Source organism: Peromyscus leucopus, chromosome 12, assembly GCF_004664715.2.
Source record: "Peromyscus leucopus breed LL Stock chromosome 12, UCI_PerLeu_2.1, whole genome shotgun sequence".
Lineage (NCBI taxonomy): Eukaryota > Metazoa > Chordata > Mammalia > Rodentia > Cricetidae > Peromyscus > Peromyscus leucopus.
The window spans coordinates 40,135,136-40,279,314 of NC_051073.1; the positions used below are offsets into that span (position 1 = coordinate 40,135,136).

Consider the following 144,179-nt stretch of genomic DNA (forward strand, 5'->3'; position numbering starts at 1 on the left):
CCTAAAGCTGGCCACTTAGGTCTTTCTTTCTCCTTATTTGACTACTTCCTCCTCCTGAGGCTGACTACCAAGATCCAGCTATCAAAGTACTGAAGTCAAGCAATCAAACGCCCCCTGGCTCACCTCATTAACATGCCAATTAAAATTAAACACCTCGTCTTAACACAGGGTTTCCCCTGAACCTTTATAAACTGCCATTCACCTCTGGACCACACCTGTCTCCTCTCTATCCAGAGGCAGTCCTTTGTCCCTCTGGGGCAGATACCCCTCCCCCTTCTCCCTTGTTCTCTTCCCCATCTCCCTTGTCCTCTGTCTCCAGTGTTGGTCTCTTAGTCCCTGCCCTCTGTCCCTCTGGGGAAAATGAATCTCCTTTGTGCTGAGAACTTGGCCTTGGGGGTCTTAAGCGGATACTTTTCCTTTCAAGATCCATTTCCATAGACCTGGCATTCTCTCTAATAGTTGCTGTGGCTACCAGGCCAATGCAGTTTCTAGTGTAAGATGGAGATGGGGTGAATATGTTATACCTGGATGAAATAAGGTCATACTGCAACACTCACTCACACACACCTTTAGGCTCACACATTCATTCTTTACCCTCCTCCACAATGTCCCCAGGTTCTTAGAAGATTCTGGGATCCCTTTGAAATATGACAGGGTGCTGGGAACCAAACCCAGGTCCTCTACAGGAGCAGTAAGTGCTCTTAACCACTGAGCCATCTCTCCAGCCCCTGCTTTGACCTTTTTAAACTGTTGTTTCTGGCTCTCTGCCTCCCCCCCCCCCGCCCCCACCATGTTACACCCCAAAGTTTGTAAAGGTTCAACCTCCCCCCCCCATGCTCTTTTGGCTAAGTTTTCTTTTGGGGGATTTGATCTCCAGGCATTTGGTTTCTGTCTTGTCCCAGCTCGCCAGTCCCCTTGCTTCCAGCTCTGCAGATGTGAAAAGGTATGCACTTTCACCCCACCACTGCAAAAGTTAGAAAGCAGTGTAGCTCGGGGTGTGGTACATGACTCAAGCCCTGCATTCGGGAGTCAAGGCCGGCCTCAGCTACATAATACCTTAAAAGGCAGCGTGGGTTACCTGAGACCCTGTCTGAAAACCAGAAAAGCCCCCAAACGAATCAAAACAGCGAACTAAGTAATAAATACAAACGTCAAATCTTAGAACTGCACAGCGCCAACTCTCAACCTGACACTTTCTGAGCAAGCTTCTGAAGTCTGCTGGCCTGAATCAACCAGGTGCACCACCTCACGACTGTCAGCATGTAGCATTCATTACTCCGACCCCCGCTGTGATCCAACCTGAAACCAGTCCTTATTACCACATAAAGAGCCTTTCTACCAAAAGGTACCACTCCTTAACCATTTAAGGCACACCACCATAATGTAGGCTGCTCCTCTTTGCCCTTCCTTCTGAAGGCCTTATTTAAAGAATTTGTAATTATCCCTTTCTCTTTAATGTATCCAAGCGCAAAGAGTGAGCCATTTTTAGTGCAGAGCCGGGGCAAGGAGGTAGCCCAGTGGTAGACAGATACTCAACAAGTGCAAAGCCAGAGGCTTACGGACCAGCACTGCAACACAGCACAAAACAACAAAGGTCAAAGCCAGACACATAATGCTCCAAACTCATCAAGGCCCCGCCCCTCGGCCCAGGTCTGGGCCACGCCCCCTCTGCGCGTTGCTGGGCCCCGCCTCCCGCGCTCGGCCACTGGATTGACTGGTCGCGTTCCCCGTCGCGCTCGGTGCACCGAAGAAGAGCCATGGCTAGTAAGTGCCTCGCGGCCTGGTCGTCGAGCTCCCCCGGGGGAGCGGAGGCTTCGGTGCGGCGGTGCAGAGGAACCGGCTGGGCCTCTGCGTGCCCCGGTCCGCCTTGCCGGTAGCTCAGATGGCTCGGAGCCGGGGCTGCTCCGGGAAGCCCCGGCTAGTGGAGCCGCCGGCCGTGCGAGCACAGGCCGCCGTGCGAGCGCAGGTCTCCGTGCCAGTCGTCCTGAGTCGGAGGATCTGCTCCCGCTGCGGGTCCCAGAGCTGTGGGGGTGGGTGGTGGTTTCACATTTCGTGGCCCTAACTCCCTCGCCTAACAGAGGGTTGTTAGTCGCCTCTCGAACTTCACATTTCATCTGTTAGCCCCAAGGGCCACTTCGTCCAGGGACTTGGTGCGGATTTCCCGCAGCGAGCTTCCTGGTCTGTAAATGCTTATCGGTGCAACGACCTGGCATGCTCACTTAAATGTTGTCCCCATACTGGGCCCTTCCCTCGGGGTGGTTTGCGTCCCTCCCCCTTGGGTCATCGTCATTGCCAATGTATGGTGGTTATTGGGACAGCCAGGGATCTTCACTTGTGCAGGTGAAGCCACAAGTCCGGCCCTCGGAGGACTCCAGTGGCGGGGTTCCCTGCTCCAGCCTGCAGAGGGCGCTTTCCACCAGCCCCGAGCCTGGGTCGGGACCTCATCCCTACAGTGACTTGAGGGAGAGTGGAAGCTAGATCGTAGCGAGTTTATCCCTCAGAAACAGAGACAGCCCAGCTTCTTAGGTTCGGGGGGGAGGGGGGGACCTTAGTGAGTTTGTGTCAACTCTGGTGACAGCTCGGGTGTGTCAGCCTGAAAGTAAGGCCGGGTTTTGGTTTCTTTTGTTTTTAATCCAGATTCTGGCACTGTTCATTAAAAGGCATCCAGGGCGAATCGTAGTTTCGTTCACCATATTTAGGATAAACCAAGGAATGAGAGATCGTAGTTTTTAATACTTTTAAGGACAATTCTGGCCTTCATCAGAAGCCAAGTTTTGTCAGTGTCGGTGACGTAATGTATCCTTTAGATTGTCCGTAGTTGTGACAATCAATACCATGTCCAAACGTTGCCAGATGCCCTGTTTGGGAATCCTGGTTCTCTCTGAACTTAGTGGGCCGATCTGACGACGGCTTGCTTTTGTCTTTTTCCTCAGCTTTCCGATTGGCGCTCATCCAGCTTCACGTTTCTTCCATTAAATCGGATAACATTGCCCGGGCTTGTAGCCTAGTCCGGGAGGCAGCAAAGCAAGGTGCCAAAGTGGTCTCCCTGCCGGTAAGTATGGGGGCGGCCGGCCCTCTCTAGGAGCCGGGGACCTGCCTCAGTCTTGCTTGCCAGTGGAGGTCCTCATGTGCCCCACCTCCAGAGGTGTCTTTTGGAACCGTAATATTGTTCCGTGTTTGTCTCGTCTATCACAAAGACTAGCAGGGGTCTTTGTCGTAAGATGTCTAATAGCATGGTTACAGGTCTAACAGGATCACCTGCTCTGTTCAGATGAGGAATACAAAATTTCAGGGGCGTTACCTCAAGGTAACGCTCTCAGGGGCTGAATGCTTGCTTTGTTCCTTACACAGCGAAGGCTTTTCTGTGGTTGTCATGTTTAAGCTTAGGTCAGACCATGCTGTTTTAGCATTTTTTGAAAAAATTGTTTTGAGCCTTTGGTTGAAGGTTGTATCATGTGTCATATTTGATGGAAGGTAAGTACAGGGTCAGCCTTGGAGTTCCTGGATAAGCAGGAATCATTAACAAAGGGAATCTTATTAATCTCGTGTGTGTGTGTGTGTGTGTGTGTGTGTGTGTGTGTGTGTGTGTGTGTGTGTATACACTCCCTGAGAGGCCAGAGATCAGTCAGTCTTGGATGTCATTCTATAGAAGTCCACTTTTTTCTTCCTCCCCTCCCTCCCCTCCCTCCCTCCCCCCCCTCTCTCTCTCTCATATCTCCCCCCCTCTCTTTTTCTTGACAGGGTTTCTCTGTGTAGCCCTGGCTGTCCCGAAACTCTCTGTAGAATAGGGTAGCCTCGAACTCAGAGATCCGCCTGCCTCTCTGTTGTGTTGGGATTAAAGGCGTCAGAGAACTGTTGAAGGCAGCTGTGTGCTGTGTGTGTGTGTGTGTGTGTGTGTGTGTGTGTGTGTGTGTTGGTGTCATTGTCCTTGGTGTCCCATCCCTGTCCTTGTTCCATCCTCACCCACTTTTCTCGTCCGTGAGAGCCATCATGGAATCACGAGGACAGTGCCAAGGTGGGATTAGAAACAGCTTGTCTACAGTGAGCAAAGCGTCGTCGCTTCTGTGCCTTTCAGAACGTCTTATGCATAAGTTTTGTTGCTGTACAAACTTAGGATAATTCTGAACTCCAGAATTCACCTCAGTATCCAAAATCACAGAATAAACCTGAGCTACGGTGGGCCTGGATGTCCAAAAACTGGTCATTCGACCGTCTCCAGGTCTAGCCGTCTGCCAGGGTCACCAGAATAACCGGTCTGTTTCCTCCATCCTCACCAGGCTAATTACCTGTCTGCCTTTGATTGCGCGCTGTTTAGCCTTAGGTCTTTTCTTAGAGGTGTTGTATCTGCTCACACAGGACCAGAGTGGGAAGTAGTGTGCTTCCACTTCCTGCAGAATTTGAAAAGGTTTACTTCCCCTTTTTTTCTTCTAACATTAATCTAGGAATGCTTTAATTCTCCATACGGAACAAACTACTTTCCTGAGTATGCAGAGAAGATTCCCGGAGAGTCCACACAGAAGCTCTCTGAAGCAGCAAAGGAGAATAGTGTTTATCTCATTGGAGGTAATTCCTTCCATGTGGGGTAACATCTAAATGTTAAAAACATTAGAATGTCTTTTGTTACATTTAAACTAACACATTTCAGCCCTTGAAAAGAATGAGGTTGTCAGGTTGCATACACCTATAATCCCAGCCCTTAGAAAGCAGAGGCAGGAGGATTGTAAGTTCAACGTCAGCTTGGGATACACTTCAAGAAACACTAAGTGTAAAATATGCAAGTTCAGCATGATTATGAACAGAATTTGCCCACTTAGATTAATCTTCCCCACAAAAGATATGCTCTCTCAGGGAGTTATGTATGTAAAAGGCCTAGCAAATACCATAGAAAGAAACACACCAAACTGATCCTGAGAACTTTCCCTGTAAAAGGAGTGTGACTAGATAGAATGTGGCAAGAGAAACCTTACCTGTGTTCTATGTGCTGATTGGGGGGGGGGGGGGGGAGGGGACGCATAGTAAACCTCCAGAGGTTCAATAAATATAAAGAACAAGATTATTTTGTGTCATGATTATCATGATTATTAAGGATTAGGAATGAATAGGTGGTGGCAATGTGTATCGGATTGGTTCTGTGATGGAGAAAGACTTGTATCGTAACATTCTTATCCTGGGGGCTCTGGGATTCAGTTTTGTTGTAAGATGATGAATTTGAGCAATGAGGAATTCTGGATTTTGCTCTAATGTTACATATTAACTGTTGCGAAATGTCGTGGCTGGATTTCAGGGCCAATTTGGTTATTTTTTAAACCTTCCTGTGACGTCTGGCCTAATTGTAGTGTATCAATAATTTGCTTGGGATAAAGTTTATTATTGGACCAAGTGACTATTTCCCAGGGCCTTGCCTAGCATCACAAAGTTATTGGCCCATTCTCTTTTGTTATTGTTTGGAGTGACTATATCTTTCCCTCAATGAAAGGCTCCATCCCCGAAGAGGATGCTGGGAAACTGTACAACACCTGTGCTGTGTTTGGGCCCGATGGGAGTTTATTGGTAAAGCACAGAAAGGTGAGTAGGGGTGTACAGATCCCATCATCTTTCCTCTTCTGTTTCTTGCTAGGATGTAAAAATATAGTTAATCCTTAAACTACTGGTGTTGTATGTAGCAATGTCACTGAACTTACCCATTAATTCTCCTAATTTAATTTTGGGTGCCAGTTATATAATCTGAGAAAGACAGCCTCGTTCTTTCTTTCTCCTACTTCCGTATTTCACCTTTTTTTTTTTTCTTGTTGCTCCATGTAGGGTCTCAGGAATACCAGCAGTAAGTAACAGGTGTTCTTATCTTGTTTCCAGTCTCAGAAGGAACACGTTCATCATTTTTTCCCCTAAATATGATGATTGTTTTAGGATTGCTTCGTATGACTATGAGATGAAAAGAGTTCCTTTTTTTTTTTTTTTTTTTTTTTTTTTTTTTTTTTGGTTTTTCGAGATAGGGTTTCTCTGTGTAGCTTTGCACCTTTCCTGGAACTCACTTGGTAGCCCAGGCTGGCCTCAAACTCACAGAGATCAGCCTGGCTCTGCCTCCCCAGTGCTGGGATTAAAGGTGTGCGCCACCACCGCCCGGCTGAGTTCTTTTCATGGCAGAGTCTTGTTTCATTTTTAAAATCATGGTTGGTTGTAGAAGTTCACCAGGTACAGGCTGGACACACCTTAGTGGTGGAGTGCTTATGTAGCACGGGAATGGCCGGAGTTTAATCACTGCCACCACTCCTCAGCGTAAGTTGACTAATGCTCAGTGTACATCCTTGGGGGCGTCTGCCCTTTTCTCATGTGATAAAGTACATCGGTTGATTTTCTGATATCAAGCTGCATTTGCTTTCCTGGAAAAAAGTTCAGGAAAAAGCCAGGTGATGGTGGCACACACCTTTAATCCCAGGACTCAGGAGGCAGAGGCAGGCAGATCTCTGAGTTCAAGGCCAGCCTGGTCTACAGAACAAGTTCTAGGACATCCAGGGCTACACAGAGAAACCCTGTCTCAAAAAAAAAAAAAATCTCATTTGGAAGAGATGCATTATTATATATGCATTGCTGACTTTGTTTTGCAAGATTTTACCGGGATTTTGTTTTGTTTTGTTTTGTTTGAAGACAGGGTCTTTCTGTGTAACCTAGGCTGGCTTTAAATTAAACTCAAGTAGTTCAGACTGGCCTTGAACTTGTGGCAACCGCCGTGTGTGAGCATCCTTAGTTCTAGGATTACAGGCATGTGCCCCCATGCCAGCTTGCCTGTTGTTTTTTTGTTTGTTTGTTTGTTTTTTAGTTTTTTTGAGACAGGGTTTCTCTGTGTAGCTTTGGAGTCTTTCCTGGAACTCCCTCTGTAGATGAGGCTGGCCTCGAACTCACAGAGATCTGCCTGGCTCTGCCTCCCGAGTGCTGGGATTAAAGGCGTGTGCCACCACTGCCCGACAGCTTGCCTGTTTTAAATGCTGCCCATTCTTTTTGTTTTCTTTGCTGTCGTTGTTGGTTTTTTTGATACAGGGTCTCTGCTTAGCCCTGGCTATTCTTGTAGACCAGGCTGGCCTCAGACTTACAGCGCTACACCTGTCTCTGCCTCCCAAGGGTCTCCTTCTCTTTTACCAATTTCCTCAATTTGACTCTGATTCTGAGAAATTTTCCTTAGCATTTATAGTGAGTAAAAGCAACATAGTACATCCCATGAGGAGACCGTGCATACTGCACACCTGTAGAAAACAGGTGCTAAAACCCACATCATTTCCCCATTTTCCTGTAGTAGATGGAATAGGTGAAATAGTGAACCTGTTCCTTCAGAGACCGGAAACAAGATTATTTAATACTCTTATTTAAATACAAGATTATTTAAACCTATTGTTTAATGCTGTGCCTGAGATCCCACACAGAGCAATAGGGATTCGATGTCCGTCAGCTTGTAGGTGCAATATGGGCAAACGGGATAATGTTTGTATTGTCAATCTTAAGAGTATTTCCATATCTGACCACAGTGAGCTATCCACCAGTACTGCTGTGAGGCCTGTAGGGAAAGGAGTAACCAAATCAATTATTTGTGATGCAGATCCATCTGTTTGACATTGATGTTCCTGGGAAAATTACATTTCAAGAATCTAAAACATTGAGTCCTGGTGACAGTCTCTCCACATTTGACACTCGTACGTACCAGATACGTTTGCCTCTTAGAGTAATCCCAGAAGAGAGGAGCAGGTACTTTTCCTTCTATGTCTGTCCCTACCTTTTTCATCAACTTTTAGCATCCCTAAAAGTTCAGAATTGGGGAAGGTAAGCAGTCAGAGGTCTAGAAAGTTTGGACAGAATGGAAACCCTGGGTTTTGACACGATGTTTCTCTTCCATTGGGTTACAGCCTCCTGACCATCCACAGTGTTCCTGTTGGGCCACAATTGACATACCCTACTTAGATAGTGTGCATGACTCACAAGGAACTTCTCATAGCTGTCCTGAGGTGGTGAATGATATCTTTGAGATGATATCCCAATGGGATTGAACATACACATTGTCTCTATATAGGAGTCCGTATCAATTCTTCCCTGTCAGTGTTTTGTGATCAGAGAAGGTTTACCCTTCTGCCCCGTGCTACCGGAGATTCACTTCTCATGGGTGTGTTTTCTGTTTGGAAACAGCTTATTGCAAAGTAGGCCTGGGCATCTGCTACGATATGCGCTTCGCAGAACTTGCACAAATCTATGCACAGAGAGGTGAGATAATAATATACAGGTGGGCTGGGAAGCTCCTTGGAGGTTTGATTCTGGGATGGATGGTCCTGTGGCATGAAGGGAGCTCTTAACATGAAGTTGCTCAAAAGAACCAAAACAAAACAGACAAACAAAAACACAGAAAATCTGCACAAATGCACAAAATCTTGGAGGTAGAGTGTTAATGTATTCATGTCCAGCTCTACCATACCAGCTTGCTAAACAGACTTCTGCTGATGCTATGGTTTGGGGGATCTGATCTCAGACACTGTGTAGCCAAAGCAGAAGCTTTGTTCCCGAATATCCTCTCCACCCTCTGCCTCCCTCCTGTCACTGCTGAAGTTGCAGGGGTTCACTGGAAATGGAGGAATGGTCTGTACCCTCTTGGAGTTCAGTACTCACATATACAGTCAGTAATATTCTGGTCTGGACAAGACCTCCTGCTGGTAAAGTAGAATGAGCCAATCAGGAGATCCGAATTCTGGTTCTAGCCCTTCCCCGTAGATGGCACAGCACTTTGATCCCTCATTTTTCCTCTCTAAAGAGGTGTGGTTTCTAGCTCCCTCAGAGAACTGCTCTCAAGGAGGACCAAGGAGAGAACTTACAAAGCCCGTCTCACGGGCGTTCAGCACATCCCAGTGTCCTTACGAGGGCACTGAAACCACTGCCACTTACCTAAGTGAAGTGGTACGGATGACTGGACAGCTGTTCAGCAGATGCGGCGCATGCATTCTGGGCATAACAGTGTCGGAAACTGTACTGCCCCAGTCGGCTGGAAAGTCACATGACACTTCACTGTGCGGTGCTGACCATCTGGCGCCGAGCAACGTTTGGATTACAGCTCTCCACTTTTTAAAAGTGCAGGTGCAAGTTCCGATGTCAGCCATCCAGCTCATTTTTCTTGTGGCGGTGTTTCATAGGAAATAGCTCTAAGACTTTTAAATTCAGAGTCGTATCTGTCTGTGTCTTACCCGACGGACCTCTTGTTGTGTGTGGAAGAGTTTGAGTTTGGCTCTGTTGGATAAGGAATACAGGGTGGGACCAGAGTCATCGAGTGCTCAACATTGCATTTTCTTCTTTCATGCCTGGAGGCTGCCAGCTCTTGGTGTATCCCGGAGCTTTCAATCTGACCACTGGACCTGCCCACTGGGAGTTGCTCCAGCGAGCCCGGTAAGAAAGGAATCAAGCATCTCAGTGGTGATGGAGTATCAGCCTTAAATGGAATCCTGCCCCTGACCCAGCCTGTCCTGGCATCCAGATGCGTTTAGAAAGGGTGAATCTGCACAAAGAGCTCGGCTGGATACGGTCTCCAATGCCAGAGCAGTGCCCTCTGAAGATGCTAGGATTAAAGGCCTGTGCCATGCCTGGCTTATAAAATCAATTTATTTTAGATTGTACACCTCTCCCCCCCCCCTTTTTTTTTCTCTCTGTGTGTGTACGCGCGCCTGGACTATTTCACCAATCCAGTGACTTTTAGTTCCATCCATTTTGCAATGGCTAAGCGCCATTCTGTTGTACATAGTACGATCTTTATCTACTCGTCAGTTAACAGACACAGGATGTTACCATTTCTTGGCTCTTGTGAATAGTCCAGTAATGCTGGGGTTCAGATGGTTTTTTTCATGTGCTATTCTATTTCATTTGGATTTATACCTTTCAGGAGGATTTCTGGACCACATGTTCTGTTTATAACTTTTGGAGGAAACTCGACTGCTTCCCACAATGGCTGTGCTAACTCACAGTCACATTAGTAGTGGTTTTCTTCTCCACGCCCTCACTGGGATTTCTTACCCTTAGGCTTCTTGATAACAGCCATTTGAACTAGAGTGAAGCAGTTTGTGGTTGGTCATCATGGTTTTGAATTGCATTTGCCTGATGATTAGTGATATTGAGCGTTTTAAAAATATTTACGTTGGCCATTTGTGTTTGTCAGCTGTCTATCATTGTGACAGAATGCCCTAGATAAAGAACTTAGAAGGATGGGCAGTGTATCTTGGCCCTGCTTTCAGAGGTTTCATTTCACTTGGCGGGAGAGTGTAGTGGGGGCCTTTTCACCCCAGGCAGAAAAGAGAGAGAGGAGGGGCTGGGGTCCCCGTGTTCTTCCAGGGCACCCCCAAGAGCCTGATTTCTGCCTCTGTGACTTACTCCCTATAAAAGTTGTATTAGCTCCCCTGCCAGGAGTGCTGTGGGCTAAGGACCCAGCCTCAGATGGGCCTTTGGAGGACATTCCAGCCCTGAATTGTAGCACTATTTGCTTGGCTTCTTTTTAATACCCATTTAGCTCTGTTGCTCTCCCTTGAGTCTCAATAAGTAGGCCAGGCTGACTTTGAACTCTGGTTCCTCCTGCTTCAGCCTCCTGACTGGTGGAGTTACAAACATGCTTCACCATTTTGAAATTGGGTTGTCTTGTGATATTGAGATTTTAGAGATGTTAGCTACATATTTGTATATATTTCTCCTTCCTGGAGGTTTTCTTGCTATTCTTGGTACCTTCATTTGCTGTCTTAGTTTGATCATAATCCCATGTTCCTATTTTTGTGTCTTATTCCTAAAAATCATTGCTCATTCCAATGTCCAGAAGCCTTTTCCTATGTTTTCTTCTAGTGTTTTCATAGTTTTGGTCTTTTTTTTTTTTTTTTTTTAAATAACTGTATACACTTGGATAGAAACATATTGCATCTGGGCAGTGGTGGTACACGCCTTTAGTCCCAGCGTTTGTGAAGCAGAGGCAGGCAGATCTCTGAGGCCAGCCTGGTCTACAGAGTAAATTCTAGGACAGGCTCCAAAGCTACACAAAGAAACCCTGTCTCAAACAAAACAAAACAAAACAAAACAAAAAAACAAAAACAAAACAAAAAACATATTGCAGATCTACAAAGTGTAAGGTATTTGCTTTCTGTCTGTTGACTACAGGGCTGTTGATAACCAGGTGTATGTGGCTACAGCCTCTCCTGCCCGGGATGACAAAGCCTCATATGTGGTCTGGGGACACAGCACTGTTGTGGATCCTTGGTGAGTGTGTCTTAGGCTGCGCTCAGCTGGAAACTGAAAGATGACACAGGATTGTGTCCCCTGAAACGCCTCCTCTCTTTTACCCACATATCCCAACAGGCATAAGGGAGGCTTCCACTTCCAATCCCTGTGAGGAAAACCATCCTGCTTGCCAGGCTGTCCTCGGCCTTTGTCCTCTTTTGCTTGTCTCAGGAGCTGTCTTGGCAATCATACAAAATAAGTAAGGCAGCAGCAGTGGGGTAGGCAGTTGGTTTTAGTAAAAGATTCCAGAATTCTTTGCTTTTGGCTAAAATTTAGGCTAAGTGACTGGTCCCAGGGTAGGAATGAGAAATAAGGCAAAAATGTTACTCCCCATGTAACGATTAGAAAGATAGGGGAGTGAGTTAAAGCAATGATTCTCAACCTGTGGGTCATGACCCTTTCGCAGGGATCTCATATCAGGTATCCTGTATATCAGATATCTGCATTATGTGATATATATATATATATACATACACATATACATATATATATATAATCCATAACAGCAAAATTACAGTTATGAAGTAGCAATGAAAAGTTTTATGGCTCGGGGTCACCACAACATGAGGAACCATATTAAAGGGTCACAGCATTAGGAAGGGTGAGAACCGCTGGGTTAGAGGAAACTAGCTGTCCCCTGTGAAAAGGTAAAGCATTTTACCTTATGTGAACATAAAACATCTGTCCAGTAGCAGAGTTTTCTCCATGGGTAAGCCACGCGGCTGGCAACTGCAGGTATAAGTTTACAGCATACATTCACACATAGGATTTCAACTCAGACATGCGTCCCTACTAGAACTTTGGACTTCAGAATTTGGCTTTAGTCCATGGTACTTTGTATGTACATGCTCACACACAAAAGCATTTCTACAATTTCAGAATAAACAGACCGGTCATCAAACCAAGAGTTTAAAGTTTAAATATCCCTATGGGGTCCCAAGAGGGTTTCCGCAGTGTGTGTGTGTGTGTGTGTGTGTGTGTGTGTGTGTGTGTGTGTGTGTGATGCAGAGGCTTTACAAGATGTGACGACTGATTCTCAGTAGTTCCACACTACTGCCAGGGTTGATGGGCACTGGAGAACTGGAAGGGTTAGGCTGGCTTCTGTCATATTCCTGTCTAGATGTTGGTGACAGGCTCTACAGCCAATTCTGATTGCTACCTAGAGTGGCTGTTTCTGAAGAGGAATTGCATGTGCTATGTGCTGTACCCTTTTATTTCTTGTGATGGGTTTTGGTGCCTGGGGGTTACATAGAGAAAGAACTTTGAATTTGGCAGGACAGATGGGTGGGAATTAGAAAAGAGGATTTAATCAAATGAAACTAATGGTATTAGTAGTTCATCCTTTCCAGGAGTTTGTGACTGATGAGTACAATCAGTTATGCCAGATGGTTTGTTATGATATATTATTCTAGAAATTAATAATTTTTCTAGATGTGTTTTTGAGCTCCTGTGCTGGGCCAAAAGGCTGAGTACTGGAAATAGTTTTCCGATTAGCCTTCCCCTGGACTTTTGAAGGGCTGTTGCTTCTGCCAGCGTATAGACCCTTACCACTTTGTGGGCTAGTCTCTCCCTCCAGTCTGAACCAGAACTCATTAGCATAGGGAGCCAGGGATCTTAGCCACACATGTAGAGGCTCTAGCGCAGTGGTTCTCAACCTTCCTAAGGCTGCGACCCTGTGGTGGGGACCCCAACCAGAAAGTTATTTTCGTCACTACTATATAACTGATATACTCTGTTTGCCTATGGTCTTAGGTGACCCCTGTGAAAGGGTCATTCAACCCTCAAAGGGTTAATGACCCATAGGTTGAGAAACACTGTTCTAGTAGATCTGGGTCCTGCACAGGCCCAGCCACACTACCCTCAGGTGCGGTAGCAGCTGGGAGGGTATGAGGAACTGATGGAGACCATCCTTGGAAGGGGCTTCATCAGGAAGTAGTATTGGTACTTCCTGTTGATTATTGATAGCTCTATTCCCATATATTTATAATCATAGAATAGCTATCATTTTCTAGCAGTGTGCAGTTTATTAAACAACATAGATAGTAGGCCCCGAATTTATACCGTTTTATACTTGTTTTAGATCTTAGAGTCTTTCTTTTGGCCTGTTAGACAAGGAGAAAAATATTGAGAATTTGACTATCACCAGATGTCAGTGAATCTCAATTCATTCTCTCAATCTCCTTCAGGGGACAGGTCCTAACCAAAGCTGGCACTGAGGAAATGATCCTATACTCAGACATAGGTAAGATCTGCACTGCTGTGGTTCAGGTGTCCTGCTCTTCTATTCTGGTTGATATTTTGGATCTGGTTCTGACGAGCTCTGGGTCTGTCTCACTGGGCTTTGTTTGGTTTGAATTGAGCCTGGGACCAGCGCCAGGACAACAGCATCCAGATGAGGCGAATGTTACTGAGTCACTTGCTAAGACTGGTTGTTTTTAGTCTGTGAAAGAATCTAGTTGGTTGGTAAGGCGCTGCCAATTATTCATCATGCACGTTCCTGTTTTTGCAGACCTGAAGAAGCTGGCTGAAATTCGGCAGCAAATCCCCATTTTAAAACAGAAAAGAGCAGACCTTTATGCAGTAGAGGCAAAGAAGCCCTGAAGTTTGTTCCCGACTTATCACAAGCAGGATAGTACTCTGTACGATAATCAACTTTACTAAAGCCTTTTTAGGGACAGTGCTGGGGAAATGAACCCAGCCTTACACACGTTAATTCCACCACTGATCTGCATCACAAGCCCCTTATTGAGTGAAGACTTTTCTTTAAATTTGCTTGGTATGATGTTCTAGCTCCCCTGATAAAGAATTACTTAGGCTGGTGGTTCTTAGGTATTTCAGTCTTAAGAACCTTTTGTACAATTAAAACCTGAAGACTAGGCATTCTTGATTGTCTGTGTAGCTAGTGGTAGGCTGGTCAAGGTGTGATACTCAGCTGTCTGAGAAAAAGGACTCTTGTAGGAATACTGATTTCCACAGTGCTAATATCCCAAATGTTTTAAAAAACATTTTTATTAAAATTGGTTTTCATACAATATATTTTGATGTTTTCCCCCTCTCCAACTCCCCCCCACCCATCCAACTTTGTTCTTTCTCTTCCAAAAACAAAAACTCTACAAAAGTGAAAATCAAAACCAACAAGCAAAAGACAAATAGAAATAAAAGCAGTAAGACAAATAGAAATAAAAAGTCCACAAAAAAGAAAACAATGGAGTTTAACATGTTGCTTTTAAATAGTAACAGATGTGCATCTGGGCTCCGTGGCCTGTGCAATACTGCTCTAACACAACTGATTCAATATATAATAGCTATTTACCATACTGGTTAAGTCAAAACTTAAGATAGATAGCTAGATAGCTAGTCAGTCTTACTGTGGTTACTCACAGAAGAGTAACAAAATCAAGTGACTAAAAAATGAAATATATGACTTGGTAAAATTTGGTACACATATAAAACTATGAAATACCAATCAAGAAAGTGAGTATGTGTACTAGAAGTTTCCTATAAGCTTTAAAAATATATTATTCATGTGCATGTGTAGAGATGTCAGGCGCTCAGAGGCCAGAGGAAATCCCCCGGAGCTTGAGTTAGAAGTATTCATGAGCTACCCAATATGGGCGACAGGAACTGAACTCAGGTCCTCCCCCAGAGACCAGGGAGCAGTAAGCACTCTTTACCATCTCTCCAGCCCTCCTATAATCTTGTAACCTCTCTAGCTATTCAACGATTGGTAAGCTTTCCCACCACAGAGTACTTTGAATTTTCTAGAATTATGTAAAAAGTGAATTACAATCTAGTACTTTTATTGGTACAGTTTATCTTACCTGTGCATCAGAGATGTATTACTTGATGGACATCTGAGTTCTTCCCGGCTTTCAAATCAAAGAGTTAGAAACAAAGGTTTTCATGTCTTTAGGAGTGGAGTGGTGGGTTCAAATATCTACTTCACTGTTAAACTGTTTTCCAAAATGGTCATACCATTTTATACTGCTGCCAACAATTGTATGAGTTCTAGCTGTCCCATATTCTCTATCCTCACTGACACTCAGGATGGTTAAATTTTTATTACACTTTCTTTTTTGGAGATGTGTGTAGTAGGAATCTTAAAAGTTCTTATTAATAAAATCAAACCCGAGCCGAGTTATTGGGGTTCATGCTGGTAGATCAGAGAGACAGGACAAGCCACAGCTATCTCACCTCACCGGATCCTCAGCTGGTCTTGTCTCCTCAGACTGGAGGCTTCTGAGTCCTCATCCGGAATGGGTCTCAGCTGAATTACTGCTCAAAAGCCTGAAGCTTAACCAGCCACATGCTTAACCAGCCAAAATGCCTAACCAACCAAATGCCTCTAGTTTCTGGTCCTCACGCCTTATATATCTTTCTTCTTTCTACCACCACTCCCTGGGATTAAAGGCTGGCTTTCTGGGATTAAAGGCTTGTCACCATGCTTGGCTATTTCCAATGTGGCCTTGAACTCACAGAGATCCAGAGGGATTTCTATCTCTGGAATGCTAGGATTAAAGGTGTGAGTGCCACCATTTTCTAGCCTTTGTATCTAGTGGCTGTCTGTTCTCTGACCCCAGATATTTTTATTAGAGTACACAATATTTTGGTGAACACAATACCACCACAGATGTGTCTTGCTATGTAGCCTATACTGGCTTTGAACTTGGAGTTCTCTTACATCCGCCTCCCCAGTGCTGGAATTACAGGCACCATGCCATGACCAGCTTCTTCACTGTTAAGTTTAATATTTCTTTCTTGGGCTGGTGAGATGACTCAGTGGGTAAAGCACTGGTTTTGCAGGCCTGATAACCTAGTTCAGTCCATGGAACCTATGATGGAAGGAGCCAATTCTACAAAGTTGCCTTCTACATGTATGCCTCATACAGTAAGACAAAAGATATTTCTGAAAATTGATTTATCTAATGACTGGTACTAACCTCTTTTCACATGTATCTTTGGTGAAGTATCAGTTCGTACCTTTTGCCCATATTTTTATGGCTTTATTTATCAAGTGTTAAGTTGCTTATCTATTTTGATATAAATTCTTTTTCAAGTATTGTTTGACAGTCTCCTACTCTGAGGGAAAATGACATTTACCCTTCCCACACTGGGGATTAAACAGAGACTTCACTGCTACACATGTTCTTTCCCACAGCTGGAACTTCACCCATTCTTAGTATTTCATTATTTTGTGTCTTGTCATGTGACCTTCCTATCTCTGCTTCCTCAGTGCTGAGATTACAGGCTTCTGCCACCATGCCAACTAACTTTTTTTCCCCCCTTGAGACAGGGTTTCTGTGTACCCACCATGGCTGTCCTGGAATTCACTTTGTAGACCAGGCTGATTTTGAACTCATGGAGATTCACCTGCCTCTGCCTCCTAAGAGGTGGGATTACAGGTATATGCCACATGCACCTGGATAATTTTCATTTTTTAAAGAATTATTTGAAGAACAAACATGGTGCGTTTTCATGAAGGACAAGTTATTTTTTATTTTTTAATGGTTATTTTTAGGTGTTGACTCATTTTGCCTGCATGCATGTTTGCAGAGCACGTGTCTGTGCCTGACTCTAGAAGCAAGCTCTACAGCTAGTTACAGACAGCCTGTGAGCTGCCACATACGGGTGCAGTCCTGGAAACCAAACCCCCCAGCCCTCCTTTATCTCCTTTTGAAGTTTGTCCTTTTTCTGTTGTGTATCAAACCCCAAATCACTAAGACTTTACTCGGTGTGCTCTGACACTTATGGCTTTAGCTTACAATCACAAGTCCACCCCCTAAACAGTATGAAGGACGGAGCTCCATGACAACATCTAACAGGTGGTTTTCTAGGCTGCTGTACAAGTATAAGATACAGATAAAGGACGGAGGAAGGGGTTCTTCAGCTCCTGCTCTCCAGAGAGCTTTGTTTCATTGTTACAGGAATGAATAGTCGTAGGACTTTCCCAACCATACTAATACAAACTTGTATATGTCTATTTACACAGTTAGTTTTAACCAACAAGAGACTGACTGAAAAGGGTATTAGTTAATAAATGAACAAACTACCTATCTCTGTTACAAGAATAGATAGAAAAGCTTGAATGTAGTATTTATTTTGTGAATTTACATGTGAAGCCATTTACAAAAGAAAAGATACAGACAGATGCAGCTTTAGTGCAGTTTCAAATATGTTCACAACAGGCAAAAAAGTTGGTGAGTATTTGGAATGACAGTATTGAATGGCACATGCTTTATTGTTTCCTACCCAGCCCCAAGAAAGAAAGGAGCAGAGTAGAAAAATGTCAGTATCAATGTAAATACAGCCATGCAAATAAAAAAAAAAAAAAAACAAACTTTTTAAGCGAAGAGGTCACATTCAGAGATGTAGGACATTCCTGTATTTAGGGTTATCATCATTGGAGAATTATTTCAGAACAAAACGAAGAGCTCTCCAACTTTCCATTATCCCAATCAATCACCTTAAATCATATTAACTGCCCCTACTGAAATCAGCCACAGGCTTCCCAATATTGTCCAAAGACTACCTTTGAAAGAGGAGTCATTTCTAATAGTTTCTAAAAAGACAGCATTTGTAGACAGAGTCATTTGGTTTCGGTGGGATGAAGCACCCTTTAAATAAGAGTGTAAAATGCTCCTTTACTCTCAACCATGTAAACTACAGTTAGACGTCATGTCCGTAAGTCTCAACAGACTTGCTCGTTTTCTAAATCATTTCAGGTAAATAAACCTCTACCTGTCCTGGATCTTGGAAACAGACTCTAAGAATCCGTACCCCCTCCCCACACACACACCAGAAAAATCCAGCATATAAATAAGCAAAAGGATAGTCTGTGAAAGTAATGAATGGAAACATACCTTAGTGATTCCAAAGAGGATGAGGTACAGATAAAAATGAACAGAACAAAAGTCAAGTCAGCTGTCAGTATCCCTGGAGATGTGGACATGGACCACAGTCCTTAGAGGTCAAAAAGTACTCTATGTATTGGACAGCTCTGAAAATACTGGCTCAAAATCCCTTAAGTTAATACAGCCACAGCTAAAGCATTAAACTTGTCATTTCAAAAAAGTATGCTCTGGCTCCAGGACTGACATCCTTTTTGAACCTTTACCATATTTCTGTCACTAAAAAATTTAAACTAATTAAATATTCCTATATATCATCACATGTACTCCATCTGTATGTGGGTTGTTCACATACACCCACTTTCTTTAAAAAGCACACTATTAAATAGTACTTACTATGGAATAGGCACGGGCAATTATATACACATCTCTTATCTTACCTTCCTTGTTCAGTCCCTCATTAATAGTCTTCCCGTACAAGTATCAATCAGAATAGTTTGCTTCTGCATAATTTACTAAAGTACTACAGAATCAGAGGCACTGTGCATGCTGACAATAGCTTAAAGTCTTTCAATTTTACTGAAATCCATATTGAAGCTTTTCATCCTTCAAAAAAATTAAAAAGGATTAATTGAATATAAAAGAAGTCTATTTTACAGCACTTACTTTGTTAAAGACCAACATACTATAAAACACTCATATTATACAAACAGCTATAAAAACAAAATCAGAACATAATCCCCACCCCAATATAAAAAAAGCAAATCAACAAATCAAAGTTTTTATTTGCATGGCCAATTACTGTTTGTATTCTACAGGTTTGTTTTCATATCCCTTTAACAGGTTCTAAGCTCTTGTTGCACAGGGAATAAAAGCTGCAAGACTGCAAACTTCCTTCAGCAGCCACGCCCACAACACCTAAACATGAAACAGATGTAATGAATGACAACATCACAAAGGGATCCGGAGTTCCACCATTCAACACAGTTCATGACAGTGTGTTCAGGGTTCAGTTGAAGGGGGTAAACTTCTTTAAAAAGAGTCAGTCTGCTTTCCCCTTGGTTTTATAATGTCGGTGGTTTTAATCCATATTTCTTTGCTACTTCTGTCTGGGCATGGGCAGCATCGCAAAGTGAATACAGATGAGCCATCTCCATTTCTGATTTGGCCAGGTTGATAGCTTTGTTGAACATGTCAATGGCTTTCTCCATGTTTCCTCTAAAAAAAAAAAAAAATCAAAATTTCAGAGTCTTTAACCAGCACTTTTCAATAACCAATTCAGAAGATGGTACAACTTGTCCAGTTTCTTGGCTGGTTGCTTCTTTGTAGCAGGATCCAGAACCCACTTTGGCCTGGCTGTGTTCCTTGTAACTCACACTAACAAAACCAGGGGTTTCTGGTCTTCCCACAGGAACAATCAAAGTGAAAAAAGAAATCATACACCATACATAAAGACCCAGTGTCACTTTTTAAGGGACAAGCATGACAGCTTTTACAAATATAACTTTTATTTTATTTTATTTTATTTTTTGTTTTTCGAGACAGGGTTTCTCTGTGTAGCTTTGCGCCTTTCCTGGGACTCACTTGGTAGCCCAGGCTGGCCTCGAACTCACAGAGATCCGCCTGGCTCTGCCTCCCGAGTGCTGGGATTAAAGGCGTGCGCCACCACCGCCCGGCACAAATATAACTTTTAATTTGGAAAAGTAATGAAATGAGGCAAATCCAATGTCCCTAATTTTTAGGGAAGTGTGCATCAAAAGTCCAGCAAAGTTTAAAAATTTAATGGCTATCAATTGATAATCAAATGTATAAAATGAGAACAAAACCCAAAATCTATGGTGCTTCATTACATTTCTAAGAAGAAACTCTAGAAATTACCTCTGCACTTCAATGGTTCCCATGGTTTCATATGCAAAATCACATTTGTTGTCAATTTCAATAGCTTTGCTGATAAGCTCCAAACCTTTATCCAAATCTTGCTTCCACTGAAGTTGAAGTAAACTGGGAATGAAAAAAAGGGCAGTTAGATGGACCCAGTACTGACAGAAATAGAAAGGTATGGTTTGGTTTCTGCCCTCCATAAACACATAACTTAATTTCTAAGGAAAAGCAGACAAAAACAGAACACAGTCAACCCCACCATGGCGGCTTTCGGTCCTGACTTCTGATGGTGAATTGTAGGCACAGATCGCGGTCCAAACTTATTGCCTCTCTATTTCTAAGAAAGAGGGACAACTGATTTTGTATGGAAATACCAAGAGTGACTGACTGCTTCCAAGCCCCTCTCTCTCCCTTCTACCCTCGTCCTGGAACCGGTTTTGACTGTGGAATCCAGTCCTAGTTTTACTCCTGGCCTCAGGTCCCAGGGGAATGTTGTGTATCTGGGTCTCATTTCATTATCTCTTTTCTACTCTTTATTTTTATGTTTATGTGTGCTTCTGTGGATGTATGACACATATGTTCAAGTTCTAATAGAGGCCAAAGAGGGTGTCCGATCCCCTGGAGCTGGAGTTATAGGCAGTTTAGAGTTGCCTGATAACATGGATGTTGGGATCTCAACTTCGGTCCTCTGGAAAATAAGTACTGTTCTTAACTGCTGAGCAATCTCTCCAGTCCCATCCAGACTTAATTTTAGTTTTTTCCCCCCCTTACACTCCACCCAAATATGTATATCCTAACAAATACAGTAATTATTTTAAGCTTAATTTTTTGGGAAAGGTTCTCACTAGCTCAGGTTGGCTTCAAACTCAAGATCCTTCTGCCTCAGCTTCTCTGTATTTTAATTTTTATAATATAGCTTATTTTCCTGCAACAACAACAACAACAACAACAACAATACACACACACACACACACACACACACACACACACACACACACTACAAATTAGTTTTGCAGATGGCCATGATGGTACCCACTTTAATCCCAGCACTTGCAAGGCAGATGGAAATGATCTTCATGCATTCAAAGTCAGCTAGGACTACATAATAAGGATGTCTCCTAACAAACACACCAACAAGCTTGCATCCCAAGAGTCTTCCACAACATACTACAATTAAAATGACTAGTTTCATAGTTAGTCATAGCAGAAATACTATGAACTCACAAACTATTGGTAAATTTAGGCTGTGTATCACGGAACAATCTACGACCACTGTTTTCAAATACTGTTTAATAAATAAATTCCCCCATTTTGGTTGGGGAAGCTGACACAGACAAGGTGCAAAGTGAGAACTGTCCCCTCACATCCATCATGGCAAGCATGTGTCCACATTCACACATATCACACATGCACACATATCACATGCTAAAAAATTTACATACTGTAAGAAATCAATCAATTCATTGATATGTAAAATTTACATACTGTAAGAAATCAATTAATTCATTGATATGTCTACTCTGAATCATTTCTGTAAGGCTAAAAGAAATACTCTATTACTGTGAAAGAAATGTTAGTGTCTTATTGGAACAAACAGAACCAGAAAAATACATACCCTTTATGAACATAAGTTGTAGCATTATCTGGTTCCAAATCAATACATTTATCATACATTTCATCAGCTTTACCAAATTGTTGTTGATCTGTTAATGCCTATGTGAAGAGAAACTTCAGTTATATATATTAATGTAATCGTTAACCTGAAAGTTAAAAGTATACTGTTTATTAAATATTTAAGTTTATTTACCATCAAATTACTGTTTGAAATTGATTTAAGCCAGTTTAAACTTTACATCTTAATTATTCAAGTTTTTAGGTCGTGCCTACTATAACTATGTGATCCTAACCGTCCTGTCTTTTCATGAGTAGCTAAATGAAATCAGACAGTGTGGGAGCTGAAGAACCCAGGAGCCTACTTTAACGATAGCTATCTCATCACATTTTCACAAGTCTATACTTGTACGTATTATAGTAATAGTAAGGGAATTAATTAGTCTAAGGGCTAGACTCATTTCAAAGGGTGCATTATAAATGTATGTTCACTGTCATCAGATTTTCATGGCTACCAGAGCATATTAACTTGGAGATGTGCTAGCACCTAACCCAAGCATTGAGAGTTAAAACAAAATTGATCCTGTATCCCTTTTAAAGAAGCTACGGAAAACAAGCCTTAGATCTACATAAGCACATGTGTAAAGTTACACTGACATCCTCAGTGAATGAATGCTAGTACCACTGTGAAGAGGCTGCCTATGAATCAAACCCACTTAAAAGGGAAAGGAAAAGGGTGATCTGGAGACACGCTGCAGAAGATCTTCCTGGTGCTAGTTCTACTAAAGAGTCTTTGCCTTCCTAATTCCTCACAGAAAGTTATCCAAATTTCTACAACAAGCCCTGAATTCTACAACAAATTTCTACAACTCCTGAATTCTACAACCAAGAATGGTTCCTGTCCACTCTATTACATAGATGATAGATGTTTGTCTTAGTTTACCTTTATATAGTGAGTGGTATCCCTACTCTCCTCACCCACACACCCCACCCCACCCCTGCCCTGTGGTTTTTTCGAGACAGGCTTTCTCTGTGCTGCTCTGGTTGTCCTGGAACTTGCTCTGTAGACCAGGCTGGACTTGAACTCAGAGATCTGCCTGTCTCTGCCTCTTGAGTGCTGGGACTAAGGTGTGTGCCACCACCACTGCCCGGCTAGAGCATGCTTTTATAGTTACTTTGCATGTGTAGCGAGCAACAACACATCATTATTATAAAGAACTGGGCAGAACTAAGACTAAAGAGACAACAACTTCTAGGTTGTTTCATGTCCCAGATGATCCAGTTGTCCAGGGGCGTGTGGAACACATTGGAAGAACAGCCCCCACAAATCAACTTTTTTACAGGCCCCCCTCCTTCAATAAACCCTCCAAGATTTTATGAAATGTCACTAAAGAGCATGAGGGAAAATAAGATAAAACTAGCAACTTAAGAAGGGATTGGAGAAGAGTCTACAAAGCAACTTTTTATTGTTTTCTATTCTGTTATTTATGGAGAAAATCCTTAGGGTTTTCTTTTGTAATTAAGGGGGGAAAAAGGTTAGAATTTGGTATGGTGACAAAGGTTCACAACAACCTCAGTACTTAGCAGGCCAGGTCAAGGAAAATAATGAGTTCAAGGCCACTCTGGGTTGCACAGTAAGATCCTGTCTCACGAAAGGGAAAAAAGAATATACAGAAAAGGCAAATTTCAACTGAAAGACAAAGGGAAGGAAGTTATCCACTTACACAGATGACTCAAAAATCAGTGTTTTTAAGAATTTCAAATTAAAGTTAATTTGGGCTTAAATCTTGCTTTCTGTAGCTTCAACTCTAAAACAAAAGTTTCAAGAATTTTTAGCCAAACTTTGTGGTACATGACTTTAAGCCAAGCACTGGGGGGGGGGGGGGGGGGGTAAAGGGGATGGATCTTACAAGTTTAAAGCCAGCCTGGTATATGTAGTGAGTTCCAGACCAGCCAAAGCTACATAGTAAAGAAAAAAAAAAGAATTTTAGACAGTAGCTCGAGAGAAGCTGTGGTTAAAAGTCCTGACTGCTCTCTCAGACGAACACAGGTTTGATGCCCAGCACCCATAAGGTAGCTAATAACTACCTACAATTCTAATATCAGGGAATATTCTAGCTTGGGGAGGTAGGAGTTAGACATTTCTCACTTTGGCAGCACATATATTAAATTAGGACATTCCAAGAAAGATTAGTATGTTCTCCTGTGCAAGGATGACAGGCAATTTCATTAAGTAAATAGTTCTGAAAACTATTTTATTATGTGATGTAAGCTAGACTCAGAAAGACAAATATCACATGATCTATCTCATGTGCATAATCAAGCGTTGAATTTTTATGTTTATACATGAGTATAAGTACATGGTTACAGGTCATGAAACTAGAAAGCGGACCACTAATGTGTAAAAAGAGGTTTGAGAGACAAATGGGTAACAGAATACATGTAGCATAAAAGTAAAAAAGCAATCGAAAGGGTTACTTTGTATGCTAATTAACGAGAATTTTAAACAAACAAAAGAGAAAGTAAATAATTACAGTTTAGATAACCATTTAAAGGGCTTTGATAGAGTAAAAAGACCCCCATTCCATGGATATTTTCCCTATCATTTAAGTAAAGAGTAAATTTTCTGAAGGCAATTTTGCTAATCCAGTCCTACTAAGCACAAGAGAAATGCTTGCCCAGAGCTTCTCCGCCTTCTGAGCTTAGGGTCAGTTTCCAGACTGTATGACTCAGGACGTAACAATCAAAGCAGAAACAACGCTGCCTGCATCCACAGAAACTGTGATCAGGCTAGCACAATTCCACATGGGATCCAGTTTATGAATGCAGTTCTTAAAAAAATATTTACACTTACCTGGGCATAAAGTGCATAGCCTTCGGCACACCTTGGAAATTTCTTTATGACCTCTTCAAAACCTTTCATAGCTGCCTGGACTTGTGAAGAATTGTTTGCTGTATAAGCCTGGCGATACTGTTTAAAAATCAGAACAACCCAGTCAAAGAGCTAAAGAAACTTCTGGAATCTTAGCATATTATAAAAGATACAGAACATTACAAAAGCATTTCCAGAAAAGCAGATGACTTAATACAATTTGCTGTATCCAAAAAGACTCCAAGGAACAAGCAACTCAGCAGCAGAGAATCAAACACCATGTTAGGACTACAGGACCACTGTGTGTGCTGAAGAAAGCAGAGAAACTCTTAAGGCCTTGTGGTGGTTTGAATGAGAATGGCCTTCATAGGGTTATTAATCTGAATGCTCAGTTCTTACTTTTTTGTGGGGAGGATTAGGAGGTGTGGCCTTATTGGAGCTGTGTCATGGGGGTGGGCTTTGAGGTTTCAAATGTCCATGCCAGGCCCAGTTTCCCTCCCTCCCTCCCTCCCTCCTCCCTCCCTCCCTCCCTCCCTCCCTCCCTCCCTCCCTCCTCCCTCCCTTCTTTCCTTCCAGGGCTCAGATGTGAGCTCTGAACCACTGTTCCAGCACCATGCCTGCCTGTCTTCTGCCATGCTCCCTGACATGATGATGATAATGGACACCCTTTCAAAATGTAGCACTCAATTAAATGCTTTCTTTTCTAAGCTGCCTTGGTTATGGTGTCTCTTCACAGCAACAGAAAACTAAGATGTTAACTAAGCATATAGACGGCATAATGCTGTGAAATGATCCTTTTGTATATTGTAAAGATCTGTTGCTCAAATTGGTTTAATAAAAAGCTGATAGGCCAGTAGTCACCAGCTAGATGGAGAGGAAGCAAGATATACCAGAGAGGTAAATGCCATGAGCTTCACAGCAGCACAGAGATTAACAGAAAGTGGTTAGTCTAAGTCATAAGAGTTAGTTAGTAGTAAGCCTGAGCTATTGGCTGAGCATTTACAATTAATACTAAGATTCTGAGAGGTTATTTGAGAGTACTGCCGGGACAGGAAAACTCCGCCTATACCATAATTTTGATTTATGCACTTTTCTGCAGTGCCAAAATTCAAAACAAGGACCATATACGTGTTAAGTCTTTACACACTCTACCACCAAGCTATAGCCTATCTACAGACTTTTTAATGTAGCAATTTTATTTTCATCTTAAACTTATAAATATTTATAACAACTTTCAATAGGGAGAAAATTATTTTAGGACTGGTCATAGGGAAAGCAGAAGAAGTTAAGTCATGTCATGACTATAAATTATTTCCTCAAATTGTTTTTGAATCCTTTAAACTAGTTTATGGAAGAGAAGGAATTCTGTTATAAAATCAGGAGTTGGTGTGTGGTGCACATGTGCAACAACAGCATGAGGCGCTGAGGCAGGGGGGTTGTGAGTCCAAGGTCAGCTGTGTGTCAAATAACATGCTTCAAACCTCCTTCCTCCCTGAGTTTACCATCTGAGAACAACATGATGCTGTGGACAATGAGATATTCACTTTGTGGAATACGAAGAAATACAAATGGTGCTTATAAAATCACAAGTGAAAGCAGCACCTACCAATGCAAAACATTTCTGAGCCTGTGCCAGAGCAAACTTGGGTCTTAATCTAATACACGCATCAAAATCTGCCACTGCTTCTTCAACTAGATCCAGCAGAATTTTCAGCTAAGGAAAGAATACATAATTAAATGCAATCAAAATAAAAGGCTCAACATTTAAACTTGCACTACATTTCTCTATTTCTCTCCTATTATCAGTTAATGCTCAGCATTTATTAATTATTCAACATAAAATTACTTTGAAGGAAAACAAGTCATAATTCTAAAAACTCAAAACATGTCTGATTTAAAAATAAAACATGATAGCCCATTTTTCACTGCAATTTGGATAAAAAATAAGAAATGTAAAAAATTTATGTGCCTCTGTACATTTCAAAGTAGACTAGACTTTATATAATCACCATTCAATTAATTTCAAGACTCTAAAAATAAAGATAGAAATGGCAAGAATTTTTAAGTGTCATTTCAACACCATGTAACACCTTTCAGAAACACTGGACAAAATTCTCCCCTATAAAGAACTTCAAGTCAGATGCATCTGCAATCCCAGTACTCGGGCTGCTGAGGCACAAGGACTGTATGCTCAGATGAGCTTGCACAACAGGAAAGGCTTAGGTCTAAAATAAATGAACAAATAGTTTTAGTTGTTATAGGAACTGGTCCTCTCTTCTACTACACTGTACTGTACGAAGTCATTTTAAGCAAACTAGACTGGGTGTGTTCTGGGTATTTGGCTCCCTGGATAGTGTTGGGTAGCTTACAACTGCCACCACTCCAGCTCTTGTGGATCTGATACCCTGGCCTCCCTGGGAGCCTGCACTCATACACAAACCCCTACAGACACATACATGTAATTACAAAGAATCATTTCAATGTTTATTAAGTGGGATTAGTGTTTACTTGCTGAAAATTTATAACCTAGGTACACCTAATCAACTAGCTGATCTGCCAAGCCCATATATTTTTGCCTTCCCTATCTTCCATAATACCAAAACTATAATAAACATTCAAGATGTAAATAAAATCCAATCCAATCTCCAAAATACTTAACCTTCAAGAAATTCTGAAATGTAGTTACCAAGTTATCGACCAAAATTGTAGATAAGAACAGACCTAGACCTACCTGTCCTCGGTGGTGATAAACATCTGAGTTCTGAGGATCGATTTCCGCAGCCATGTTGAAATCTTGAGTAGATAGCATAGGCTGCTGCTGCTGCATGCACATGGTGCCTCTTTTGATAAGGGCATTTGCTCGAAGCTACACACCCAAAATAAGAAAACGCTCCTGGTTAATTTTAAAATCTAATTTAGAATAAAAAAAATTCTGTAATGCCTACTATAAAGTTTACCCTGCTAAAGATTGTATGCAAGTTTGGTAGTACATTCACTAAACAGAAGACTGATTACTACAAATTTCAGAGCATTTTATTGTACCCAAAGAGCTCACACACACAGTAAACGCCTCCAACAGAAACCATGTATCTCTGTCTATTTCCTCACATTTATACATTTGGAATGTTTCATATATCATATGGCTCCTTTTCTGCTTTTCATTTAGAATTTTCATTGGTGTGGCATGCATTAGCATTCCTGCTTATGGCACAGTAATATTTAAGTGATAGTGGACATATAGGTTATTTTTATCTTTTGACTGTCATGAGTAATACTGCTGTGAACATTCAGTTATGTATGTATGTCTTAAATTCCCTGGAAACAGCTTTCAGATTACAAGGCAATTATTTGTTTTAACTTCTTTAAGAATTGCCAAACTAATTTCCAAAGACTCTTTACCATTTTACATTCCTACCAGCAACACATGGTTCCAATTTCCCTATGTTCTTACCAGTATTTGTTACAATCCCTGTTTTTTATTTAGAGTCTGACTGCCTGTGCTTTAGGAATGAAGAGGTCTTCCAAAGTTCTGGTTGACACTGTCCCAGCAGGCAGTGGTGCTGGAGCACTTTCTCATGCTGTCATTGGTCATTTGTACAACAGTCTTTGGAGAGCTGTCCAAATCTTTTGTGTATTCTCAGGTTAGGTTCCCTTTTACTGGTGGGTTCTAAGCTTCTATTCTGGATTACAAAGGCTTTATCATATGAAAGCTTCTTGAACATTTTCTTCCATTCTCTGGAAGGTGTTTTCAGTTTTCTGAAACTGTCCTTTCAAGCACAGGCTTACTTTAAGTTATCCTCCCACCTCAGACACCCAAGTACAGGCCACTGTGCCCGGCTCACAAGTTGTTCTTTTCTCTTTTCTACATTCATTTATTTACCATGTGTGGCACAAGCATCTACCACATGATGTGTGTGAAAGTCAGAGGACAACTTGCTTGAGTCCACCTTCCTTCTACCTGTGGGGCTCCAGAGATTGAACTCAAGTCGTCAGCTTTGGGAGCAAGGTCTTTATCTACTGAGCCATCTTGCTGGCACCTTTTTTTTTTTTGAAATTGTATTTTAGGTGTCGTATCTCAGAAACCACTTCCTACTATAAGATAACAAATATTAAATCCTGTTTTTCCTAATAGTTTTATTTTTAGTTCTTACATTTATGTTTTTGGTTCCTTTTGAGTTAATTTTTATACATGGCATACAGTAGATATTATTGCTCCTTTCTGTTAAAGCTATAGGTCATGATCATAAATACAGGTTTCTTCTTCAAGCAATAATATGTATATTTTATAGCAGAATACAATAGTTTTAGTAATTAGGAAATCAGCACAAAAAGAAATTAAGGAAAATTTTGTAGGGTAACTTCAATATGAGAACTTAATTTCAAAAGGATTTTAATAATACTTACAAGAAAGAGCATCATTCACTGACACTACTATCCAAAGATAATTTTTAGTAGGCCATAGCCACAAGAGGGAGCTAATAATGGCAACTGCTGTAGAAACAAGATGTCTATTTCTTACCTAAAGATAAATAGTACCCCTTCAGATTCACTACAGCAATAGTAATAGATGCAGATGCCTCAAAATAAAGAACAGCCTTTCAGAGAACTGCTAGCGAAAGGTATGGAGCTTTGCTAAGGTATCAAGCAATGCAACTGTATAAGAAATCACGTTCACTTTCTGACTTTCCACACGCACACACATTTCCAAACGTACCTTCACATTAGCGTCCTTCAAACTGATGACTTTATCTAAGTCAGGTTTGGCGGCATTGGCACTGCCAATGAGCAGGTAGAAGGTGGCTCGCAGTAGTAAGGCTTCCGCCATGTATTTGCCTTGAGCATCTATTTCCTTTGAGCATTCGCTTATGATCTTGTCATAGTTTTCTTCTTCCATATACTGTTTAGCTTTTAAATATCCAGAACTGAAGATGAAAGCAAACAGGAGATCATTACTAAGGAAAGATCAAATGCTAAAACTTGCCACATACGGCACTCCAAACTGTCATTTCCTCCTATATTAATCCGTCAGAATGGGACTGGAGCTGGGGCTAGAGATTAAACTGACTAAGATTTCTTAACCAGCAGGATTTTCTTGATACCTCCAGAAACAGTTTTCAAGCAGAGGCAGCAGCAGGGTCACTGGCAGAATGCTTAGTACCATGTGAGGTGAGCTAATGAGAAAGACACTCTTCTGTAATACGGATGAGGACCTTGTCTTACTTCCTGTCTGGGGCCTATCAGTAGTGTACTCAATAGCTATTCAAGGGATAAGAGAAGAACACAGAAGGAAATAGACAATAGTCAAGGCAAGAAGAGTGGCCAGGCCTGTGTTTTGTACAGATCATTGTTTTATGGAGGATGGAGTGAGTAAGGAAGAAAAACTAGAAGTAAAAACACTGAAGTGTCTCAAAAATAGATTTATTGTTCCACCTTAAGAAGCAGACCCAGAATTAGCTCAGTTCACCAGACTTGCGAGGCAAGCACCTTTACCCAACAAGCGAACTTGCAGAGCCCCTAGAATGATCTCTCTTTAAAAACACAGCGAACACATTCCTCCTCTTTCTCCTCCCTCTCAGTGTTTTCTTGTCAGGGTTTCTCTGTTTAGCCCTGGCTATCCTAGGACCTGCTCTATAGATCAGGCTGGCCTCGAACTCAGAGATCCACCTGCCTCTGCCTCCTGAGTGCTGGGATTAAAGGTGTGTGCCACCACCGCCTGGGTACAATATTCTTCTTCTAGGATGGTTGCTACTGGAGATGCTTAATGAAGAGGTTTCTGACTGAAAAAAAAGTATACCACAAGACTTCTAAGACATTTGATTTATGACAGTTGAATATTAACATGACATGAAAATGATAGACTTTGGAAGTATATACTTCAAATTTCTATCTTGCCGTAGACTAGAGACATGTGGCACAATACTGTGCAACGATGCTGAAGAGCCACAGCTCCCAGTCACCACAGGACTACAAGTAAATAAATGACAGCATACTATATTGTTCAGTGGGCTACATAAAGTAAATGCATACTTGACTTACCGTATTTTCAACTTACAATGTATTTATAGGGGGTTAATCCTTCATAAGTTAAAGGGCATCTGTATTAAAGAGCATTGTAAATTAAAGTTTAATTTCTCATTTCAGTTGTTATATTCTAGATAGTGTTCTCAACCTGAGGGTTGGGCATTACGATTCCTAACAGTAACAAAATCAGTTGAGGTAGCAACAAAATAATTCCATAGTTGGGGGGTTGCCACAATATGAAGAACTGTATGAAGGGTTGCAGCATTAGGAAGGTTGAGAACCACTGGTCTATATAGAGAAAACTAGTATGTGATTCACAAAAAAAATTATATCAAACTCTTCTAACTTCACACTAACCTTTTACTTTTTATTTTGTTGCTCAGATTACCAGTGTAAGAAAATAGGAGCAATTATATTAAAATCAGATCGAAAGCAAATACTGAAAACATGGTAAGTAATTACATAGGTCTCTAAACCCTCAAACAACCCTGTAAGCTATGAATTAGAAGTACTAGTTTCATCAAAAAGAGGATGACGCTAAGGCTCAGAGAGAGACCGAACTACAAACCACAAATTGCAGCAACAGTTCCAGTTGTGAGCTCTTCTGAGTTTATGATTCACAGCCTGGCATTGCTCACCATGGCTCATAGAATATGATTAACTTTGCTCTAGCTTTTATGGGATGAAAACTATTTACTTAGCAGAAGAGGAAATTATCTGTATCACTGTTAATAAAGTTAAGTGACATCTGAAACATATTTCCCAACTATGACTTTCTGAAAGATTGTATACCAATTAACATTTACATATCTTGGTGTAATTGCAGACTTGCTTAAAACTCAGTTATGTTTTACTACAGGGAACAGTATTCTTCTCCCTTCCACACACATTAATAGACTAGTAATATTGCCTTCTCTCATGGAAGAGTTAGTCTAACTGAAAACCACAAGCACTGACAGATATGAATGAATAGGAAGACATCACAAGGTCTCCAGCCATAAAGGCACTTGTCCTTTGGTTTCAGCTTTCTATAGTATCAAAGACAAGTCATTAGGAATGTCACTGTCCTGGACAAGCAGAAAAACCTTAAAGAAATTTATAGCATTGCTAATCGTTCATCAGCGTATAAATGAGAACTACCCCGCACTTAAACTTAAGGTAGTACCCTTTATTCAAATCACCTACCAACAGCGCCCTTGACTTAAGGGGTATTTTCTTTTTTCTTTTTTGAGACAGGGTTTCTCTGTGTAGCTTCGCGCCTTTCCTGGAACTTGCTTTGGAGGCCAGGCTGGCCTCAAACTCACAGAGATCCGCCTGCCTCTGCCTCCTGAGTGCTGGGATTAAAGGCGTGCACCACCACCGCCCGGCAGTATTTTCTTGATAACCTCACTAAGATCGTAAAAGCAGTAGCCAGTAAAATCTGAAGTACCAGAGAAATAACAGATAACTGCTAGAAAGAGGTATATCTACAGTTATATACAACTTAGTTATATGTAACTGTATCTATATGTATATTTTCCTTTAAAGGTGACTGTGAATCTGTTTGTGCTCCATGGTCCCAAAGCCCACCCAGCAGACACCATGCTCAGCATACTTACTTTTCTTTTACTTCTAAAGCTTCTCCTTCCTTGTCTTTATCTTCGTCAGACTTCTCTCCTTTAAGCATTGGTTGAGAAATTATATCATCCGTGAAAGAACTGAAGTAAGACTTAATAAACTGTGGCGATGGCATCAGAGGTTCACGGTTCTGAAATTCAACCATGTTTAAGCTTCTTTTTTAAATGAGAAAACACTAATCAAAGAAGCAAGTACACTGCAGAGTAATGACTTATAAACAGTGGATTTTCAGTTTCAAATTAACAGACAGTGTTAAGCTCTAAGCCACAGGGTAAGACTGGGAATCTAACATGTTTCCCAGGTGATTGTAAAGAATTCCGTTATGAATTGCTCAAAAGCAAAAAAGTTCTGGGCCCTAATACAGTTAGTTTATATTGCTCTTGGATTAACAGTGCATGTTGATACATGAAAGCCTATGTTAAGGAAACCAGGTGTTTGTTGTTCTGAGACAGGGTCTCACTCTACACTGACTAGCTCCTCTTCAACTGGGAATCCCCTTGCTTTGCCTCCCAATTACTGGAACTATAGGCATGAACCACCTAAGCCTAGCTATAGAGATTAGTTACAAAGATCAATGTAGGAGAAAATGGAGTCATCAGTAAAGGAAACGCGAACAAGTGCCCTGAATTCCTGCAATCAGCAGTACATCACCAGTCATTTCTGGCTAAGCTCTGTCACTCTCTTAGCACTCTACTTACCTCTCCCCTCTAAAACATCTTTTATACTTAATGACATCTCTCCCATTAAAGCAAACCCCCGTAAGGGAAGAGACTGGGCCTTCTCTCTTCTCTCCCTCAGATAGGGCCTCAAATTCATGGTGCTCTTCCTATCCTAGCCTCCCAAGTGCTTGAATTACATTATAGAACTGCCAGCTTGGATCTGGGACCAAGCGTTTGTACACACTGCTCTAGCACGGAGCTTTAACTGAATTACATTAAGAGCTACCAGCCTGGATCTGGGACATGTAATTGTATCCGCTGTTCTAGCATAGAGCTTTGTTTAAAAATTAATGATACGGAGCAGGAGTTGGCAAATATTTTTTTTTATAAAAGATCAGGTGATAAACAGAGAGACACTGTAGACTACATAGACTTTGTATACTTGACAACCACTAAAATGTATTGCAGCAGCACAAAAGTAGCCCTAAACAATATGCAAGTGGTTAACATATAGGAAGCAGACTGGATTTGGTCTTTGGGCAATCTCCAATACATAAAATGAATTCTAGTCTCTGAGTACAGGTTTGGGCTTACTGAAAATGGATATACCATAACAACCTAAGAGTAGGAGAAGGAGAAACACAACCCAGTTCTAGTTTCAGCTGTTATCATAACACTGTCAGTCTCAAGGACTATCCAACTGTTCCCCAACTCATATTAACTTACCTTGTATTTTTCTTTGGCGTTCTCTTTCCCGAGAAGTTTAAGGACTTTATCAGCTAACAGCATGCTCTGCTCGTTTTGGAAGCCTTCTAATATACACACGGCAGTAACATCTGGAAACGATGTGAAAGTAGAATTATGGAATTATTGTGAAGATGACCAGCAGCATCAAATAGGTACAACTAAACTACAAAATGGCAAACTCAACTCAAAGCAAGGCGGGACTGTTTAATTATCAAGAAAGTGTCACTACTTTATTCCTCTGGGGGTTTTCTCACCTGTGAAATGAATGGGCCTATCCTGTTTATTTCTGATGTGTGGCAATGCTCTAACGTTCTGTAGATAGCAAAGAAAACAAGGAGTCCAGAATCTTTTCTGACTAGTAACACAAGGCAAGTGGACACAACAGACGCTCTCACATCTTGCTTTGCTGCCCAGGCTGTTATCAAACTACTGCACACAATTAATCCTAAGTAGCTTTTTTAAAGCCTTCAAGTTATTCCCTGTCTCTAAAGCTACTTTGCCACAGAATTCAAAATCTGCCTGAAAACACCACTTTCAACTGGTTATGCCTTAGCTCACAATCCAGTGGTCTGAAATGTGAAAGAACAGAAGTTCCTTAATCACTTAGCCTTTTCCTCCAAGTATTCATTCAGTAGCTGTTACTTCTCTTTCTATTCTTCATTGTTCACAAGTCCACAGCCTAACTCTTCCAAACAAGTCAACAGGGCATTACAATTCCCTTCTAACTTTAGCTAGCTCTAACGCCATTCTTCATTTCTCACCCCATTTCTTTGATCTAAATTCCAATCAACCTCTTCTCTGCCAATTACATCTGCTTCAAAGTCTAGTTCAAAGCTTAGTATTCCCATTTTAAAAACAATATTCTTTCAACCATTATATGATGTCACAAAACCTTTAAATTTTCTTTTTTTCTTTTCTTTTTTTGAGCTGAGGACAGAACCCAGGGCCTTGTGCTTGCTAGGCAGGCGCTCTACCACTGAGCTATATATCTCCAATCCCCTTTAAATTTTCTAACATGATCTAAATAAAACAGCCACATCCTTTAAAAAAAACAAAACAGAATAAAAAAAGCATTTTAGGCTCAGCTCAATGGCGGAAAGCATGCTTAGCATCTGTGAGATCCTGAGTTTTTATTCCCTAGTATCAACCCCCAAAAGTTATCGAAAGAGTAATTGTGGCTAAATTTTATTACTGATGTTTTTAAAGAACTTGTGAACATGTACTGAAAGTACTTTTAGACTGTAGAAATTACACTTTGGTTTAGCATCACATCACTTAGAAAAATGAACTTTAAAAGCCCGTGACCTGTACTTTAATTGCAGTTTTGGAAGCAGACATGGCCAATTACAGGCAAAAGAACATTTGTAACATTTTCCGAGAATGACACACTCTGCAATTGTGTAGAAAATACGAAGGGCAAAAAGCATCTTCCTTAATGATTCACCTCCAAATTATTTCACATTCCTACAAGAAAGTGGTTGAAAATATGCCAACACTAACCTGCTAAAACTACTTTTCTGATTTCTTTAGTCAAAGAGTTATTCAATGAGTCTTAATACTTATTAATAATTCCTCAGTTAAGGTTGGGCGTGGTGGTGCACGCCTTTAATCTCAGCACCTCCTTAGTTGGGAGGCAGAGGCAGGTGCATCTATGTGAGTTTGATGTCAGCTAGTCTACATAGTGAGTTCCAGGACAGCCAGGTTATATAGAGCCTGTCTCAAAATCACCAATAATAAAAACCAAACAAACAATGAAAAATTCCACAGTTGAAAACAGAGAGAACTTACATACCAGTAATTTCAATTTAGAGAACAAAATTCTCAACTGGGGAACAGTTTAACATTGAAAGACAATTAGCTGCTTTCTACACTCACAGGCAGTTTCATATAAATTGACTAATGACCACAAAGCCTCCAGCAATTTTCCTATGAAAACATAGAAAGACCCTCACCTTCTAAACACTCCTTCTTATTGTCTAGCTTCTCATGGGCTTTTGCACGTCTAAAGAGAGCTTTCACATATTTGGGATTAAGTTCAACAGCCTTTGTACAATCTTGTGCCACCTCTTTCCATTTTTGCTGTAATTGAAAGCATGAAAAGAACAAAAAAAAAGTTACATTGAAAACAGTTCAACAGAATTGAGTTTTCAAAACCTAACAGGCCAAGAGTTAAGAGTGCCTTAATAAAAGTATTCCCAAGAATAACTAGACTATACTATAAATTCACGTGTGCACGCGCGCGCGCACCCCCCCCCCCAAATAAAGACACTACACCAGATTTCTACAAATAGGCAATGAAGATATTTAGACTTTCTACCTGAGACCCACCTGTGTCTTTGTGCTCACAGCACATTTTCACTCCTGCTAAAACTGAGAAAAGTAGTCCCTTTTATCCTGGTGATGTGGATCCACACCTTCCCCATGCCAAGATCTTGACTCTTTCAGTTATTCCTTCTCTGCAAAAGTCCACTTCTCTTCTGAACCATCCCATGACACGGACACATGCCCAGACCTCGTTACTCTACAGTTACTACCTACTTAGCAGCAACCTGTCATCAGTTCATCTCACTGCCACTTGACTTGCTGTCTACATTCCTGGCTGCTCCCTTTCAATTTATTTGGCTGCATTCCTTCCTTCTACTTGACTACATGCTACGATCTTCAAGGACTCACCTCTCTCTTCTCCTTGGGTGACTGACTGGCTTTATTTTACATCTAAAATCAGGTGATCCACAAAGTTATCACTAGCTGGGCTACCCTGCTAAATTACAAATGTGTGTTAAAACTATCCACTTAGCTGCCTTGCTCCTTCTCCACCTTTATGGTATTAAATTCTTTTGTATTTACTTTTCATATCCAATGCAATAGCAAATTTTGCTGGTCTTCAGATTTCTTTTACATGCTGTGTAGGCTATCCCAACAACATGCTGTCATCCTTTCTAATTCAATATATTCTTGACAGAACAGTGGGAGAAATCTTGGATGATATTCCTCCCCTGCTAAAATCCCTTAAATACTTACTTCCACTGTACTCAGAATCAACTGCAAATTCATTTTGTTTCATTTATTCATCAGTTTCTTCAGCCAAGGTCTTGCTATGTAACCCATACTGGCCATCAACTCATGATCCTCTACCTCCCAAGTGCTAAGAACACAGAAATCTAGCATCACACTTAGCTCAAATGTAAACTTATTGCCTACCGGCTTTTCCTGATTTTGTCCCTGCTCATTTCCACTTTCACTTACTGGACTCAGTAGACTTTACTTTTGTAAACACCAAATGCTCATCTCAGAGCATTTACATGTCTTGGTTCCTCTACTAACACCCTCTTCTCCACTGTTTAAATGCATCAATCCTCTCTGAAAGCATACAGTCCTACTACAGTCTTTAATAAGAATGAAAGATTTGGCTACGCTGATATAAAAACTATATGAGACACGACAGCAACAAAAGACATGGGCACAAACAGCACGTGTAAAAGGATTTCATCTCTTTCTTCCTTTTGCATATTGTTGACAGAGAGACAGAAAGTTGAACAAATAGTCTCAAACTGTTGAGGAGGCCAGAATCACCATGAAATGTTAACCTTCTAAACTATCTGATTTTAATAAAAATTAAAATTTGTAGAATTTTGGTGTACATTTTTGGCTAGCAACACTGAAATGAAAAATTCTTATAATTTCAAAATAACTTCAAAAAGTGCATTGGATCTGAGCAGAATTAACTGAGACTTTAAACAGATAAACAGGAAACACCAGAGTACATACCAACTGTTCAAAGGCAGCAGCTCTGTTCTGATAAAATGTAGAAAGGTCTACATTCTTCTCAGTAGGGCACAAACTAATAGCTTCAGTATAGCACTGGATAGCTTGTTCATATTTTCCTGCTTTGAAATATTTGTTGCCTTTGTTTTTAGCTGCTTGGGCTCTATCCAGAGAATTCTGAAATGAGAGAAAACCATTATTAAGAACTGACGTTCAAGAATAAATTCAGACCACAGTGATTAAACAAGCTGATGAAAGATGAGAAGATAGGATGGCTGTTTACAGTTTAAAACCAAAAATACTAACACGTTAAATATCATTTCTGCCAATGTTAGAAGTGACAATGTTAATGTCTGCCAACCAAATGGCTATCAAGACATGTTTGCCAGCCAAAGTTATTTAAACCCCTTGTTTTGGAAAAATCTAGTCCCAGTGTATGAAAACCAGTAACCATAGCTGGGTATGGTAGCACAAACCTGTAATCCCAGCACTAGAAAGTATAAGGCAAGAGTTGAAGGCCGTCTGGGCTAAAGAGCAAGACCCTATTCAAAAGCAAATAGCAACAGTTAAATAAAAAAGAGGCCAATAGATCCTCAACTTCACATTTTGAGCAGCAGCAAGAATCCCTATATCAAGGCAGAAGGCATAGACAAAGGTAGGCTCCTGCTAACAAGAGAGTACCTAGCCTCTCTCAAAATGCTTATTATTTATGTCTATCAGTTAAGACACTGTTAAGGCAACCATTGGCAGGTAAAGGGTAGTTATGACCAAAATGATGGGGTCATGTCAGCTGATCCCTTATAACCCTCAGAGGATTTTGATAATGGCTTCAAACATATATACTACTGCTTTTCTTTTTGGAGGTACTAGGAATCAAACCCAGGGCCTCTCACAGGCTAGCAAGCTTCCTGTTTACTCTTTGTTGCCCTTCTTTAGCATCTTATAGGGTTTTTTTTTTTTTTTCTCAGTATACTATACAAGGAAGGATTTGTAGGTAACTCAAACTATTTCACATAGGGATATAACCTAGATAGTGTAAGCTGGACAGTACTAACAAGATATATATGCATTTTTTTTTTCCAAGACAGGGTCTCTTTATGTAGCTTTGGAGCGTGTCCTGCAACTCACTCTGTAGACCATGCTGGCCTTGAACCTACAGAGATCCACCTGCCTCTGCCTTCTGAGTGCTGGGATTAAAGGCATGTGCCACCACTGCTCGGCAAATATATGTATTTTTAAAACCAAGATGTGGGATAAAAGCAACCAAGAACACAAATCAATAGATGAGTGAAAATCTTTCATTTGTCAACAGATTTATTCATCTTCTAAAAGCTTTTCCAGTATAAGTCAAACAGCAATCATGAAACATATTTCAAGAATAAATAGGTTACATGAATGTCCCACCTGCAGCCAAGGCTTCATGTGTCCTAGGATAGCTATGAATACAGCTAAGAACAAAATTGTAATCTTACTTAGAACTTCGTGATATTTTTTGGGGAAGGGGGGACACATCCATGGGACTATGAAAACATACTGGAACCAACAAAAAAAAAAAAAAAAAACAAATCAGGCATGGCAATGCACACCTTTAATCCCAGCACTCTGAGTTGGAGGCCAACCCATTCTACAAAGTGAGTTCCAGAACAGCCAGGACTACATAGGGAAACCCTGTCTTGAAAAACAAAAAAAGAAAAGGAAAAGAAAAAGAAAGAAAGAAAGAAAGAAAGAAAGGAGGGAGAGAGGGAGGGAGGGAGGGAGGGAGGGAGAAAAGAAAGAAAGAAAGAAAGAAAGAAAGAAAGAAAGAAAGAAAGAAAGAAAGAAAGAAAGAAAGAAAAGATAAAACGGCAAATGAGAACCCCTGTGTGACATTAGGAGGACAACCATCAGGGTGATAGTTGGACAGTTTGCATTTGGGATAACCTCATTAATTGCTTTTCTCAACCAGAAAAAAGCACAAGTCATATTGCATTAGGACTGTGTCATCCAGAAGGGAGGATGGGTCTCTTTCCAAAAAACCACAAAGGGAAATTGCTAACACTGAAAGAAAGACAATGCATGCAAGAGAAGCACCTAACTCCAACAGAAAACTGCTATCTGATAAAGAAACTGAGTAGCAAGAGAAGGTAGTGGGGAGAAGTTGCTGGAGCTTGAACTCAGGGCCTCTTACATGCAGAGTACAAGTTCTACCACCGAAATACAAAACGCCTACAACCTACAGTTAGACATCTTGAAAAGGAAAAAAAAAATTAATATAATTAACATAATAGAGGGCCTATATTACAACAAGTACAGCTGAAGAACAAATTAAGTACAAGATGGAATCAAGGAAACTTCCAGAATGCAATGAGAACAGAGGATGGGGTGAGAAATTTGAAGGAAATAAGCAAATTTAGTTCCAAAATAGTTCCAACATCTATCTACCAAGGTTCCAAGGGAAAGACATAAAGAGGGTATAAAAAATTAGGAAAAAAAAAAAAACCCTACATTTTTAAAAACATGTTATGCTGAAATTTATATAGCAAAAATCCCAAAGATGCTTAAGTAGAAAAGAAAATCAGGTTAACTACAAAAGAACAAATCAGGTACCACTGCCAAGATTAGGTCCTGACAAATAATTAACTATCACAAAGCTCTGAAGCAAGAATCTCAACTCAAAATTCTGTAATTTGACAAACGAGTGTTCGAAGTTAAATACAACATAGACATACATGACACCACAGCTTTAGTACTAAATGAACCTAGAGCAGGCGAACGGCCAATATATTGAAAGGCAGAAAGGATGGCACAAGAACAAAAAATAAATATAGCAATAATCATTAATGATACTAATCAGTAATAAATGTGAATGGGTGAGTCTTTGATTAAGATTTTCAAGTTGTTTAAAAGCAAAACTAAACGCTGCCTAAATAAGATGAATTAAAGCAAAATGACACAGAAACATTTAAGAAAGGAAAAATACTATAAAAGGCACATATAACACAAAAGGCAGTATCTAAGGACCACTCTAAAAAGCTACAGATGGAATGTAACATAGTTCTATTGATAAAAGTACAATCTGCCCAAAAGTATAATTATTGATCTTTTTGCTTAATAAAACTTTAAAATAAACAATTTGACTGTCTTCAATAGTACATAAAACAAAAGAAAAGCATTATTTTATTTAGCACAGTAAATTTTCATTGTTTCTGAGTTACTGGAAGACTGTTCACTACCATAAAACATAAGGGACTATTTATGTAGAAAATAATGTACATAACTATCAACACATTTCAGTTATTCCATATATTTGTTTTGTTTTTTGTTTTTTGAGACAGGGTTTCTCTGTGTAGCTTTGCGCCTTTCCTGGAACTCACTTGGTAGCCCAGGCTGGCCTCGAACTCACAGAGATTGGCCTGCCTCTGCCTCCCGAGTGCTGGGATTAAAGGCGTTCACCACCATCGCCTGGCCAGTTATTCCATATTTTAACTAAAGACTTTCTGGTCATAGTACAGAACTCTGTTTCCTTAGCACAAACAGGCAATGAATTCCTCCTCCTAAATCACAAGAACTCAAGGAGAATCAGTTGGAGCTAGGACTGACAAATGAAGAGGATGGGGAGGAACCTGGAGAAAGGGATACGAGATTTAAGAAAGGGCAGCACTTTTCATTTAACAAAGTCTAAATGTGTGAAAATCAACAAACTGAATCTCAACTAGCTACTTACTTTTTAATTTGTATTTATTTTTATGCATATGGTGTGTTGCATGCATGAATGTCCATGCACCACATGAGGCCAAAAAAAGGTATCAGATCTTCTGAACTGTGATAACATATGGTTATCAGTCACTGTATGGGTGCTGGGAATTGAACTCAGGTCCTCTTACAAGAGCAACAAGTATTCTTAACCTGAGCCACCTCTTCAGCCCCTCATTAAGTTTTATAACAATTTCCTTTTAAAATTATACTGATTTCTTAAGTCTACTTAATGTCCTTATTGTACTACTGAAAATAAATGGTGGTCTGAAGACAGAGTTGAAAAAGAATCCAATTATACAGACACACAATGAACTGGCAAACTCTTCTGAGAGCCACTTAACTACAGTGTATCACAATGTTCACCACCAGGCCTCACCTTCTGACTCCCTGGACTCCTATTATTTTCTGGCCCATAGCTTCTCTGCAATAAAGCTGCAGGGAAGAGATGGCAACACAGCAAGGATAGTCATGAGAGGCTACCTTTTCCCACATGATGAACTTTATCAACAAACACTAGCCTTCTGCTATACCCAAAACTAGGCTTTTCAGGCAAAAATTAAATGGACTGAGGGAAAAGAAGACCACAATAGACTTTTTTTTAATACAAGGGGTTTTAATTCCACCCCCACAGAAATCTTTTCGTACTGTTTTTCAAAGGCATTTCATTGTCCACGCTCTTGAGTTATATTAAATATCTTTAGAATTAAAGGCAGAAGTTAGGGGAGAAAACACCTCAAAACAATTCTGAAAGTGTATTTTCACAAATGAAGAATGAAGACAAGAAGATCTCAAACATAATGGGAACATCATGAGAAGCCAGTTCTATCTTTTCATGTAGTCTACTGGTCTATTCATAAGCTACTAAAGTTATTAAAAGAAAGGAAAGCGTCATTTAAACATTACTGGAAACAACTTGATTTTGGTAATCTTTTCACAGTGCTATAAATTTTATAATTAAATTTTATGAAAAGTTATTTCTCCTGAGTCTTTTATCACAATTAGTTTTATTACACACTGGTCGCATACATGCATGTTTGGCAAGCTTAAAGAACATTAATCTTGGTGACTCAGTTCACAGCGTGCATGCAGTATAAGATGACCTAAGTTTGGTCCTACATAAAAAGCCAGGCATGCTGGCACTTGTGTAATCCCGGAACCGGGCAGAGACAGGTGAATCCCTGGGGCTGCCTGGCTGGCCAGCCAGCTTAGTCTAATCAGAGCCCCTGGTCCCAGTGAGAGAACCTGTCTTAAGAAACAAAGTAGACCAGCTTCTGAGACATACTACCCGAAGCTGACCTCTAACCTTCACACCCATGTGTGTGTGTGCATGCACACTCACAAACATTAATAAATACCACATGCTAATCCCACTTAGGGAAGCTCAGATAAGATCACCTGATACCAGCAGAATGGTGGTGGCCAGCCTGGCAACCTTGGGAAGACTTGTTTAATATTAAAACAAAGCTAAAATTCCCTCAGTCTCTCCGAGGATAGTATGAAGAGAGTAAGTCTCATGTGTCTACTTTCCTCAAAGAAGGCAATACAAGGCCATAAATTTAATCTTTGGATATTGGAAAAGAATATAAATAAATTAAAGATGTTCCTTTCTCCTTGTTATGTCATACTACCAATTACTTAAAATTATAAAATTTAACATTTTCTGCCCCAGATTTGAGTAAGTTCCTTCTCCTCATAATGAATAATCACTAGCAGTTATGCCCATGTGATTCTAATAAATCAATCCAACAATTATCTGGATCCAAAACTGGAGGATCATGGAAATGATGCATGAAGCACATCAGTTATTGTCAAAATTGCTTATGAAATATTATATTTTTGGTTGTGAGCCTAGCCTTTAACAGTCGAGCCATCTCTCCAGCCTGCTTATGAAATATTCTTAAGAGCTTCATACTGAAGACATAATGCATAAAGCCATGACAGAATTAAAAATATGCCCAAGGGAGGAGTCAAGCTCCATGGATCTGACTTAGGTACATGTTACTTCTATACTGTATGGTATAGCTGGCTTGTGTTTATGGAGGATGCTTTAGGAAATTAAGAATCTTCATCAACAGAGCAACTCTCACCATATCTGCCCACTTGCCTACACATACAAGCCAAACAAACAAAAAACAAAAAACCCCAACCAACCAACCAACCAACCAATGCTTATACTCTGGAACTAAACAAAGGAAACACTCAAATATGATGCTCACTACAGACTTATTCCATTCCATGCAAATAGAAATCTCCAGCACAACCAGTTCTTTTTCTTTTTTGCCACGAAAGCACAATTTAGTTCATGCCGTCTGTGTGTGGCAGCCAGAAATTGATGTTGGGATATCTTCCTCAACTGCCTTTCTACCTTATTTTTTGAGATGGTGAGAACCGGTCCTTATGGCAGTTTTGTCTAGACTGGCTGGCTAGTGAGCCTCTAGGATGCACATGCCTCTCTTCTCTCAATGCTAGGGTCTCCAACTGCCTTTTACGTGAGTACTAGGAATCTGAACTCGGGTTCTCAGACTTGATCAATAAGCATGTTACTTTCTGAGTCATATCCCCAAGCTCTAAATTCATAACTACACATTTGTCCCTCCATGTTCACGGATTCAACAAACTGTGAAATGAAAATATTCAAGGGAGAAAAACAAAAAAAAAAAAACAAAAACAAAAACAAAAACCCTTAACTGCTGTTGGCACATATTGATTAGGCCTCAAAAGATCTGTATCAGATCTTGAATCTGTACTACATATACACACTTTTGTTTTTATTATTCCAAAAATAGTAAGTAAATAACACTTACCTTGTATTAGGTATTACAGATATATCAAGAAGACATCAGCATGAGTATGCATATAAAGTATGATGTATACTTTATACAAAAGTATCACACACACACACACACACACACACACACACAAACCAAAAAAACAAAACAAAACAAACAAACAAAAAACCCCAAGGCACTCAAGTTTGGACATCCCTGGCACCAATCCTTTGTAGACAGAGACACAGCTATACAACAACCAAAAGGTAGTCTTAATCCCGAAGGAACATGCTATGTGCTAGTATAGAATACAAGTAAATGACCAATTTCAAGTGAATTACTACTAATCAAATACTGAAATCTCAATCTACATAAGCAACACGTTAGACTAGTAGTAAAGCACACAGCTGACAAGAAAATTATTAGTTCAAAGAATAGCAACTACATATGCACATAAATCCAAATGTATGGGGTAAAACAGAATCAAAAGCAGGTATCTCAGGCTATACATTTAAGAAACAATGAAAAGCATTAAATATATCTTTTCTCTCTTCAACCAACATTACTCTGTGCAAAAACTTGTCAAATAAGAGGTAAAAGCTGCCCACCATGTCTTGAAGAGGCAATCCTCTGAAAAACAAGTTACAGTTTGCAATAGAAGTTCTAGGTATTAAGTTTCAGTGCCAGTAAATTGTTAATGAAAGTTGCTTATAATCTTCTCTGAAATCAAAATGACCAATGAACAGTCAAAAAAGTGTTTCAGGGAGGAAAAACATCAACCCAAAAGAATTAATAGGCAGACTTTAATTCTAGCACTTGGGAGGCAGTGGCAGGCAGATATGTGAGTTTGAGGTCAGCCTGGTCTACATAGAAAGTTCCAGGACAGCCAGGGATACACAGAGAAATGGTCTTGGGAGGGAGGGAGGGAGGGAGGGAGGGAGGGAGGGAGGGAGGGAGGGAGGGAGGGAGGGAAGGAGGGAGAGAGAGAAGAAAGGAAAGGAAGAGAGAAAGAAAGAAAGAAAAAGAGAAAGAGAGAAAGAAAGAGAAAGAAAAAGAAACAGAGAAAGAGAAAGAGAGAAAGAAAAAAAGAGAAAGAAAAAGAAAGAGAAAGAAAAAGAGAGAAAGAAAGAAAGAAAGAAAGAAAGAAAGAAAGAAAATTAATAGACATAAAAATGTACAAGACACCAGAAAAGGACAGGAATCTAAAAACAAGTCTCTTGACATCCTGAGTATGTTACAGAGTGTGTTCAAAGTGATATACAATTGGCAACAGCAAATTACTATAAATTCTTAACAAACATGTAAAATTATCTTGTAATTGTTTTTTTTTTGTTGTTTTTTTTTTGGTTTTTCGAGACAGGGTTTCTTTGTGTAGCTTTGCACCTTTCCTGGAACTCACTTGGTAGACCAGGCTGGCCTCGAACTCACAGAGATCCACCTGCCTCTGCCTCCCGAGTGCTGGGATTAAAGGCGTGCGCCACCACCGCCCGGCTTGTAATTGTTTTTTTTAAAAGATTTATTTTTTTGGTGTTGGGCAGTTCATAGCTTTAATCCCAGTACTTGGGAGGCAGAGGTAGAGGGATCTCTGAGTCTGAGGCCAGCCTGGTCTACATAATCTTCCCAAGCAGCTATGAAATCTGATGCCTCTGGTCTCCAGGAGCACCTTCACTCAGGTGCACATAACCATACTTGTACACACACAAACACATAAGTAAAAATAAAAAAGACTAAAATAAACTAGAAACATCATTTAGGAAAAGAGAATCATTTCATTTCAAGGAAGATTATGACAGCAAACCATCTTAACCCTTCACTAACATGTTTAAATACTATTCTGGCATAGATCTGTGGTTCCCTAATACTTTATGTGGTATAATATCTGTATGGCTAAAAATCTTGAATATCACAATGGCTACTTTCTCTTATCATTGGATTTAAAGCATAACTGAATACAAAATTATTATGAAATCAATAAATTTATGAACTCAACACCGCTCTTAAACTAATGCATATTTATTAGTGCATTAGGATACCAGGTTTAGTGCGTATTTGTTAGTCCTTTGAGGTTGATCAAATCTAGAGCGTGAAGTGTCATGAATAAAATAAGAAATCTTCCAATTTTGAAAATCTGTAATTCAAGTTTTGAAAAAACTACTGGAGCAACATGGAACACTGATAGATTTTACAACTGCTTAAATGGAATAAGGTTTCATACTTTACTTCAATCTTAGAAGCTATCAACCATCAGATATTTTCTTTAACGATATCTTGAAATTCTAGTTACTTAAAACCAACATGAATAGCTTTACATTTTTCTTCCAAGTTTTTGCTACCTCATAAAAGTGGTAATTGGATATGGTCCACATCACACACATAAACATCCAATCCACTAGACAGAAACTCTGTAATATCTCTAGTTCATTTTACATTTTTGGGCAAACATAAGCCCTAAGACAAAACTAAACAGGCTTTCCATTCACTCTAATAGTAAACTCTGAACAGATACTTGTTGATTCCTAATCCTCTTTAAAATGTAGTTATTTCTCAGCTGGAGATATAACACAGCCTTAGAAACCTTCTAGTTTTCCTTCAGCTAAAACAAATGCTCATCTATTCAAATACAGAGCAAGTCCTTCAACCACAGGTAATATATAAATTAGGATGAACAGTCAGTTACATTCAGACATTCATAATGACACTAAGGAAATTCATTTTTAAAAGACAAAAATAGTCTTCAATATTTATTGTTACCAACAGTTAAAAGTATACATTTCAATTAGAAAATATGAAGATTTCTAATGTTGCCTTGCTAAATAATAATCTAGTAATTCCTAGAACACATCTCTAAATTCTACCTGGTGCAGTAAGAAAATGGTATATGCAAGTGTTTTGCTCAGTTTTATTTTGGAGCAAACATAATCATTTTAAAGCAGTCCAAGTTACACAGAGAATTCAACAGAAGTCAGGTCAATCAAAATTATTCACTATAAAACTATAAACCACTTATAAAATACGAAAATCATTGGCTGTAGACAATGCTGCAAAACTGAAAAGAGAATTAAAGAAATCTAAATTCTAAAAGAGAATTTACTAATTCTTTCCAAACCAACAGTAAAAGGATGCCTGGAACAGGGGATGTGGCTCAAATTACAGTGTAATGCTAAAGCAGTTTCATATGTAAAACTCTTCATTTATTTTTTAATTGAGTGTGTGCTCACTTATGTGCACCCATGTACAGGTGTCCTCGAAGGCTGTAGATACTGGGTCCCTTGGAGCTGAATTACAGGCATGAGCTGTCAGGCACTGGTGCTGGGAATCAAACTCCTGTCCTCTCTGCAAGAGCAATATGCACTCTTAACTATTAAGCTACTTCTCCAGGCCAGCTCCCTTATTAATTTAATTATATTTATAATTACGACAGAACCAAGAACTCTTATGAAACTTATTTATCTCCTATTCCAGATTAAAATTAAATAGACATTTTGTACATGAAATTTTCACATGTACAAAATTTCATACATGCCGGGCGTTGGTGGCGCACGCCTTTAGTCCCAGCACTCGGGAGGCAGAAGCAGGCAGATCTCTGTGAGTTCGAGGCCAGCCTGGGCTACCAAGTGAGCTCCAGGAAAGGCACAAAGCTACACAGAGAAACCCTGTCTCGAAAAAAAACAAAAAAAGAAAAAAAAAATTTCATACATATGGAAAAGATGTATGACAATGGATAACCAAGTCAGAGAATGTTCTTGACAACCATCTTCACCGGCACTCACAATCAAACCAGAAACAAGCACTTAGAAGAGGCCTTTGCTAAAAATATGCTTACAACTTCACTCTGGCCCAAAAGAATAAAAGCCTAACAACCCAGCATTCATTTTGTGTCTGCCACATTCAGTCCAACTAAAGGCAGCGGTTTCATTGTCCTTAACCTTTTTCCGAGTCACCTTGGATTCCAGTAAGAACAAAACTTCAGAGGGCAGAGCACCCTTCAGATGAGGGTAATTATCCTGGAGTCCACACCCTGGAACACAGTAATCATCTTGTAGGAACCAAATTAATCCCCTTAGGAGCCCTGCACCCAGCCCTCCCACCTTGCAGGTTCAGATTGGAGACAAAGGTCAACCATATCACTCTTGACCACAGCTGCTTAATTATACATATCTCTTGTCTGATTCCTTCTCTTCTTAAACCTTAAGTTCTAGTGAGCAGCCTAAAGACAAACTTGGGGGTTACTGGAATCTTCTATCTGTCCCTCTTTCCAGGCGGCCACACTAAATAAACCTCTGCTTTTTACCATTACTTATCTCTGAAACTGGCTTCTTGGGGTTGGTAGTCCAGCACAGTTTGCACAGTCCAGTGCCCAGGCTTTCATCCTAAATGTTAAAATTTTGGTTTAACATTGTTATTGCTGGATGAAATAGAAGTGGCTTAATATTTTAATCCTCTTAGCCTACTAGGACGCCAGTGAGATAAAGTGGGCTCACCAATGCTCCACAGGCCAATCTAGAATGACATCTCAGTTCTTAAAGATCATGGTTCCCTCTAACATAGTAATTTCTAGTTAGAAATAGACTATTTCCCCATAGGAAAGAACAAATGGCTTTCTTTCGGAGCTCGTACAGCGAGTCACACACGGTAAGCACTATCTCTACAGTCATGTATCAGAACTTCTCCCGAAGCTACTTACTAAACAAATAAAATGGGTCTTTAGTCAGGGTAGAATGAAAATGACTGTCATTCATTTAACTGTACACAATTTTTCTCATGACCATAAGTGTATATAGGTTGCACGTGTATAAAGAATTTACTGAATTATTACTGGTAAGTCTCTCTGAACTCGATTTACCCTGGTAATACCACCATATAACTCCAGATCTAGATAAAGCCCCTTACCTCACTCAATCTCAGGCCATGCCAATTCTCCACACAGCTGTCAGATTTGTCAAAAAGATTTAATAGATCACCAGATCAAAGCAATTCATCACTCCAATGCTTGTTCTAACACCAGAGACTCTTTACCAGACATATCAGGCTTGGACACATGTATACATGCAAGTGAAGTAGAAAATTTTAAGATGCTTTCAGCCCAAGTATGTGGGGGGGGGGGCGGACCGCTAATTTACTCCTTAGAAACTGGCTTATTTCCTATACACAAAGCTACCTAACGAATTTTTCCAATTTTGTCCCGTAGTTGCTCAACTCCCCCTTCCAAAAGAGGAATGGCTCGTTAGTTATTAAACGGTTCTTAGTAAAGTTCTGGCCTTGGGAATCACAGGAAGAAATCACGTCACAACTCCCATCGCTCGTGAAATTTACCTTTCTCCGCTTAATAGAATTATTACACTGGTACGTGTTTCCCATCCCTACACCACTGGGGATAAATGCTGTGTCACTAAGAGGACACGCAAAAGATTCTGCTGGACCCCAAAGGAAATGGTTCAAGAAAATCTCTAAGCTAGCCTGCCAGGAGCTGCCACTCCATTCCCTACCAAGGCAACCGGGAGCGACTCTCGGGTCCTCCGCGGCCACTCGGCGGTTTCCGACCGGTGGGAGGGCCCCTCACCCGCACCACGGGGTCAAGGAAGGAAAAGCTGCATCCGCTCGTTTCCACCTCTGCGGCCCCGGGCGGCTCCTCACCATTTCCAGGGTGTCGCCAGAGCCGTCGGGGTGGCCGCTGCCCAGGGCCGGACTGGCCCTGCCCTCCGGGGTCTTCCGCTCGCTGTTGCGCTTCAGGCCGCTGGCGTCGCCCCGGCCTCCCGCCTCCTTGCGCCTTCGCCTCCGGCTCCACAGGTACATGGCCCCGGCACCCAGCAACAGGGGCGCCCCGATGGCCAGAGCCACGTGCCATCGCGGCAGGGTCCCCGAGCCCGAGCCGGGGCCCGCAGTCCCGCTGCCACCGCCCACTCCATTCCCAGAACCGGGCGCCGCCGCCGCCATCGCCGCCTCCATGGGCTTAGAGGCGGCCATGACGACTGTCCTCCGCCGCCGCCGCCGCCGCCGCGCCGGTCGCGGGCGCCACGGTCACCGGGCAGCGTGGGGAGGAAGCCGGGAGCGTGGAAGAAAGCAACGCGCGAGCGAGCACGCCAGGCAGCACGGGCGGACGACAGAGAAGGGCCAGAGGTCACCGGAAGCCCGGGGCATGCCGGGCTAGACCCGCGGCTGGGCCCGCCCCTCTCGAGTGTGTAGGGGAGAATCACTTCCGGGGTCAGGAGGCCGGGTCTGAGCCGGGCGTTCCGGGTAGCCGGACTTCCCTTGTGCCTGGCGCCGGCTTACAGTCCCTTGGTGACAGCCGACCTCTCCTCCTCCTCCTCTTCCAGGAGGGAAGGAAGGGGGCCCGGTCGCCAGTGGAGCGAGGAGGGGGGCTGTCCACGGCGAGATCGGGGCTCAGGGATCCGCAGGGGGGCAGCAAACAGGAGCGTTGGGAGTGGGCGGGAGCGCAGAAGAACTGTGGAGGTCATTGGCCGGCAGGGTCGGGGGGCCTGGCCTCCCCAGTTGATGGGTGGGTTTGGGGACCCCGTGTGGGGGTTGTGGCTGTGTGTGAGGAAAAGGTGAGGACACTGTGCGGTGCAACCCGGCTTCATCTCGCTGCACGATCCAGACTGTGGTTTGGACGGAGTTTATAGGGACTGGGGCAAGGGCAGAGGGCAAAGGCTAGATGGGAACGGAGGGAGGGAGGTCGGCTGATGGAAGTGACCTGAGGGTGCCTGTGTGCTCAGGCTGCAGGAGTTATAAAGGCGATGCGTCTGTTAGGAAGCTTTCGGAGTAGAGACTTTCTTCGCCATCCCTGGATCCAGTCACCTTTACGTCTGTGTCTTAAAGCGGAATTCCACCTGACATCCTAGCCCGTAGAACCTTCCCTGGAGCGCATGCACCTGTCACAACACTCTGGTTTGCTCACTTATTGAAATAGCTTTCTTAAACCTTCCTCCCTCGTTTCCAGAGTGTATTTTAATTCAACTCTTTTATCTGTAATAACTTTGTCACATCTATGTTTTCTTTTATGAACTCTGGGTCAGGTCTCAAAAGATGAACATTACATTGCAAGGTGTTTGGAATTCACATTATTTTCAAGAAGAAAAGACAAGCATGAATAAATAAATGTTTGTTCTGGACTATGGCTCTTCATTTCAGGTTTGAACACCCCTGTGTCAAAAAAAAAATTATAGGTGGTCATTTGGCTTTTAAGTACCACGGGACGCTCAACATAACAGCATTACATGAATATGCAAAGGAGATGTGCCAACATGGACTGATTAAATTAGGATGGCCCAATCTGAAACTTCAGGGCTGTGCCTTTTTTCTTGCACCAGTGAAATGTTTCCACTGGCAACAAACTAAAAATGGTAGTGTAATGGAATTGATCAAATAGAGATCGCTGTGGGTACTCTGCTGGTACCAGAACTTCAAAAGAGGAATCTCTTGCCCTGTAAATAATCTTGGCTTTTTTAGAACAACAAAAGGATTCTCCCCCTATAACTTCACATTTTTCTGTGATATCTTGGAGGATTATAAATTCCCAGTTTGAATAAACCATTGGAACTAGAACATATTTGAAAGTTTTCCCCTTTATTTATGTTGTGTATGGGTGCATCCATGTTGTGGATCATAGTAGGAACCTTTGGGAGTCACTGCTGTCTTTCTGCCATGTGGGTCTTGGGGATCTTTTATAGCATCAGCAAAATGACTATACCATCAGATGACAGTTTGTTTCTTTCCCACTAATACCATATCGCCATAGTTATTTGTTCTTATATCGGCTGCTCAGCTCATTCTGACTCCTTGAAGAGTGGGGATCATGATATAGTAACCTTTGTACTCCCGAACTTATTACCAAATTAGATATATGATGGGTGCTTGTTAGTTTATTTATCCTCCCAACGCAATGCCTGAAACAGTTAATGCAGGATAAAGGGTTGATAAAATATTTAAAGAACAAGTTCCTGGCTGCTCCAGCTTTTCTAGGATCCTTGCCAGTCCAGCGCCAATGTTGCCGACCATCACTAATAGGGGTTTCACCTAGGAATCAACTCAGTTGCTATGGCTGAACCCCAGATAGCCCTTTTCCCTCACAACCACTCCCATCACTGCTAGTTCCAGCCTTCACTGTGCTGTGGTCCCTGCCCTGCACCTTCCCTCCAGCTGCTTCCAGTGGGACCTGATTGCATTGTGCTTCATACCCTACTTATGATATGTACGATCCCCATTTTCCCGAGCCTCCCTGATGATAATTGTCTCTTGGTCCTGATGGTTTCTACCTCATGAAACTTCCATCAAATCTTCGGTTGAGTAGGTGGTACTACTTTACTTGTCAGGGGACTGTCATGTCATGATTCAATCAACTGGCAGCTCATTCTGCTGTCAGAGGCAACCTCTGCATTTGTCTGCAAGGAGCCGTGAATAGTAACCCAACTCCCCCCTCTTCCCTTGTGACTGATAACTCATGTATAATTTATGCGCTCGTTTGCTACCTTTTTGCCCACTCACAGGTTTATAAGACCTTTGCATCCTTAGTGACTCAGTTCATTGCCACTCTTGAGAATTGGTATCTTTTGGAAGTGTAGAAATGCTGCCTTGTACTTGACTGCTATTTGGGGGCGGGGATCTAATTACATTTTTTTTGTTTGTTTAGTTTGCCTGTGTGTGGACATTCTAGTGCCACACACAGAGGACAACTTGCAGGAGCTGGTTCTCTCTTCCAACCATGTGGGTTCCAGACTTCAAACTCAGGTTGTCAGGCTTGGTGGCTGCCATGTGTGTGGAAGGCAGAGATCAAGTGTTGGGGGCTAATTCCTTGGAAGTTATCCCCCTTGTTTTTGGATATAGCATCTCTCACTGAACCTGGAGCTCTTCAGTTCAGCTAGATGGGCTAGCCCGCAAGACACAGGGACCCTCCTGTCTCTGCTTCTCCAATGCTAGGATTACAGGCTTGCATGCCCAGCTTTGTATTACTACGTGGGTGCCAAAGACCCAAACTCAGGTTCTCATGTTTGTATACCAAGCACTCTAATGACTGAGTCGCCTCTTCCGCCACTTTATGCTTTTAATTCTCCTTTATTTAAAAACTAATGTTGAGAGCTACCTTTTCATGAACTTATTTTCCATTTATTTATTTTTCTCAGAAAAAAAACAACATTCATGGATTTGGCTTATTTTATAATTAAATTCTTTGGTTTTTTTTTTTCAATGTTGAATTTTGAAAATGTATATGGATTCTAGATACTAGTCCTTTCCGAATGCATAGTTTGTGAATATTTTTGCCTGTCCTTATTTTGTGTTTCCATCTAAATAAATTTGTTTTCAATTTTTTTTTAATTTGAAAGTTTTAAAATTAGGATTCTGGGTTTCATTATGACATTTTTTTCAAACAAAACTTACACGTATATGTATTTATTCGCCTCCTCTGTCATCTCCCTGGGGCCTGGGGTCACACCCTTGTCATCTTCCACAGCCTCTTTCCCTTTTTCCTTTTGATGTTGCCGGTCTTGCTGCCTCCCACTTTTCCTCAACCTCCATGCTCTCCTCTGGTGGTCCCCGTACTAGTTTCATAACATGTACCCACATTGACCTCTGACCTCCCACTTGTATACAGAGACATTATAAGCTATGAACCATGTATGGGAGACAATATTGCCTTTCTCAGTCTGTGTTACCTTGCTTACAATATACTTTCTAGATCAATCCATTCCCTGCAAATGATTTCATTTTTCTTTACAGATGAGTAAAGTGATGTGTATGTGTACTACATTTTTATTATCCACTCATCTGTTATGGAAAGCTAGGCTGCTATCATTTCCCAACTGTTTAAGTAAGGCAGTAATAGACATGAATGTGCAAATGTCTCTGTAGCAAACTATAGACTACTTTGGTATCTATGCCCAGGCATGGTATAGCTGGGTCATATGGCTCTCTCTCTTTTTTTAAAATAGAAATATCCATACTGATTTCCATAATGGCTACATTTGTTTACACTTCTGCTAGTTGGGACTAGGAGTTCCGATTTTCCCATATTCTCACCAGCACTGGATGTTGTGTCTTCTCTTTATGGTAGCTATTCTGAGAGGGGTGAGGTAGAACCTCAGAGTAGTTTTAATTGCATTTCCCTGATGGCTGACGATGTTGAACATGTTTTTGTTTGTTTGTTTGTTTTGTTTTGGTGAAGGTGTAATTTTTTTAAAGTTATATTCTAGGTATTAATCCCTTGTTTGAAGTATACTTGGCATTTTTTTCTCCCTTTCTATAGGCAGTCTGTTTGCTTTGTTGATTGCTGGCCAGAAAGTGTTTAATTTCATGAAGTCCTGTTTGTTAATTTAATTTTATTTATTTTATTTTATTTTATTTTATTTTTTTTTGCTTACAAACTGTATGGCTGTGGCGGGCTTCTTGCTAAATGTTCTTATAGCTTAAATTAATCCATTTTCATAAATCTATGCCTTGCCTGTTTGTTAATTCTCTTTGGACACTTCCTGTGCTGCTGAAGTCCTACTACCTATTCCTATTACTTGAAGTGAATTCTCTGTGTCTCCAGTACTTTCAGCATTTCAGGCTTTAAATTAAAATCTTTGATTTATTTTGAATTGATTTTTGTATAGGGTGAAAAATATGCAACTCATTTCTTTCTTTTACAGGTGGATATTAAGGCTCCTCTCCCCTATTATAGTGCTTGAAATTGAAGTCTTTGTTAGAGAAATAAGACAAGACACAAATATAAAAGAATGAGGATAGAAAAGAAATAATTTGAAGTATCCCTATTTGCAAATAACATGATTCTATATTTAAAAGATTCTACAAATTTATGAGATAACTCTTACATAATAATTAAAAACCTGAAACTTTTAGTAAAAAGTTTCAGAATCCTAAATCAACATACAAAAATCAGTGGTGTTTGGTCAGATGTAGTGCTACACAGCTTTAATTTCAGCACTTGGGAAGCAGAGGCAGGTGGGTCTCTGTGAATTTGAGGCCAGGCTGGACTACATAGTAAGTTCCATCCCAGCCAGAGATATACAGTGAGAACCTGTCTCAAAACACCAAAACCCAAACCAAACCAAACCAAACCAAAACCAAACAAAAGATCAGAGGCATTCATACATACCAAACAAACGCTGAGAAAGAAATTGGGAAACTAACATATTAACAATACCTCAAAAAACCCAAACCAAACAAAACACAGGAATCAACTTGCCGGGGAAGTGAAAGATATCTACAATGAATACTTTAGGAGACCGGGAAAAGAAATTAAGGATCATGGTATACAGTAGAGTGACTTTCCATGCTCCTGTATTGGCAGAATATTGTGAAGACGGCTCTATCACCAAAAATAATCTGAGAGTTCAATGGATTCTTCATCAAAATTCCAATGACATCCTTCACAGAACTAGAAAAACAATGACAAGTTGTATGGAAACATAAAAGACCACAAATAGTGGAAGCAATCCTTAGCAGAAGGAATGCTGCTAGAGCCATCATAGTATCTGACCTCATTTTATCCCACAGAGGTACCATGCTATACAAAGATAAAGACAGCATGCTATTGCCACAATGGATATATGGACCAGAATAGAGGCCACCTAACTTAAATTATTTAAATTGGTCTTCTCTTCCTTCTTCTCTTAAACTGTGGATACACACTACTTTGGTAGCATTTGATGAAAATCTGATATTTCTTGCACTGATTAGTTTTGTGCCCTTTTCAAAATTCTATTGGACATATACATAGGTCTATTTCAACTTATTGTATTCTACCGAATTGGTCTACACATCTGTCTCCTCACTAGCCAAAGAACTAAAGGGACATCTCTTCTGAATCTTGTGTCCCTGATAGCATCTCCCAGGCAAGTGTCCAAGGCCCCTGTGAGAAAGCTGGTGACAGAGTTTTAAGGGTAATGTGTCCTTTGAATTTCAAGACAGGCTGGGAGAGCCATTCTCCCAATGCTGAGACCTAACCACTGCTGCTTTTGAGCTTTGTTCTTCCAGGCCTGTTATAGAAACCTTAGCTCAGGCAATGTGTGTAGGAGTCATCTTTCCCATATACGTGTATGTATTTTCTAAGAAATGGGCTTAGCTAGGAAACCAATGAGATGGAGAATTTTCTGTCATGTAGACCAAATCCTTTTCTCCCCCTTCCTTCCTTTCTTTGTTTTTCTTTTTTCTTTCCTCCTCCTCTTCCTTCTTATTTTTTTCTTTTTCTTTTTTTTTTTATTTTACAACACCATTCAGTTCAACATAATAGCCACAGATTCCCCTGTTCTCCCCCTCTCGCCCCCCCCCCTTCTTCTTATTTTTGTTGTCGTTAAATCTTTTTCTTTCTGGGGTAAAAAATCTAGTTGCTTTGGGAAATGTTTACATTTAAATAATCCAGAAGTCAACGATTTAAATAATTCCCTTTGCTTCCTCAATCAGGGTTTCCAAGACTACCTTAGGTTTGGTGATTCATTGAAAGAACTCAAAGTACGTGGCATGTGTTAAACTCATGATTAATATTTATTATAATGAAAGGATGCAAGGAAAGTTATTAAACTGAACAGGTACATAGGCAAAGTCGTGAGCAAAACTGAGTCATGTTTCCAAGAGCTTTCTTCCAGTCACAAAAGACATGCTTAATCCCTTAAGCAGTGAGTTGTGACACATCAAGGGACATGTTTGCTGGGTAGGATTAGAGACCTAGCATCTCAAATTTTTATTGGGTACTAGTTTTGAAGGCACTTTCAACATAGCAAATACCCAAATTCGAGGCTCCCAGAATAAAATCAGTTTTTCAGCATGTGATGGATTTAAATGTCTCCCATAGACTGCATGTTAAGGGCCGGGCTGCCATCTTGTGGTGCTAATGGGAGGTGGTGGAACTTTCAAGTGGAGGGTCTCACTGAAACTATGCCTCTGAAGAACTTACTGCGATTCTCTCTCTCTCTCTCTCTCTCTCTCTCTCTCTCTCTCTCTCTCTCTCTCTCTCTCTCTCCTCTCTCTCTCTCTCTCTCTCATCTATCTATCTATCTATCCATCCATCCATCCATCCATCCATCCATCCATCCATCTATCATCTATCATCCATCCATCTGTTTTCTGGCAGCCTTGATGGGTGAGCAGATTTACTCCAAAACATGCCCTCTGCAACGATTTTCTGCCTCATCACAGATCCAAAAGCAGCAGATCCAACCAACAGTGGACTGAAACCCCTAAGTAACTATTTCTTCCTTGGTTGAATATCTAAGATAACATTGGTTATCCTGGATAATTTGTCATATCATACAAAATTGATTAACACACTATTAAACCACATTGGGTAACATAAACAGTTTAAACCAGTCTTACAATTTAAAAACTTTTACATCACTGCAGGAATGCTTTATTATGGGAATTCTGAGATGCAGTAAATGACCATTCTTGTGGACAGTCTTTTCTAAAGATAGGCAGTTTCAGTCATTAGTTGTATTTAAGTACAATTCAATCCCTTGGACAAGATATTTGTATCAAATTTATTATCAGTTGGACCCCAGGTTACAGGATGAAACTGGTCTGCAGTATTGACTTCATTTGAAAGCAAAGAGTTGTGTATGTCGGCTGTGAAATAAATTCTATTAACTGTAACGATCTTAGAAACAAGATTGGTGAAGTGTAGGGGGGGCACTTAGCTCTGCTGCCTCATCCTCAGCTCTGTTCAGTGATCACAGGCCCAGCTGTTGGTTTACACTACTGCCGCTTATCATCCTGGTATTCAAGGGCTTTTGTGAAAAGCACATCATGAATGTCATCTTTCCATGAAGCTTCCCAAGTTCTGGGATTTAATTTTTTTTTTCTGCCATCACAGAACCAGTTCAAAATAGCCCTTCTGCCTTCGTAGATCAATAAGATGCATAGAGTTTGGGACAAGGTGGTGTTTGAGCGGCCTCTTTAAACCATCTGTGTGCTATTTTTATTACTGAGTTAATTAGAATAAAGTGATTTTCTTAAGACAAAATCAGTATGTTTCATTTGAAGTCTATCACTTCACAGATTTCCAGATATTATGTTATCTTATCTTTTACTTAGAAAGGTGTAGTACCAGAAGAATGAGATAATTTATGCAGAAAAACAATTTTAAGCTAGGTATGGTGAGTCATGTCTCTATAGCACTTGAGAGGCCGAGGCAGAAGAAATGCTCTGGGTGTGAGACTAGCCTAAGTTAGATAGTTTTAGGCTAGCCTGAGATGCAGAGGAAGGCTCCTGTAAAATAAGGATACATTGGTCAGGAAAATATCATATTCTGACTGGGCCCAAATCCCTAATTGTCAAAAAGTTCAGAGTAGCATTTTCTTTTTGTCCTGCCATTTATTCAGAAATTCAGAAAACAGCCTGGAATTATGAATCTGTCTGGATCCAGCTTCATTGAACCACCAAACTATCTACAAATGAGAAAAGGGAGTAAATTTGGCTCTGTCCATTATTGCAAACTCCAGACAATCTAGAACACGTAACAGATGCTCTGAGAAACTCAAAGAAGGATCATTCAGTAGTAATTTCCTCCAAATGGAAACATTCCTTCCAGGAGGGAGATTCATTAAGAGTCAGGAAGTAAATGAAACTCCCAAGGCGTTGGAAACCCTTACAGCTTTGACAAGGCCCCTCCCAAGGTTATATTATCACTAATAATTGCTGGGTAGAAGAGACTCTGTGACCTGGAGAAGCTGCCTGCCTCCAAGTCAGGCAGGGAGTTACCAGAATTGAGCAATTGTGAATTGTTCCTCATACTGGGGTGGGCTTCTCATGGATGTAGCTGCCTCTGAGTTGTCTGTGCTCCCATTAGCAACTCCTCACCCCTACTGCTGTAACTCCAGCAAATACTCCAGTTTACTAACTAGACTTGGGTGGGATCCTTTCTTTAATCTGTCATTGGTGACTTACCATGGGCGAATTAGTGCTTGTCCATGTTTCCTCAGGATTGCTGCACAACAGGAGTCAACTGTCTCATCCGTTAGGAGTGGAGGAAGAGACCCTATCCCCTGTGACATGTTCTTTTTCATCTTGCACCTTCTAAGAGGAAACACAATTTGAGATAGAGTTCTTATGAAAGGGTTAGTATTAGTTAGTTCTCCATTGCTGTGATAAAACACCATGGCCAAGGCAACTTACAATTCTAGAAGGCTAGAGTTTGTGATGGTAGAGTGAGGGGAAGAAGCCAGAAGGCTGGAGCAGCAGCTGAGAGATCACATCTTGATCCTTAAGCAGGAGGCAGAGAGGACATTGGGAAAGGTGCAAGTCTTCTGAAACCTCAAAGCCCCGCCCCCAGGTGACACACCTCCTTCAACAATGCCACACCTCCTAATTCTTACCAAACAGTTCCACCAACTGGGAACCTAGTATTCAAACATTTGAGCCTATGGAAGCCATTCTCATTCAAACCACCACACACAAGATTGTTAATTTCATGTACCAACTTGATTGACCATGAATTACTCAGATTAAATATTATTTTATTCAGATTAAACATTTGTTTCTAAATGTGTTAATGGAATTACCATATGAATTGTTTGACTTCATAATGAAGCTTGCTTTCCTGATCTAGATGTGTATTATCCATCCACTGGAGGCTTGAAGACAAAGTTTAAGGAGCAATAATCCCCTACCCATTTGCCTCATTGCTTGACCCAGAACATCTCATCTAATCTTCTCTAACTTTGAATTGACATTTACACCATTGATTCCCCTGATTTTTATGCCTTTGAAGTCAGGCAAAATTGCTCCACCAACTGTTTTGGTTGGAGATGGTAGACTGTGCAGATGGTAGATTGTGGGACTTCTGAAATTCCATAATTCCATGAGTCAGTTTTCCACATTTGTTCATATTCCCCTTGTTCTTGTCCTCTCTCTCTCTCTCTCTCTCTCTCTCTCTCTCTCTCTCTCTCTCTCTCTCTCTCTCTGTGTGTGTGTGTGTGTGTGTGTGTGTTGGAACTCTTCTACCTGACAGTTCCCTGTTCAATTAATTCAGCTGAGTGCTTGACTTTGGAAGGACCACACAAAGACATTCAGTATTTTGGTTCTATACTTTAGAAAACTCTGACTCATACTGTGCCCCTAGAAAAGGCAACAGAACAATGATCTTTGGCTTGGCATGATGCACTGAGAGGGCAGCTCTCTGCAAGCCAAGAGGGTGGCTCTCTACATGCCAGGGAGCAGATGCTCACCGGAAATGTGTTCTTTTGCTGCCTTTGTCCTGGGCCTCACAGCAACCATAACTGTAAAAAATACTAGCTTGTTGTTTAACCCTTGGTCAACCCCGAGTGGTTTTGCTTAGCAACCTCAGCTAAGACACACCTGCCTAGTTCATACCAAATTCCAGGTTCCCAGAAAACAAGCGGATGTTCAGCATAAATCACAGTGTGTGCACAGTTTAAGGAGCCACTCCTTACTTAGAGAATGTTTTAAATCACAACATGCTTACCACCCAAGGTTCCAGATTGCATGCAAGGGCAGAGGTCAGAAGTGGTAATGTAAGGGTCTGTGAATTAGATAAGAGATAGAGGAAGCCATATTGGATGCTGCAAATGTGTCTTCACCTACAGTGGTTGGTAATGCAGGGACATGTATACACGAAATTCATCAAACTGTGCTTAAGAAATAAATATTTTATCTTTGTGTGTATATGGAAAATATTTTGATTAAAAGTTGCCTTTGACCCAGGATCTGGATTTTCTGCCACTATCAATTTATTAGAAGAGCATTCTTGTCTATGTACATTATAACAGCTTTCAAATTACAGTCATCTGGTCTTTATTTGTGGTCATTTCACAACTGGTCTGCAGCTGGTAGGAATCACATGAGGGTCACACTCCATCATTATTGGCAGCTGGAGATGTCACCACATGCTGTTGGCAGCAAGGTGCAGGGCAATCCAGGCAGTAGGCTGTACTTCCTACCCTTAGGCTGCAAGCCACAAGTCCTGGAAGAATGTTTAAAAAGTTTCCCAATTTAAATAGACAAAGGCAAGAGGAGTGTGGGCTGTGCAGTTTATAAATAGACATTGCTGAAGGCTGACTGATGATAAAGTGCTTGTTTGGTAGATCTCTCTCCTCAAGGATAAGAAAAGAATCATCAGCTAGGCATGGTGGTGCATGCCTGTAGTCCTAGCATTTGGGAAACCGAGGCAGGGGGATCACAAGATCAAGACCAGCCTGAACTAGCTAGAGAGATCCTGTCTCAAAGAAACAAGAATGCCATTCTTGGAAATAACTGAAAAAATACTAGTTTACTCTGACCTCTGGAGTAGATCCTGAGGTTTTTTTTTTAATATTTTAATTCATTGTTGCAAAAAGTATAAAGGTGATGATGATGTGCCTTTTGCCAATTGGACAAGAAGCTTCTGTGGTCATAACCAGAAAGACAGCTGTGACAGAAAACTTTGAAATCACAACATGGCCTACTAAACCACAAGGTGCCAGTTTCAGGAAATGCTGTCAACTCACTGATTTATCATAGAACTAGAGAAAGAATGGGGTCAGAAGACTTAGAGACTATTTAAGGAAAAGTTAAAATCAGTACTTCCAATTCTCTCCTCCTCTTCCCCCCTCCCTGCCCCTCTCTTCATTCATGTGAAAGCCCTTCAAGTCTTTTTATGTTGTCCTTTAAAGGTCCCAACTTTTGTCTACTAGGTAGTGACTTCTTCATTTTTAGTAATCAAAGATACCTTTAACTGCTGTTCACACAGCTCTAGCTAAGACAAAGCATCATACTGAGTGACAAAATTCAGACCAACAGAAAGAGGCCTGATGTTGTACGTGAAAGCCTTTTAGAGGTAACTGCTGTAGGTTCTTCTAACTACAGATCAAGGCTGTTTTGCCTTGGAACAGGCTGGGCTCAGAGCAAGGACACTGCTGCTTCCAAGCAGAACTCTTATCTTGTTATGTCATCAGAATAGTTGCTGCAACTGTTCTAGGGCAATGTGACATTGAAACACCACCTGATAGGAACCGTTAAAATGCAACCCCCCCTTAGAATGTGCTGTGCATTTGCTATCCACTGCCTTTCCTGCTGTGTATATACCACAGTATATCTAATATTTGTGGTGATTTTTTTCACCACACTGCTCATTGCCTGTCTGTTAACACTATCCCACATGACATTTTGATGGTCTGGGAAAGGGAGCCTCTCTTGGCCACTTTTTACTCTGGTGCCTGTTGTTGATGTAAAAGCCACAGCTTTCCTATTAAAGGGACCAGAGATAGTTTGTTTATTCTGAGCCATTTTGAGTAAGCATGGCCCAGAAACACAGATTTAGGTTACCCCAAATTCCATGTTCTAACATGGAAGCAGTTTCATGAAGCTTTTATTGTTTTTCCAGAACAAAGAAAGCCATAAGTCAAATGGACCTAACAGACATCTACAGAACATTCCAAGAAACACTAAACAATATACTTTCTTCTCACAGTCCATGGAACTTTCTCCCAAATTGAACACACATTAGGACTCAAAGCAATTCTCAACAGATAGAAGAAAATTTAAATAACACCGTGCATCTGTAACTCCCATGGATTAAAGCTGGATATCTATAACAATAGGAATGGCAGAAAGTTTACAAACACGTGGAAGCTGAACAACTCACCACTGAATGAAAATTTTGTCAAAACAAAAAATCAAGAAGGAAATTAAGAACTTTTTAGAATTGAATAAATTTGAAAACAAACCATATCCAAACCCATGGGACACATAAAGGCAGTTCTAGAAGGAAAGTTCATAGCACTAACTGCCTACATAAAAAAAAAATCCAGAGAGAGCTCATATTAGTAACTTAACAATACAATTGAAAACTAGAAAAACAAGAAGAAACAATAACCTAAATGAATAGATAGGAAGAAATAACCAAACTCAGGACTGAAATTAGTAAAATTGAAATAAATAACAACAAAAATACAAAGAATCAATGAACAAAGAGTTGGTTCTTTGAAAAAAAAAACAATATTTTCCTTAGCCAAATTAACAAAACGTTGGAGAGAGAATAACTAAATCAATAAAATTAGGGATGAAAAGAGAGTCATTACAACAGACACCAAGGAAATTCAGAGACTCATAAGGAAGGACATACTTTAAAAATCTTTACTCCACTAAATTGGAAAACTTAAAAGAAATGAATAAATTTCTTGATGTATATTATGATCTACTAAAGTTAAATCAAGATGAACAATTTGAACAAATTTATTACTCCTAGTGAAACAGAAACAGTAATTAAGTTTCCCAACCAAGAAAAGCCTAGTGACAGATGGATTCAGTGCAGAATTCTACCAGACTTTAAAGCTATTCCACAAAATAAAAACTGAAGGAACATTTCCCAACTCCTTTTATAGCACCATCTACTAATCTGATACCAAAACACAAAAATCCAACAAAATGAAAATTATTGACTAATATCTTTTATGAACATAGATACAAAACTTCCTAATAAAATGCAATCTTAATATAAGAACACATAAAAAAGATTATCCACCATGATCAAGATGAAGCTGGCTTCCTGTTAGAGATGCAGGAATGATTTGATATACATAAATCAATAAATGTAGCCCACTACATAAACAGACTGAAAGACCAAAACCACACATGATCATCTCATCAGATACAGAAAAGACCTTTGACAAAACTAACATCCATCCCTCTGTGATAAAAGTTCTGGAGAGACTAGGGATACAAGGGACATACCTCAACATAATAAAGGCAATTCAAAGCCAACATCAACCTAAATGGAGAAAAATCCAAAGCATTTCCACTAAAATCAGGAGCAAGAAAAGAATGTTCACTTTCTCTATACCTATTTAATATAGTACTTGACGTCTTAGCTAGAGCAATAAGACAATTGATAGAGACCAAGGGGATACAAATTGGAAAGGAAGAAGTCAAGTGTCCTTATTTGCAGATGCTATGATAGTATACGTAAAAGACCCTAAAAATTCCACCAGGAAAGTTTTACAGTTGATAAAACACCTTCAGCAAAGTAGTAAAATAAATCATTAACACAAAATTGGTAGCCTTCCTATATGATGACAAACTGAGAAAAAAAATCAAGAAATGTGCCTTTCAAAAGAGCCTCAAAAATATCTTGGAGTAACTCTAACCAAGCAAGTGAAAGACTTTTATAATAAAAACTTTAAGACTCTGAAGAAAGAAACTGAAAAACACCAGAAAATGGAAAGATCTCCCATGCTTATGAATCAGTAGGGTTAATATTGTGAAAATGGCCATCTAAACATTTTGGCCACCAAAAACAATCTACAGATTCAACATAATCCCCATTAAAAGTCCAACATAATTCTTCACAGAAATTAAGAAATACAATCTTGTTGGGTGGTGGTGGTGGTGGCGGCTGTAGCGGCGGCAGCGGCGGCGGGGGCGCACGCCTTTAATCTCAGCACTCAGGAGGCAGAGGCAGGTGGATCTTTGTGAGTTCAAGGCCAGGCTGGTCTACAGAGCGAGATCCAGGAAAGGCACAAAGCTACACAGAGAAGCCCTGTCTCAAAAAACCAAAAAAAGAAAAGAAAAGAAAAATATATCATCTTTAACTTCATATGGAAATGCATAAAACAAACAAACCCTCCAAAACCCAGGATAGTTAAAACACTCCTGAATAGTAAAAGAACTGCTGGAGGTATCACCATTCCAGATTTTAATTTGTATTAAAGAGCAGTGGTAATAAAAACAGAATAGCATTGCCATAATGACAGATATGGTGATCAATGGAATCAAATTGAAGACCCAGATACAACCCTACACACCTATGGATACCTGCTTTTTTTTTTTTTAACAAAGGAGCCAACAACAACAACAAAAAAAAAATGGAGAAAGGTAGTGTCTCCAAAAAATAGTGTGGGTCAAATCAAAATAGGTCTATTTCTATCACCATACTCACAACTCAACTGCACATGGATCCAGGACCTCAACTCCATAAGATCAGATACCCTGTATCTGACAAAAGAGAAAGTAGAGAATAGGTATAAACTCATTGACAAAGGAAAGGACTTTTTGATCAGGACACCAATAGCACAGGCATTAAAGCCAACAATTAATAAATGGGACTTCATGAAGTTAAAAATCTTACAGCAAAGGAAACCATCATTCAAGTAAAGTGGTAGCCTACAGAATTGGAAAGAAAAGTTACCATTTATACATATGATAGAGAGTTATAACTTCCTGAAGTCCTATTTATTCATTGCTGGCCCTAATGACTGTGCTCTCAAGTGTCCTGATCAGAAAGCCCTTGCTCGTTCGTGTTCATTACTGCTCTCCTAATAATATCCAGACATCGGAAACAGCCTAGATATCAATGAACCGATGAATGGATAATGAAAACATGGCGCATTCACTCAAAGATTATTCAGCTGTTGAGAAAAATGAAGTTTTGAAGATTTCAGGTAAATGAACGGAACTTGAAACAGAGTGAGGTAATCCAGAAGCACCAAAGACAAACATTGCATGTTTTCTCTTATATGAGGATGTTAGCGTTTAAGCTCTTAACATGTGGGTTATCGGCATAACCCCAGAGGTTAGGTAGCTAATAAGGGACCAGGAGAGGGGTTGGGAGGGAATCTCCCAAGGAAGGACTAAGACAATAAGATTTTACAAAGAGATAGAGGGGAAAGTAGGAGTATTAAATGGTGTGGGGGGGGGGGAGAAGAGGGAAGGTGGGGAAGGACAGCTAACACTGAAGACCTTCTGAAAAGTCAGATGTGTGACTGTAGAAGCTTCCTAAAATATATACATCTATGAAGGGAATAAAGTCATCATCCACTAGGGGAGACAACGCCCCAACTAGACATCTTACGCCACCAAGTAAAACTTCCAGTTTTACAATGACTTACAATTTGTTGAGTAGTGGTCCAAAATGGTCCCATATACCTGCTTCCCCAAACACCACAAACTATTGGTTACCACCCACAACCTCATGGTAAGGCCCTGTTGCTGAATACATCACTTACTTATGTCACTGAAGGCAGAAATATAGGGCTGGTTCCCAACTAGAGGCTTCACCTTTACTGAGTAGCATTTAAGGTACTCTGTATGGTACAGGTGGGAAAAAAGCAATTACCAATATCTCCCAGTCACAAAGCCTACAACCTACAACAGTGACGTGCAAGCAAGATATACTAGTGCAAATGTTATAGGGTAACCAATCACTTCTTGATTGGATTTTAAAGTTCACCCCATGAGGTGGAACCTATACTTGACACTGCTAAAGTTGACAAAAATAGGTCATGAGCCCTAGCAGAAAACTGACTACTATTACTCTGCTAAAGGAATATAGCAATGAAATAACTCCTAATGGCATATCGCTATACCCATAGATCAGTACCTCAGTCAACGTTCATCAGAGAAGCTTCTTCTCGTAGTGGACGGTGGTTAATACAGTGATCCACAACTGCACAATGTACAGAGACTGAGAGACTTTGGGGCACTCAGATAAAAGTGGTATGTCTTCATCAAACCCCTCTCCTCAAGGCTCATGGAACTGCAGAAGAGGAGGCATAAAGATTGTAAAAGGCAGAGGTTGTGAATGATTTCCAGGAGACAATGTCTTGTAGACACAATGGGGTTGACACACATATGAACTCACAGAGACTATGACAGCATGCACAACACCTGTACAGGTTCAAACTGGACAAGATCCCAGCACAGAGAAAGGGAAGTAGACAAAAAGTCCCATACACTAATCAAGAAGCTATTTGCAATTAATATCTTCTGGGAAAGGGGAGATCAGTTTTCCTCAACAGAGTGTCATTGGCCTTATCCATCATACTCCAGAGCAGGCGTCATACCCAGAAGTAGTTGGCCAACACCAAGTAGATTTTTGTTTGTGTGTACACTTTTTGCTTTGTTTTGTTTTAGTATTTTTGTCTTATTAGTTTTGATTGTTTGCTTTAGTTTTCATTTTCTTTTTCAGAGAGAGAGAGAGAGAGAGAGAAGAGAGAGAGATAGATAGAGACAAAGATAGATAGATGGATAGATAGATAGATAGATAGATAGATGGTTGGGGGATGTAAACAAATATAATGAAAATATACTTTATGGAAACAATTTTTTTAAACAAAGAAAAAGTTAAAATTTTCTCTACCTAAAACTCAAATAGCCCATTCCTAAGAACTATTTGGAGATGCCATTTCCTTTTCTAGTGAGATACAGTTGAAAGTTATCCTCAAACATTTCTAGATTCCAATGAGTAGACAAGATTCTTTCTTCCCTTTATCAGTTCTCAGATATGATTTTACAAGCTTCCTTTAACTGAATGATCCTACAGGACCAAGCCTGTTTCAGGGAATTAATCCTGGGCCTGTTTCTCTAGGGAGATTTCTTAAACTGTTCCTGTACTGGGGACATTACTTACTTCAGGTTATGGTCCCTGTTTTTATTCATCTTCCTCAATGTTGTTGAGCTCCTGTGTCGAGAGTGGGATTTAAATTCATTCTGATTCTCTATATCATGATCCCCCCCCCCTTTTTTTTTTTTACCTACTCCTAATGGTCACTCTGTAGTGCCACTTAACTATTATGTCTTTTATTATCCTGCCTTTCTTGTTCTCAGCCACCAGAGCCACTGCTGTTTACAAAGGCCAAATATCTCCTGAAAACCTCACAACTTGCTTCTCAGAAGACTATTGGCTTTGTCGTCTCTTAATTAGTCTTCCAATACTTACCCAGCTAATTCACAATCTCTCTCCATATGTATTTCTAATAGATCTCCTCTCTTGTTAGGGGATTTACACCCTTTCCATGGCGTTCATGACTGGAAATAAAAATAAATTATGTGTCTTCACATATTCCTGCCAGCCAGTGTGTAAGTTAAGGTGTTTCCAGTAGTTTTGTTGGCAATGCAGGCATGATAGCACATGCATTTTGATGTGTACTTGGTGTGTTAAGAACCAAGGTTGCAGTGAAGTTGTGTGATACAACACAGGTGAGCACCACCAGAAGTATTTCAGATTCATTTCATGCTTTATTTTTCACAAATTTTGGTCATTGTGTGCTCAGAAACTATTTTACTATTGTCAATGCTCTCCTGAACTTTACATTAAGTTGTGTGACTACGTATGGGGTCATGACTGATAGTTTAAGAAGCAATGCTGTAGGAGAAGTTTCAATGAGACTAAAGAATTGAGTATTATAAGCTGCAAGGAGTTTTGTCTTACAATCCTTTGTTTAACCAGCTTATGCTTTATGATTGAGTCTTCATGACTGTTTTGCATTGGTTTATTGTGCAACAGCAGTTAGAGCAGGACCTACTCATTTCCTGAATCGGAAAAAGAATTCTGATTATTTAAAAACATGTTGCTTCCTCAAAGGATGTCCAGTGCATGGTGTTGAACTTATCTTTATTAATTATGGAAGAGTTATTGTTTAACACATTAAGCACCTGAATTCATTGTTTCTATGTATGACTTGATGACTCATTTACAGTCCCCTGGGCTCTAATGATAGAATGAAACCATGCTATAAAATTTTCCTTACATAAACATTTTAAACTAATTCCTAAACACCTACCTATTATTATTATGCTTTTGTAATAAAATTGTTAAAATTAGCACCTTGTTAAAAGTCACATTGTAGGCAGTTTCACAGAGAGCTAGACTGAAGTTGTTGCTGCTGTTAAATATGAAAGGTTCAGGGTTGCTAATTCAGGAACAAGATGTCATATGCTCAGGCATGTCACTTTATCATCATAATAAAGTCATTAGTCACATAGCTCAGGGAAGGTACTTGGTCCTCACAAGAGATTAATTTTCCTTGTGCTAAGTGGGAGCAACAACGCCACTGCAGGATTTTTCTCTCTGAGGTTAGATAACAAAGAAATAGTTTCCCGAGTGCCTGGTGCACTCTGCACTCTGGCTTGCTTCAGCTTTTATAATCCCATGACCTGGAGTCTTACCTTTGTTGACTCTCGCCTTCCTGGTAATCATTTACTCAAGGACAGAAGTGATAGAACTGAAGGGTGACTGTAGTTAAAGCAGGAGTACAGCACATCAAAAGGTGAAGGTATTATATAACCAAGGTTTCCCTATTCCTTTTCCTATTGGAGCACATTTATTTTAAAAGATTTCTTAAAAATATTTTTTTTCGATACTCAAACCCTTCCATGTATTCCCCCTTGCTTTCTTTCAAATTCATGGTCTCTTTATATATTCACATCAAATGTATAATTATGACCTGTTCAGTCTTTACTATTACTGTAAGCATGTTTTCAAGGCTAACCATTTGATAGTTAATATCCAATTGGTGTGTTCTTCCCTCCTGCTCTCAGCTTTCCTTAATTGCCTGAAGTTCTTCGTGCAGGGTTGAGACCTTTCCCCATCCGCATTAAGGGCACTTTTATTTGCAATAGGCAGAGACTATTACAAAAAAACCACAACCAACCAAAATCCAGAGTTTTGGTGCTCTGTTCTAAGTGGTACATCTATAACAACTCCTGTACCTAAGGCTCGGGGAACATTGTGTAAGAGCAGGAGGAAAGGCTGTAAGAGCCAGAGGAACGGGGTGTTTGCTGTGACATGGTGTCTCCTAGAGTTGTCAGATTCCTTTTTAAAGATCAGTTTTATATTTGTGGCAGTATGAAGTAGAAGGTACAGATATTTCCCACTTATCCACAATTCCAGTCAAGGAAGAATAAGAGACAGTTCAGTATCCTGAGACCCTATTTGTTTTTGGTTATACCCTCCCCTCTTTTAATAAAGCACTTGGCAGTTCAATTTCTTCACCTGTACATGCTACGCATATACACACTCCTCTCTAAACAGTGCACCTAGCAATCTCAGAACTCCCTGGAACCTCTATCTGCGTTAGCACTGCTAACTCTGAACAATAGGTTAAGTCTCCTAGCTCCCAATAAACATCAGATTTAGATAGTTTCTACTCGAATGCATTCCCAATGTACTCAAGTATAAATAATAAAAGGATCAGTTTGGCCAGAACTGCTTTGAGATGCCTGTGTAATAAAACAAAATTATGATATCTAGTAAACTTATAGGAAGACTCTTCTTTTTAACATCTTATGCCTATGCATTATTAGGCATGCATATGATTATGTCAGATGCATTATGGGACATGTGCAGTAGAAAAATGATTTGACCTAATTTATCAAACAAAACAGAGAATGCCCCTTAGTAACCAATCTCTATGTCTTGAACTCCATAAAAGAAACTTCAAATAAAAATTGGGGTTCTTAAGTACTCTTACTCATGTGGCTGGCACACTCTCTATATTGATGGTGTCTCCCTCTCTGATCTGTACAAAGCATTGCTTTGCTCTGAATAAAGCAACTGGTTTTGCTTCTTTTGCAAATTTGTAGGAGCATTTGTTTTCATCTCCTTGGATAAGAAGCCAGTATCTGGGAAACACTTGGCCTGGACCCCAACCACTAGTCATATCTCCACACACAGGCTCCACATGCTCTCCCATTATCAACATCTCCCATCAGAGTGGTCCAGCTGATACCATCAGTGAACCTCCATTATCACCTCGTTTTTACCTTTAGTCAATATTTTACCTTAGACTTCACTTTTGGTTTTGTACAATTTGTAGTTTAGACAAATGTACAACCACACACATACATGTGCACGCTATTGTGACAGTGTCAAGGATGGTTCCATGCCAAGAAATGGATTTCTATTTTAGAAAATCCTTTGGCAACTTTGCTATATTTTGATAACTTCTATCTCCTATTATTTTCCCTTATCCTCTTTCTATTCCTACTGAACTTCCTTCCCCCCCGCCAAACCCCTTCTTACTTTCATGTTTTTTTTTTTTTTGTGTGTGTGATCCATTTAGTTTATTTAAGGTTACATGAGCATGGAGAGGGGGTTATTTATTTATTATTAATATCTATTGGAGAATGGATAACTGTAGCAGGATTCTTAAAAGTTCTTATTAATAAAATCAAACCCAAGGCCAGTTATTGGGGTCAATGATGGTAGATCAGAGAGGCAGAACAAGCCACAGCTATCTCACCTCGCCGGATCCTCAGCTGGTCTTGTCTCCTCAGACTGGAGGCCTCTGAGTCCTCATCTGGAATGGGTCTCAGCTGAACTGCTGCTCGAAAGCCTGAAGCTTAACCAACCCATGCTTAACCAGCCAAATGCTTCTAGTTTCTGGTCCTCACGCCTTATATACCTTTCTGCTTTCTACCATCACTCCCTAGGATTAAAGGCTTGCTTTCTGGGATTAAAGGCGTGAGTCACCATGCCTGGCTGTTTCCAATGTGGCCTTGAACTCACAGAGATCCCAGATGGATTTCTGCCTCTGGAATGCTAGGATTAAAGGCGTGTGCTATCACTGCCTAACTAGTGGCTTTTCTGTTCTCTGACCCCAGATAAATTTATTAAGGTACACAATATTTGGGGGAACACAATACCACCACAAATAACTCCTCAATGGTTCAACCACTGAGGAAAATGATCCCTTCCTCCCTGGTAACCATTAACTACCAGTTGGTTCACAGGGAGGGGGTGGGGCCTTCCTTATACGTAATGGAATGTTGATGGCATAGTCTTGGAAAGGTATTGGTTGGACGGTCACAGCTGCTGTGAGTTCATAGATGCCATAGGCATGTCATGTCCACCAAGCAGTGTGGACACTGAATACCGTGTCACTGAGAACCTGTGACATGGAACCAGGGAGTGCACAGGGCTTTGACTGGGGGGTGTTGGGCATACACGGTGCAAGCAGCACTCTTCTGTGACATAAGTACTCTTCTGGTGTGTGTGTGTGTGTGTGTGTGTGTGTGTGTGTGTGTGTGTACTTTGCTGTAGTGTGAGCACTATTCTGTGGCATAGGTGTGTACTTTGCTGTAGTGTGAGCACTGTTCTGTGATATAAGTACTCTTCTGGTGTGTGTGTGTGTGTGTGTGTGTGTGTGTGTGTGTGTGTGTGCGTGCGTGCGTGCGTGCGTGTGTGTGTGTGTGTGTGTGTGTGTAGTTTGCTGTAGTGTGAGCACTGTTCTGTGATATAAGTACTCTCCTGGTCTCTCTCTCTCTCTCTCTGTGTGTGTGTGTGTGTGTGTGTGTGTGTGTGTGTGTGTACTTTGCTGTAGTGTGAGCGCTATTCTGAAGTGTAAGTACTCTTGTTTTGTATGGATTCTCTCCTGTTTGGGAACCAGTGCAACTACGTAGTTACTGAGCCAATAGCAGTGGCCACTATCGACTGTATACAGGGATTCCAGTGGCCAGGGGAAACTCAGAGGGTGGGAAGATCCTGACCTGAATACTGGGGTCCTTTCACAGTGTGAAGGACAGAGGGGCAAAGTTGTTTAAAGCTACTTAGGATATGGTCAAATGATCTTTTGGAGCCATATATTTGGAGAGAATAAAAATTCCAACATGTCTTACTAGCAAGCAAATATTTTTTAAGAAGGAAGTGTCTCCTTGTCACCAATTAGAGCTATCTTTTATGCCCATTTTCCATAAAATCACACACCAAAGCACAAAAATGGAAAAATCAGTGATATAAGGTGATCTTAAGTAAATGCTTTATACTGTGTCCAAAACTCTTGGCATGTATTTTCAGGGTTCTTGATGGAAGAGCACATGTATATAAACATCTCTATTTTACTCCCAATCTCAATACTTAAGTTATCCCCCACTCCCACCCTTGATACTAGGTCACTGCAGAGAACTGGGTAGATTATTTTAAAATGGAGAAGCAAGAAATTATTCCTATAGCACAAAGAAAACCTTAGATGATTTGGTTTGCTTTTACACTGTCAATCTGTGGTATGGCTCTTCTGGAGATCCCTGTGTCTCCCCATCCCAGACCCCCTCCCCTCTCTTGATCTTCCCCACTCTAGCACACCAGGGCCTCCTTTCCTGCCGGCAAGTTCCTTCTATGGCAGGGCGTCTGCTCCGAAGGGAGCCAGCATCCCCTACTGAGTGCCCTCAGATTGGAACTCAAGCACCAATTCTTCACAGGACCCTAGTACACATGGGTCTCCTGTGAAAACACCAGCGCTGAGCAGCGGACCTTCTTCACAGGACCCTAGTACACGTGTGTCTCCTGTGAAAACGCCAGTGCTGAGAAGCTCACCTGAGCCTGCTTTGCTCTCCCTCTTGTCCACAGGACCCAGTACCATGGCTGACCAACAGCAACTGGATTCACTCAGGGAGTGTAGCAGTTTTACAAATCTTCAACCATTGTTCTCTTGTTGATAAGGATATCTGTCTGCATGAATCAGCTAGCCAGGGTTGCCATAACTACCACAGAATGGGTTGCTGAAGCAATGGAAATTAGCCATCCTAAAGTTCTGCAGCCCGGCCGGGCAGGCGGTGGTGGCGCACGCACGCCATTAATCCCAGCACCCGGGAGGCAGAGGCAGGAGGATCTCTATGAGTACAAGGCCAACCTGGGCTACAGAGTGAGTTCCAGAAAAGCCACAAAGCGACACAGAGAATCCCTGTCTCGAAAAACAAAACAAAACAAAACAAAACAAAACAAACAAGCAAAAAATGTTCTGTAGCCCGGAAATCCTTCAGTTCTGCACTCTCCCTATTTTGGAGGATGCTGCTTGTTGTCTTCAGATGGTCTTTCCACTGGAGCAGGTATCAGCTGTTTCTCTGTCATGCAAATTTCCTCTTCTTATAAAACATCGGTACATTTCAGGTAAACCTCCCCTCTAAATGCCCCATTTTCACTTAACGTCTGTAAAGACCTTACTGCTAAACACACTCACATTTGGTGCTCTTGGGTCTTCATTACAGGAAGTCCCCTTTGGGGACTACAGCTCTCCTCATGACAAAGTCCAGTGGACAGACTGAAGCAGGCGGGGATTTTAAGCTTGTTGACATCTACCGCCAGACCTTTTAGGAATGCCGCACGTATTTATAGTCCCACTAGTCAAGGATGGTGGCTCCTGTCTCCCTATACTCCTACCTTGCTGGTATCATCAAAGAACTTTTCATCAGTTTGGTGGTCCTTGGAAGGCTGATATAGGAAGATTGCTTGAGTGCAGGAGTTTGAGGCCAGCCTAGGACAGTGAAACCTTGTCACAAAATATAAAGGAAAAAACAAACAAACTATGTATAGATTAAACCAAAAGGTAAGATTTTTGAATATGCACAATGATATGCACAAACCATTTTTGAAAACCAGATGTTTTATTCTGTAAAATGTATATACAAATACTTCCAACGTGGGAAGTGGGTGAGAGGAAATGCCATCAGAGGACAGCCAGTGGTGGCCATGCAGCAAGGAGGCAGGAGATGGGTGGGCTGCCCCAGCATCTCACAGCACCCACAGTATGCTGAAATACCAGGAAACTGCTGAGGAAAATGCAGCAGAAACGGCAGGTTCTGTGATGAGAAAAACTTAGAAAAGGAATCGAAACCAATCCCACTCAAGGCATGTCTTATAGTAGAAATAAAAAGGAAAGAGACCAACAGCCTTTGGAACACCCACGTTCATAGTAGGTTGCCGACCTCTGACCGGACCTCCAGTCTAAGAAGTGTGAGGATGAACCAGTACTGCTACCTGAGGTGGTGATGGTGAGGCTTTGTGGAAGAGGTCACCCCTGAGTGGCCAACTGACTGGTCTGTGGCATTTTAATATTGGGATCTACTAGAAAGGAACATCTGAGGACTGGGCCTTGTGTACCCACCCAAATCTTAGGTTTGTGAAAAGGAATTTCTGTTTTGAACTATGAACTTTAAACCATAACTGGTCTCAAGCATCTTTATCAACCAAAATAGGGATCACTATAATCAACACATTTTTAAAGAGTTTTAAATTTTAGATTTATCCATTTTATGTGTGAGTATGAGTATTTTGCCTGTATGTATGTATATGCATCATGTGCATGTTGGTGCCCATGGAGGTTAGAAGAGGGCACTGGAACTTTAACTCCTGGAACTGGAGTTAAAGGTGGTTGTGAACCACCATGAGGGTGCTAGGAATCAAACCCAGGTCCCCTGAAAGAGCAACAACTGCCCTTAACTGTTGAGCCTTCTCTTCAGCCCCCAATGAACACCTTTTTTTTTTTTTTTTTTTGACATTAAGAAATAAGTTTGTTTATTCATGCAATGTAGAAATCCATGCTTTGGAACTCAATGAGCTCTTGAAACCATTCTGCATCCTATTGGTTGTGGAAGTGATTTCCCTGGAAACAGTTGTCCAGATGCTTGAAGAAGTCATAGTCAGTTTGCTAGCGGATGGGTGGACATGGAGATAAGACAAAACTCTGTAGCCTAACTTGTTCACCTTCTGAAGCACTGGCTGTGTAGAGTTTGGTCAGGGGAAGAGAAGAATTCAGCCCTTCCTGTTGACTGATGCTGGCTACAGGTATTGCAATTTTCATTGCTATTTGCTGGACATACTTCTCAGACATCACAGCTTCATTGGGATGCGTGATGGTTCAGGCTGGCAGAATACTGCCAACCGTGACCATGACTTTTCTGGGTGCAAACTTGATCTTAGGACGTGCCTTGGACCTTTCCCCAATCCAACCACCGAGCTGGATGCTACTGCATCCACTTTTACAATCCATTTTTGTCATACAGCACAATTCAATTGACAAATGACTCATTATTGTTTCATAGAACAGGAGAAAAGGCTCAGAATGGTCATTGAAAAAATGTTTGGTCAGCTCATGAGACACACTTACTGACCTTTTTTTTTTTAAAAAATCTTTTCATTGTATTTTAAATGCTAACAACCTTCAGATGGTCCACGTTGAGTTCTTTGGCGACTTCTCATGTAGTTGTAAAAGATTATCTTTGATGTTTGCTCTCAACTGATCGTTATCAACTTCCCACAGCCAGCAGCTATGATCCCCATCTTCAAGGCTCCTGTCTCCTTTGCAGAACTTGACCCATCTCCAAAGTATATACACCTGTTAGCAGTTGCTGGGCCACATGTATTGTTGATGCTGAGAGTTGTCACTAATGTTTTGCAACCCATTTCAAACTCAACGAAGAAAATAGCTCAGAATTTCTTTTTGTCTAATATTATTAGCACAATATAAAATAAATACGGCAAATATATAGCCAATAGATATAGCCCAAACATAAAACGAGAAATGTGCACTAAAATGATGTATAGCACAGTCATATTTGTTAAGAATGTGTTCTAGCCGGGCGTTGGTGGCGCACGCCTTTAATCCCAGCACTCGGGAGGCAGAGGCAGGTGGATCTCTGTGAGTTCAAGGGCAGCCTGGGCTACCAAGTGAGCTCCAGGAAAGGCGCAAAGCTACACAAGAAACCCTGTCTAGAAAAACCAAAACAAAACAAAAAAAAAAAAAAAAAAAAAAAGAATGTGTTCTAATACCAAACAGCAAATTTCACCAATGTAAAATTCACAATTACTTTTCACCAGCCAAACAGCAGCAGGTGTTCAGTCTCTTAGTTCCTTGACCCCATTGCCCGGGACTCTTGGGATCTATCTTTCACCTCATAGTGAACACTGTCTAATGTGTGTGTGTGAGCTCAGCATAAATCACACTGTTTGAGCATGTTTGGCTCATCCTCTCCTCGGGCCTACAGTGTTCCTCCTGTTGGCTATGGATTCCAGCCATCGTCTGTGATTCAAACCAAGCTGACTGACAGCAACATTCTGGACTCAACCATGCAGGGAGAGCGACTCTTGCTCATCTTTTCCCTCTTACGTCACTCTGCCTGCTACAGGTCTCATCTTGTAACCCCACGTCATTAGGATTAAGAAAAGGTTTTATTTTTATTTATTTCACATGTATGTCTGTATGGTGGTGGGGAGGTGTGTGCATTTGAGAGCAGAGCCTGAAGAGGGCAGAAGAGAACAACAGATCCCCTAGAGCTGGCATTAGAGGAGTCTGTGAACTGCCGATGCAGGTTTTAGGACTAAACTACTAAACTAGGTCCTTCTAAGAGCAGTTTGCACTCTTAACTGCCAAGTGATCTCTCCAGTCCCTTTGCTGGGACTTTATTAACAATATAGTGGCTTAATCTGAAATCTGGTGGTCTCAGTGACATGTCTCTAAAGGCCAAGCTAAATGGCTCTTTCCTCAAATCTTATCACCGAAAGTCTGAAAGTCTTTAAAGAGAAAACTAAAAATCAAGTTAGCCATCTTCTAAGGCTTCATATGGCGCGTGCGCGTGCACACGCATGCACACACAAATGCCCCTGAGTGGACAGCTATCTTACAATGTCCCCCAGCACCACTCAGAAGAACACTATGTCCACAGCCCCCACTCGCCCTAAAGCCCTGTGAGGTGATGGGTTCAGGGTGTATCCAGAGCGAAGCACTTGCACCATTGGACCGATGTCTAGGTAAGTTTTTATACATATGTGCAGATCAGTCACGGGCACTTGAAATGCCTTGACTAGAATAACCCAGCGTTTCAAGATTAAGTATTTACACAGTGACAAGGCCCTGGTTGGCTCTGCAGGCAATGAATATGGTTTTCAGTCCCGGAAAATGGGACTGAGAGTTGTGGGACTAGGCTTCGGCCAAAGCTATTTTCTCAGGACAAAATTCAGGATTGCTCTGATGCAATTTTCTGGGTTTTTCTTTGATAATAGCATATCAAAATATTATCACCGTCATGAAGAAGAACTAATTAGTGGACATGATATGCAAATTTATTAATGAATGGTTTTCATCTGGAACAATAATGGTGAGTTAGGGATTGAAAATGTGTAGGACTTTTCTGATTGCCCACATTATAACACTGGAAAGGATTGTAGTCGTGAGCCCATTTAAAGAAATTATTTTACTTATTTCTATTGTGTGTGTGTCTGTGCATATGTGTGTGTGCATGTGCATATATGCATATATGTACATCTGTGTATATTTGTGTGTGTGCATGTTTGTGTATGTATAAGTGCATGCATGTGTATATGTGTGCACATGTGTGTGTGTCTGTGTGTTTATGTATGTGTGTGCATGTACATGTGTTTGTTTATGTGTGTGCATGTGTAGTCTTTGTGTGTGTGTATGTGTCTCTGTGTGTGTCTATGTGTGTGTGTGAAGTACAGGTACTCTAGCACAAATCCAACTGGTCTTTTAAAAAAATTTTTATTGAGGTTTATTCTTCAGCTAGAAACCATAATACCACTTTAACTGTAAGTACATGACTGAACTGTTAATTCAGATGAAGGAGACCACCTTCAACCTTGTTCATTGATATAGACAGGAGGGTTATTCCTCTCTGTATTAATCTTCAGTCAAAACTTTCTTTTTTTTTTTAGAATTTAATATCTTTAAGTCTTTAATGTAAATCAGCTTTCATGAGGGATATTTTTTTCTTGTTTTTTTTTAATTAAGAGATTTTTTTATTCATTTTACATACCAACCACAGATTCCCCTGTCCTCCCTCCTCCCATCCCCCAGCTTTCTCCCCCAACCCACCCCCATTCCCACCTCCTCCAAGGCAAGGTCTCCCATGGGGGAGTCAGCCTAGCCTGGTAGATTCAGTTGAGGCAGGTCTAAGCCTCTCTTCCTGCACCAAGGTTCTGCAAAGTGTCTCACCATAGACACTAGGCTCCAAAAAGCCTGCTCATGCACTAGGGACAGGTCCAGATCCCATTGCCTGGGGACCCCCTAAACAGTTCAAGCTAAACAACTGTTTTCCTTATCCAGAGGGCATAGTCCAGTACCATGGGGTCTCCTCAGGTATTGGTCCACAGTTCATGCATTTCCACTAGTTTGGCTACTTGTCTCTGTACTTTTCTCAGTCATAGTCTCAATATCCCTTGCTCATAGACTCCCTCCTCTCTCTCATCGTTTGGACTCCTGAAGCTCTGCCTGGGACTCGGCTGTGGATCTCTACATCTGCTTCCATCAGCCACTGGATGAGGGTTCTATGATGACAGTTAGGGTATTCAGTCATCCAATCATCAGGGTAGGCCAGCTCAGGCACTCTCTCGACCATTGCCAGTAGTCTATGGTGGGGTCATCCTTGTGGACTCCTGGGAAACTCCTAGCACTCTGCTTCTCCCTATTCCCATGGGGTCTTCATTTATCATGGTATCCCTTTCCTTTTAGGCAAATTGAGACCATTGATATTAATGGATATTAATGACCAGCAATTGTTGATTCCTGTTATTTTTTGTTGGCAGTGTTGTGTGTTTCTCTTCTTTGGTATTTGTTGGTGTGGGATTATCTATTGTCTGTATTTTCATGGGTGTATCTAACTCCCTTAGGTTGGATTTTTCCTTCTAGTGCTTTCTGTAGGGCTGTATTTATGGATAGGTATTTTTTAAATGTGGTTTTATCATGGAATATTTTGTTTACTCCATCTACGGTGATTGAGAGTTTTGCTGGATATAATACTCTGGGTTGGTATCCATGGTCTCTTAGTGTCTGCGTAACATCTGTCTAGGGCCTTCTGGCTTTCAGAGTCTCCTTTGAGAAGTCTGGTGTTATTCTGATGGGTCTGCCTTTATATGTTACTTGGCCTTTTTCCTTTGCAGCTCTTAATATTTTTCTTTATTCTGTATATTTAGGATCCAGTCTATTCGGTGTTCTGTAACCTTGTATCTTTACATTTCCTTCTTTAGGCTGGGAAAGTTTTCTTCCATGATTTTGTTAAATATATTTTCTGTGCCTTTGAGTTGGTATTCTTCTCCATCTTCTATCCCATTTATTCTTAGGTTTGGTCTTTTCATGGTGTCCCAAATTTCCTGGATGTTTTGTGTTATAACTTTTTTGGCTTTAGTGTTTTCTTTGACTGATGAATCTATTTCCTTTATTATATCTTCAACCCCAGAGATTCTCTCTTCCATTCTATTGGTTATGCTTGCATCTGTAGTTCCTGTTCATTTACTCAGATTTTCCATTTCCAGCCTTCCCTCAGTTTGTGTCTTCTTTATTGCTTCTATTTCAGTTTTCAAATCTTGGACTTTTTTGTTCACCTGTTTTTTTTTTTTTTTTTTTTTTTTTTTTTTTTTTTTTTTTTTTCCGAGACAGGGTTTCTCTGTGTAGCTTTGCGCCTTTCCTGGAGCTCACTTGGTAGCCCAGGCTGGCCTCGAACTCACAGAGATCCGCCTGGCTCTGCCTCCCGAGTGCTGGGATTAAAGGCGTGCGCCACCACCGCCCGGCTTGTTCACCTGTTTAATTGCTTTTTTTTTTGGCTTTCTTTAAGGGATTTATTGATTTCTTCCAATTTTTTGTTTGTCTTTTCTTCGAATTCTTTAAGGGCAGTTTTCACTTCCTCTTTAAAGGACTCTATCTTCTTAAAGTCATTTTTTTTTTTTTTTTTTTTTTTTTTTTTTTTTTTTTTTTTTTTTTTTTTTTTTGGTTTTTCGAGACAGGGTTTCTCTGTGTAGCTTTGCGCCTTTCCTGGAGCTCACTTGGTAGCCCAGGCTGGCCTCGAACTCACAGAAATCCGCCTTCCTCTGCCTCCCGAGTGCTGGGATTAAAGGCGTGCGCCACCAACGCCCGGCTTAAAGTCATTTTTAAGGTCTATTTCTTCTGCTTAGGGATGTTCAGGTCTTGCTGATGTAGCACCACTGGGTTCTGTTGGTGCCATATTGGTCTTTATGTTGTTGACTGCATTTTTGCACTGGCATCTACCCATCCCTTCCCCCACTACGTGCAAGTTCTGTCTGTGTCTGAGGGAGCCTCTTTTGTTGAGATTGATACTCTTGGTCTAATAGGAGCTCTTGGTCTAATCCGGGCTCTTGGTCCAATCTGTGCTGATGGATTCTGTGTCTCAGGGAGCAGATCTTAGTCCAATGGGTGCCAGTGGGCTCTGCCTCAGGGAGCACCTCTTCCCAATCGGTGCAGGGTGGGCTTATGTCTCCAGTTTTCACTGGTGTCACAGGGGGCTGTTTTCTTGGCAAGGAGGCTGGGGAAGGGGCAGCTGGCTGATTCCTGGGGCTCCAATGGCTTGGAGGAGGGGCACAGAATGTGCCCCTGGGGCCTAGGGACTAGTGACCTGGTCTGCTAAGTCCGGAGATGGGGCCTTACCTGTTCCTAATCAGTCCAGTTGGTCTTATAATAAAAACCTGGAGCCAGGTGTCGGGGTGAACGCTGAAAGATCAGAGGAAACAAGCCACAGCCACTTCTCACCCTACCAACTGCTCAGCCAAAAGGGGAAGATCCTGTCTCCACGAATCCTCAGACTGAATGCCTCCGAGTCCCGTCTCCTCCTGCCTTATATGCCTTTCTCTGCCCAGCCATATCACTTCCTGTCTCAACCTAGTACTGGGATTAAAGGTGTGTGCCACCACTGTCTGGCCTCTATGTCTAACTGTGTGGCTGCCTCTGTCCTCTGATCTTCAGACAAGCTTTATTTGTTAGAGCGTACACAAAATATTACCACATGCTCCTGCCATGTTATGTATTCTGAGTGCGTGCATGCGTGTGTGTGTGTGTGTGTGTGTGTGTGTGTGTCTGTGTGTGTGTGTATGTTTGTGTGTAGTGTAGTGTAGGTGGACAAATGCTTCAGGGTCTCATTTTCTGATCCCAACCCTCCGCCATTTAGGAGAACTTAGTCTCTGCGTTTGAAGAGAAAGCCTATAGCTATGGAGCAGCCGATGACCATGAAGACTGACAGGGAAGGCTGGCTGCTGATGGGCAGCTCCAGGTTTTCCAGCAGCTTGATGGGGAGCATTATTCTGATCTGATGTACTTGCCTTGGCCAGGCTAGCACTCCCTGGCTATGCAGCCCAGGCAGCACCCTCCTGCTGTGTCAGAGGTGGCATGTAGCTTCTTGGGATGGGTACAGGATGAAAAACCACTCTGGAGCCATTGGTGGTGTAAATAGCACAAGCAATTTTACCATTTGGAATTTCCCTTTCTTTCGTACTGTATGCATCCATGCATTCAATATACATTAGAGAACTCATGGACTGCCTGGATACTTGTCAATGAAATGCAGCCTTTGATGTGCTTGCATTCGTATTCTAGTGACATAGGGAGATGCTGGGCACAATGACCCACATTCTTGATTGCAGCTATACAATGTTACAAGTGAGTAATGCAAGGTCCTGGGATAACATCTGTGATATGTAGACAACACCTACAGCAATTAGAGTGGGAGGCAAAGGCTTTGGGAGAGATGCAGGTTCTGTTGAGAGTAATGAATGACCAGCCCTGTTTAAGCTGCAAAGAAATGTGCTGTGGAATAATCCTTCTGTGTGCTGTGAATATGTATTACTCTTGTTGGTTAATAAAAAAGCTGACTGGCCTATAGAAAGGCAGAATAAGGTTAGGTGGGAAAGCCAAACTGAAAAACTGAAAATGTGGTGGTGGAGGGGGGAGGGAGGAGGAAAGGAAGGTGTAGTCAGGCAGATGGGAGCCAGCCACTCAAAAAGCAAGATGTGCTAGAGGACAGGTAAAGCCACAAGTTACATGGCAATACATAGATTAATAGAAATGGGTTAATTTAAATGTAAGAGCTAGTTAGTAGTAAACCTGAGCTATTGGCCAAGCATTTGTAATTGCTATAAGCCTGTGTGTGTTTATTTGGGACCAGGCAGTTGGGACAGAAAAAACTCCACATACAAAAATGACAGAGAAAATTTGAGTAAAAGATTGCAATGTAGAATGCATATCATAGCAAGCCAGAGGTATGCAGGCAGGAAGGAAGGAAAGGACAGACTTTATTAATAAAAAGGAAGAAGTTCACATAGCCTGCTTTGCTTAGTACAAAGTTTGTTGGTTTTAGAGAGTACAGGTAGAGGTTGACTGTTGCCCCTTAGCAGAAGTGCCCTTGCTGGTCAAACATCTTTTCTGAGTTGAACAAAATGTGTGTCTCTGTGTGAGGGCTTTATGCTTTTAATTTTTATTTATTTTTTTCACACAAGGTATTTTGAACAATATGTATTTCACACAATACATGTTTTTGCCTTTCCTTCAACCCCTCCCAGACCCTCCCACCTCCCTTCCCATCCAACTTCACGTCCTTTCTCTTTGAGACAGTTCTTATTGAGACAGGCAGAGCATGATCTCACGTTCCTTGTGCTTTCTCTGGTTTGAAATGTTTGAGCTTGGCAAGAAGGAGCTCGTCTTGGTATCAGTAATTTTTGTATTCACTGCAGGGGAAAGGTGGTGGTGGCTAATGAGGGTGAAGTAGGAAGGCCTCCCGTCTCCGTGCGTGGGCAGGAGAAGTGAGCTGGAGGCACTAACCAAGAACTGTGTCTTTTTGGGTTTTATCAACTGCTGTGATAAAACACCCATGACCAAAAGCATCCTGGGAAGAAAGAGGTTTATTTGATTTTGTAACTTATAGAACACCATTCGGGGAAGTTAGGGCAGCAATTCAAAACAGCAACTGATGTAGACGTCATGGAGGAATGTGCTTATTGGCTTGCTTCTCATGGCCTACTTAGCTTGTGTATAGCATCCAAGGTGGCATTCCACGTCGTAAGCTCTGGGTCTTTCCACATCAATTATCAATCAAGAACATGTCCCACACACTTGTCCACAGGCCAATCCAACCTCATTTGAGGTTCCCTCTTCCCAAATAACTCTAGCTCATATCAAGTAGACATAAATCTAACTAGCACATAAATCGAGGCTGTCACTGAGTGGGAGACATGCGAAATGCAAAGGCAACAGACATGAGCTTGTTATCATTTTAACTATTGTGCCTGCTGTGGGAATCACAAAACAAATGGATCTGGGAGGCGGAGTGGATGCTGGGGGTTTGCTTCTGGGAAGGTAGTATTAGGAAACCACTGCTGTGATTGCAGTAAAGAAAATGTAACTTGACTGAAAGAAAGGGAATGCCTGAGAGGTGTAGTCTGCTGACTGTACATCTGGGTATGGACAGCAGCTCCTGGGTTAGTGTTCTGAAAAATAAACAAGACCTGTCACAGTCAAAAAAATTAAAGATCTCAGTTGGCTTTAGTTTCCATTTTAGAATTTGGAAGCATTTCTATCCATAAAATAAAAAGTATATCATTTGGTTATAATAATCTCTTTCAAAATGATAATAATGGAACACGAGCAAGAAACAGATTAAAAAACAGAAAAAAAGGAAATTAATAAAACCCTCTCTCCCTCCCTCCTTCTCTCTCATTCCTTTCTGGTTTTCCTTCTTGTTATTTGAGTCAAAGAATCTTTATATAGTTCAGGCTGGCTTTGGTTCTCTGCATAGCTCAGCCTGGTATCAAACTGGGAGTCCTCCTTCCTTAGGTATATGAAGGTCAAGGTCCACAAATCAGATTAAACTCAAACCTAGTCTACACCAAGCTCCACTCTGTCCATCCCCATCTCCCATTTTGTTAGTTATTGACCTTGATTGTCTGCCCAATGTTAGTCACTGGCCTGCATATTCCATCCTCCTACCTTGCATGTATCTCAAGTGCAGTGAACTTACCAAGGTCTCATTGTTCCCATCTCTAGTGGCCAGCTTTTTCTTTATAAGTGGCTGCATTTGTTCATAGTTAACTCTTTGTCCTTAGGGTGGTCTTGAGTCTCTTTCCTGGAAAAAGTGGGGGCTTTCGTAAAAGCCATCTGCATTCGAAACAATGATATATTAAAGACCATTAATAGCCAACATATGTCTCATGAAAGCTAGCTAGCTGGTCTGTTGACACTGGTCTTGTTGACATTGGCCTTGCTTCTTAGATCTATTGTTCATGTCCTAACAGGTCCACTAGGCTGTGCCATCCTCAACAGAAGCTAACTCTTGTCTCATTACTAGAAAGTTCTAGACCTTTCAATGTTTTCTTCTTTTCATTAGTATTTGTTTCTTTCAGCTCAAAGAACTTTCTATTTTGGTAGAACATGTCTGATGGCGATTAATTCCCTCAGCTTTTATTTATCTGTGAGTGTCTATCTTTATATAAAAGAGATGCTTTGAAGGTACATTATTCTTGGTTGACAGCTTTTTAATTTTTTCCTTTATGGGGATCTCATGCCACTCCCTACTGTCCTGTAAGGTTTCTGCTGAGAAATCTGGTGAATATTAAAACACCCTTATGTACTGTTTTTCTTGTCATCTTAACTTGACAGGTTTCTTTTCAACTTCATTTCATGTGTGTGTTTGCTTACATATGTGTAGGTTCACCATGTGCATGCCTGGTGTCTTAAGAGCCTAGAAGATGGTGTCAGATCCCCTGGAATTGGAGTTACAGACAGATGTGAGTCACTGTGTGGATGCTGGCAAACAATCCCAGGTCTTCTGCAAGAGCAGCAAGCAATTTTAACTGCTAAGCTATCTCTCCAACACCATTTAGCCTTTGGAGGCTTAATTATAATATGCCATGGGGCAGATTTGCTTGAATTGAACATGTCTTACTGAAGACTAGCTTTGAGTAGGACCTGATTTGTAACTTTTGGTCTTGTTATACATGAAAATTTGTATGTTTTCCTAAACATACAGATGTTTAGGAAACCTTGTTATTATTCCTTTTAACAAATTTTTCTGCCACTTTGGCATTTGACGGTCTCCTTTGAAACACTTGAACAACTGCTTTTCTTCCTTCCTTCCTTCCTTCCTTCCTTCCTTCCTTCCTTCCTTCCTTCCTTCCTTCCTTCCTTCCTTCCTTCCTCCCTCCCTCCCTCCCTCCCTCCCTCCCTCCCTCCCTCCCTCCCTCCCTCCTCCCTCCCCCCCTCTCTTTCTGTTTTTCAAGACAGGGTTTCTCTGTGTAGCTTTGGCACTTTTCCTGGAACTCACTCTGTAGCCCAGGCTGCCCTCGAACTCACAGAGATTCGCCTGCCTCTGTCTCCTAAGTTCTGGGATTAAAGGCGTGCACCACCACTGCCCAGCTGAACATCTGCTTTCTTAATATGCCCTAGAGTTCCCATAAACTTTCCCAAGACACTTTAGTCTTTATTTTACTCTTCTGATAGTGTGTTTTCAAATAGCCCATCTTTAAGGTTTCCGAATTTTCCTTGTGTTTGATCTGTTCTGCTGTGGATGCCTTCTACTGTCCTTTTAAGTCTGCTTCTTTTTCAGCTCAAGGATTTCACCATACAGCTATTCATGCATCAAAACTACCTTCTTAAGAGCTAAAGAAGCCAGGAGAGACCTCTGGTACCTGGTTTTCACATAACAGGAAAAACATTTTGAATAAGCCAGGAAGACAAAAATTGCCTGTAAAGTACCTCTTCTAACTCAAATCAATGTGAGTCTAGATAAAGACTTACTGTTTGAGGGTTAGAGAAAGAATTAAGCTCAGACCTTAGACCTCAGACTCAGTAACACGTCTCCACTGTCTTGGTGCTGACATCCCTTGTCTCTGTGCCAGGCGGTACCTAAGATTAAACCTCTGGAATCACATTATCATGATGACCCAGGGACCGCTCCCACCACCCCTCCTATGAATATGAGAAGCAGAGACAGAAGCAACACTGCTCCAGGGCAGGAAAGCATGGGGCTCATCACGGGATGTTATTATCTCACTAAATGAAAAGGGTTATATTGGAATTAATTTTGACATATCAGTTTAAGGGTTGGAGACCTCAATTTTACTGTGCTAGTATGGAGAAACAAAAAAAAATAGACTTGATATGTTCTGTTTAATATTTTTACCAATAACTCTGTGGTCTCATTGTAGAGGGATGCTCTTATTGACGAAGAAGATACCATTTCACTAAAGTATAAGTCTGTTTAGTTAAGTTTTTAATAGCTACACCATTTCTTCACTTAATTTTATCCAGTATGTTTATAAGTTGCTTGAAAGATTTATTCTTAATTTTTATTCTTGTATATATGTATATGTGGGTGTGTCCCATGTGTGTGAGCACACACAAGGCCAGAAGAGGGTGTTGGATTTCTTGGAATTGGAGTTATAGGTAGTTGTGAGTTACTTGTCATAGGCTAGAAACCAAACTTGAGTTCTCTGGAAGAGTAGGATGTAAACCATCTCTTCAGCACTGATACCATAATTTTAAAACCCCATGTCCCTTTTTTTTCATGTACTTTCCAGAATTATATAACCTGTCTGCTGCCTTAGCAGGCATTCTTGTGAGGAATAGGAATTCCAAAACTATACTTACATGAGGCATCTCAGAAAATGTTTAGTGGGTAGTTGGCTGAAGGGGTCACTGTAATTAAAAATGTAGGAATTCTTAGTCTTTTGGGTAGAAACTGTGCTTTGAGAGCACACTTGAGTCCCTGTGGTGTGTAACAGAAATATTCATGAAAGTAACCCCAAAGTCCTTGTCTTCCCCAAGCTTGAGAAACACAATTTTAGCATCTGCATTCAAAATTAGAGAGATTAGTGCTTTGAAAATGAAACCTAGTTTATTAAGATAAATACTTTACAATTAAACATTTTATTTGCATCAACATTTACAGGCTATCTTATAAAATTTACATTAATATAAAAACTTAAAATGTAGACTATGTACTCAAGAAACTAGACATCAGAATACCAAATGATCCAATTAAAAATGGGGTACAGAACTAAACAGAGAATCCTCAACAGAAGAATCTCAAATGGCCAAAAGACATTTAAGGAATTGCTCAACATCCTTAGTCATCAGGGAAATGCAATCAAAACAACTCTGAGATACTATCTTACACCTGTCAGAATGGTTAAGATAAAAAACACTGAAGACAGCTTATGTTGGAGAGGATTTGGAAAAAGGGAAACACTTCTCCACTGCTGGTGGGAGTGCAAACTTATAAAGCCACTCTGGAAATCAATATGGCATGGCGGTTTATCAGGGAATTGGGAATCAACCTACCTCAAGACCCAGCAATACCATATACCCAAGGAATGAATGCTCAATCTTACCACAAGGTCACTTGCTCAACCATGTTCATAGCAGCATTATTCATAATAGCCAGAACCTGGAAACAACCTAGATGCCCCTCAACCAAAGAATGGATAAGAAAAATGTGGTACATTTACACAATGGGGTATTACTCAGCAGTAAAAATCAATGACATCATGAAATTTGTAGGCAAATGGATGAAACTAGAAAGAATCGTCCTGAGTAAGGTTACCCAGACCTAGGAAGACAAACATGGTATGTACTCACTCTTAAATGGATACTGGATGCAAAGGATGACCAGGCTACAATCCACAACCCCAGAGAAGCTAGGTAAAAAGGAGGACCCTAAAGAGGGACAAACATGGCCCCAGGAAGGGAAAATAGTTAAGATCTCCTGGGTAAACTAGGAGGCAGGGTATAAGGGAAGGGATGGGCAAGACATAAGGGAACAGGATGGACTGAGATGGCCAAGTGGAGGGAGGGATGGAGAAGAAGAGCAATGAAAGAGATATCTTGGTAGAGGGAACCATTGGGGGTTAGGGAGAAACCTGGTGCTAGGGAAATCCCCAGGAATCCACAAGGATGACACCAGCTAAGACTCCTAGCAATAATGGAGAGGGTACCTGGGCTTACCTTCCCCTATAATCAGATTAGTGACTACCCTAATTGTCATTATAGAACCTTCATCCGGTGACTGATGGAAGCAGATGGAGAAACCCACAGCCAAGCACTGGACTGAGCTCCTGTTGAAGAGAAGGAGGAGGGATCACAGGAGCAAGTGAGGTCAAGATCATGATGGAGAAAACCACAGAGACAGCTGACCCAAGCTGGTGGGAGCTCATGGAGTTCCCCTGTCAGCTGGGGAACATGCATGGGACCGAACTAGGCCCTCTGAATGTGGCTGACAGTAATGTGCCTAGACCTGTTTGGGGAGCCCCTGGCAGTGGGACCAGGACTTATCCTGGGTACATGAAATGGCTTTTTGGAACACATTCCCCAGGGTGGGATACCTTGCTCAGCCTTGACACAGTGGGGAGGGGCTTGGTCCTGCCTCAACTTAGTATGGCAGACTTTGTTGATCTCCCAAGGGAGGCCTTACCCTCTCTGAGGAGTGGATGGGGGTGGGATGGGGGGAGGTGGGAGGGGTGAGAGAAGGGGAGGAAGGGTGAATGGGGATTGGTAAGTAAAATTAAAAAAAAACTTTTAAAAAATAAATAAATAAATAAATACATGAAATGTGCACTATGTACAAATTTTTCTAAACCTTTCCTGTATAATATATTTATTTACTTTAGTAAAGCTAGCTACATAAAAAGTGGGAATTATAACCATATTAAAATATACATATTCAGTATCCCTAAGTTACTGATCCTGGTAACCACCTTATTGTATCAAAATCCACAGGCTGTCAATTGCGTTATGGAAAATGATATGGTATTTGTCTATGACTTTCTCTGTATTACTTAGACTATCTAATACAATGCAAATGATATATAAATCATTTTTTGGATTGTATTGTTTAGGGAATAACAGCAGTTTGTACATTTTCAACACAGGCATAGTGTTTTCTATCCTCTGTTTGACGCCATCATGAATCTACCAGGTTGGATATCTAGAACATAAAGTCTGTTTAAGGCTTTGTATCCTGGCTGTAGGAAAACAGTCTATGTTCAAAAAGTCAGTGAATACTTGTGACTTTCCCATTCCCACCCCAAGCAATATGCTTGGAAATACCTGCCAGATTGGATCTCATTCTTCAATTTCATTATTCACATATGCCTGACAATAATATTTAATAATTTTGTATTTATTATTAGTGGGAACAATATCAAAGAAATAACAATCATTCCAAGTGTTATCTCTTAATCAACAAGATAGTAGTTATTGACTTATACTGTGAAGTCACACCTATTGTCATATGAGACACTGAGAGTCACAGTCACGTGAAGACTGAGCACCTGTCCTAGAATGACTGTGATGTTCAAGACCATGTATTTCTTCACTCTGTGAATGAAGCCATTACCATACAGTAAATGGAGTTATTGGAATTATCACTACAATGTGGAAGTCTATTACAGGGCCTGGGCTTTGTCGTCGTGTTGCTAGGAGAACCATGGGAGCATATTCAGCCTCTGGTACATTTCTACCCTCGTCTGACCATCTCCTTTCAGAGATCTGAGAACAGAAAGGGAAGGAATGAGAGTGAGCACCTGAGCATGGAGATGAGGCCCCATAAGAATGTACGGAGAAGAAGAAATGCCACCAAGGAAGAACGCTGGGAAATATGAACGGCTCCCCTGGCTGAGTAAGGGCAGGACCAGTATCATGTTCTACAGCTGGATGATGGGTGCCACCAGTTGTTTTATGCCCCAGTGCCTGTCCTGTCAGCAGTTGGGCGGGATGGTAGCTGTAAAAAGGCATCGACAGATGCGAAGTGACTGGAGTTGTAAAAAGGCATCGGCAGATGCGAAGTGACTGGAGTAGGCGGTTGGGATGACTGGATCTCAGGATGACTAGTGTCACGTTCTAATTGCTCCTAGCATCATACTTGAGAGTATCATCTGCTTTATCAACCCCTCTATGGGAATAAAAAGGCAAAAGGTATTTAAATAGACTTTCTGAAAATGTTTTTTTTAAAAAAGAATTTTAGGGAGCTACTTCCACATCTTCGGCAAATGTTTTTCTGCATCAGCTCTGTGAATCTGTCTATCATTGATCTTGCGATGTGCCTCTTTAGGCTATCTTCCTTTTTGAAGTAATTATTTAAATATGTTTCATAGCTATACTTAGTACGAACTGATAACTAATATGCTATGTGTTATCCTGAATGTCTTAGGCAATACTAAAATAATCTTTCTTACACAGAAATGAGCCTTGCAACAGTCAGGGTTCTCCTGAAAGAATCAAAAGGATGTAAACATGTGAGAGGGGATTTACTAAGGAAGCTGGCGTACATGGTCACAAACCTAGAAGCCCATGTCATCTGCAAGGTGGAGAACCAGGGAAATCAGTATTGTGGCTTAGGCCAAGTCCAAAGGCTTTGGAACCAGGGCAATTACTAGTGTAAATTTCCAAGGCTGAAGACATGAGAGTCTGCAGGCAGGGGGCCAAGTCCAAACAAGACCCAAGGCCAAAGGGTGAAAGAGCAGGATATTGTGGTGGTAATCTAATTGTACTGAAATATTATTTTGATTGTATGTTAATAAATAAAGTTGTCCGGGGGTCAGAGCTATTAGAGCCATAGCAAGAGTGTGGCGGTGGTGGCACACGCCTTTAATCCCATAGATATCTGTGTGTTCAGGGATATAGCCAGCATTGGAGACTATGCCTTTAAGACCTAGGGGGCTGTACATTCAGACAGTGACGAGGCAGTCATGTGTTTGGGTTTACAACCAATGAGAAGGCAGAACAACATACTATAAAAAAAAAAAGAACAGACAGGAAGTAGGTCTCTTTCGCGAAGCTGGGACAGCAGGAGGAAGGGTGAGATTTTAGCTCTGAGCTCTGACCTCTCGGCTTTCTCTTTTACATTGTTTCTGTGTTTCTTATTTAATAAGACGGTTGGTTACATCGACAGGATATCCCAGCCCGAGAAGGGTTAACAGGCGGTTTGGAGGCCAACAAAGGTTTTCTAGTGAGATCTGAGTTTGCTTTGCCTTGCAGAGCTGCATTAGAGGATTGCTTGACTATGTGCATGGTTACTAGGTGATTGGAAGGATCTACACTTGGCTGAGCTAGGGGGAGGTCTTTTGCTCCATCCCTTGGCATTCTTATCAAAAGCCCTTTAGAAGAGATAAGAGGGGCTGGTAGATAATGATCCAGGCTCTCCCAAGGCTATCCTATGTTTCTATCTGTTTCTGTCCCCTCTATTCTTCTATCTAAATCTCTTATCCTCACTCCTCAAGAGTACTCTGTTATAAAATGTGGGAGCTGGTTTCCCAGCTGGGCTCCCACAAGGGGACTTCCCTTTTCTCTCTGCCTGCTTGTGTTATCTGGAGCCTCAGATGACTGCATCATGCCTTCCTACAAGCTCATGCCAGATCCTTATATCTCAACTCAGTCACTCAACTCTGTTGTGGGTTCAGTCTATCTGAAACTCATCTTGGGAAAGGGAACTTAGTATCTGTTGCCCTGTCTGCCTTCTATTTATCCTTCTGCCAATATATTTTGTAGTAAAAGTTGCCTGCCTCAGTGGATGGTAGCAACACTTAGCCGTTGCTCACATACATACTTGCTTGGTTTGAAGTTGCTTGAATTTCTTCCATTCTCTGTCCAGTTAACCATTAATGTCTTTAAAGTCATTAAAGTGCCTTTAAATGACACTTGAACTTACTCAGTATAATCTCATTCTGTTTCTGACAGAAGGAGCAATAAAAGTCAGATATGGTGGCTCACACTTGTGATCTCAGCACATGGGAGACTGAGGCATGAGGATTGCCAAATATCTGAGGCCAATCTAGAATCCACCGTGATTCCAGGTCAGCCTAGATTACATAACAAAAAAGAAGCAATGCTGTTTTAGATACATTTCCTGAAATCAATTATTTTATTAAAATAGTCTACCTTATTCTCCTTTAAAAATGTGGCTGCTATAAAATGAATCTTTTTTGTTTGTTTTTGAGACAGGGTTTCTCTGTGTAGCTTTGTACCTTTCCTGGATCTCGCTCTGTAGACCAGGCTGGCCTCAAACTCACAAAGATCCGCCTGCCTCTGCCTCCCGAGTGCTGGGATTAAAGGTGTGTGCCACCACCACCCAGCTTATGTAAAATGAATCTTAACGTGTATCTTACACAGTATTTCTACTAGACAGCTCCAAGCTATCTCCTGATTAACTTCCAAGACTCTCTTTTGCTTAAATTTTATTTTATATATTTTATTAGACATAAATGTATTATAATTTAATAATCATAGGTATTACTTTGGTATAAATAGTGTTATGGTAATATTTTATTTGTACTGAAATGTGATTTTAATTTTATGTTAATAAATAAAGTTGCCCTGGGGTCAGAGCTATTAGAGCCATAGCAAGAGCGTGGTGGTTAGAAGAGCTAGGTAGATTTCTGTGTGTTCAGGGATACAGCCAGTATTGGAGACATACGCCTTTAAGACCTGGAGGGCGGTACTTACAGGCAGTGATGAGGCAGTCATGTGGTTGGGTTTACAACCAATGAGAAGGCAGAACAGAAAGACTATTTAAACACAGACAAACAGGAAGTAGCTCTCTCTCGGGGAAGTTAGGAGCACTGCAGGAGGTAAGATTTTATCTCTGAGCTCTGACCTCTCGGCTTTCTCTTTTACATTGGCTCTGTGTTTCTTATTTTAATAAGACGATTGGTTACATCTACATAGTGTTATACAGCCATTTCCTCTAAATGAAAACATTCCTTCCTGGAGAGGAAAAGAAGGTGTCCCAGACTTAGGGTATAAGTAAAACTAGGTATAAGTTCCAGGAAATGAATGGAACTTACGAAGTTCACAAATTTCCTGAAAGTTACAACATTAACAAGGCCTGTCTAAGATTATGTATGCATATATGCAGTAACAGTTGAGAGAATGAGAGGGAGGGAGGGAGAGAGAGAGAGAGAGAGAGAGAGAGAGAGAGAGAGAGAAGCTGGTTGCTGCAAATCCTGCAGAGAGATCCTGGGATGTAGCCTTGTTAGACCCCAAAATCTAGGGTCTCAAGTGGGTGCACCAAGAACCCAGATTCCAGTCCAGTTGATGCAACAGCACGAGGTTTTTATTGAAGCGACTGTGCAGACGGGCTACTCTTGTCCTGAGAGCAAGAGTTGCATCTTACTGCAGCCACATGGGGGCTTTTAAAAGGAAAAACCCACAAAAGCCATAAGATTACAATTCCCATACAATTTCGTTTCACAAGATCATGGTCTGATCACAGAGTGGGTACAGTCACATCCGAATGTACATTCTTCCCAAAACCTCAAGGGGGGTATTAGGGCAGGAGTGGAGTTTACACAAAGGTCACAGTGATCCTTCCTGGAACACTTGGAACTATCCCAGTCACAGTTGAGCACATCTCTTAACAGAGATCTCTTTACATTGTTACATTGTTGCAGGGGTGGTTGAATAATGATTGAGTCAGGTTGCCCTTGGAACTAGATTTTTAGTTGCTCATTTCCTGGGGCTTGGGGGTGTAAGCCTGAAGGGTTAGGGTCTTTCAACCTCTGTACGTTAACACTTGTGTCAGGGCAGGCCTTTTGTTGATACAGCTGCCTTTCAGCCATTCATCCACCTGTAAGTAACCCCTCAGTCATGCTTCAGCTGATCTACAAAAGCCACTCACAAAACAAAGCAACCTATTTGCTTTCTTGGGTCCTGGACGTTGCTTATCCACTGAACGTGTATTTATAAGCGCTTCCATTTTGACAAGCACGCAGTTGCAGACCAATAAACTCCCTGGTTCACTAAATTAGACAAGGGTGGAAATAAAGAGCCAGAGACCAAGAGCTTTGTCCAATCCTGCCTATTTTATGCAAGCCATCATCCTATATTAATTACTCTTAGAATGAGACATTTTTATTTACTTTTGGTTGTGAGCTCAGCCTTCAGCAGCTGAGCCCTCTCTCCAGCCCGAGAAATTGTACTTATTGTTAACATTTCCTTCATAAGTTGAAAACTTTAGTTGCTCACAGACGAAGTATTTGATATGCTTCCAAGTAATGCAGAAGCATCCAGAATGTAAAATGACAATCTTGCAGGAAGGTTTAGCAAGATGGCTCAGCATTGGAGTCAAAACACTCTAGTGACTGAACTCCAGGGGGCAGACTTGAGCTAAGTGTTGGCCAGATGCTGGACCTAAATCTCTGTGTTTCCCCTACAAGAAAAATGGCCACCAACACTTTCAAATACAAAGAGCAGCACTGTTAACATCTCCTATGGAAACTCTCATACGTTTATTAAGCAAAGTAAATATTCAGCAATATTTGTGGCCTTCCAGTGCATTTAAAGTGCATATGCAGGACGATGACAACCTGGCCTGTGGACACCAAAAGACAAAGCTTAAAATACAGTGCAGGTGACTGACATTTGGTATGACGGGAAATTTTGACTGGCAAAGCAAATGACTGAAAATCTAACTTTGTACCTTTTGTTTCTTTTATTAATTATTTGAAGATTTCATAACCCATGCTTTAATCCCCTTCCCCTGTACTTCTCTCGGATTCATCCTAACCCCCGTTTCCTACCGTACAACTTTGTGTCCTCATCAAAACTCTTTCAAAGCCATCAAGTCCAGTTCATGCTGCTTCTATACTGTTGGTGTGTGGGCATCTACTGGAGCACGCTAGACCCACTAGGGGCCATCCCCCTATAAAGAAAACTTTATATGATTCTTCTCTTCCTAGCAGCTATCAATTACCAATAGCTCCTCAGCTAGAGGCGGGACTTTATGCTCACTTTGGCCCCCTCTGTCCCGGGATTTTTGTCTGGCTTGAGCTTGCGTAAGTCATGTGCAGGCTGTCACGACTTCTATGAGTTCATTTATGCAATTGTCCTATCGTGCCAGGAAAAGTTTCCATGCAAGTCATGCATCACCTATGACACTTACATTCTTTCTTCTTCCTCTTCTGCAATGGTCCCTGAGCCTTGGGAGGGTGTGGCACAGAGGACAGAGCATTCTGAATCCACCTACTCTCTGCACTAGACCAGGTATGGGCATCTGAGTTCATGGCCATGGACTACAGAAAGGAGCTTTGCAAACGCCACATACATACAATATATACCACAAAGAAGGTTGACGCATGATCCTAGTTAGTCTTAATAAAATCCTGGAGTCAGATATGGTGAAAGCTGACAGATCAGAGAAGCAGAGCAGCAGCCACCAGAGACTTCATAACTCTTCAAAATTGAAATCTCAGACAGAATGGGCGCCCCTGTCTCTACGAATCTTCAGACTGAATGGGGGCTGAGATCCTGTCTCCACCCACCTTATATTCCTGTCTCCACCTCCCTAGTGCTGGGATTAAAGGCGTGTGACACCACTGCCTGGCTCTGTTTCTCTTTTAGACTGCTTCAATCTCAGGTAGCTCAGAGTGGCCTTGATCTCCTGGTCTTCCTGCTTCCTCCTCCCAAGTGCTGGGTGTAAAGGTGTGTGCCCCCATGGTCTAGTGTGGCTAGCTCCACCCTCTGATCTCCAGGCAAGCTTTGTGTGTCAGAACACAAACAAAATATCATACAACATATGGTGACGAGTGGTATAGAAAGAAACTCAATGTCACCCTCTGGTGACGTCCACCTATACAAGTATGCACACATCCACATCTGAACATTTCATATTCATATAACAATACACATACATATTTTTGACAATATCCTACATATGTGTATACATGCATATATGTATGCAGTGTACTGTTTATATTTACCCTGCAAAATCTTCTCTTATTCCCCTCCCACTCCCTTTGAATCCCTTTTTTCCCCTTCCCAACTAATTCCCCTTTTACGCTATTGGCTTTTGTTCTGATCCACTGTGTTTAATTAAAATTGTTGGTATGAACATGGATAGGGAGTTGTTACCAGATTCTTGTATAACATTAGAGGGACCAGCCTTAATACTATACATCCCAGGGGGTCAGGAGAGAAACTACTAATGGTGAGGACTATTTTTGGGAAAATAGAATCTCAGCACACCAAGCTCATTAGTCCATTCACTTTAATTCCATGCACTTTAATTCACCACTCCATCTCTAGCTTTTCAGTTATATAACCAAACATCACAATCCTCCCCTCCAGCCAGTCACCAGGTCTGAATTCCTGTAAGATCATAAAGGCAGGTAAGAGTTTCCTCAGGTACTGATTGTCAGGCTTTCTTTTACAACCTGAAAAGGAAGTGGTTAAGGGAGGAGATCAGCTGAGAGCTAATATCAGTTAGTATATCACAAAAGAAATTTATGTGCTCAATCTATATTCCTAGGAGTGGTTAGGTAAGAAGTTAGGGGTCTATAAAGTTAGTAAGGCTGTAAGAAAGGAGGGTCTGAGCTAAATTGTGTAAAGCTATTACTTAAGGTCCACCTGACCTAGGTGGTGTCTCCTTGTGGAATTTACCTTAAATCAGAAGACTAGCATGTGGACTGTTATTTCTGCTAGTTCTTGAAAGTGGCTAAGGGAGATCTGATTCCAGTGCTGAAAGGGGAGAAACAGATGGGCTGGGGGGACGGAAGCCTTTCCTGAGGCTGTTCTCCAAATACCTTGAATGTGTATGTCCAGAGAGTGATCAGTCCACACCATTAGCCCTTCTTAGGAAAAAAATCAACTGGGAAAGCTATGAAGGCACACATGGTTTTCATAACAGAAGACAGCTGAGGTATATCAAGCCAAGTAACACCAAAAGCTCCTTGGAATTTGGCTTCCTCTGAAGGAATTCCTTGGTCCCTTCAAGTAGTGACTTTGCCATAACCAGCAGAGTTCTTATATTTTCCTGCATTCTGTAGCACCAGATCACAGGCGAATTACCAGTGGTTACAACACTTAAGAAAATAATGCTCCTTTCTTTGGCAACTGTTAATTGCCAAGAGCTCCTCAGCTGGAGGTGGGACCTCATAAACACATTTCTTCATCTCTGGTGGAATGTTGAAGGTCCCAATATTGTGCAGATCTGTGTAGGTATCTGAAGCCGCTGTGTATTTATGATTCCTGTGACCATGAGATATCAGGATGTGTTCCAAAACAGTCACCCTCAACCTCCAGCTCCTACAGATTTTCAGCCATCTCTCCTGTGATTTTCTGTGGACATTAGCAGGGGTAATATAGGTGTCTTATCTAGGGAGACCACCAAACAGTCCCTGATTCTCAGAACTTTAATCAGTTAAGAATCTCTTCATTAACTGCTGCCCTTACAGAAGGAAGCTTCTCTGTTCAAAGCCGAGAGCACCAGAAGTTTAAGGGCATGAACATGGATAGTATGAAGGCAGCTTGGCAACGTGTCTATTTAGCAAAGCATCAGTAGTAGACTCCTGCTTAGAGCCTGTGAGCCCCTGAGCCATAGGCATTTGACCAGTCTTGCAGTACCAGGCATGTATCTCCTCCTGCGGAGTACACATCAAACCCAATCAGAAAGTGGTTGGTTACCACCCAAACAGTCATTCCACAATTGCACCACTGAGCATAACTTGACTGGTATGTCAGTATTGTTATGCAGGTCCCACAGCTGGTGAATATCTGTACTAGCTGGTTTTGTGTGTCCACTTGACACACGCTAGAGTCATCAGAGAGGAAGGAGCCTCACTTGACGAAATGCCTCCATGAGATCCAGCTGTAGGGCATTTTCTCAATCGTGATCAATGGGGAAGGGCCCAGCCCATGGTGGGTGGTACCGTGACTGGGCTGTTGGTGGGCTGAGTGCAAGCCAGTAAGCAGCACTCTTCCATGGCCTCTGCATCAGCTCCTGCCTTCAGGATCCTGCCCTGTTTGAATTCCTCTCCGGACTTCCTTCAGTGATGAACAGCAATGCTGAAGTGTAAGCCAAATAAACCCTTTCCTCCTCAACTTGCTTTTTGGTCATGGTGTTTCATGGATGCAATAGAAATCCTAACTAACACTGTCTATTGCTTTTTTCCCCCTTAATGACCCACTCAACACCCAAGGCAATATGAATGCTGTTCAGAGGAGCAAGCGCTCAGAGCTCAGTCCTGGACTGGTTTCTCTGTATTCTGTAAACAAAGTTTGTAATGTTTTCAGCAACAGGAACAAAGTATCAGAAACAAGGAAACTTCACACAAAAAAAGAGAGCTCAGGTACCTGTATGGGGACCACTTGAAGATTCATCATCATATTGATCAGCATGAGTATTTGAGGAAACCACTAGAAGCAGATTGGAGACCGGCTATGATTTGAATATGTCCCCCAGAGTTCATGTGTCCAGTTTTAACCACCAGCTCCATATACTGATGAATATGTAGGCAGAACCTTCAGAAAGTCACGAGAATTAAGGAGGTCATGAAGGAAGGGCCTCAAAGATGGCACTTGGTGCTTTATCAGAAGAGTAAGGGATCTGAGCTGCCACTATCCCATGCCTTATTGACTATCATGTAGCAGGACATCCTTCACGTTGGGCAGATGCTGTTGACTTCCCAGAATTCTCAGACTTCCCAGCCTCCAAACTATAAAAAGCTTCTATCTTTTTTTTTTTTTGGTTTTTCGAGACAGGGTTTCTCTGCATAGCTTTGCACCTTTCCTGGAACTCACTTGGTAGCCCAGGCTGGCCTCGAACTCACAGAGATCTGCCTGCCTCTGCCTCCCGAGTGCTGGGATTAAAGGCGTGTGCCACCACCGCCCGGCTAAAAGTTTCTATCTTTATAAATTACTCAGTGTTAATAATTTGGTTACAGCAACATATCTAGTAATCCAGAATAATTAACACCAGACTGTGCACTTTTCAAAATGTTCCCCATAATTCACAAAAATCATATTTTTTAAATTTTTTTTTCCTTCATACGTTTATCTAATTTTGTTTACATGTTTTTCTCATTATCGGGCAATCTTTTCCTCTTCCCCTTTTTATTTGTTTATTTTTGCCTTTGCACAATTTTGTAAAGGGTTAAGCTGTTACAAAGTAACTTAATATCATTTTAGAACAGTGTTCAAAACTATTCGTAAGAGGCTAGGTGGAGAAAATTTGTAATCCAAGTACTTGGGAGACTGATGCAGTAGGGTCAGAACTTGAGTGTCAGCTGGAGCTATATGGTCAAACTCCCCCCCAAAAAAGACAAGAGAGTGTTTTATATGTGTGTGTATGTATGCATTTATATATATAATCATACACTTGTAGTAATAAAGAAAACCAGTGCTCAAGCAGAAAACAATCCACAATGTCTGGCTTCTCAAAATAGTAAAGCCGTTATATTTACTATGCTGCTTAAATGCACACTGCTAAACTGACTGCTAGTGACATCTTTGTATCATAGATCAATGCATCTCTCAACTCTCACATGAGACCCTTTTGTTTGCAGTGGATGGTGATTAATGCAGAGACCCATAACTGGTCAAGGTGCAGAGAATAAGAGATCACAGAAAGCTCAACCCTAAAGTGAACATATATACTTCATCCCCACAACTTCCAAGGTCCAGGGACCATTGCAAGAAAGAGGTAAGGATGAAAGGCAGTGGATGACTATGTGTAAACAGTGTCTTCTAGACAGACCAGGGAAGCCGCACATATGAACTCACAGTGGCTGTGACACTTTGCACTAGGCTGCATGAGTCTAAACCAGACAGCATGGAGAGGGGAGTCGGGTGCACAATTCCACCCCTAACCATAGAGCTATCTGGCAGTTGCTAGATGCTGGGAGAAGAAAAGATAGTTTTCTCCAAGAGGGTAGCCCCCAGTATGCCGAACATGGGAGACTACACATCCAAGAACATTGGGCATCACAACTTGGTCTTGAATGGTATATAAAGAAAAGAAAGAAGGCACAAAATTGGGTAAGTAAAGTGTGGGCCTGGGAAGAGTTCCCGGAGAGGAATGAATATGCTCAAAACACATTTCATGAGGCCTCAAAGTGCTGTGGGATGTCCTGTACTGTATGCTGTGAATAAATAAAACTCTGATTGGCCAGTAGCCAGGCAGGAAGGATAGGGTAGGCAGGACAAGGAGGAGAAGAATTACGGGAGGTGGAAGGCTGAGGCAGAGAGATGCTGCCAGTCGCTGCCATGACAAGCAAGACGTAAGGTACCGGTAAGCCATGTGGCAACTTACAGACTAATAGAAATGGGTTAATTTAAGATATAAGAACAGCTAACAAGAAGCCTGAGCCATTAGGCCAAACAGTTTAAATAATATAAACATCTATATGTTTATTTTATAAGTGGGCTGTCGGACTTCTGGGGCTTGGCGGGACCCAGAGAGAAAACTCCAGCTACATCAAAGAACTAATAAAAACTGGATAAAAAATAAAATGGAAGTGTATTACCCCAGCTGTTCTGGAGAAATATTTCCACATGCATTCTTCACAACACCTCCAGTATAATATTTTGTTCATAATAAACCATCCGTGCTGATACCTCTTTGGCTTCTTAGGTGGTCATTGATATCCATTACTATTTAAGCATTTTTTTTTTTATGTTTGGTCCCTCCATATTATAAGAAGCTGAGCCAAGCTACAATATTATCCAGTGACTTGATGTTTGCTAGTGGAATTCAGAATAAAGGATAGTAAAGGTACTAACTTTCTGAGGCTAATGAATGACTCAAAATAAAAAAGGTCTTAGAGGGCGGTAAGGGCCACACCAGAGAGACAAGATCTCAGAAAGGTTGAAGAACTGGATATGCCAAGGTACAGAGCCAGAAGCCTTTGAATCCCCATGCAGTACGTGCTAAGAGTGACGAGAGCCATGTGCTGAGAGTGAAGAGAGCCACATCCACCTGTAGAGTCTGAAGGTCCCGATGTTTATCGCCAGAGGCTGGAGGTGAGGTCAGAGGCTATGTGGGACTGTGCATGGACAATGGCTCCTGCAGTCCACTCCCGAGCTCTGCACTTGGAGCCTGGCTGTCTCTTCTGTGATTCTGACAGTTTTTAATGTGCTCCCTAGGTATGTTTATCTCCCCCCCCCAACTCTGATACTTCATGTTCTGCATCTCTTAGGCACTTATTTCCAGCATAAGTTTCCATCAGATTGGCTGGTACTAAGCATCCAGGGGTTCTTTTCCATCCTGCCTGTGCATTGGTTTTCTTCATGCAGTTTATCAAGCTCCTGGTCATGGGAAAAAAACATTACCTTTTTTAAAAATTTTGCCTGTATCAATTTATGTTAAGGATTGTATGTAAAATCATTGCAGGATATCAGTATCATTACTTATTTTGCTTTCTTTGGGAGAATTGGCTGGAACTAAAGTCTTTGGAGAAATTTCAATTTGGTATTTCATGTGGAGAAGGGCCACTTCAAATAATTTTTTTTTAACCTAGAAAGAATGTTGTCTATCAATGGTTCTGGAATACTTTACCCTATTCTCAGGTGTGACTACTATAGGTTGAGTGACTAAATGAAGAAATGTGAGGTACATATTAATTAGCATCATCCTGGTCATCATTTTAAGTTCCAAGATCAGGCTAGCTTATAGTATTTCATAATGATAACAGCAGCCACCAAAAACCACATAGCAGATAAAATAATACATAGCAGATAAAATAATACTTTTCTGGTGCCAACACAAACTGGAGAGGGTTCAGTTCTGAATTTTCCAGTGAGGAAGACACAGAGGAGGTTGAGAAATGCAGGTGACTTGTTGACATTTGATGGCTGCCAGGATGGGAAGTGTCAGTTTTCTTTAAGGGTGTGATCCCTGGTAGATAAAACATGCTCTGGGGCAGGATTCACACCTGGGAGAATTTGAGCAACAGAAATTGGACCTATTGGGCTAGAAGAAGAAGAAGGAGGAGGAGGAGGAGGAGGAGAAGGAGGAGAAGAAGGAGAAGAAGAATAATAAGAATAAGAATAATAAGAATAAGAATATAAGGTTGAGTGGTTAGTGAAGCTGGGGTGGAGGGGTGGGTCTTGAAGTAGTTGGGGATATGCATCTGGTCAAAATATATTGTATGCAATTCTGAAATAAAAATATTATTTCACAAGTAAATGAAAGAAATGCAGGTGAGAAGTTGACACTTGTGTCTTAGGAGCTCAGGACTGTCTCTGTAGGTCTGGCTATTTCTTGGTTCATTAGCCCACCAGGAAGATTTAGGCAAGGTCAAGATGATGGTTTTGGGAGAGAAATGCCCTGAAATGCAGGTGAGGCTAACGTGGAAAGAGCTGTGGTTTTACTTTATATTTATACTGACTTTATATCTGTAGCTATTTGATTACATGATGGCAATGTGTAAAAGGGTGGTATGAGGAGATTGTGAAATCACTTCTGTGACTTGATAAAGTGGATGTTTTTGTACTGATTATCACATGAGATACACCTTTCCTACTAGAAGATCATTAGCCCGACAACATGAAATGGTTACAGCCTAGTCAAGTGCATTCTAGTGTCTCAGTTTACCTCTCTATGATCTCCTGTTTCCTACATTCTCAGGCCAGGTTCCAACACCTTTCAGGGTCCTCTGTCAGTGCCCCTGAGGGTCCTTATTGGCACAGAAATTTCACATGACTCTGAAGAAGCTTTCATGGGGTATTTCCTCTCCTTGTATTAGTGGATCTCATATTTGACATGAAAACAGAATTTATGTAATACTGTAAGCATTCTTCTTCAGTTTCCCAAAAATTAATAGCGCTCTCCCTTTTTTCATAATGCTTTTTTAAAGGAGGAGTTTTTGAAAAGTGAGGAATAAAATGAGGTTAACAGAGGGATTTGTTTTGTTTTGTTTTGTGTTTTGAGACAGGGTTTCTCTGTGTAGTTTTGGGGTGTATCCTGGATCTTGTTCTGTAGACCAGGCTGGCCTCATACTCACAGAGATCCGCCTGCCTCTGCCTCTGCCTCATAAGTGTTGGGATTGAAGGTGAGCCACCACCACCCCCGGTGGCCAGAGGGAATATTTTGAGGCATCATAACTATGGCATGAATTGAATTCAATTATTTTTGTTTGTTTGTTTTGCTTTTTTTTTTTTGAGACAGGGTTTGTCTGTGTAGCCCTGACTGTCCTGGAACTAACTCCTAGACCAGGCTAGCCTTGAACTCACAAAGATCCACCTGCCTTTGTCTCCCAAGTGCTGGGATTAAAGGGTGTGCCACCACCGCCTGGCTCAATTTAATTCTTAAGAGAAAAGAAGGTTGTGGTGCCCACTCCTATGCCCAGTGAGCTTGGTCTCCTGTGTTATGGAAAATAGGACTGACTGTCAGATGAGGACTGAGCCTCATTAGACCTCCTGGTATTCAATCCAGGGGGTTCACCAGTCACTTATGGTGCTGACTGATGGGACATATTTCCAGACTGGGGGATGGAATATTCCAATGAGTTTTTACCAAAGTCTACATGCTGGAAGCATGCTATCTTTCCTTCACTAAGATACTACCAGTTCCTCTCCTTAGTTAACAAATGACATTTATAGCTATTCTCATCTACACTATCCTCAAACTAAAGCTAAGAGTTTTTTGTATTCCCCTCTTCCCCACGGTTCAAGGAATATTTGAGCATAATAAGCTGGCATTCTTTATTATTGTTGTGTATACTACTTTAGAAGCAATTTATGGGAGCCAGTTCTGTGGTCATTAGACAGAAATGAGGATGAGATGAGTCTGCGTGCTGCTGTCCTGGTGTTCTTAGTACAACTGGAGAAGCGATGAGCCTGTGGACTTGTTTAGTGAGCTAGAGGTCCACATGACAAGAATGGCCCAGGTCTTCACAGCATGTATCAGCACTTTTCCTTGAAAAGAAGACGTTTCTTGCCTTCCTCCGTCCCTCCCTCCCTGAGCATCTCACCTTGGTATCCTAATGCTGGTGACCAGAGGAAGCATATCTTTTGTGTCATCCATTTTTGTTTCACCTGGTTTAAAGGAACATTTTTTGTCCTTTGTCCTTTCCTTTGGGTTTACGTCCCCTTTTAATCTACACGCCGCCATTAACTACTCCTTAAAAATCGATGTGGCAGATGAGATGTTTGATGGAAAAGTTAAGGGGACATTGACTGAGGTGCTGGGGCCAGTGTTAGGGTAAGGTCTCTTGGTTAGTTCCACTGAGCCCCTGAACAATATGAAGAGGGAGGCTACTCAAGAAAAAACGGGTCAGAGAGGAGGCTTTGTGGGTAAAGGCACTTGCTGCCAGACCTGGGACCCATGTGGTAGAAGAACCAACTGCTGCAAATTATCCTCTGCTTCCAAGGTATTTACGACTCGGCAGAAAGCTTGGGGAGGTCGTTTTTTCTCTTCTAGAATGCCTTCATACTGGTCCAGATCTTCAAGTTTAAGGGATGATTGAGGTCTTGACAATGTGTGTTACAGATGTCTTTAGAAAAGAAGACATTCCTTGTCTCCCTTTCTCCCTTCCTTCATCTCCCCTTCCAGCCCCATCTCTTCCCCTAACTGCCTCTCCCCCTGCGCCCCTCTGTTCTTCCTCCCTTCCTCTCTCTTCCTTCTTTCATTTATTTTGGCTGTTTGAAATTTGATCTCTCTAAGTAGCCTAGGCTGACTTCAAACTCACTGTGTCGTCTAGTCTGACATTGAACTTGTAATAGTCACCTCAACACACATACACACCCTCTTGAGTGCTGAGATCACTGACGTAGAAAACCATAATTGTTTGAGAAACTATTTTCTAATGATCTTCCTTCTCCCGGAGCTGGACTTTGAATTAAGGGCCCTGTACATGCTGTATATATATTCTTCTACTGAGCTACAGCAAAGCCCTGAAAAGAAATCATTTTCTAATATCCTTGGACTGTTTTGGTTTTGGGTACCATGACAGCACACCCTTAAATTTCATTCGTGTACTCCATATTCACTCCATTTGGGCTTTCCTGTCTGTTTGCTTTTGTTTTGCTTCGTTTTGTTGAGACAGGGTCTCACTCTATAGCCTGGGGTTGGGATGGCACTCACAAGACAGACCAGAGTGACCTCAAGTGAACTCACAAAGACCTGCCTCTGTCCCCCACCCACAGAGTGCCAAGATTAAAGGCCTCTGCCACAATGCCCCCTCCAGCGGGGCTTATTTCTGAAGGAAGGACAAAGAGGTCGTCTCATTGGCTTCCTAAGGTTAATCCTTATAGGGACAGCTCAGATGAGGGAGGTGTTTTTCAGTATTTTCCTGCTCTGCTGATGGTGTTGGAGTAAATGTGGATGCTTGGGTAGCAGGTTGACTTAGCCAGGAGAAGCAAGATTATGGGTGGACCAACTCCCCACCGGAGTCTTATTCCCTGGGCGGCAGAGTTGGCAGGTTGAACAAAGGCACAGTAATGACAGATCAGGTGTTGGGGCTAGTGAGAGTGAAAATAAACAAATAAATTTACCACACAATTATGGAAAAAGCCCCTGATGTTAGTAACTACATAGTGCTTCCTCAACTGTACAGCACAGTGAGGTCATCGGAGCCCTTGCTCAATGAGTAGACAATAAGAAGCTTATGTCTAATAATATTAATTTGCGAGCCTGGACTTTTTATAGGTTGGGTGGAGGCCCCAGGAAGTGAATAAAACCTCCAGGGAAAAAGGTGAGTAGGAGGAGGGCATGTCATTTTTTCGGGGCTGTTGCAAGGCTGATGTTGGTTAAACAGACTCCTCTTGAGCTGTGAGCAGCATCTGGCAGGATTGTGAGCAACAGCATAGCACATCTTCAGCAAATATGAGTCTTGAGAACTTGGGCAAGTATAAAATTGTGGTGAATTTTAATATTGGGTTAAGGTAGACGATTGATAAGTTTTAATATTGTATGCTAGTTGCCTTTGGCATGTCTGTATACAGATGCATGGGTGTGTAAAACTGTCGGTGAGGTATCAAGCTTCAGCTTATTGTTTTCTTCTTTATTCTAGAAAATTTCAGCTTTAAGTAAGGAACAAAGCTGCAGTTGTAGCCGGCTCTTTCTTTTCCCTGTTGGGTCAGTTCTAAAGTGCTCGATCTATTGACACTAAGCAAGATGAACGACTCCGAAGCAAGAACTGATCTCAAACACCTAAAGGTTAGTTTTCTATTTCTGGAGTAACTTTTGGTTTGATAATGTGTTTCCTGTGGCCTACCACCTCCCTTCATGAGATGGGTCTCATGTAGCTCAGGCTAGCCTTAAGATCACTGTATGGTGAGGCTAGCCTTGTACTCCTGATCCTACTGTCTCTCTCTCCCTTCCAAGTGTTGGAATTACAGATTCATATTTGATTCTAGACTGGACTGTGTATTTGAGATGCAGTACAAACAATCTAAGTTCTCTGAAAGTCAGTTCTGTTTTAGAAAATGGGTATAATAATGACATTAGTTTCTTGGGGTGGTAAGGGTTTTAGGAGATAATGTTGGGGAAGAGTGCTTGTCATGCTGGGGATATAGCTCAGCTGATAGAATGCTCGCTTTATATACATAAAGCCCTCTGGTGTACTCCTCAGCACTGTGTGTGTGTGTGGGGGGGGACGAGGAAAAATTTGGCTCAGAGTAAAAAACTGTTACATTCACACTTATCTGCAGATCTTGTAACTGTGTAAGGTGTATGTGTCCATCCATAAGTGGTTATCCATGTGGTTAACCCCTAAAAAGCTATAAAAGAGCCAAGGAGAGTGACCAAAGAGGAGCAAGCAGGGGGGCAGGGCGAGGGCAAAAGGACACAGGTCACGTGAACACAGAGAGAAGGCCAAGCTCCAGACGAGAGCAGGGATGGGGAGAAGAGAAGCACAGACTCCACTGAGACACACTTACTTGGTTGACAACGTCATAATGATACCCAACGCTTCACACAATGCCTAGAAATGGAGCGCCTGTCACACAGCAGAGAGCAATGAAAGCTGGTTATCTTGGGTTTGTCGGCCCTTTTGTTCTAGTCCCCATCCTTGGCACTGGAGACATGGATGGCTGCACTGATGACTCTTGGAACCAGAGGCCTCTTCCTAGACTGCTTATGGGCTGTGCCCAACTGAAGCAAAGTAGAAAGTAGCATAGAGAATGTGATTTGTAGTTGTGTTGAGATGACTTGTGGACGGCTGTTGTGATTGTAGGAAATGAGAAGGGAGACTGCACTCTGAATCTTTCTTTTTTACTCCAAGGATAATGTGATCACGTGTAAGCTTCCGGACAGCTACACACACATCTACTGATGAGGGTGGGTCTCATGCCTCCTTCCCTTGTGAGATGTGAGAATAAGATGGAATAACTCTTGTGAGGGAACAGAACCGTATGTGTTTAAAAGGTGCTAGCTTCTCTGCTCCCCCTTTCTTCTTATTCAAGTCTTTGGTAAATATGTAAGGCATACCAGAAGCCCCTGTGAGAGCTGTCAGCAACCACTACCCCCACGTAGCTACTAAGTGAAGATTTGAAATGTGACATCTCATCTGAGATGTGTTCCCAGTGTAAAATAACACTGCCTCATCCCCAAACCATTATTCCCATGGAATTTCTTCCTAAAACCAGAATAGTAGGACACTTTTGAATCTGTGGAGAATTTTTCTATAGAAAGCCAGAGTTCAGTAAGTTCTGAGGTGGTTTCAGTCTCTGGCTGGTGAGCATTTTTTTTTAATTTGCAGTGATGTTTTTATGAATGAAGATTTTGTTTTTAATTTACTACTCTGTGGTCATATTTTTTGTAGTAGTTTGGAAATGTTGAATAAATGAAAACAAAAGTAAGGAATAAAAACTATTCTAAGATAATATTTGAATATATTTGGTTACAAAATTGTTAAACTTTACTTCACAGTTCATAAAAGAAAGCCTTTACTTTTAGGAATGTGGTGACTGGGGAATTTAATTTTTATTTTGTTTATTTCATGTGTGTGTGTGTGTGTGTGTGTGTGTGTGTGTGTGTGTGTGTGTGCACATGCACACCTTAATGTGCATGGTGCATGTGTGTAGCAGTCAGAGGACAACTTCTGGGACCTTCTCTTTCTACCATGTTAGTTCCTAGGATGGCCGTCAGGTGACGAGGATTGGCTGCAAACACCTGTACTCACTGAGCCATCTTGCTAGCTGGGTTACTGAGAATTTTGCTTCTGCTGGGTACTGTGGGTCTGGCTGCTGGGAATTGTGCAGTGAAAATAGGTGAGCTTAGCAGTCTTTCAGAGGCAGGTTAAAAAAAAAAACAACAGAAGTTAAAGAAGAAACATAAAATTCCATATTGTAACATATACTGTGAAGATAAGTTTCTATGGATATGAAATAGGACAACGTAATTTAAAACATCTCAGAAAGGAAGGCCTCTTGAGGCAGTCACACTAGTGCAGAGCCTTGAGAGAGCCTCTTCCCATGTGGAGTATCCAGGAAAGTGGAGACAGGCTGCCAGATACTGATTCACCCAGCACCAAACCCTTGGTCAACAATGAGAAACCCTGTGGGACTGACAGACTTATGAAAGGTTCCTGACTCCTTGGAGTGTGTGTTCTGGTGAAGAAACAGGCAGGTGAGGCAAATACCTTGGAGAGCAGGGAGGGTCACTGACCTGCCCTGGCAGTGCACGTACCCTTTTCTTTTTTCCCCCTTCAGAGCCATCAAAGACCACAGCCTTGACCACACAGGTTCCTAGGGCGGGGCTGTTCTTCTTTTAAGCTTGGTATTAAGTGCCATTCATGTTTGCCACTTTATTTTCTGTTCCCATCATGCTGTTCTGACTCAGACTGAGAAACGAGCATTTGTAATAGCCTCCTGATTGCATCTTTGTCTGCAGGCTCTTTCTCCCTGCCATGTATTCTGGGCATGGCTGACAGGTTAATCTTGATGAAATGCCATTTGGACCACATAGCTTCTCTGCTCTGAAGCTTTTCTTAACACCTTCCTGGCTGAGGAGCAGCTCCATGGGAGATGATACAATTCCTTCATTTTCTTCTTTTTGCTTTTTCTTTCATTAGTTTGTAGAGAAGCACACCCTGCAGCCAAGATCCTTAGCAGAGATGCAGGAGACTTTCAATCCCAACCTCTAGCCATGTTGGCATATTTCTGCCTTTATTCTGCATTTCCCAGGCATGATAGTCATCCTTGTCCCAGAAAGCTGACTGCTCTGTCTCTGTGGAATGTGTGAGAACATATGGAAAAGAGTTTAGGCTCTGGAGTCATCAGACCAGATTCAAGTCTCCACTCTGCCATTAAATGAGCCGTGGGAACTTTCCTCAGAATTTATTGCTTCATCATCTCTGAATAGCAGGAGGCAAATAGAAATTTATATCCTTTCAAGTTGGACAGATAAGACATTACACATAAAACATTTTGTAAGTGCATAATCCACAGTGGGTTCTTGGTCTTTAACCTCTGTTGAAATAAGCATCAAACACTCTGTATATTGATTCATAGATGTGCATCTGGGGACCTCTGGCTTTCTTCTGCATCCCTAATCTCAGTTAGCCATTTTCTTAATTATTATTGGGCTGTGGCCCAATTTTTGAACAGTGGGGCTATTGTCTGGAAATACTGGATACAGACACTGTTACTTATTTGGCGGCGCTCTTACCCCGTGAAGAAATGTCATGAAACACAGAATCCACTAACAAGAGTTTTGTTAAGATAAGAGAGAGAGACAGACATGACAGGCCTGCAGAAAGACACATGCATAAGGAGAAAAGCCAGGAATATGGCGCCAGCTTATAAAGGCTGGGCTGTGCCTGCGCACACAGGCTCATGTGGCTACTCCACGCATGCACGTAGATCACATGGTTGCGCTGCTGGTCATGTGAGATATTTTGACCTGGAAATGGCTAGGCAGAAGTGTCTAGGTCCTCTGGGCATGCCCAACCTTGGGGACGTGTTGTGAATCTATCAGACACTGAATAGTGGAGCTGGATGGAACTTCTAGATACCATTCTGTGTAGGATTTCTGAGGTCCTTTAGGGTGTGTACTGTAGACATGGGGAGTAATTTGAAAATCTTACAGCTCTTTGTGGGTCATCCATTTTTATTGCTCAGATAGTTCTCTGATCCATCATGGAACTGATTGCATATCACTTGCCTTTTGTCATTCTTTTTTTTTTTTTTTTTTTTTTTTTTTTTTTTTTTTTTTTTTTTGGTTTTTCGAGACAGGGTTTCTCTGTGTAGCTTTGCGCCTTTTCCTGGAACTCACTTTGTAGTCCAGGCTGGCCTCGAACTCACAGAGATCCGCCTGGCTCTGCCTCCCGAGTGCTGGGATTAAAGGCGTGCGCCACCACCGCCCGGCTGCCTTTTGTCATTCTTAATTAAATGTCTATTGTTTATTAATATATTCATTTGTCAGTGAAGTATAGTAAAAAGGATTGAAGCTGAGGACATAGATTCATCTAGTTACATCTCAGCTCTTCTCATATTCCTAGTCATCCCTCATAAGGTTCTCCATAGAGTTAAATATTCATGGAGGTGGAAGTGTTAAAATTGTATACAGGTTTCTTGTCTACACCCAAAAGTGTTGAAATGGACATTGCCCTATGGAAATCCTTTTGTTGGTTGCCAGATAAAACATAGTATGAATCGTGAAATTTGAATGTCAAATAATGCATAATGTATATGGACCACAATTACCCTAATTATTAATTGCTTACATGAAAATGTCACCAGGTTTCCTATACTCTTATAGCCCTGTTGTTCCTCAGCTCACTCCAGCTTCAGGTAGTGACATAAATTCCTGTGCAGATGCTACATTTATTCTGGCACATATTGGAATCTTGCCAGGGGCCTGCCCTGAGAAGATTCCTCCCAGGGTCCTGGGGAAGACACTATGGCTGGCATGGGGTTTCGGAGGGAAAGGAATCTAAGTACACAGGGCTCTTTTGTCTGTCCACTTTATTTCTCTAGGACAAAATTCTATCTACACAGCTTTAGTTCCATTCTGACACTCAGTTCCTCTCTGTCCCTTCTTTTTCTGTCTTCTCATAGCTCTAGTAATAACTAAGCTCTTATGCTCTCGACCTCATCCTCATCCTCCATTCCTCTGTCCTCTGTCTTTCCGTCCTCTTCTCCAAATCTCACCCAGTCCCTACTCATCCAAAAACACTGCCCTGTACTCCCTTCTCCAACCACATAACTCTGCTCAGACCAGGAATTCTGCCCCAGCCTTCACTTGCACCTGGTTGTACAAAAAACCCTTTTGTCCTGAGTCAACAGCTCTGGAATGTCACTAAGCCTGAAGGAAAGGGATGGTCTGAGCTTCATTTGCATAAGAAACAAAGCTGTGTATCTACTATCTGCCTGTCTCCTAAGTCTAGGAGACAGGCATTGTCTCTGTAGGGGTGTTACCTAGTTCAGATCAGCAGTAGGTCTGAGAAGCTTATACTGTTTGCAGTTATGACCTAGGAATTATGGGCACACAAGAAATTGATAATAGGAAACAGCTGATATATTAAAAGCCAAATAACATCAAATATTCCCTGATATTTGATTTTCTTCTAGAAGAATTCCTTGGCTCTTCTAGATTTAGCTTTATCATATACAGCTGAATCTTTATTTCATATACTAGCAGCCCACAGCAGGCCCATTTCTGAGAACTTTGCAGATCTCTATATTAGGTATTCTTGGAGACCCTTGCTTTTCCTCGTAGACATGTAGCCAGGTTGGAAATGCCCAGAGTGTTGGTTAAGCAGCGGCACTCATGGCTGGCCTCATGTCGACCATGCCAATGGATGCTGCAGGTCACAGAAGAGTCAGGAGCCATAGTTACCTTTCTAGAGCTTTATTGGAGAGAGAGAGAGAGAGAGAGAGAGAGAGAGAGAGAGAGAGAGAGAGAGAGAGAGAGAGAGAGAGAGAGAGAAACCGTGTAGAGGGGGGAGGACAGACAGAAGGAGGGAGAGTGGAAAGAAAGAATGCACAGAGGGCACTCCTGCTTTTTAGGCTGGGACGCTGTTGCAGGCTGGTGACAAAATCAAGGACATAATCCTTACACAGAGGACAGCTTATGTAACAGTAGACTAGAAATGGTTACTGATTCCTTTTGGTTCCCTTTGTTCATTTGCATGGACCTTGAAGTTTTTTGTCATGAATTTATGTATTTGACCTTTTATATAGTAGGAAAAGAATCACAGATGGGTTTTGGTGGGGCTGAAATAATGACTTTAAGCATTGTATCGGGGGTGGAAAGGATGTTTGGTCAATCCTTATGGCCTTTGTTTTCCTGTACTTGGGTCAGCCATTTTTCATGGAGCTGTTTATCTTTTCACATCTGAAATTGAGGCGTGCACCCACACATCTGTCTCTTTTTTACTTTTGTTTTCTACACAGTCTTTTTTTTGTGTGTGTGTAATCTTGATTTCAAATGAAAGATGGCAGTGGAGTAATTTTTCCATGTGTTCAATTTATAAACAAGATATACTAGGATTCTGTAGTCTAGCTGAAAAATTAAAGATTTTATTCAAATCATGCAGTACAGTTTACATGCAGACTGGGAGCATTGATGATTAAGGAACTCTAGTTGGAGAGAAGAGCTGGACCATGAGAGAGATTGTTTCAGTGTGGTGTGTGTAAACGCTAAGGGTAGTGGAAGTGGAGGTAATATAGTCCTAGTAAGACTGGAGGTTCAATGTCAAGAGAAGAGTTACTTCCAAGATCAGCATTAGCAGCCTTAACTGCTCCCTTGTAAGCCTTGGGGTTAAAGCTTTTTATCTTGTGATGACCTTGGTTACTGATACTTTGCTCTGTTGTCAGGCCTTATGCAGAAAAAAAGACCTCTTTATTTTTCCATCATTTTATTTTTCTTTTAAAAGAAAATTTTAAGCAAATTTAAAAATACAGCAAATAATATAGTTGGTCCACTAACTAACTCAGCACTAATGTTACCTATCCTCTCACCCACTTCTTTCTCCTCACGATAATTTTTGTTTAAGTCTGTGTTGGTGAAACACAACCAAGCCCTCTGTAATATCCACAAATGTCTACAAATAATTCTGAAGTTATGATGGCTGCACTTGAAATTTTTTGACTCTTGGATTGTATGAAGTGACATACTTACATTCTATAGGTACATTACTTCGAATTTTCCAAATATCAATATACATTGTGATACTATCTGATGTGATAGAATGCAAAATCCATGTGATCTCAAAGTTTTCTCTGTAGTGCACTGTGCTACTGAGTTGTTATGTTAGTAGGTTAGGTGTTTATTGTTGGTTGTTTTTGCTCTTTTGGGGGGCCTGCCACCCAGCTCCCAAATAAATCACACATGGAGGCTTATTATTACTTATAAATGCCTGACCTTAGCTTGGCTTGTTTCTATCCAGCATCTCTTAACTTAAATTATCCCATCTGTCTTTTGCCTCTGGGCTTTTACCTTTTCTTACTTCTGTAAGTTTACTTTGTTTCTTACTCTGTCGCTGGCTGTGTAGCTGGGTGGCTGGCTCCTGATGTCCTCCTCCTTTTCTGACTACTTCCTCCTTTCCTCAGATTTTTCCTTCTATATATTCTCTCTGCCTACCAGTCCCGCCTATCCTTTCTCCTACCTTGCTATTGACCATTCAGTTCTTTATTTGACCACCAGGTGTTTTAGACAGGCAAAGTAACACAGCTTCACAGAGCTAAACAAATACAACATAAACAAAAGTAACACACCTTAAGATAATATTCTACAACAGGTGTTACTATGGTTTGAATGAATTTTGAGCCCTAAGTGTTGAAGTATTAAAAACCTAGTACCCAGTGTTGAGAAGTTATGGGCCTAGTACAAAGATGTTTGATCATTGTGGGTACTGCTCTCTGCAGAGTTTGATGTAACATCATGGAATTCCAGCACTTTCTGAGAGATGTGTTATTATAAAAGGATTGTCTCCCTCTTAATCTTTCCCTCCTACACACACTTCACTTTACCTGTGAGCCATATGTAACAAGCCCCTCATGGACCTCACTAAAGTCTGAATAAATGGGACTGACTGATACTATCTTCACCTTAAAAACATGTGAGCTTGTGTGAACTCTTTCTGAGGAGACCTAAACAGACATCTATTTACTTCATATAGGGCACCAAAAAGATTATAGAAACAAATTTACCTGTGTAGCCTGTGAACCAAAGAGTTTAATTGGAGTTACTTACAGGAGGATTGGCAACTTATGAGTGGCTATACCAACAGAGAAAACATCTTTCTTTCTCCCCACAATAATTTTGGGATTATGAACGTTTGGGAGTGGCCCACCAACATGTGTTTTAACTTGAGGTCCATACCCTGAGAGGGAGCCATACCTAATACTTCCTGGATGGCCAGGAACTGGAGACTGGATAGCCCTATCAGGCCTGCCCCCCCCAAAAAAAAAATCAAGAAAATGATTCCTACCAACTGTTAACTGTCTATGTATCCTTGGGGAGAGAAGGGACCTGTGATATCCTACCCCTTCCATGGATGGGCCAAATCTTGTTCAGTTATCTGTTGGGTAACCGTAAGTGAGAATATGCCATACCCAAAAGCCAGCAGTCCATAAAGGGCTGAGTAACTGCTTCTCTTTATTTCATCATAACAATAGAAAACAGATTATTTTAAAAAATTTAAACAAAATATGTATGGTTATCTCCATAAAATAAAAAAATGAATGATTTTTGTTTTATTCAACAGTATTCTCAGTCTCTCTAATTCCTATAAACTCATAGTTATCTAGACAGGTTGGGTCTGAGATTAAGTTCCTTCCTGGAAGAATGCTTTGTCCACATTTTGTTTGATTGTATCTCTCTTATAGCCTGATAACTGTTGATTAACATTGTCACAAATTAAGGATTTGTTAAGTTCTACATTCTACCATTTTGTCTCATATTTATTAGTTGAAATATTCCTATAAGAGAAATTTTCTCTCATTAGCAGTCTGGACACACTCCTTCCTAATTGTTTTTTATCTCAGTGTTTCCCAAATTGAAGTTGATAATTTCCAGGGAGTCTGCTGATATGGTCTTATATTATGGGTGGCAGATATCTACAGGGTTTTAATTATGATGAAAACCTCTGTATTAGTACTTAAACAATGATTAAGGAATATTATAGGCATATCTAGTTCATTTAGATGATATCTAGTTCATTTTGATGGGATTCTTATGTTCTTGGAGTTCAACCAGTAATCTGTGCTACAATTGGCATTTGTATTTAGCACCATGATAGGTGCAAATTGTGCTGCTTTAATTAACAAGGTTAATTAGAGAAAATAGCATAATGTACCAGGTAACAATTCAGTGGATTTTGGTTTGAATAAAAGCCCTCCTATTGAGGCTAGACAAGGCAACCCAATAGGAGGAAAAGGGTCCCAAGAGCAGGCAAAAGAGTCAGAGACACATCGGCTCCCACTGTTAGAAGTCCCACTAAGTTAACATCCATAACATACATGCAGAAGAGCTGGTGCAGACCCATGCAGGCCCAGTGCTTGCAGCTTCAGCCTCTGTGAGCTCATATGAACCCTGCTTGTTTAGCTGATTCTGAGGGCCATGTTCTCCTGGTGTCCTCACCCCTCTGACTCCTACAATCTCTTCTCCACCTCTTCCTTGGGGTTCCCCTGTCTCCTAGGACAGGGACTGGATAGAAGCCTTCAACTGAGACTCTCTCTCCACATAATGTCTGACTGTGGGTTTCTGCACAGGCTCCCATCTGCTACCAGAAGAAGCCTCTGTGATGATGACCAGACAAGACACTGATCTACGAGTATAGCAGATATCATTAGGAATCATTTTCTTGATTTTTTAATATTTTTTTTTTTTGGCCAGGCATGTCGGGGCTGTCCAGTCTCCAGTTCCTGGCCATCCAGGAAGTGTTAGGTATGGATCCCTCTCAGGGTGTTGACCTCAAGTTAAACCATATGTTGGTGGGCTACTCCCAAAAGTTCTGAGGTCAGATCCCTTGTTTCTCCTGGACTATGGGGTGTGGAGGTGGGCTTCAGCAATGTCTCCGTTTTAGATTCTCATGGTCCTCCTACTGAGGTCTACTGGGCAGGTTTGCTTCTGATGTGGGTGTTTTGCAGGTTGCTGCCTGGCCTGCTGGGAGCAGCTTGAGGATGGGGGTAAGGGTGTTGCTTTCTCCTAGACATGCTAATAAAGTCTAGTTTTTCTGATTTTTTTTCTTATTTTGATTCTCTCCTCAGGCTTATATGCGAGCCTGCAGTCTTAAAAGATCATTTATTCTAGCATTCCTTATCCTCCAGAAAACCTTCTCATATATCTGACTTGCATTAGTGTTTATATTGATTTTAAAGTCGTCTTTATATTTAATTTGTGAATTTTTATTTTTTTACTTGTCCAGATAAAGTAGCCCCACTATTTAAAAATGTTAGATAATTTCAGCTTGCATAAGAGGTCTAAAAATTTTTTTTTAAATGAAGGATCTATACATGCCCTAGATTTGAGAAATGCCTCTCTGTTTTGTTCCTGTTCCAAAGAGCTATTTTCTGGTCCATGTTCTTCATAGTCTGTCAGGGAGTGGACCTAGTCAGGGTATTTAGTGGTGCATGTATACAGATCAAGCCTCGACCTCTCAGAGAGAAAGATGTGCTTCAGGGAATGGCTTTTAGAGCCTCCTGCCTGAGCTGCCCTTCTGTGGTTTTATACTTGGGTCATATGAGACCAGGTAAATGGAGACTCCAGAACTACATATGGAATAACAGTAAGACCTCCCCACATATACTCCAGCCAAAGAAGAAACAATGTTCCCCCCACAAACAAATAAACACCTCCTAAAAACAGTCTCTACGCTAGGTACTACAGGGTACCGCCAATTTTACTCTACTTCTCAGGTATCTGAGGATGTTTTATGAACTGTTTCTATGGATCCCCCAGCCTCATGGGGCATTGAGTCCTCACCATCTAAACAACTAGATGTTTTGTCGTTATGACACAAAACCTTGTATTGAATTTTTCTTTAGATATTTTATAGAATAAGCTCAGTGATGTGTCCAATAAAGAGGTGGCATTCAATAAGTATCCACTGTAATTATTACAATGATTTCTGAAGCATGGGAAAGGGTAAAATGATGGGAGAGATTATGAGGATCTAAAGACAGACACATTTCTGCCTTGCTGGCAATAAGTTAGTTGACCTGAGCAGGTTGCTTAGTCTATCTGAATTTCTCATGTCAAATGTAAAAATGGAGAGAAAATTGTAACCTTATGGAATTGAGTGGTAGGTGCTCAAAAATATCAGTTTCCTTCCTTCGTCCATTTTGGACACACACTTAGGTTGTCACTTAGTTTTGTAACAACACACTTGTGAGATGTGTGGTGAAAGCTAGGATATTCAGGCCTGCGTCATTATCTTTAAGGTAAGGACAATAATTATAAGGATGAAATTAATTAGTACATGTTAAACCTGTTGGCAATAAGAGCCTTGTGTGCTGGTGAGTTTTCTGTCAAGTTACCACAATAGTCATGTGGGGAGAGGGAACCTCAAATGAGAAATGACCTCTATCAGATTGGCCTGTAAGAAAGTCTGTGTGGCATTTTCTTAATGAATGATTGTTGTGGCAGGGCCCAGCCCACCTGGAATGGTGCCACTCCTGGGCAAGTCATCCTGAGTTATAAAAATAGTGAGCCGTGCGCAAGCTTTGAGAAGCAAGCCAGGAAGCAATGTTCCTCCATGGGCCCTGCTTTGATTTCTGTTTTGAGTTCCTGCCCTAACTTCCCTCAGTGATGGCATATGATCAGGATGGATGATCTAAATAAATGCTTTTCTCCTCACCTTGCTTTGGGCTGTGGTGTTTATCACACCAATAGAAAACAAACCAAGACAATTGCTATCTAGTCATCTTGTTTCCTTCATTTAATGAGGCAGCTGGCACAACCAACTGAACTTAAAAAAGAGGTGTAATATAGGTAATGTAGATGCATACCTATAATCTGTAGCTAGAGTTTTCCTGCCTTGCCCACAGTCAGGACAAATCTTTGTCACCCGCCAGTCCCACAGCCGCTCAGACCCAACCAAGTAAACACAGAGACTTATATTGCTTACAAACTGTATGGCCGTGGCAGGCTTCTTGCTAACTGTTCTTATAGCTTAAATTAATCCATTTCCATAAATCTATACTTTGCCACGTGGCTGGTGGCTTACCAGTGTCTTCACATGCTGCTGGTCATGGTGGCAGCTGGCAGTGTCTCTCTGCCTTAGCCTTCCACTTCCCAGAATTCTCTTCTCTCCTTGTCCCACCTACTTCCTGCCTGGCCACTGGCCAATCAGTGTTTTATTTATTGACCAATCAAAGCAACAGATTTGATATACAGACCATCCCACAGCACTTCCCCTGTTTTTTTTTTTTTTAAAGGAAAGTTTTAACTTTTACACATCTCCAAAGCCAGCTTGGTATATTTGGGAATTTGGACGTAGCTTCTCTTACTACTTCCTGCTGGAGGGGGGCGCTGTATCCTATGGGGCATGGAATAGTCTGCGAGGCTGTATCATCTGAGCCAGTTGCCTTGAAACCACTCTGGATGTTGGATCATCTGGGCCTTGGTGTCATCGGAGACCTTCAGGGGGTCTTGGCTGGTCAAACCTGATGTATCTTAATCTGGAACAAATCCATAGCCTCTGGCTTTCTGTGGAGACAAAAGCAGAGCCTCCTTTCCAAAGCAACATATCCTTACATCCAAATTTTGAAATTAAGGTACCTTTAAAATATACATTTTGGCATAACTCAACAGCTTGTGTATTCAAATATTTTTCTTCAGTTACGAATATCAAAGAGAACATAATCCAGATTCTCTGTGTGATAGCCATCTTTATGTGGCTTTTTTTTTTTATATTACCTTGAGCCTATTGCTTTAAACTGCAGCCTTTTAAGCCTGAAACACTGCTGTGGCTGCTGGCTCTGCCCACTTCAGCTTCCCAACATGGCGGTGGTACGTTTTCCGCCAGCTTTGGGAGCCATCAATTCTCAGAAATAGTGGGTCTATGCTTCTATCAAAGCAGCATGTAGCCCAGAAACCTCTTTTCGTTTTGTACTAGCAAAGGCTAAATCCACCATGCAGCTTAATGTGCCACTTGCAGAGGCCTCATTCCCGCTGTACTGCAGGTCGAGCGCACACACCAGGAACCCGCCATAGTAGCTCAAACACGCACTCTGCCACTAACTTGAAAGAGACAACTAGGAACTGTTTTTAGCTCCGTTTTAGAATCTTTTTACTCAGGTTTTAGGTGGAAACTCTTGCCAACACATTGGGCGCCATTTGTAGCTAGAGTTTTCCTGCCTTGCCCACAGTCAGGACAAATCTTTGTCACCCGCCAGTCCCACAGCCGCTCAGACCCAACCAAGTAAACACAGAGACTTATATTGCTTACAAACTGTATGGCCGTGGCAGGCTTCTTGCTAACTGTTCTTATAGCTTAAATTAATCCATTTCCATAAATCTATACCTTGCCACGTGGCTGGTGGCTTACCAGTGTCTTCACATGCTGCTGGTCATGGTGGCAGCTGGCAGTGTCTCTCTGCCTTAGCCTTCCACTTCCCAGAATTCTCCTCTCTCCTTGTCCCACCTACTTCCTGCCTGGCCACTGGCCAATCAGTGTTTTATCTATTGACCAATCAGAGCAACAGATTTGACATACAGACCATCCCACAGCAATAATCTAAGCTATTGGAAGGTGGAAGGAGGATCAAGAGTTCAAGGCCAATATTGGCTACACAGCAAGTTTGAGGAAAGATGGGCTATATGAAACTGTCCAAAGAAAAAGACATAAGAGTGTTAGTACTGGGGGACTTGGACTGGGAGAAGAAAGAAAGGAAGGAAGAAAGGGAGTAAGGGAGGAAGGGAGGGAAGAAGGGGTGAAGGAAGGAAGAAAGGAAGGAAGGAAGAGTGAGTAAGTTAGTCAGTCCTATGTTTCACTCCTAGAAATTCATTTACTAGGCTATGGGTGAAGATTAGATATCATTGATACTTGTATGACTTTCTGGATATTTTGTGCATGGCTCAAAATATAGTTTTCTTAGGCTGAGAGCCAGTGCTCTAAGAATTAAACTTTGATCATTATTAAACTACACAACACATCAGAACTTTCCATTGGCAGTACCAGCCTTTCTAGTTTCTTACCATTCCTCTGATTGGTGGACTCTAGAATTAGAACTTTGCTCACAATGCTACCCTCTCCCCTGTTCACACTGGGGAAAACATGCTGCGCCCTATCTCAATGAGGCTCAGCAGAGTAGGTTGCCCTCAGTGTCTCTCAGGTCCCCCAGGTGTACCCTAGACACAGAAACCATCTCAATCTCTGCCTGGGAATGAATGAGGCAACCTCCTGGAGAGCTTTGGGTTTGAAGCAGAAACAACCTCTGATGTTAGGCAGTCCCTGCTGTGGTACAAGAATGTCTATTATGCCTGCTTATCCTTAGCTTTGTAACTGAGGAAGAGATGACCCTCGTATATAAACATTATTCTAGACAGCACCTTAACAGATTCTTTGGAAGGATTTGGTGGTGGTCATGTTTGTGTCTGTCTAGACTAATTGAAGCAGAATCTCTGAGGATTGTGGTCTTGATGTGTGTGTGTGTGTGTGTGTGTGTGTGTGTGTGTATTAATGGTCTTGATGTGTGTGTGTGTTTGTGTGTGTGTGTGTGTCTTTGTCTGTGTGTGTGTGTATGTGTGTGTGTGTGTGTGTGTGTGTGTGTATTAATGCTAACCATTAACTGTTTTGGCTGAGAATTTCATACATGAGTACTATACTTACATCATTTCTCCCTTCCTCTTCTCTAACTCTTCCTATGTCTGCTCTACTGCCTCTAAAATTCAATACCACTTCTTTGTTTATATATATATATATATATATATATATATATATATATATAAAATTCAACTTTCTGAATGATGTTTAGTGTCACTCATTCGTGTATGTGTTTCGGTCTGACCACTTGTGCGGAGGTCTCTGTGACCTTCACAGGCAGCAGAGTGATGACCAAGGGGGGTAAAAAGGGGATTCAGCACCACATGACTTGGTACCCAGTGTTGGTTCAAACATTGGGAGTCTGACCCGAAGTGGCTTATTTTAGACATATTTATACACAGGACAATCTGGTGAAAACTATTGTGATGATGAACTCAGTCCTGCACGTACAACAAAGCATGCCTAATCTTTGTGTTTGTAAGCTAAACACAGATCAGATGCGACTACATCCGAAGTCTTTGCAAAGTTCGTGTAACACTATCTGTAAAGGTAGGTTCTAGAGTTTGACGGAGAAAAACAAGCTTACCAGAAGGGTCTGGAGGAGGGCATGGTGCCAGAAAGTCTCTCCAGCGACCCAGGTTACACAGGGGTCACTAGGTTAGAAGGCACTTCAGCCCCAGCCTGTGTGGAAAGTGGGTTTTGTATTCCTTCCCTTGAAGGAACAACCATGTGTGCTTAACATTCTGGGTTCCCCTGGTGCATGTCTGTGAGCACAGAGACCTCTGTGCCCCCTACACACTTGGGATCGGATAACCCATCAGGTGGCTCCTCCCTGGAGAAGAGTGATTCTTCCTCTCTTGGCAGCCATTTATTTCCTGTAGCTCTTCATCTGGGGTGGGATGGACCTTATGAGATTTCCCTCATCTACATGTCAACTGGTGTTGTCACTGTGCTGGTGTTCTTTAGGTGACCACATTGTTAAGATTTTCTGGGTATACCTACTGTGCCATACACAGAAAACACTTTCGAATAGCAGACCTCCTGATCCTCTGGCTCTTGGGACATTTCAGCTCTTACAATTTTCCTCAATATTCCGAGCCTTAAGTGTAGGAATTGTGTTGTACATGCATCAGTTGTGGTGGGGGGCTCCCAAGGACAGTTCTCTGCATTTCAATCAGTTGCTTTCTGTTGTTATCTGCTGCCAAAAGAACTATCCATCTCTTTAGAGCCTTTTATTCCCCTCATTTGTTCTTTTTAATTTCTATGTTTCTGTGATTACTCTAGTTGGTATACTCATGTATCAAGATCCATAGCTAGGATTCACAAATAAAAGAACACATGGCATCTTTAATGAGGGGGAGATGCTACACTTATCTGTTGTTAATAAGGGTTGTAGATGAAAAGTCTTATTAAATAAAAAACACAGAGACAAATGTAGAGTTAAAAGCCCAAGAGGTCAGAGCAGTATCATAAAACTACCTTCTTACCCTTCTTGCGGCTGTTGTCCTTCCCTTCAGCAAGAGACCTATTTCCTGTGTATCTGTCTTTTTATTGACTTTTGTTCTGCCTTCTCATTGGTTGTAAACCCAACCACATGACCTCCTCTTCACTGCCTGTCTGTACAGACCTCCAGGTCTTCTATGGTTGGTATTGAGATTAAAGGTGTGTGTCTCCATGCTGGCTGTGTCCTTGAACACACAGAGAACTGCCTGTCATGTGATTGGGAATAAAGATGTGCACCACCACCACCTGGCTTCTGGTATGGCTTGCTATTAGCTCTGACCCCCAGGCAACTTTATTTATTAACATATAAATAAAATCACATTTCAGTACAAATAAAATATCACTATATTTCCCCTTTTCTATTTTAATAAAAAGAAAAAGTTATAACTAATATAAGAAAAACTATATACAAAAGTACAATAACTATATACCATATATACAAGCAATAAATACCTAAGCAATATCTAGTCCATTTGCATTTGACAAATTCAGAGAAAATAATTCCATTATCTATCTTATTTTGGTAAGTCCAAAATGTACCTGATTTACTTTCTGTCCTAGCTTATATTACTAACATAACTGTCTTATAACGTCTTTCAAATTTATACACTTACTCTTTAGTGAGTTTCTTTTCTGAAATTCTCAACAAGGAAAACTATAACTATCTAATCTTCAACTATAACTATCTAATCTTCAACTCCCTCAGAGACCCAAGAAGGAAATAATATTACCCAATAAAAAATAAAAACAGGAAGTGCACACAGGCAGCTTCCATAAAAAATGTGAGTTGACAGAAACAGCCAGCTGCCTGGACAGTCACCCAAGATTTCTCTGTAGTGTTGGTGCATCATCTTCAGCCTATAGGCTTAGTGTATCTGACAGACTCATTTGTGAAGTAGGATGTATACAAGGTCAACAGTTCAACCTCACATTTGGTGAGAGCAGTCCATGTACCAGAAACACCTGAATTCCACTAGTGTCCTGTCATGATTCAGGATTTTAAATTCTGGAAATTGTTGACAGTTTTTTAATTCAGCTGTCCATTCTTCTTGGCTGTGTGTGTGTGTGTGTGTGTGTGTGTGTGTGTGTGTGTGTGTGTCTTCATCTTGGCATCCCGTTCTTCTCATATCCCTCTATTAAATGCCAGTCTACTATTGAGGGGTTAGACTCTGTCAGCTTAGTTACTCTTCAAGAATAACTGCTTCAGCTATCTTATCTGATAAGATAAGATGCAGTTCCACTGCATTTCAGAAGCCATCGGCCCACTGCCTGTTCAGCTGCCTTAGAAGAAAAGGGCACAGTACCTTTTCCGGATTGCAAAGGCCACTTCAGGGATGATGCCATATTGTTCTGGCCTTAGAAGATGCCTTTTGTTAAAGCCATAACCACACTTGTTTTGGCAAGAATCGGTAGTCCTTTGTTTCGCGTCCTGTCTGTCCATTTTGTCTTGTTTGTCAGCAGTTGATTCAAGGATACTTTGTTGTCCAGTGGCTAACTTTTGCCACAATGAAAGTTAACTCCATACGCAGTTTCTTCAATGCCCATATTTTCTCTGAAGTAGATTGGTACTGCCCGGAGCCAACATGTCTCATAGTCATAACAAAAAGAAAAATTTTCTAAGTTATTAAAACATTTTAAATGCCATATTCTGTAGATTTTTGAAGGGTTTGAAGATGACCTGTCTATCTAAAATATATCTGCTCAATCTTGAAGACATATCTAATATGACTACAAGTTCTATTGTAATGTCCAACTACTAACTTTCATTTCTTTTTATCCTAATAGTTGGTAATAATAACATTCAAGGATCAGCAAATTGCATTAATTGTTAAATGAATTATATAAGTACAATATCTTGAACAAGATTAGAAATATATGTATGGCATTTTCTAACAATATCAATCTCAATATATATAATTTGTATACAATATAAAACAATCCAATCCAATGTAAAGTATTTAAAACTAGTAATTGTCTTTTTCTTCTTCTTCTTTTTTTTTTTAAAAAAAAACAAGAACCTTAAATCTAATCTCCTTTGCTTAGCCCTTTTCCTAACCCTTAACAATAACTTGTAACCAATCCTCCTAAACAATGAAAATTATCCCAGACCCAAAACCCATTAAAAGACCAAAAAACCACCCGCCCCACACCACCTCTTTGGGGATGTGTTCCCCAAAATATTGTGCACCCTAATAAACTTATCTGGGGTCAGAGACAGAACAGCCACTAGATACAAAGGCTAGAAAATGGTGGCACTCACTCCTTTAATCCTAGCATCCAGAGGCAGAAGTCCCTCTGGATTTCTGTGAGTTCAAGGCCACATTGGAAACAGCCAGGCATGGTGACACATGCCTTTAATCCCAAGAAGTGAGCCTTTAATTCCAGGGAGTGAAGGCAGAAAGATATATAAGGTGTGAAGACCAGAAACTAGAAGCTTTTGACTGGTTAAGCCTTTAGGCTTTTGAGCAGCAGTTCAGCTGAGATCCATTCGGATATGAGGACTCAGAGGCTTCTAGTCTGAGGAAACAGGATCAGCTGAGGAACTGGCAAGGTGAGGTAGCTGTGGCTTGCTCTGCTTCTCTGATCTCCCAGCATTCACCACAATAACTGGCCTTAGGTTTGATTTAATTAATAAGACTTTTTAAGATTTCTGTTACAAAGGATAGTTATTTTGAACGCAGGTGGGAATTGAACTGGCTTAGTAAGGTGGAAGCAGTAAGTTATCTTCTGGAATCTATGACCTCATCAGTCACCAGTACTTGCCTAGGACTACAGTACTATACACAAATGTATTCCTATTTAGTGGGTATTACGTCTAATTAGATGGGTTTTGGCTATTCTAAGATATACATGCTACTTCTCTACTTTTGGGATATTTTGCCATGCTTGTCATTGTTTTGGTTTGTAGGTTTTACAGGTGGGTAGGACTATGGAGTGTGTTTCTCCCTTGGCAGCTGGCATGGCACCTTGGAATACTATGTGAATTAGTCTTTGGGGAGGAGGCTTTCAGATCAGTTACAGTTCTAGTCCCCTAAGTCCCGTGTCTGAAGTGTGTGGTGTCTTCAGCAATGGGGTCTTACTTTCAAGTTCTTGGAGGCAACCAAGGGCACTGACAGTAGCCTATGTTGTTCTGGGGAAATCTCTTGGGCTCTCCTGACCAACAACTCAATGGGAGAGTTTCCCAAGCCTGGTACTGGAGATATTTTTAGATAGTCTATGTCTTCTGGAGCACACCTCAAGTGGCATAACTTCACTTAAATTATTTATGCATGTGTACATAAATATTTATATGTCTTTAAGTCAACAGAAAGTATTATGCTCCCCTATGGATTTTTCAGTCATCCTTAGTGTTCCTTGTCTCTCTCTCCTTCCTCAGTACTATTTTTCCTCCTCCATCCCCAGAAAATTCTGCCCCTTTTTTCCATTTCCCTCTTCATAGCAACTATGTTCCACTATCCATCTCTTTTTTTTTTTTTTTTTGGTTTTTCGAGACAGGGTTTCTCTGTGTAGTTTTGCGCCTTTTCCTGGAGCTTACTTGGTAGCCCAGGCTGGCCTCGAACTCACAGAGATCCGCCTGGCTCTGCCTCCCGAGTGCTGGGATTAAAGGCGTGCGCCACCAACGCCCGGCACACTATCCATCTCTTTAGAGTCCCTTATTCCCCTCATTGGTTCTTTTTAATTTCCACGTTTCTGTGATTACTCCAGTTGGTATACTCATGTATCAAGATTCATAGTGAGGATCTGCAAATACAAGAGAACACATGGCATTTGCAATTCTGGGTCTGGGTTACTTCAATCAGTATAATATCTTCTAGGACCACTTACCTGCAAACATCATTATATCATTTTCTACAGCTTAATACTATTCCATTGTATAGATGTAGCACATTTTCATTATCCAGGCATCAGCTGAATGATGTTTAGGTTGTTTCCACTCCCCAGCTATTGTGAATAGAGTACCAACAAACGTAGTTGAGCAAATATCTGTGGAGCAGGATGTTGAGTCCTTTGGGCACAGGCCAAGGGGTGGTATAGCTGGGTCATATGGTAGCTTGACTTTTAGCCATTTGAGAATTCAATACATGGAGTTCCAGAGTGGCTGTGGCAGTTCGTAATTCCACCAACAGTGGATGTAGGTTCTTCTTTCTCACATCCCCTCCAGCATCTGTTGTCAGTTGTTTTCTTGACCTTATCCATGCTGACTGGGGTAAGATGATACAGAGTTTTCATTTACACTTTCTCAGTTGCAGGGGAGGCTGGACACTTTTTTTTTTTTGTTTTTGTTTTTTGGTTTTTCGAGACAGGGTTTCTCTGTGTAGCTTTGCGCCTTTTCCTGGAACTCACTTGGTAGTCCAGGCTGGCCTCGAACTCACAGAGATCCGCCTGGCTCTGCCTCCCGAGTGCTGGGATTAAAGGCGTGCGCCACCACCGCCCGGCTGAGGCTGGACACTTTTAAAGACTTTTGTTGGACACTTTTTCTTTTGAGAACTCTATGTTTAGATAGGTTGGGTCATTTGTTTTAACTTTTTTTTGTTTCTTAGTATATTCTGGATATTAATCCCCTGTCAGATATATAGCTGGCAAAGATTCTCTCCTATTCCGTGGGCTTCCTTTTCATTTGGTTGACTGTTTCCTTTGCTGTACAAAGTTTTTTAGTTTTATGAACTCCCACCTGCCAATTGCTGACTTTAATTCTTTGACAAATGGAGACCTATTCAGAAAGCTCTTCCCTATACCCACATCTTGTAGGGCATTGCCTATGTTTTCTTCTATGAGTTTTAGCATTGCAGGTTTCATAGTGAGGTCTTTGATCCATTTGGAGTTAATTACTGTGCATGATGATAGATTCAGGACTAATCTCATTATATTACAGTTTCCCCAGCACCATTTGATGTTATCTTGTTCCAGTGTTTGTTTTGGCATCTTTGTTAAATATCTGATTGCTATAGATATATGTACTCCTATCTGGGTCTTCTATTTTGTTCGGTTGTCTGTTGCTTTTGCCAGTATCATGTTATTCCTACTCTAACTGTAATATAACTTGAAACCTGGTCAAGTAATCTCTAGAGTATTGTTATTTCTGTTCAGGATTGGTTTGACTCTCTGAGATATCTTGTGGTTCTATGCGAATTTTAAGACTTTTTTTGTGTTTCTGTAAACAACATCATGGTGATTTTGATTTGGGTTGTGGTTGAATCTATAAGTTGCTTTTTGTACATTGGCCATTTTCACAATATTAGTTCTACCAATCCCTGAGCATTGGGGAGTCTTTCTATCTTCTGGTATATTCCTTAATTTCTTTCTTCAGAGATTTAAAGTTTTTCTTGTAGAGGTCCTTTGCCTTCTTGGTTAGGCTTATTCCCAGATATGTTATTGTCTTTGATGCTGCTGAGAATGGGAGTGTTCTCATGATCTCTTTCTAAGTGTGTTTGTTATTAGATATTTGTTGTTTGAGGTTGCTTTTGTTCTGTTGGCTGTTTTCAGCACCTGGTTACCACAATTCTCTCTCTCTCTCTCTCTCTCTCTCTCTCTCTCTCTCTCTCTCTCTCTCTCTTTTCTGGGTTATGGCATGGGAGAGAACATAGTTTGAAATTACAGTTATATGCCAGGAAATCCACGGATTACTGAATAATGAATCTATTTATTAAGAAATTATATGGAGTAAAAACACACTAACGCAGAATAAGGCTAATCTGTCACAGAGTCCTGGAAGGCTGAGGACCGGTCCTGCCTTGCATCATGCCACCAGATCCAAGAAGATACGAGAGAAAAGGGCCCTGAGTATGTGCTTTTCAGGTCTTAAGCTAGTCAAGAGGCCATACCCTAGGGGCTAGGTCATAGATGAAACAAATATCCACTACAGAGTTATGCTTTTTCTGTTTTTTTTTTTTTCAAGACAGAGTTTCTCTGTGTAACAGCCCTGGCTCTCACTTTGTAGATCAGGCTAGCCTCAAACTCAGAGAGATCTTCCTGTCTCTGCTTCCTGACTGCTGGGATTGAAGGTTGCACAGCCACCACCCTAGAGCTATGTTTTTAGTGTAGGTTCTAAAAGCTGATTACATGGGAAGTGCAAAGCATAGGAAAATTTATTGCATTGTTTTTTTCAAACTAGGTTGGACGTAAGCAGGCTGGGAACACAGTAGGATCAAAGCTGGAGTGAATAGCTTTAAATGATCTCAAAGCAGTTTATTAAGTTAATTGTCAGGTCTGGTAGAAGTTCAGTCTACTTGGAAGTAAAAGGTATTTTCAGAAAAAAGATATGACTACACTAAGTTTCACCTAGTTAATTCTCACTGGAAAATATTTGTATAGGATGGTGGATTTGATGGTGAGACATAGTGCTTTGGCCTTTCATACTGTTTGTGTTTTTGTGATGAGACTCGGACATGTAGACTTCTTTCATTGGCTGTATGTCTGATTTGAGATTCTAGGATGCCTCTATTGAGTGGAAGTTTGCTTATCTTGTTGACCAAGCTTAGTTAATTTCAGATAAGTATGAGGAGTTGGTAGGTCAATTCTTCAGATACTTTGTTTACTTTGGATTGGAGGAATGGGGGTGATTCCAATTCAGTGATAAGCCAGAAGGCATACAAATGGGACAAATGTACAAACTTTACCTGGTGGTGTGAGGATGACTTGGGTGGGCCAGCATGTCTGACACTCAGCAGGGTAGGCCAGCGTACAGGCTGTGTAACTTAGGCTAGGCCTTTGGGTTGGGGATATTCTGGATAGGTTTGGTTCCAGGGATTCACCAGGTTGGGCAGGCACACACACAAAAGTGTATCCTGGGCTAGGTCTGGACGTTGAGTATTTGTCAGGTATGTTAGTGTCTGGGACTCACTGGACTGGGATGATGCACAGGATATGTGACTGAGTTCAAGCCTGGAGGGTTGGAAAGTTGAGGGTGGGACTTATACTGAGCTGGTTCACAGGTCATGTGACCTGAGGTAGGTCTGGGAATTGGGGAGGGTGAAGGCATGTGAGGGTTCAGGAAGCTCAGGACAGTATATGCAATTTGGCTAGGCCTGGAGTTTAGATGTTGCATGGGCAGGGTATGGGCAAGTAGGCAATGATATTGGTTGTTTTTAATGAGCTCTTCAAGGGATCCTAAAGGAGCAGCTGGCCTTTAAGACCAGACAACACAGTTCTTCTGCCTGCCACAGTAATGTAGAATCCAAGAGTCTAAACTAGAGTATTTCTTCCATTTTTGTTATTTTTCACCCTATAATGACAATTGTAAAATATTTTATTTTTATGAATGTCTCAAGGAAGTTTCAGTTTGTATTTCATTGCTGTTTAAGGATATTGAACATTTGAAAAATATTTTTCAGACATTTGTATTTCTTCTTTTGAGAACTCTCTGTTTAGTACTATGTTACAGTTTTAAATTGGCATATTTGTTTCTTCGTTTTTTAAATTTTTTTGAATTCTTTATGTATTCTAGATACTAAGTCTCTATCAGATGTAAAGCTGGTAAAGATTATTTTCCATTCTGTGTGCTGTCTCTTCACTTGAGTGATGGTGTCCTTTGCTGTACAGAAACTTTTTAATTTTATAAGGTCTAACTTATTGTCTTAACGGCGATGTTATTGGGGTCCTGTTCAGAAAGTCATTTCTTGTACCAGTGAGTTCAAGCCTATTCCCTGCTTTCTCTTCTATGGGAGTCAAGGCATCAGGTCTTATGTGGAGGTCCTTTATCCATTTGAAGTTGAGTTTTGTGAAGGGTGATAGATATGGATCTATTTTCATTTTCCTACAAGCAGATACCTAGTATGCCCAGCACCATTTATTAAAGATGTTTTCTCAAATGTATATTGTTGTCTTCTTTGTCAAAAATCAAGTGGCAATAGGAGTGTGGGTTTATATGTAGGTCCTTGATTATATCCAATTGATTAATAAACCTCTTTTTGTGATGCCAGCAAGTACCATGCTGTTTTTATTACTATAATTTTATGCTATGACTTGAAATTGGGGATGGTAATACCTCCAGCTATTTTTTTTGTTTTTGTTATTCAGAATTGTTTTAGCTTAGACTCTTACATTTCCATTTCTTTTTTTTGTTGTTGTTCAAGACAGGGTTTCTCTGTGTAGTTTTGGTGCTTGTCCTGGATCTCACTCTGTAGACCAGGCTGGCCTCGAACTCACAGAGATCTTCCTGGCTCTGCCTCCAAAGTGCTGGGATTAAAGGCATACACCACCACCGCCTATATATCTCCATTTTTATCTTTTTGATTTCTGGGAAGAATTTTCATGGTGATTGCACTGAATATGTAGGTTGCTTTGGTAGGAAAACTATTATAAAGGAATCATATTATATTTCAGGTGTTTTAATGGTATGTAAATTACACCAAGGTATAGCATTATTTTGAAACTTGAATTTTCCTTCCACCTTAATAATTAAAAAAAAAAATCTCTGCGCAAGGGTAGGGAAGCACATGAGCCCCACCCTGCCTGTAGAGTTATTGACAGTTAATGCTGCTAGGTAAAATAGCCAGTTTTCTTTAGCTGAGCTGCCTTGGTGAGTTGGCCTTGCTCTAGTGGATGGCCCACGCATTTATGGGCTTTGTCAACTGGACTCAGTGAGCTATTTAAAAAAAGGAACCTGAAGGGGATATAGAAGTGTCTGGGAGGCTTTGGAGGGGGTTTGGGGAGTGAATATGATCAAAATGCATTAGATGCATACATGAAAATCTCAAATAATAAATTAAAAATATAAAACACTTAAAATTAAGAATCACTGTACACTTCCAGATGTAATTATTTACTGAAATAAATTATGAAATTATAGTTACACTATAACTTGTACATGAGTGTTAATAGCAGTTATATTCACAACTGCCAAACTTAGAAGGGGCCATTTATTTGTCTAAAAAATACTTTAACCATAATCACATTGTATCTATGTTATAGCATATTATTTATTAATTTATCTATGGGTGAGTTAAATTAAGGTAGTTGTGGTTTTATTTTCCACATTTGATGTAGCAATGCCATTTTTTCACATATACACAAGAGAAGCGGACCTGTATATTCTAGGGCATGTGCTAAAAACAGAATTGCTGTACTATGAAGTGAGTGGACTCTCAACTATTCTATTAACTGTCAAATTAACGGGCAAAGAAATGATGCCAATTTTCACTTATATTATCAGGGGATAACTTCTCTTTTTATTTATTAAGAACTAGTGCTCAGAGAAGCCAAAAGATGGGGGCCTGAACCATTCCATAGAGTTCGGACAGGAACCTATGCTTACTGCCGTGAGATATACTGAATCTGACTCTTAGATGATTTGGATGTTTTAAAGGTAGACTGAAGCATCTGAGGTCTTTTTTTGGATGCTATGGTCCATGGCATATTATAGCAGATGGCAATTAATAATTCAGATGTCAATCCATCAGATGAGTAAGTCTCAGATGGAAGAACCTCATCAAGCAAGGCTTATGAGGCCATAGAATCTGAAAACTGATTGTTTCTGTCTGTAATTTTTTCATGTACTATTACAACTCAGCCTGGATTGGTAGTGTATTTTTGCCATGGTATATTGGGCATATTTATCTGTAGATAGTCAGGCAGATAATTTCTTCTTAAACTGTATAGTTTTGATGAATAGAAATAGTGTGATGATATTTTTCATAGCTCAGGCTGACATAGGAAAATAACAGTATTTTCTGTTATAAAGATAGCTTTTCACATAATTAGCCGACTTAAGACCTCAGCAAATTCAAAGTAGACCAGTTGCCCCTGAAAAAGAATCACACAAGGACAGATTCCCAGGTGTTTGGTTGTTGAACCAAGGTCAGCATGAAGCAACTTTAGTGCCAGTTCTTCACTTGCAGAAGTCTGGCTGATAACATTAAAGACATAACTCCCTGCACAGATTCTCTCAGCAACTGACTCTTTCTTTTTAATTTTTTTTCATTTTTCTTTCTTTCTTTCTTTCTTTTTTTTTTTTTTTTTTTTTTTTTTTTTTTTTTTTTTTTTTTCGAGACAGAGTTTCTCTTGTGTAGCTTTGTGCCTTTCCTGGAACTCACTTGGTAGCCCAGGCTGGCCTCGAACTCACAGAGATCCGCCTGCCTCTGCCTCCCGAGTGCTGGGATTAAAGGTGTGCGCCACCACCACCCGGCCTCATTTTTCTTTTTCTTTCTTTTTTTTTTTTTTGGTTTTTCGAGACAGGGTTTCTCTGTGTAGCTTTGCGCCTTTCCTGGAGCTCACTTGGTAGCCCAGGCTGGCCTCGAACTCACAGAGATCCACCTGGCTCTGCCTCCCGAGTGCTGGGATTAAAGGCATGCGCCACCACCGCCCGGCTCATTTTTCTTTTTTAAGAAATTTTCTACTCACTCTACATACCACCCACAGATCCCATTTCCTCCCTCCTCCCTCCTCCCACCCCCAGCCCTTCCTCCCAAGCCACCCCACATTCCTACATCCCCCAAATCAAGGTATCCCATGGGGAGTCAGCAGAGCCCAGCACACTGAGCCTAGGCAGGTCCAAGCCCCTCCCCACTGCACCAAGGCTGCGCAAGGCGTCACACCACCGGCACTAGGCTCCCAAAAGCCTGCCCATAGACCAGTGATGGATCCTGATCCCCCTGTCTGGGGGCCCCCCAAACAGTTTGAGACAAAGAACTGTCTTCCATATCCAGAGGGCTTAGTCCAGTCCTCTGGGGGCTCCACAGCCACTAGTCTACAGTTCATGGGCTTCCACCAGTGTGGCCGGTCATCTCTGTATGTCCTCCCATCATGATCTCGTCGTCCCCCTGCCTGCAGAATCCCTCATCTCTCTCATCGATTGGAGATGAGCTGGAGCTCAGCCTGGTGCCTGGCCGTGGATCTCTGCATCTGCCTCCATCAGTCACTGGACAAAGGCTCTATGATGATGGTTAGGGTATTCACTAGACTGGTCACCAGAGTAGACCAGTCCAGGCACCCTCTAGACCACTGCCAGCACTCCCAGGTGGGGTCATCCTTGTGGATTCCAAACTTCTAATCTCAGTTTTATGATGCAAGACTCAAGGTTCAGCCAACTAACTTTATGTTTAGGTCCTAGGATGCTTTCAAGGTCATTGAGCCCTGAGAAGGTGTGGAGCACTCAAGTGCTATGTGCCTTCCATCTGCTCACCAGGGAGCTTGGCTGACAGCCATTCTCTGCCATGCTGGCTACCCAGTCAGCATAACATTCCAAATCTGAGAGAAATGGTGTGATTTTATGTGTGTTATTAGAATGATTCTGTTACTTATTGTTTACTCAAGAAATGTAATGCGACCCTCAAAAAGAGCTTTCTGCTGGGAATGTATATAACTGTGTAAAGACAAAGAAAAAAAAAAGAAGAGAAAATTTTCTTTCTTTTCTTTTCTTTTTCTTTTTTCTTTTTTCTTTTTCTTTTTCTTTTTTTTTTTTTTTGAGACAGGGTTTCTCTGTGTAGCTTTGCGCCTTTCCAGGATCGCACTCTGTAGACCAGGCTAGTCTCGAACTCACAAAGATCCACCTGCCTCTGCCTCCCGAGTGCTGGGATTAAAGGCGTGCGTCACCACTGCCTGGCGAGAATTTTCAAGATGAAGTAAAAAAGAAAGAACAAAATGCCATGGTCCATGGCATATTACAATAGAAAGCTGTTTTTGAGGGTCATTTGTAGGGGCAACTAGTCTACTTTGAATTTGCTCTGAGGTCTTAAGTCAATTGATTGTATAAAAATATTGCTTTCAGGGGGCGGTGGTGGAACACGCCTTTAATCCCAGCACTGGGGAGGCAGAGGCAGGTGGATCTTTGTGAGTTCGAGGCCAGCCTGAGTTACAGAGTGAATTTCAGGAAAGGCGCAAAGCTACACAGAGAAACCTTGTCTTGAAAAACCAGAAAAAAAAAAAAAAAAAAAAAAAGGTTTAAGGGTCTGGAGAGATGGCTCAGCGGTTAAGAGCACTGGCTGCTCTTCAGAGGTCCTGAGTTCAATATCAGCAACCACATGGTGGTTTACAACCATCTGTAATGAGATCTGGCACCCTCTTCTGGCCTGCAGGGACATGCAGACAGAACACTGTATACATAATAAATAAATAAATCTTAAAAAAAAAACATTGCTTTCCTATGTCAGACTGAGCCATAACAAATATCCTTGTATTATTTCTATTGATCAAAATTATGGAACTTGAAAAGAAATATTCTTCCTGACCATCCACAGATAAATGTACCCAGTATATTAATGGAGAAAATACACTACCAATCCAGGTTGAGTTAGAATAACACATGAAAAAATTATAGACAGAAACAACCAGTTTTCAGATTCTATGGCCTCAAAAGCCTTGGTTGATGAGGTTCCTCCATCAAAGAGTTATTCATCTGATGGGTCGACGTCTGAATTATTAATTGCGATTTGCTATAATATGCCGTGAACCATGGCAATTGGAGATATGATACTTCACAGTATTTGTGTCAGCTTTACAGTTTCTTCAGAGCTTCCTTTAAATCACAGAGGAATAGCCTACAAGGTCTGCCCTGAACTGGGGAATCCTAGTTTTCTGATCAGAGGATATCCTGAAATCCTCTTTCATAACTGTGCTTAGCACTAGCCTAGTATTAGGCCCATAGAATGATTCTAGATTGTGTCATCATTGTTCCATTGATGGCACAATATAGTTGAACAAAGGGCTGCACACAAAATAAAAAGAAAATCACACTGTACAAGACCATCTTTCCTATAGCATTGACCAACGAAAGGTTATTTCTTTGGAAATCTGAAGTACTATGTTGACAATCTCCTGTGTTGCAGTCAGGGCATGCCAAAGTTGCCAATGCAGAAGAAAGAGCTGAGGGAATCATGTAAATTTCAGTGACTCAACCTAGAAGTGATATGTGCCAATTCCTTACTCAGTCTGCTAGCTAGAACTAAAACAGTGGTTTCCATCCACCTGCATGAGAGGTGAGAAGGTGTGTGGAAAAACACACAAATGTTAAATGAATGCTAACAATCTCTCTCACACATTTGGTCCTTGATACTTTGAGATCACGTATGTCGAAAAAAATCATAGGCAATTTCACATCATTTCAAACTCTTAAACAATCAGGTCAGGGTTTCATATTACTTTCTTTTATATTTAAAAAAACAAGTGGTTAATGAACTGCATACTGTCTTCTAAAGAAACCATTTTGAGGTTTGTGTTAAAACCAACAAAATTTTGCTTAATAGTTGTGAGATCTGGGGAAGTCATTTAACTCCTGTAAAGACATACCTCAATTGAAAATGGAATATTAATCCCTTATTCATGGGTATGCTGTGAAGGATAGGCTAGAGATGGCATTTAAAACATCTCACACAATGTGCACTATGAAGTGTCAAGATAAAATTTTAATTTTATCGGCATAGCTGATACTATAATATGATCTATGTGCTAAAACCATCAGAAGCTAGCTAGTCTGCTCTTTGGGGATGAGAAATGATTTGGTGATGCTCCAGAAATGAATTATCTATCATCTGTATTTTCTTTTCTTTGTAGGTCCCGGGGGATTTCCCAGGTCATTTCCTTGCTGGAACACTTTTCCTTATCATGGCTCTTTGGTGGAGTACAAAGAGTATTCTGAAGCATGTTTGTAAACAGCAAAAGAGGTCTTCCTCCCTTATTACCAAAGAATTCTTCTTTCGAGCAGAACTTGTGGAGGGAATTGTGATTATTGGCATGGCATCAATAGGTGAGTTGACTTACTGTGTTGTATTTTCTCAATTTGGTATTTTTATATGCATTGACAAGTTTTTTTCTTTCTTCTTCTTTTTTTTTTTTACAAAATCTAGAGCTGAATATTTTATTCAAATATTTATTAAATATTTTAATTACAATTTCCATATGATATAATTTGTTAGCAATATGGTATTTTGGGTTTATATGAAGGCCTACTTCTTAATAAATTAATTGTAGTATTTAATTTACCTACTCAATCATGATGAATGTCCTTTGTGGAATTGGTTAGATCTTCTGAAATAATTTCATATCAATTTTTTTCTGATCCTTGAAAGAATAAACCCTATTAGAAACCATTTGCAGGTGATGCAAAATCATCAAGTGATTGTTGGAAAGTTTCAATAAATCATTACAAGGAGGTTATGGAGGAGGGTCAGGGCTGAGGAAGGCCTTGCTTCATGATCTCATCCTTTCTTTTTTTCTAATTTCCTGAATTAAAGAAAGCAGATTGGCCAAGTAATTTACGAAGCCTTTCCATTGCTTTAGAGAATTCCATTAAAATGGTCTGTTTTTAGTTTCACTGTAGCCTCTTATAAAAGATAAAGCTTTCTGCTTTTCCATTAAGTTTTTTTGTGCTTTATTTATGAAAAGAGGTTTTTGATAGGACTCACACTAATTGTTTCCAAAGAGAAGAATTTATCTGCAAACTTCTATATGTTAGTAAGTAAGCCAACCTCTCTATGAAAGTTCAAGTGCTTATTAAACTGACTATACCACATGCTGCATCCACTGGGGATTCTTGCTTATCCTTAGCTGGAAGAAGCTGAATCGTAAGAATTTTTGTTTTGAACCCAGGAACCAAGGCCAATCCTTTACCTAGTTGCTATCCAAAGGTCTGGTAGCTAGGAAATGAAGAGTCAGCCTCTAGAGGATAGTCTCATAAGGCTTGGACATTAGGTTGGAATAGACATTTGAACCAAAATGATCAGCATTGGTTGTGACTATAAAATTGGATATCTCAATTAGCATTTGAACCTCTAAGAATGTCTAAAGTGTCACTACAAAACTGTTAGGGAACCACCCAAAGAGGAAGTAATGTTGTAAGAGGACAGAGTAGATTGAAATAAGCCAAGGTCATATCTTCCTGCATGTGTGTGCTAGGTAAAATCATGTAGAGTGTTACTCAACGGTGTTATGCTTCTCTGCAGGAATAATTGGTCTATACATTGCACTTTCGAAGATACATCAGTTCTCAGATAAAGAATCCAAGTTGACCCTAATTCTGCACTGGCATCATCTTTCCATGTATGTCTTCTTTGCAATACTAGGTGGGACCAAGATCTTATGTTTCATCATTAGTTCACTTCCAGTCTCTTTGGTCAAGTTAACATTATCAAGTGCCTTCTTTGTGGAAGGTAAGTAGAGTGGAGTAGAGTTTTCTTTTCTTTTTCTCTCTGTATTTGTCTCAAAATAAGCATCTGGGTAGCCCTGTAAAATAAAGTATCTTTGCTTTCTTAGTGCAGTCCTGGTTGACAGGGCAAAGTATCTGGGGCATACTGAGGCACCTGACTATTCTCTGTAGGATGCCAAGGATGGTTCTTCTCTGACTCATTCTCAAGACTGGGCAGATACAACAATTTAATGTGATTTATTCATGTTTCACATCTGTCTTGAAGAATCACCTTCTTTCTTTGTTTTCTTAGCAATTATCTTCTTTATACTTTTAATAATGAAAATTAAACACAGAGTAATGGAAGTCTGAGTGCTCAGCTGGGATAGCTAGCTGTTAGCAGCAGAATAGATTCTGCCTCTTGACAACCAGCTTTTAAATCACTGATACAGTGAAGCTTTGCCAGGATGTGGAAAGTTGAGTCTGCAAATTTCAATCACATTAGAAGTAGAAATCCTAATTTTGAAAAATTAATGAAAAATAAATCATATGTTTTGTTCATTTGTTTTCTCCAAGATTACTGAGGTGGGTGAGAAAAAGGTCTTTAATGATTCTTCTTCATTTATTATACACGTGAAAAAGTAGATTAATTATGGAGCTCTGAGAGCTACAGGTGGTTAGGGGCACCTGTTCTTCACTTCCATGTGAAGAAAGTAGTGCTTGATGGTTGCTTTTTAAGGACAAGGGCCAGAAAAAAAAGAAAACATTTGCAACAACTAATAGCCTGGTTCTTATATCTTTAATGAGCATCCTGCTCTTTTAGTTTAGTGAAAACTATTAAGGTGAAACTGGAATATGTTTATGTAATGAAACATTATAGTTATTATATATGTTTCCTATATAGATAACAGAATATGACTGTTATCACATCTGGTTATCTATTATGTAGAAACTCTGAATTGATATTAGTCATCATCAGTTCTGGAAGATAGCACTGGTGCATTTTTCAAGGTGTGAATTATGGGTGTGTTTACTTATTTCAGGGCACTGAATTCCTTAAGGCAAGGCTTTGGCTTCTGCTTATTCTCCTGCATATTCATGTGAATTGTAGCTCCCTGCCCTGTCATGTTTATTATTCACCAGCCTGCATCATAATGCCTTTAAATACAGTTAGTTGAAGATGTCATGTTAGAGGAGACAATGAAGGTTGGAGAAGGAAAAGGAAGGTTGAATTTCAATGATTCCATTCTAAATAGGCAGTGATAACGGACAAAAGCTGCAAAGCTGCACTCCGTGAGACCCAGTGGGACCTCCTCCTTTAATCAGTTGTATAGGTGTATAAAATTCTGTCGCTCCAGAGGGAAAGAAGGTGGGAGAGAAAACTGATGAGTTTGTTATCTTTGTTTTTTATTTAAAAAAAAAAATCACTTTTTTTTCTACCCTATTAGCTTTCATTTTCTACAATCACACACATGGCCGGTCATTGGTGGACACCTTTGGTCACCAACTGTTGAGCTTTGCTGTATTTTTGGCGGGTCTGGTTGCCTTCATAGAATTCCTCACAAAGGACAATGTAGTTCTGGAGCTCCTGAGGTCAAGCCTCACCATGCTACAGGGGATGTGGTTCTATCAGGTGAGTTGAAGCCTCCGGCTCTATTTTGTTTCTACCCGTGGCTTCTCTCCTTTGTTGATGAGGTAGTTTCTTATGAGTCCAGAGACTTTCCTGTAACATGCTGTCTATAGTGAAACTGTTGGTCTTTAAGTGACCTCAGGCTTCCTAGTGGGAACACTGATAGAGCAGCTGAGCAGGAACTAGAATGTGACTGTTATCACAGCTGGTTATCCACTTGTAGAAACTCTGAATTGATATTAGTCATCATCAGTTCTTGATAAAAGATGGCTTATAGCCTAATTAGTAGTAAGCTCCAGAAACATATGGAAAGTAAGCAAGGGAGGAACCTTTTATTTATTGAGAAATAAGTGTATAGTTGCCATTGTACTGAAAAAAATACTTTTGAGAAAGTGTCTAACTAGTTATCCTAGGTTGGCCTTGAACTCAACATCCTAGAATTCAAGGCTTCAGCATCCTTAGTGTTGTGATTATAGGTGTATGCCATGTTTATCTTTTATTGGATTTCTATGAACACTGTATTTCACTTTGTTTATGATAATGTAACAGTTAGGTATTATCATGTCTAACTTATCTATTAGAAGACTCTAGAAGATTAAACTATTTTGCAAGGCTCACACAATAATGGAACTAGGCAATTCTCTGATAAGTATTTCCATATAAACTTAGCTTAACAGGCAGGCATTCATATTAGTGGAAATAATGCCACAACATACAGGACATTATGGGAATTCAAACAGGAATCCTGGATGAGTACAGACCAAGAGATGAATATGCTTGACACAGGGTAGAAACAACACATATGCCCCCTACCAAAACCAACATCTTCACCCTATCCCTTTGCCAATTCCATTGATAGATGTGGGGCCTGGAAAACTGTTAAATGCTGAAGATGAAAGCAGTGACATGCATTTTTCTGTTTTGAATGAAATCTCTACTAGACTCAGACTTTGGCCATCAGACTAATGGGAAAGTCAAGCAGCCTCTTATTTCTACCTAAGATCACTTACTGGCTCTAGGACAGTGGTTCCTAATCTTCCTAATGCTGCAACACTTTAATGCAAGTCCTCATGTTGTGTTACTGTTCGCGTTCATCTACAGCAGTGGTTCTCAACCTTCCTAATGCTATGACCCTTGAATACAGTTCCTCAGGCTGTGGTGACTCCCAACCATAAAATTATTTCCATTGTGACCTCATAACTGTAATTTTGCTGCTGTTATAAATGATAATGTAAATATCTGATATGCAGGATGGTCTTAGGTGACCCCTGTGCAAAGGTCATTTGACCCCAAAGGGGTTGTAACCCACAGGTTGAGAACTACTGCTTTAGGGCTTACGTTGTTTCACAAAGGACCAAAAATAAACAACCAAAAAAACTTGAACGAGGATCTAAGCCTGGATTTGTTTGATCTCAACTCTCAGCCTCTTTCCATTTGATGATATCAACTCTCTAACATCAATATTATGTTGAAAATATAATTTTAATCAATGATTACATATTTTATGATGTCTGATAAATTGTACTTTGATATGCACTTAAAGATTTAAACAATATCTGGGATGGAAGCAGTAGAAGCAGTATGTTGCTTAAATAGGGTGTTCTAGAGATTTTTAGCCACCAGAAAGCAGGTATTTGGGTAGTGAGGTTATTTCAAGTATTTCAAGTATCATGGTCAACACAGTAGGAAATATGTGTTTTAGGGGTAATATAGTAACATGTCTTCATGGGACCAACTTCCTTCTTAGCTGTGATTGTTCAAACTGCTGAGATGCCTCAGACTGACCTGGTGGTTCAGTCCACCATGTTTCCATATTGACCAATATAGAGAGGATGGATACTGATGGAGAGTGTGCAGTAGAGACAGAAGACAGGCATTCCCACTGAGGAATACTGCCTTTGTCATTCACAAATTTTTGATCATTGTCAAAATTATGGAAGTTTCTGAACTCCAGACTTCCCTTTATATTAGGAGAGATAATTAAACCTCCCCATTGAAGTTATTTTTTTAAGACTAAAGATTATTGCAAAGAGCTCATGCATAAATGAGGATAAACTGCATAGCACATGGTGTATATCACTTAATCAGATATATGAGATAACAAAAGTTGTAGTTCTCATTCCAACCACAGGGAATCTATACATGGGACAACTGATTAAAGCAAAAAATCCCAGTCTCTACAGATTAACTCAGACTATTTAAAATTTAAGGAAGAAATGAAATTAAGGATTTACTCAATATAGGCTAAGTGCCTATTTTTTTCTGTAAAAAAAATTCATTATTTGGGAAATGAAGATAACAGATTAAAGATGATAATGAATTCTGAAAAGGCCATTGGAAGGAACTTGTAGGCACTGCAATGGATACATGACCAACTTACCATATCATTTGTATAATTATCCAATACCTATATTTCATTTTACTCTAGAGACCTGAAATTATTCAATCGGTTTCTCATCTATCATTTTATTGGGATAAAGTTCACAGAACACACAACTTTAAAGGATAAAATTGAGCAGTATTTATTCTATTCATAACGTCATGCATTACTACCTCTACTGACCTCTCAAACATTATATTCCATGCAAAGAAACTGCAGCATGAATCTTAAAAGGTCTTATTAATAAAAACAAACCCAGAGCCAGGTACTGGGGTGAAGGCTGGAAGATCAGAGAAGCAGAACAAGCCACAGCCACCTCATCTCGCCAATTCCTCAGCTGATCCTGTTTCCTCAGACTGGAAGCTTCTGTCCTCATCCAAATTGATCTCAGCTGAAGGGATACTCAAAAGCCTAAAAGCTTCACCAGGCTCTACTTCCTCATCCTCACGCCTTAAATACTTTTCTGCTTCCCTCCATCACTTCCTGGGATTAAAGGCTCTTGTTTCCAGTGATGCTTTGAACTCACAGAGATCCAGAGGGATCTCTGCCTCTGGAATGCTAGGATTAAAGGCAGGTGTGCCACCATTTTCTGGCCTCTATATCTAGTGGCTGTTCTGTTCTCTGATCCCAGATAAGTTTATTAGGGTGTATAATATTTTGGGGAACACAATATCACCACAGAAAACCCTGCACCCAACTAACAGTTATTCTCCTTTTCTTTGGTGCCAGGATCTGCCAACTACTAATTTGTTTTCTAACCCCATCTATTATGAATGTTTTACATGAAAGAGAATAGGACAATACATGGCCTATTGTTTCTGCTCATTGTCACTCAACATAATATCTTCAAGTTTTATCCATGTTATCACATATATTAATATTTCATTTCTTTTTCATCTTTGGGTACTCATAACGCTGTTATGAACATTTATGCACACATTTTTTGAATGTTTGGAGGCATTCCTAGGCGTAGAATGCTAGTCGTATGGCAATTTGAAATTTTCCTTTCTGAGAAACTGTCAATCTTTTTCACCGGTTTCATTTCATAGGCTTAAGGATTCCAGTTCCTCTGCACTCTCACCAATATTTGCTATTTTTTAATTGACTATGATGATTGCCCTTCTAGTGAGTAGCAAGTTATAGCCCACTGCCATTTTGATTTACCTTTCTCCAATGATGTCATTCATCTTCCATTTGTGTATTGATCATTTACATATTAAAAACAACTTTCTTCATTCATGAGAATTTCATTTATGTACACAATGAATTATGATCATATAATTCATCATATATTCATATCATTATACTATTTCATCCCTCTTAGTCCCCGAATCCCTCCCCAGCCCATCTCTCTCCCAACTTCACATTTTCTCTCTTTTGAAAACTTACTGAGTCAAATTAGTGCTTCCCATAAATGCACAGGCATGGGATCATCCACTGCAACGTGGGGAATCTACTGGTGGCCACACCCTCTAAAGAGAATGATTCTTCTCTCACAACTATCAACTCCTCAGTAAATGTTAGGGCCTGGAAAGCACTTCCTCCATATATACCAGAATTTTGCTTGGCTTGATTTTGTGGCTAGTTTTGGACAAACAACGATATCTTTTGTGAGGTCACAAGTGGGACAGCCATGTCATAATCAGATGACAGCATTTCATAGCATTCCTCCCTATCCTCTGGCTCTTATATTTCTTCTGCCTCCTCTTCTGAGATGTCCCCTGCACCTGGGACAAGTGAGGGGATTAATAACAATGGTACATTTAGGAGTTATCACTCTTTTGAGATAGTTTAGAAAGACGACTAGGTAAATATTGTCCATGTTATTAAAATAGGTAGAAAATATGATTTATGTTTGCTATCTCTGACACTGGCAATCATCTCGTTATCAAGTACTCTGAATAAATGTTTTTGATAATGTGTCTGGTTATTCTATATGCTTTTTTTTTGAAACACAGATGGCTTTTGTCCTGTATCCCAAAAACAGAGATCATGCATGGGACCTGTCTGATCATAGCAACATTATGTTTCTCACCATATGCTTTTGCTTGTATTATGCATTGACCTATGCCATCATTGGAATTAATTATGCTCTTATTACATGGTAAGTTAATGACTTTCATTCATCAGATATGATCATTAAGACTCAACTGAGTTAATCTTAAAGTTCAAATCCTTTTCATGAATTAATTTTTTCTACGACTGCCCCACAAGATGAAGTAGTATAGTATAAAATTATCTGGAAACACAGAAACTGCCAGCAAAACAGTAAATGGAGATTCATACTTAGAATAGCTGTCTGTGATGTCCCTCTGACACATGCATCATCCTGCAGTACATTCACCTGCACCTCCCTGGTAGGAGATTTGAAAGACCCCCAGAACAGTTCCCTCTGATGGAAAAAGGCCTACCAAGTCTTTGTCTTGGAGGAGAGAAAATAGGAAGTCTTTTATCTTAAATATTTAAGTGAAAAGTACATTCATTCACTAACGCATCTTTTTCCTGCCTGTCTTCCTGATGGGAATCTGTTTGAGACAGGCCCAAACTTCACCAAAAGATGGAAGGCAGAAAGTTAAAATAAAAATGTAGGTCGTTAGAGAAGTTTCTCATAAAGTGAGAATGATTTTGGTAATTTCATTTACTAAATTTGTATGCATATATCTCAAAATTTATGGAAATTATGTTCTACTTACATGGTCGCAGTATACAATGCCCTTATGGTAATCATATATAGGAAAAAACTGTGTATGTTTCACAAAAATATTTCTCCCATCACAGAAGTAGAGAACTTGCTCAGCTTTGGTCACTAAGAAGCTTTAGACCTTCTAGAGTTGGTCATTGCAATCACCACTTCTTCTAAGCTTCCATTTGAGTTTCTTTCAAAGTATTCTAACAGGAATAGGTTGGAGAGTACTTCTGTGTACTTTAAAAACGATTGATTCTTTGAGAATTTCATATGAATATATAATACATCTTGATCATCGCCACCCCCATTTTTCCACTTCTAATTCTTCCAAAACCTCTTCAGACATATCCCTCTCCCAATTCCATGTCCTCTTCTTCTTCTTTTTTTTTTTTAAATTACCACTGAGTCTAATTATTGCTTCATGTGCCCATGGATTAGAGGGTTGGCCATCTACTGGAAAGGAGCTTGCCACCTCTATCAACATCTTAATTTATTGTGTA

At 40.9% G+C, this 144,179-nt stretch overlaps 3 protein-coding genes across 4 annotated transcripts in view; 2 read left to right on the forward strand and 1 right to left on the reverse strand.

Moving 5' to 3' along the window:
- Window positions 1-1,630: 1,630 nt before the first annotated feature.
- Window positions 1,631-19,041, forward strand: Nit2 (nitrilase family member 2). 2 transcript variants are annotated; one of them, XM_037209677.1, is made up of 11 exons: window positions 1,661-1,764; window positions 2,934-3,052; window positions 4,443-4,563; window positions 5,477-5,565; window positions 7,589-7,682; window positions 8,170-8,244; window positions 9,333-9,411; window positions 11,155-11,253; window positions 13,461-13,516; window positions 13,784-13,913; window positions 18,966-19,041. In XM_037209677.1, the coding sequence occupies exons 1-10, from the start codon at window positions 1,758-1,760 to the stop codon at window positions 13,873-13,875; spliced, it is 831 nt and encodes a 276-aa protein (XP_037065572.1). In that variant the 5' UTR covers window positions 1,661-1,757; the 3' UTR covers window positions 13,876-13,913; window positions 18,966-19,041. The 2 variants fall into 2 exon arrangements, with proteins under 2 accessions (XP_028723360.1, XP_037065572.1); XM_028867527.2 differs by lacking the exon at window positions 18,966-19,041 and having other exon boundaries at window positions 1,631-1,764; window positions 13,784-14,308.
- Tomm70 (translocase of outer mitochondrial membrane 70) lies at window positions 17,356-49,913 on the reverse strand. The gene is made up of 12 exons (XM_028867526.2): window positions 49,433-49,913; window positions 37,299-37,472; window positions 35,483-35,609; window positions 33,510-33,619; window positions 32,106-32,254; window positions 29,201-29,408; window positions 27,218-27,352; window positions 26,093-26,200; window positions 24,469-24,585; window positions 21,619-21,716; window positions 20,001-20,123; window positions 17,356-19,340 (listed from the first exon to the last, which is right to left on the reverse strand). The coding sequence occupies exons 1-12, from the start codon at window positions 49,760-49,762 to the stop codon at window positions 19,187-19,189; spliced, it is 1,833 nt and encodes a 610-aa protein (XP_028723359.1). The 5' UTR covers window positions 49,763-49,913; the 3' UTR covers window positions 17,356-19,186.
- A 40,914-nt stretch (window positions 49,914-90,827) lies between these two features.
- The window catches only part of LOC114691962 (transmembrane protein 45A-like), a 55,360-nt gene continuing 2,008 nt past the window's right edge, over window positions 90,828-144,179 (forward strand). Inside the window, exons 1-7 of the mRNA XM_028867555.2 lie at window positions 90,828-90,852; window positions 99,333-99,469; window positions 105,780-105,925; window positions 135,414-135,606; window positions 136,802-137,008; window positions 138,432-138,616; window positions 142,952-143,097. Coding sequence (XP_028723388.2) covers window positions 105,884-105,925; window positions 135,414-135,606; window positions 136,802-137,008; window positions 138,432-138,616; window positions 142,952-143,097 — 773 coding nt within the window. The 5' untranslated portion in view covers window positions 90,828-90,852; window positions 99,333-99,469; window positions 105,780-105,883. The remainder of the gene's footprint in view (window positions 90,853-99,332; window positions 99,470-105,779; window positions 105,926-135,413; window positions 135,607-136,801; window positions 137,009-138,431; window positions 138,617-142,951; window positions 143,098-144,179) is intronic.

What these genes read in the sequence shown, in the direction of transcription:
- Tomm70 (XM_028867526.2), bottom strand. Translation starts at nt 49,762, where the DNA reads ATGGCCGCCTCTAAGCCCATGGAGGCGGCGATGGCGGCGGCGGCGCCC. An exon ending in CTGCTGCCTTTGAACAGTTG is followed by an intron (nt 35,610 to 37,298) that starts GTATGTACTCTG and finishes TTTCAATTACAG; the next exon opens with CAAAAATGGAAAGAGGTGGC. An exon ending in GCTTTAGAAGTAAAAGAAAA is followed by an intron (nt 29,409 to 32,105) that starts GTAAGTATGCTG and finishes TTTCATCTTCAG; the next exon opens with TTCTGGATATTTAAAAGCTA.
- Nit2 (XM_028867527.2), top strand. An exon ending in TAGTGTTTATCTCATTGGAG is followed by an intron (nt 4,564 to 5,476) that starts GTAATTCCTTCC and finishes CCTCAATGAAAG; the next exon opens with GCTCCATCCCCGAAGAGGAT. An exon ending in GATCCTATACTCAGACATAG is followed by an intron (nt 13,517 to 13,783) that starts GTAAGATCTGCA and finishes CTGTTTTTGCAG; the next exon opens with ACCTGAAGAAGCTGGCTGAA.